The sequence below is a fragment of the Lynx rufus genome, unplaced genomic scaffold, assembly GCF_022079265.1.
Source record: "Lynx rufus isolate CCGP_SWC_20201006 ecotype Redwood Valley unplaced genomic scaffold, mLynRuf1.p SCAF_2, whole genome shotgun sequence".
NCBI classification, from domain to species: domain Eukaryota; kingdom Metazoa; phylum Chordata; class Mammalia; order Carnivora; family Felidae; genus Lynx; species Lynx rufus.
The window spans coordinates 46,975,291-47,104,099 of NW_025814834.1; the positions used below are offsets into that span (position 1 = coordinate 46,975,291).

At 34.8% G+C, this 128,809-nt stretch overlaps 1 protein-coding gene and 1 pseudogene across 2 annotated transcripts; one reads left to right on the forward strand and one right to left on the reverse strand.

The window, feature by feature from the left end:
- The first annotated feature begins 47,555 nt into the window (after window positions 1-47,555).
- TFPI (tissue factor pathway inhibitor) lies at window positions 47,556-116,614 on the forward strand. 2 transcript variants are annotated; one of them, XM_047085003.1, is made up of 8 exons: window positions 47,556-47,812; window positions 77,615-77,737; window positions 84,679-84,876; window positions 93,084-93,122; window positions 97,039-97,215; window positions 98,075-98,260; window positions 115,632-115,690; window positions 116,508-116,546. In XM_047085003.1, exons 2-8 carry the CDS (start codon window positions 77,629-77,631, stop codon window positions 116,538-116,540), a joined length of 801 nt encoding a protein of 266 aa, XP_046940959.1. In that variant the 5' UTR covers window positions 47,556-47,812; window positions 77,615-77,628; the 3' UTR covers window positions 116,541-116,546. The 2 variants fall into 2 exon arrangements, with proteins under 2 accessions (XP_046940959.1, XP_046940958.1); XM_047085002.1 differs by having other exon boundaries at window positions 47,557-47,812; window positions 115,632-115,811; window positions 116,508-116,614.
- LOC124515925 (60S ribosomal protein L38-like) lies at window positions 63,332-63,631 on the reverse strand (annotated as a pseudogene).
- Window positions 116,615-128,809: the final 12,195 nt, after the last annotated feature.

The window sequence follows — 128,809 nt, forward strand, 5'->3', positions numbered from 1 at the left end:
CATAGAACCACCTTTCCCCTTTCATAGTATCACATATGTAAATTAAGTAAATTGATGGTTCTCTCCTTAAGAATATAAATGAAAAAGTGTATCTTGATATAATATGTTGAGACCAGAATAAAGTTAGTGGGAAATATAAATATTTCCACTAAACTTATTTCTCATAGTGTGTCTAGGCATTGTAAATTTTTATGCAACTGGACAGGCTAGAGGATGGTGTTATGGTAGTCTAGCATTCCTTTATATTTTTGTACCATTAGGGTGTACATCAGATAAAAGGAGATTTTAGAATTTATCAATTATCCAACAGTTAGATTGATATGAAACAGTAGCCATAACATTTGAGATTCTTTAACAGGTCTTAGTAACTCTTTAATAATTCTTTCTCTTTTTCTCTTGTATCACTCAATACAAACATACACTACATTCATAGGTATAATGTTAATTAGTAATCTCCTTAAACTACTAGTTCCTAGGAAGGCACTTTTATGATAAGGAAGTGTTACACTGAGCTCATACTCATGAAGTTCACTGGTTTTACCTTATGCCGTGTTGGAGCTGTGATGGGATATTAGGACAATATAATGATCTTAAATGTTACAGATCGGTGGTTCAAATCTTTCAGTTAGTTGTTGGTCCATGATTTTTAAAAATATTCACAGAAAAATGGGGCACCTGGGTGACTCAGTCAGTTAAGCGTCTGACTCTTGATCATGGTCATGATCTCACAGTTCATGGGATCAAGCCCTGCTTTGGACTCTGTACTGACAGTGCAGAGCCTGCTTGGGAGGCTCTCCCTCCCTCTCTCTCTTCCCCTCCTCCACTCATGCTTGTTCATGCTCTCTCTCTCAAAATAAATTAAAAAAATATTCACAGAAAAATAAGAAAACTAATGACACCATAGAAAGTTTTTCATTATGCTAAATTATTTCTTTTAAGTAATCACCTTTTATCTGAGATTATGTTTTTCCTTCTTTTTAGATGTTAAATATTTTTTCTTTCATGTGGCTAAAGTAAGCAGAAGGGTTTTTTCTTTTTGGCTGCCTTAGAAAAATTAAAAATTAGTATTCTCTGTAAAGCACGTAATTTTTTAAGTAAAATGTTACTTGACTATAAAAATCTAAAAATATAAGGGGTTCCTGGGTGGCTCGGTTGGGTAAGCATCCATCTTTGGCTTAGGTTGTGATCTCTCCATTCCCGAGTTCAAGCCCCACGTTGGGGACTGTGCTGACAGCTCAGATCCTGGAGCCCATTTCAGATTCTGTGTCTCCCTCTCTCTCTCTGCCCCTCCCCTGCTTGTGCTCTGTCTCTGTCACTCTCAAAAATAAATAAACATTAAAAATATTTTTTAAATCGAAATATACAAGAACCAGTATTACATAGAAATTAGTATGACATATATTTTTAGCTAAAGGAATATGTATGTATCTTAAAATCCTTGTTGAAATAACTCTTCTCAAGAAAAGTATCTAGTACCAGAAACCTTGTTTTCTCTTTCTTGTATCTTTGAATGGATTGACATATATGTGGATGTGGATTTGCCTTCTTGAACTACGTTGCTTCTGCAAGCACCACCCATTGGTAGCGTTACAGAATTCCTTGTTTACTGTTATGTTATGCTGCACAAAATCGTCAGAGGCCAGGGGCATATTTTAGGACAAAGGAAGTATAGCAATGAGCTCATGCCCAAAAATTTATATATTTATATAAATATAATTATATTATATATATATTTATGTATATATTTATAAATGTATATATAAATTTATATATATATATACACTACTAAAATTTATATATTTTCTATCAACAGGACCTTTGGTTCCATAGGTTTAGAGATACCATTTCCCAAATAGTAGACTATTTTCCTGGACTTAGTCCCAAGTCCCAGGCCATTTTGATCTCCTATGCCACTGAACCAACAAGGAGAGAAAAGGTCACTGTACCGAACAGGGTATTTGATGCTGATGACTAGGAGGAAATTGGACTGCTCCAACTCAGTAGTGCCAATGAAAACTATGTTTATGAGATGCCTTCGGGTGCCTTTTAGTGCTGCTATGCCCAGTAGTATTTCTTCTTAGAAAACTCTAAGAACACAGTAGACCGGTAAAACCAGTTAGTACTCAGCTTAAGCAGAAAAGAAGGTCTGGCGTATCCACAGGTAGAGTCTCACTTGGTTGAGGCAGAGGGTAAGAGAAATGTTGAATAGTGGTGGAAAACAGTTATAATTGTCAACTTTGGCCTCAATGCTAATGACAGAAAAGGACTATAGTAGCTACAGTTTTATATCACTTAATAAGTTACTTTCTACGACATCCTTCCCTCCCACCCCACCACCACCGCCCCACCACCACCACTATATGGAGAACACAAGAGTACTTAAAACCTTAGGTTTTAGGTAGGAGTAAGAACTAATTAACGGTACCCTTTTATGATAAAGTAGCTGATCAGACCTCATGCTTTCAAATGTAGAGACAAGCTTTAGAAAGAAGACAAGAGGCAAAAAAGTGGACTGTGCTAGGTATCTTTGATCCTTCGGATTCACTTTATCTCCTGTCTCCATCCTGCCCTATTTCTTCAGGAAGCTGATCCCTATGGATTACATCAATAAGATCACCATTTACACTGGTTTGGAGTTAAATGCAGTCTTTGGGGAGTCCTGGCAGGAAGTGAGAAAGAGAAACAAAGAGACAGAGACAGAAATACAGAGACAGACTAAGAGTGAGAGAGAGAGTGAGAGAGAAAACAGAAGAGGAATATCAAGGTATGTATTCCCATAGCTCTCCCTTTGTGAAGTTGCCTTGAGCTTTCAATGACCTCACATAAAGGTCACATCATCAGTGTGGCTCCTGTCAAGGTGTTGTGCTCTATCTTGACTTTTGTTTGTTCCTTCTCGATTGTAGTTTCCTCCCTCCTTTTGACACTTCAGGCATAGGGGTACTGATAGCAAACTGCTGTTCTATTTGGATCCCTACATTATTCTTGTATTTCTCCCCAAATTTGTAATTTGTATTTTGGGAATAAACGCTTTTTGAATTATCTGAATGTATGTGAGCCATGGTTTCCTGTAAGAACTCTGACCATCTGTTTTCATTTCACTCTAAGAGTAGAACACTCTGGAGATGGAGGAGATTCAGGTCACAAAAAATCATCAGGGAGAATGTATATGCAGGAACAGAGAAATCAGGGCAGAGAAACAAACCCACAAAGTGTAGTACTTCACCAATAGAAAATCCACTATTAATTGTAGAACATATAATTTATAGCAGACACTTTATACAATACATCGGAACAATGGATTAATAAACATTCTTTTAAAAATAAATAGATTTCACATAAACTATGGTATGAACTTTCTGGTGAAAATAAGGATTCCTGCAAAAGAGACATTGCAACTCAAATCAGCATGTGTAAAGAACAACACAGGACAAAAAGGAATCAGTAACACGTGATCAGTATCATAAGCAAAGGACATTCCGTCAGGACAGTACAAGACTACTCATAGTCATACCTGCCTAAGAGGATTTCAGTCTCTCAATGTGGACAAAACTCTAAGTGAATATATATTATTCTTTTATAGAAAATTATTTTCAATTAAACATTATTGACTGTATTGTGATTATTAACACCTGATTTTGCTTTTAAGTTTGTTTTCATAAGGTTCTAATTTCTTTTAATGTAGAAAAAAAAAACTTAGGTATTGTGATAAGTAGAATAGTGTAAATAGTGTACAGGTTAATAGAAGTATTATGGTCCTGACCATAATGTGTTTTAAGATACACTGTTCTAGGGGTGCCTGGGTGGCATTAAGCCTCCGACTTCAGTTCAGGACATGATCTCATGGTCTGTGGGTTTGAGGCCTACGTCAGGCTCTGTGCTGACAGCTCAGAGCCTGGAGCCTGCTTCAGATTCTGTGTCTCCCTCTCTCTGCCCCTTCCCCACTCTCATTCTGCCTCTCTCCCCCTCTCTCTCTCAAAAATAAAGACATTAAAAAAAAAAGATATGCTGTTCTAGAATGAAGTTGGAGGGGGAATACCATTATGACGAATGTATTTTTTAAATCTTTTTACAAATATCTAGATATGCTGTTATTCATAAATGGAAAATACTATTTATGGAAAAAAAAACCAAACTACGTTTACTCCATTAAATGACAAGCATTTGCCTCTAATATTGAAACCTTACATTGCTCTAAGAGTTCCTGATTATATCCATTTCCTATTGCACTTCCTTTTTTCATGTTTTTGGGTGAATGAAACAAGATTAAACAAGTTGTATGATACAATTTTACTTATTAGTGGGATGTTTTGTAGTTTTTCACAAACAAAGCATATTTCCTTTCCCTTTAATTTGCCCCTTTGAAACTAACTGTGCTTGTGAACTTTTTATCTTGAACCAAAATATTTTCCCTCTATTATATCTCTGAAATAGTTACAGACTTACTTGTCTTATAGCACGAAGTTTCAGTCAGTTATATTATGCACTAGATTTATTTTTAAACTCCCTAAAAAATGGTTATCTCTGTACTAGCTCCATCTACTATGCTATCTTATGGGTAGACCTCATAATTCATAAGAAGAGAGGAAATAATAGTTATATCATTAAAACAGCTAAATACGGTGTGAACTGAAGATGTTAGTGAAAATGGTGATAGAAAAATTACATATGAATATGGACATAGATATGGATATAATAGAGATAGAGATACAGAAAGAGAATTTTAGTTTCAGTCACTACTTGATGTAAAATAAAAGTACAACTTTATGCTATGTTTAAAATCTAAACTTCTAAAAACAAATGACATTGACTTCAAAAGTCAAACTAAAATAGATATCAATTTTATCAACAAGTTAATAAAAGAAATATCTCACTTCTTAGCTCAGTGGTTTTATAGATGCATTGATAAATTATTAGGTAAACTACACAATTCAAGTTTCCAAATAATAATTATATTATAATTTGATGTTAAAATTGAAATTACTTGGGGAGAATGGAGTAGAGAAAACAATGGAGTTAGAGGCACCAAACTACAGAAGGCTCTCTCAGGAAGAGTCCAAGAGGGAGGGAGGCATTTATCTTGGAGGTTTTGGACTAGGAAGGGTGAGGTAGTCAATACCTAGAATTATTTTCTAACATCTCATCTTATAAATATCTTTAAATGTAAGTAATTTATACATAGCTGTTGTTATTTATTGCAACATTTTAAGAACCTGGGATGTTAACAGATGCTGCCTAGTTTAGACAGTAAGAGGTTTTATTAATTATCAGCTTCATATTAATTATTTACATATGAAGAGCAGAGTTGTTTGTCAATTTTTATAATTTTTGTTATAACTTCTCCCCTCTTTTAGAAAACTTGCAATTTGCATTGAAGTTTTCTCCAATTGAAAATAATTCTTGAGGCACTTGGGTGGCTCAGCCAGTTAAGCATCCAACTCTTGATTTTGGCTCAGGTCATGATCTAATGGTTCATGGAATTCAGCCCTGAGTCAGGTTCTGCGCTGGGTGTGGAGCATACTTGGGATTATCTCTCACTCTCCCTCTGCCCTTCTCCCCTGCTTGAGCTCCCTCTCTGAAAGAAAGAAAGAAAAGAAAGGAAGGAAAGAAGGAAGGAAGGAAGGAAGGAAGGAAGGAAGAAAGAAAGAAAGAAAGAAAGAAAGAAAGAGGAAGAGAGAGACGGAGGGAGGAAGGAAGGAAGAAAGAATTCTTTGTGAAAATTAGTATAATTAGAACCTGTTGCAAAGCATTAATTAAATATGTAGCCTCAACAACTGACTTATTTCCTCCATTTTTGATTCTTGCTTTGACTTACACAACATGCATTTCAACCCGTCTAATGTCCTGTCTATTTAGGCAGGAAACTAAAAATGTTACATTTCCCAGATTCCTGGCAACTATGGCTCTGGATGTAATTTAGATTTTTCTGAAGAGATGCATCTGCTTGAGACTTAGATTCGAGAAGTAAATCACTAGAGAAGAGCGGCTAAGCCTCAAGTTTCTCTTTTCCTTAAGTAGATCAAGTAGAAGATAATCATTGGACAGCAGTTTTCTGATTCCTAGTCTCCAGCCAAAGTGGCGGGATTCTAGAATCATCAATTCTGCTGGTTATTACCTCGCTCCAAGACTGACAAAAGTAGTGTAATTCTAGAATCAGTGACCAGAAATCTCAGATTGTGTTTGTCATAGATGGAATCTTCAGTGGGCTGGTCTTACAGTATTTTGCTGGAAGTGATTCTTAGGAGTACAGGTTAATGACTGATCCTCCAGTCTTTTCCAGAGTTTTGTAAGTACCATTCCCTGTATTAAAACCCTCTTCGCTTAAATTAGATAGGAGAATCACCATTAACTTCAGTTGAACCCATACTAAACATTAACTCATGGGGCTGTTATGAGGATAAAATGTAGGTGATGAAACATAAAAGCAATTCAGAAGCCAGTGTTTGGCCATCAGTAAATGTTAGAAAAATTAGTAAAGACATCTTTTAGTGAATGTATTTTATTTGTATAAATATATATCTTTTATTACATAAGCAAAATCTAAGATATTCTGTATGTTTTGCCAGAATTCTGAGTTAAATAAATTTTCCAGTGTCAGTGTTATTTTTATTTTTGACTTGTATAATGTTGCTTCTCTTTATTATGTTTTCTGTTTCCACAAAAGTCAAATACAAACATCACCAAGCCAATTGAAATTTGAAGAATCAGTCTATATGTGTGATTGCTGGTGGTGTCAGTCATTGATTTAGAGTGTCAAAAGATAAATTGAAAAGTGGTTTATTCTTACAACTAATCATTGTGGCTCCACTGTAATTCACTGATTTCACTGTGTATATCCATACTAATATTTTTCCTTCAAATCTGGAATTGTTTCAAACAAATATTTAAAGTAATTTTATTTGGCTCTTCCTTGTGTCCAACAAAGAATTACAGACTACAGAAATACTTCCAATAATTGAAGGAAAATAAATAAATATATGGTTGTTTATGTAGTGTTACTACATAAATAAATAAATAAATAAATAAATAAATAAATAAATAAAAATATATGGCTGTTTATGTAGTGTTACTTTTCAAAGATAAAGGCTCAAGAAAATGTAAACTAAAAGCCTATTGCTAAGTTATGAAAGAGAGAAATAAATATGCTACTATACATAGTATAATATTGTACAGTATAAACATGCACACACACTCCCATGCTTCCTCAATTTACATTGCATGTTTTCTCCTTCACCATACGTTTTCGCCCCCATTGCCTCTTCCCATTGCTTCACTCTACTGTGTTTGGTATATGTCCTCAATATGTATGTACTCTTATTTTTAAATAATTTTATTTTATGGCTGTGTTTTTAATATGTACAAATGATATTTACCTAGGAGTATAATTTCTCCAATTTTTTTCATTTAACATTATAGTTGACTATTTTTGTTTTATATTTATCTAGTTCCAAGTGTTAAATTCTGCACAGTATCCCATTTCAAATCATTTTTAATTTTTCTGTTCATGGATACATAAGTGCCCCCAATTTCCTTCTACCACAGTCATGCAGTAACAAATAGTGACAGTGTCATTTGGGCAAACAGTCAGTGGTGGGACTGCAGTGTGAGAGGAAACACACAGTTACAGTCTCAATAAGGGTTGGTAGTTAGCCTTCCATAGTAGCACTGACAGCTTACGCTCCCATCAGCAAGATTAATCTGCTCTTAATTTTCTATAGTCTTTTCAACAACTTGGTACAGTCTGCTTACTTATTTCACGTCTGAAGCATAGAACACAATAGCTAATAAGAAAATATATAATCTTATCTATCCAAACCAGAGCATTTTTAATAGCTAAGAAGAGATAATGATAACTGCAAAGAGATACAAATCATAAACAGGTTATGCTAGGCAAACCAGGTTGTTCACCCTGTGACACTGATGTTTTAATTATTTGTATTTATTTATTTGATTATTTGTAAAGTTGAACATCTCCTCATGAACATTTTAGCCAGCACATTAATTCTAAAAAATACTTACCTCCTTTGAATGTTTTTCTCTTAGTTTCTGGTCTTTTTCTTGTTAATGGGCAAAGTTTACTCTGTTATCTTAGGTTCTAATCCCTCGGTATTAGTCATCTTCCCCCAGCCTGTAATTCACCTTCTTGAATTCTCTATTGTTTCCTTCACTGAAGAGAAGTGTGAATAAATACAAGTTATTCACTGGGGACTTTGGCAATACTTCATGACATCATAGTAACAAAAATAGTCTCTCTTACTTTTAGATCCACCTAATAGTTACATATAGATTTGAGCTCCAGGTAAACTTTATTTTTCTATAGATTTAAGCCAGTTTCTCATTCCCACCACCTAAACAATCTGTCCTTTCCCCCACAAATTTGTTAAACCATGACAACCAAGTTCCCCTGTGTTAATGGAACTTTTTTTTTTATTGTTTTGTTACATTGTTCTAGTTGGGGCTTTTTTGGTCATATGCACATATCATGAGGTTTTGATTGTTGTATCTTTACAGTGTGTCTTAATATCTGATAAAGGAGACATTCTTTTGTGTTTAGAACTCATTTAGCTATCTTTGGGCAATAACTCTTACATTAAAAAATTATTTTATTTTTTTAAAATTTTTAAATGTTTATTTATTTTGAAGGAGAGAGACAAAGTGTCAGCTGGGGAGGGGAAGAGAGAGAGAGAGACAGAGAGAGAGACAGAATCCAAAGCGGGGTCCAGGTTATGAGCTATCAGCACAGAGCCCGATGTGGGGCTTGAACTCACGACCTGTGAGATCATGACCTAAGCCGAAGTTGGACACTTAACAAATTGAGTCACCCAGGTGCCCCTTACATGAAAAATTTTAAATCAAGTAATCAAATTCTACAAAATTTCTGGAATGTTAGTTTTAATTGTATTGAATTTATAGATTAGTTTGAATGCTAGAAGCTTTACAGAGTATGTATATATACACCACCATCATGGTGTTCAGAAGCTAAGCTACTGTCCTCACACATGATTCATGCTTGTTTTTTTCTTTTCCTTCTGAATCTGATAGAACAACTGCAAGGTAGAACCTATGTCATATCTAGCTTAGGAGAGTCTGCGAAACTCTATTTATGTTTTATGCCTCTGCAGTAAAGGAACACAGGCTAGGGAAGCTGGTATCTATGTTGAAAGTCTCAAGTCAGAGCATCTGTCCCAAGGATAGTAAGCATTAAAAAATTTACTCCTACCCATACCTCATGTTTCCCATGCCAAAAACACACCAGTTTCTTCCTTATGAAGCAAACTTTAGGAAAAAATGTGGACTTCCATGTTGTTTATAGAAAAAAATATATATATTTTTGGCTGGCACAAGTATTGTGGGCTTCTTGGCAGTCAAATCCCTTTGCAAATTAATAAACTGGTATGCTAGGTTAGCTTGTCATATGACTTCTTTCCAGCAAATCTTATCATTAACATAAAATCATCAAGTTTCTAGATCTTAAAGTAATGTGATATATTTCTTATAAAAATAGCTGCTATAATTACTTTTGTCCATGTATGCATGCACCTTTAATGTGGTTTTATACTCTCCCATCACTAGGTGATGTTTATTTCCCATTCCTTTGAATCAGGGCTGGACTTCTAACTTACGGTTTCCAATATGATCTTAGAATCCTCAGGTAATTGAAGTTGGGGTCAGCCTCCTGAAGGATGAGAGACACCACAACACAGCTTACAATCAGCACCAAACTCAGATGTGAATTGGGCTGTCTTAGACCATACAGTTCCAGATGAGCTCTTAGTTAACCAGAGCCATGATCCCAGTGAGACCAGAAAAAGACCACTTAGCAAAACCCAGCCCAAATTTCTGATCCACAGAATTAGGGTAAATAAAATGGTTGTTGTTTAAGTGAGGCTGGGAAAACCACAACCACAGGCCAAATCCATCCTTCAACTTTTTTATATATGGGACTTCAACCTAAGAATCAATCATTTTTATATTTTTAAGAGATAAACAACAATAATAACAACATGCAAAAGCAACAGCTTGTGGTCCACACTGTGTAAAATATTTACTATCTGGCCTTTTACACCATTTTAAACCACTGTGTTTGGGTTGTTTATATGCAGGAATACATAAAGTGCATGTCAAAGCTTGAAACTTGCTTGTCAAACCAATTGAAGTGGTTCTTTGGTAGAACTAAATTTAAAAGAAAATCTGCATACATTGAAGGTAATTTTATTCCTTCTCACTCAAACTGAATGCATAAATATTCATATGTATCACTCATAATGAAACTATCAGGATCATGTATGGATATAAAAACATTTTATAAATTATCAGGTACTATAAAATATAAGGTGTGATGATTGATTTTGAGAATAAAGAGGTAAATGATGACTAGCTTCTGGAACATAGTGGAAGCTATAGCAAAGGTAGTTTCCAAAGTAAGTTAGCATTAGCCTTATCAAAACATGAGAAAATTAATTTACCAAGAAAAACATTTTAATGCTTTTACAATTTTTCACTGATTTCCCACTCTTTAATGCAGTCAAGAATTAATTAAGGCGGTACTTGCTTATATCAGCTACATAGACATATGTGTTGAATCATTAATTTTGCATAATTTAGTCAATGTTGGTTGATTTAGCAATTTTTTCTATTAAGAACATTTTCACCTTACATGAATTTTTTAAGATAGATAGGTGATGTTAAATAGATCTATCGATAGATTATAGATAAATTTAGTTATTAGTAATTGCTTGGATTCCCAGGCATATGCTTTGCAGTTATGTTGCCCTGAGTTGTTACCTAAAGAACTCATTTATCTGAAGAAATGCATATTGTAATATTTATGTATAAATATTTCCAATATTATGAAATATACATTTTTACTATACATTCTTGCAATACAAATTCTTTTATGCACATTAATACGTTCTAATATCTCTGTTATTATCCTAAGAGAAGTAGAGAATGGATCTTAGGTAGACTGAACACGTATCCAAGTTTGCTGTAAATTCAGGTAAAAAATTGCTGTAAATTCAGGTAAAAACGTAGTCCTTCTTCTGGAATCCCTTAATATTTAAGCTCCTTCACTGTTAGAGAACTTCCAATTTGCAAAATAAATTATATAGTTACCATGATATCGGGAGAAAGTAGCAATCTCCCCTACAAACTGTATTATATTTAAAAATGGTCTCCTTAGGGGTCGCCTGGGGTGGCTCAGTCGGTTAAGCGGCAGACTCTTGATTTTGGCTCAGGTCATGATCTCATGGTTCATGGGATCAAGCCCTGCATCAGGCTCTGCACTGACAGTGCAGAGCTTGCTTGGGATTCTCTCTCCCTCTCTCTGCCCCTCCCCTGCTTGCACATTTGCATGCTCTTCCTCTCAAATAAATAATTTTTAAAAATGCTCTTCTTGTACCAGTATCAATAAATCTTAGATTTATACCTACTTACCATGGTAAGTAGTTTCAGTTGCCAATTGCCTTTCTTCATTACCTATATTTATATATTCCTTTGTTTCTCAGATATAAAGTCAACTTCTTTATTTACTATGGTAATTCAGATTTGATCCTATTGTTTTATTCTGCATGATTATCAGATAATCTATACTGATGGAAATCTTCTTTCCATCGATAATAAACTAATTATAGATAGTTGCAGGACAAAAACTCTCATTACCATTTCTCTTAGTAACATCATTGAAATGTTCACATTCACATTTTACCATGGCAAATAACGTTCCCATATGCATTGCTTTAGAAATCAACAGAATACCATGGTGGATGGTTGCATGAGTCACTCTATATCCATATTAAACACAACCCATCCTTTAAAAAAACCACTGATTTTATTGGTGTGTAGAAAAGAGGGATTTTTTATGTGTAGGTTTTATTACAAAAACAAGAGAAATTTCATAACTGTTTTTGAATATATATTACTTAACAACACTGTAATTCACTGTAATTATTTTCCTTTTTGTTCCTTCCAAAGTATTTATTCTTTTAAGTGAACCCAAATTTTTTTTTTATATGAAGTTTATTGACAAATTGGTTTCCATACAACACCCAGTGCTCATCCCAAAAGGTGCCCTCCTCAATACCCATCACCCACCCGCCCCTCCCTCCCACCCCCCATCAACCCTCAGTTTGTTCTCAGTTTTTAACAGTCTCTTATGCTTTGGCTCTCTCCCACTCTAACGTCTTTTTTTTTTTTTTTTACCTTCCCCTCCCCCATGGGTTCCTGCTAAGTTTCTCAGGATCCACATAAGAGTGAAACCATATGGTATCTGTCTTTCTCTGTATGGCTTATTTCACTTAGCATCACACTCTCCAGTTCCATCCACGTTGCTACAAAAGGCCATATTTCATTTTTTCTCATTGCCACGTAGTATTCCATTGTGTATATAAACCACAATTTCTTTATCCATTCATCAGTTGATGGACATTTAGGCTCTTTCCATAATTTGGCTATTGTTGAGAGTGCTGCTATGAACATTGGGGTACAAGTGCCCCTATGCATCAGTACTCCTGTATCCCTTGGGTAGATTCCCAGCAGTGCTATTGCTGGGTCATAGGGTAGGTCTATTTTTAATTTTCTGAGGAACCTCCACACTGCTTTCCAGAGCGGCTGCACCAATTTGCATTCCCACCAACAGTGCAAGAGGGTTCCCGTTTCTCCACATCCTCTCCAGCACCTATAGTCTCCTGATTTGTTCATTTTGGCCACTCTGACTGGCGTGAGGTGATACCTGAGTGTGGTTTTGATTTGTATTTCCCTGATAAGGAGCGACGCTGAACATCTTTTCATGTGCCTGTTGGCCATCTGGATGTCTTCTTTAGAGAAGTGTCTATTCATGTTTTCTGCCCATTTCTTCACTGGGTTATTTGTTTTTCGGGTGTGGAGTTTGGTGAGCTCTTTATAGATTTTAGATACTAGCCCTTTGTCCGATATGTCATTTGCAAATATCTTTTCCCATTCCGTTGGTTGCCTTTTAGTTTTGTTGGTTGTTTCCTTTGCTGTGCAGAAGCTTTTTATCTTCATAAGGTCCCAGTAATTCACTTTTGCTTTTAATTCCCTTGCCTTTGGGGATGTGTCGAGGAAGAGATTGCTACGGCTGAGGTCAGAGAGGTCTTTTCCTGCTTTCTCCTCTAAGGTTCTGATGGTTTCCTGTCTCACATTTAGGTCCTTTATCCATTTTGAGTTTATTTTTGTAAATGGTGTGAGAAAGTGGTCTAGTTTCAACCTTCTGCATGTTGCTGTCCAGTTCTCCCAGCACCATTTGTTAAAGAGGCTGTCTTTTTTCCATTGGATGTTCTTTCCTGCTTTGTCAAAGATGAGTTGGCCATATGTTTGTGGGTCTAGTTCTGGGGTTTCTATTCTATTCCATTGGTCTGTGTGTCTGTTTTTGTGCCAATACCATGCTGTCTTGATGATGACAGCTTTGTAGTAGAGGCTGAAGTCTGGGATTGTGATGCCTCCTGCTTTGGTCTTCTTCTTCAAAATTCCTTTGGCTATTCGGGGCCTTTTGTGGTTCCATATGAATTTTAGGATTGCTTGTTCTAGTTTCGAGAAGAATGCTGGTGCAATTTTGATTGGGATTGCATTGAATGTGTAGATAGCTTTGGGTAGTATTGACATTTTGACAATATTTATTTTTCCAATCCATGAGCAGGGAATGTCTTTCCATTTCTTTAAATCTTCTTCAATTACCTTCATAAGCTTTCTATAGTTTTCAGCATACAGATCCTTTACATCTTTGGTTAGATTTATTCCTAGGTATTTTATGCTTCTTGGTGCAATTGTGAATGGGATCATTTTCTTTATTTGTCTTTCTGTTGCTTCCTTGTTAGTGTATAAGAATGCAACTGATTTCTGTACATTGATTTCGTATCCTGCAACTTTGCTGAATTCATGTATCAGTTCTAGCAGACTTTTGGTAGAGTCTATCGGATTTTCCATGTATAATATCATGTCATCTGCAAAAAGCGAAAGCTTGACTTCATCTTTGCCAATTTTGATGCCTTTGATTTCCTTTTGTTGTCTGATTGCTGATGCTAGAACTTCCAGCACTATGTTAAACAACAACGGTGAGAGTGGGCATCCCTGTCGTGTTCCTGATCTCAGGGAAAAAGCTCTCAGTTTTTCCCCGTTGAGGATGATGTTAGCTGTGGGCTTTTCATAAATGGCTTTTATGATCTTTAAGTATGTTCCTTCTATCCCGACTTTCTCCAGGGTTTTTATTAAGAAAGGGTGCTGGATTTTGTCAAAGGCCTTTTCTGCATCGATTGACAGGATCATATGGTTCTTCTCTTTTTTTTTGTTAATGTGATGTATCACGTTGATTGATTTGCGAATGTTGAACCAGCCCTGCATCCCAGGAATGAATCCCACTTGATCATGGTGAATAATTCTTTTTATATGCTGTTGAATTCGATTTGCTAGTATCTTATTGAGAATTTTGGCATCCATATTCATCAGGGATATTGGCCTGTAGTTCTCTTTTTTTACTGGGTCTCTGTCTGGTTTAGGAATCAAAGTAATACTGGCTTCATAGAATGAGTCTGGAAGTTTTCCTTCCCTTTCTATTTCTTGGAATAGCTTGAGAAGGATAGGTATTATCTCTGCTTTAAACGTCTGGTAGAACTCCCCTGGGAAGCCATCTGGTCCTGGACTCTTATTTGTTGGGAGATTTTTGATAACCGATTCAATTTCTTCGCTGGTTATGGGTCTGTTCAAGCTTTCTATTTCCTCCTCATTGAGTTTTGGAAGAGTGTGGGTGTTCAGGAATTTGTCCATTTCTTCCAGGTTGTCCAATTTGTTGGCATATAATTTTTCATAGTATTCCCTGATAATTGTTTGTATCTCTGAGGGATTGGTTGTAATCATTCCATTTTCATTCATGATTTTATCTATTTGGGTCATCTCCCTTTTCTTTTTGAGAAGCCTGGCTAGAGGTTTGTCAATTTTGTTTATTTTTTCAAAAAACCAACTCTTGGTTTCGTTGATCTGCTCTACAGTTTTTTTAGATTCTATATTGTTTATTTCTGCTCTGATCTTTATTATTTCTCTTCTTCTGCTGGGTTTAGGCTGCCTTTGCTGTTCTGCTTCTATTTCCTTTAGGTATGCTGTTAGATTTTGTATTTGGGATTTTTCTTGTTTCTTGAGATAGGCCTGGACTGCAATGTATTTTCCTCTCAGGACTGCCTTCGCTGCGTCCCAAAGCGTTTGGATTGTTGTATTTTCATTTTCGTTTGTTTCCATATATTTTTTGATTTCTTCTCTAATTGCCTGGTTGACCCACTCATTCGTTAGTAGGGTGTTCTTTAACCTCCATGCTTTTGGAGGTTTTCCAGACTTTTTCCTGTGGTTGATTTCAAGCTTCATAGCATTGTGGTCTGAAAGTATGCATGGTATAATTTCAATTCTTGTAAACTTATGAAGGGCTGTTTTGTGACCCAATATATGATCTATCTTGGAGAATGTTCCAGGTGCACTCGAGAAGAAAGTATATTCTGTTGCTTTGGGATGCAGAGTTCTAAATAGATGTCAAGTCCATCTGATCCAGTGTCTCATTCAGGGCCCTTGTTTCTTTATTGACCGTGTGTCTAGATGATCTATCCATTTCTGTAAGTGGGGTGTTAAAGTCCCCAGCAATTACCACATTCTTATCAATAAGGTTGCTTCTGTTTATGAGTAATTGTTTTATATATTTGGGGGCTCCGGTATTCGGCGCATAGACATTTATAATTGTTAGCTCTTCCTGATGGATAGACCCTGTAACTATTATATAATGTCCTTCTTCATCTCTTGTTACAGCCTTTAATTTAAAGTCTAGTTTGTCTGATAGAAGTATGGCTACTCCAGCTTTCTTCTGGCTTCCAGTAGCATGATAAATAGTTCTCCATCCCCTCACTCTGAATCTAAAGGTGTCCTCAGGTCTAAAATGAGTCTCTTGTAGACAGCAAATAGATGGGTCTTGTTTTTTTATCCATTCTGATACCCTATGTCTTTTGGTTGGCGCATTTAATCCATTTACATTCAGTGTTATTATAGAAAGATACGGGTTTAGAGTCATTGTGATGTCTGTATGTTTTATGCTTGTAGTGATGTCTCTGGTACTTTGTCTCACAGGGTCCCCCTTAGGATCTCTTGTAGGGCTGGTTTAGTGGTGACAAATTCCTTCAGTTTTTGTTTGTTTGGGAAGACCTTTATCTCTCCTTCTATTCTAAATGACAGACTTGCTGGATAAAGGATTCTCGGCTGCATATTTTTGCTGTCTAGCACCCTGAAAATCTCGTGCCAATTCTTTCTGGCCTGCCAAGTTTCAAAAGAGAGATCAGTCACGAGTCTTATAGGTCTCCCTTTATATGTGAGGGCACGTTTACCCCTTGCTGCTTTCAGAATTTTCTCTTTATCCTTGTATTTTGCCAGTTTCACTATGATATGTCGTGCAGAAGATCGATTCAAGTTACGTCTGAAGGGAGTTCTCTGTGCCTCTTGGATTTCAATGCCTTTTTCCTTCCCCAGTTCAGGGAAGTTCTCAGCTATGATTTCTTCAAGTACCCCTTCAGCACCTTTCCCTCTCTCTTCCTCCTCTGGGATACCAATTATGCGTATATTATTTCTTTTTAGTGTATCACTTAGTTCTCTAATTTTCCCCTCATACTCCTGGATTTTTTTATCTCTCTTTTTCTCAGCTTCCTCTTTTTCCATAACTTTATCTTCTAGTTCACCTATTCTCTCCTCTGCCTCTTCCATCCGAGCCGTGGTGGTTTGCATTTTGTTTTCCATTTCCTTTAAAGCGTTTTTCAGCTCCTCGTGACTGTTCCTTAGTCCCCTGATGTCTGTAGCAAGAGATTCTCTGCTGTCCTGTATGCTGTTTTCCAGCCCAGCGATTAATTTTATGACTATTATTCTAAATTCACTTTCTGTTATATTATTTAAATCCTTTTTGATCAGCTCATTAGCTGTTGTTATTTCCTGGAGATTCTTCTGAGGGGAATTCTTCCGCTTGGTCATTTTGGATAGTCCCTGGTGTGGTGAGGGCCTGCAGGGCACTTCCCCTGTGCTGTGGTGTATAACTGGAGTTGGTGGGCGGGGCCGCAGTCCGACCTGATGTCTGCCCCCAGCCCACCGCTGGGGCCACAGTCAGACTGGTGTGTGCCTTCTCTTCCCCTCTCCTAGGGGCGGGATTCACTGTGGGGTGGCGTGGCCCGTCTGGGCTACTTGCACACTGCCAGGCTTGTGATGCTGAGGATCTGGCGTATTAGCTGGGGTGGGAAGGCAAGGTGCACGGCGGCAGGGGGGGCAGGCTTAGCTCGCTTCTCCTTAGGTGATCCACTTCAGGAGGGGCCCTGTGGCAGCCGGAGGGAGTCAGATCGCTGCCGGAGGTTTGGCTCCGCAGAAGCACAGAGTTGGGTGTTCGCGGGGAGCGAGCGAGTTCCCTGGCAGGAACCGGTTCCCTTTGGGATTTTGGCTGGGGGATGGGCGGGGGAGATGGCGCTGGCGAGCGCCTTTGTTCCCCGCCAAACTGAGCTCTGTCGTCCGGGGGCTCCGCAGCTCACCCTCCCTTTGTCCTCCAGCCTTCCCGCTTTCCGAGCAGAGCTGTTAACTTATGACCTCCCAGACGCTAAGTCGCGCCTGCTGTCGGAACACAGTCCGTCAGGCCCCTCCGCTTTTGCAAGCCGGACTCGGGGGCTCTGCTTGGCCGGCGAGCCGCCCCTCTACCCCGGCTCCCTCCCGCCAGTCCGTGGAGCGCGCACCGCCTCGCCGCCCTTCCTACCCTCTTCCGTGGGCCTCTCGTCTGCACTTGGGTCCGGTGACTCTGTTTTGCTAATCCTCTGCCGGTTTTCTGGGTTATTTAGGCAGGTGTAGGTGGAATCTAAGTGATCAGCAGGACGCGCGGTGAGCCCAGCGTCCTCCTACGCCGCCATCTTCCCAGTGAACCCAAATTTTTAATACACCTCTATCACATAAAGTTGATCATGTGCTGTGAGTTTCAAGTAATTTTTAGCAAACCACTCTTTCGCCATAATATCACAGATCATAAGATTTCTGATTCATTCTGCATAAGTATATCATTTTATATATGTTTTCCTAACTGTGACTTAAGAGTATTTTTTTTGTCAGTCTATATTTTTGAAGACTTTTGTTAACAATCATCTTCCAAGGACCAACAATGAATGCTACCAATGGCTATTGCTTTGTACAGATAAGACAGAGTCTCTTGTATCTATATACCCTCTCTGATGTACTCAACAAATCAGGTTCACAGTGACATAATTGCTTGTTGTATAAAGTATTTTTTAAATTAGAAAGGATAATACATAGGAAAACATGATCATACATAGGAAAGGTTATACATAGGATTGGTATGTTAAGAGAATGTATTGAATCTTCGTTGTTTTATTTTGGAGAGTGAGTTTGTCTGTTTCCTTTATTTTCATTATGTCAAGTTTAGGTGTCATTTTCATTATGTCAAGTTTAGGTGTTCAGAAACTCTATGCCCTAATTCTGTGCTGTAAATCCCAGAGGATTTTTGTCTTGTTACATTCCCATTCAATTTAGAGATCTAAAGTTGTGTTCCAATTCTGATATGAAATGCAAATACCTAAAACAATTTTTTGTATCCCTTGCAAAGTTCTGTGCAACCTCAGCAATGTGTTCTGTGAGCCATGTAGTCTCCACTGCAAACTGTTTCCACTTCTGTTCCTACAAAATATACGAAGCTGAGAAAAACTTGCATAGAGCAAATGGGGGATTCATTGTTACATAAATCCAATTAGATGCCTAGGAATATAACCTGCATAAACAATTAACAAGACTAGAAATATTATGTTCTGTGACTAATATAACACACTGGAAGTGCCATCCATTTCAGACTTAGGTATAGATATGTAACAGAGTAATTAGTTATATCCTTTGGTCTAAGGAATAATTAAGTAAATTATTTATCAATTATATTATTTTAGATTTAGAACTTTATCCATATCTCTCCAAATGAGTTTTTAGTAATATTTCTTATGATTGTAAGTGACTTTTAGTATTACATATTTTACACTGTTAAAGTAGTCATTGCTAACCAAAGTTTCACAATGAAACACATTTTTACGAATGATGTTATATGTGCTACTGGACATTAGGAATCAATAAAGCAGATACTCTACCACCTTCAGAAAGTTTATAGCCCCATAGGGCAGATCTAAGATAATGTAAAATAAGAGATTCTAACCCAATATAGGAGTCTTTGAGGAAAGGATGTTTACAGTGGAATAGTTTAGCCTGACAATGGGGTGGGACAAAGTCAAGGCATGGGAGGACATGTGCAAAAACTGTTTCAGTATAAGGCATTTTGCAAGAGAAACTGATCTGTAGAGGCAGGTTTAGCTGACGGTTATGATATCTAGGGGTTATACAGAGGTTATGATAAAAAGTGTCTATATGATGAATTTATTCCATATTAAGCATTTAGGTTTTTAGTGCTTGAGTATATATGTATGTAAATATGTTTACATACACATATTTAAATATATATATTATATATATTACATATATTGATTTAAAATGTTTTGTAAGTAATAAAATACTTTGAAATTTCTTAATGTGCTACATATTAGCCATGTACCATATGTGGACTAAATCTTAATCCTCTACCTTGAAAAAAATTATTGTTCAAAAAACTATCTTAGTTCTGTATAGTCTTCCTAGTGAATTCTTTGTGCTATGTGAAACATGTCTGTAAGTTTAGCAAGAAACTAATATCTTGTAAATTAAAAAATAAATGTTTACCTAATTATTGATATCCTATGTAGCTTGTACCTAAACCTAATTGACAGGTACTTAACAATGTGGATTTTCTTCTTTTCATAAAGTGCTTATTTAAGAAATGTTCGAAACAGTCTTTATGAACAAAACAGTCACATTTTGTAAAGCAACAGTGACATCCAGTGACAACTGAGATTTAATCAAAGAATATGTTTTAGATTTGCTATACAAGGAAAAGAAAAAGTGTTATTAAGTATTAAACTACACACATTTTTTCTATTTGTTTTAAATGTTCTAAGAATGTATCCATATAACAAATCATTGGGTGAAAATATAAACCAGTCAATCACTTAGAGAATGAAAAAATAAGCCATGGATTGGGAGAAAATATTTGCAAAGCATGGCTGGTAAAGGATTATACCCAAAATATACGAAAAACTCTTCAAATGCAGTGTCCTATGTCACAAGGGAATTGCAAGTTAAAACAACAATATATCACTACACACTTAATAGATGGCTAAAATAAAAATATACTGATTATAACAAATGCTGGTAAGTATGTAGAGCAACAGGAATTCTCATTCATTGCTGGTGGGAATACAAAACGTTATGGCCACCTGCTGGGGAAGTCTGCAGTTTCTTAAAAAGCTAAAAATAGTCTTATCATCTGGTCCAGCAATTGTGCTCTTTAGCATTTACTGATATAAACTAAAACCTTATGTCCATACAAAAACCTACACACAAATATTTATAGCAGCTCTATACAGCAGTTTGCACCCCAAACTGGAAGCAACCAAAATATCATTCAGTAGGTGAGTGAAAAAACAATTGCGATACACCCACACAACAGAGGAGTATTTAGCCATAAAAAGAAATGAGCTATCAAGCCACAAAAAGGCATGGAGCAAAGCTAAATGCATATTTTCAAGAAAGCAAAGCTAGTCTAAAAAGACTATGTAGTGTATAATTCTAATTATATGACATTCTGGAAAAGACAAAGCTATACAGAAATCAAAATGTTTAGTGGTTATCAGAAGAGAGGGATGAATAGATGAAGCACAGAGGATTTTTAGGGCAGTGAAACTATTCTAAAGATTCCATATGATGCTATAAAGGTGAATACATGACACTATGCATTTATTAAAACCCATAGAACTGTACAATTGTGAGCCTCAATATTAACTACAGGCTTTAGTTAATAATAGTATATCAATGTTAGTTCATCAATTGTAACAAATGTGCTACATAATGCAGTAAGTTAATAATAATGGGGTAATATGAAACTGCTTGTATGGAATAATATGGAACTCTGTACTATCTTCTCATTTTTAATGTAAATCTAAACTGTCCTCAAAAGCAGAGTCTGTTAATTAAAAAAGAGTCAAACAACAATCATTTACAATATTAATCTCTCGCAGTGAATGCATGTCTTCCCCTGTATGGTAGATCATTACCAAGATGTTTCATGGGATTATTCATCATTCTTATTGAATATTTGGAAAGTGAATATTGAGTGAAATGGTGAATGTGTAGGTATATTACAAACTTGCATAAATTAAATTGGGTGTTGTGTGTGTTTGGGATGTGGAGGACTTCACAGTCATGCTACTCTGTGGCATTGAGTAATTCAATATTTTCATTGTAGTTTATCATTTCTATCTTTATTTTATTATTTTTTAATGTTTATTTTTTGAGGGGAGGGAGGGGCAGAGAGAGAGGGAGACACAGAATCTGAAGCAGACTCCAGGCTCCCAGCTGTCAGCACAGAGCCCGATGCGGGGCTTGAACCCATGAACCGTGAGATCATGACCTGAGCCAAAGTCAGACACTTAACCAACTGAGCCACCCAGGCGCCCCTAATTTACCATTTCTAAAACCATAGTGGTAAAAGTTAATACATGGATTTTTTTTTTTAAAAATCACAATTTAATGCAATCATGATAGGATGAAAAAAATGGAATGCCCCCACTATGAAATTAACAGAGGTACATACAAAATGTCACATGAGTTACAAAAATATATTATAAGAGAGATACAATGTGATAATAGTTCACACTAAAAAGTAAATGTTAAGAGATCTTAGCTGACCACAGGTTTGATATAGCCTATTCACAATAAAGATTTTTATTTAGATTGCCTTATTTTTTTTAATTTCTATTTTTATTCTGGTTTCATTTTTTTATTTTAATTTTTTTTTCAAAAACAAAGGGAGAAATAAGTCAATGGTGAACTCCAGGTGGCTAGACCACATCTGGAATACTATGTTCAGTTCTTGTTGCCTATTTTAAGAGAGTCATTGACAAGTTAAAGCATCTTAAGAAGAGTTTAGGTGTTGAAATTTGTAATATGAGAGCTGAAGAAACTTGAAAATGTTTAAGCCAAGAAAGAAAAGCATAAATAATCAGTAATAGTTACCTTTAAATACTTGAAGTCTACCTGTGGAGATAACATTTTTTAGGCTTACAGGAAAATTATTAGCAATAGGTGAAACTTACAGGGAAACACATTTTATTTCAATGATTTTCACTTAAGCTAACATAACTTGTTCACACAAAACTGACTATATTAACATAACATTAAGACACTTATTGATATATCCTTTCAACATAATTAGAACCCGTTTCTATTTTTATGCAACCTAAGTAAAGTCGAACGATAGAAATCTTGAGAGAAAAACATAGTTTGCTAATTACCCATTATGAAATTGTTAACAAATGTTAATATCTCTCCACATGAAAGGCTCAGAAGCGTATAAAATTCTCCTTGTAATATTTAGAAATGACTTATTTCTTCTTTCATCCCTAAGTTAGTATGTACATATTGTCTTAAGTAAAGACGATACAAAAATGTATAAAGAAAGCTTTAATCATCTCCACTCTTGTATTTCTTTTCCCACAATATTGACTTAATTTCAACAGTCTTTAGTATATTCTTTCATACTTTCCCTATATTCATATGAATATCTTAGATACATGCACATATAGAGATTATTCGTTTCTTTTACAAAAATATGGGTCACAAATAGTACACTTGAACTTTGAAAAAATTCTCTTGACAAACATATTGACCATTCCTTAGGTCAAAAGCGTGTTCAACCTTTTTTCTATTGCTAGATGTTCAGTATTCCAGCTATTTAGTTTTATATCGAAATCATGCTGCCTGCAACAAACATCTTGGTATGTGTATGCATGTAACTACTATTGCTTTTATTTTTACATGATATTCCATGGACACATCTTTTAAAGTGGAAATGCTGGGTTAAAGACTATGTATTTTCTTGTTTGTTTAATATACATTACAAATTGGTTTTCCAAAACTTGTAACAAATCATGAAAAAAGTGAAAAAGAGTTTCATTTTCTCCTATTGTGTCATAGCACTGGATATTATCAAATTTTGAAAGTTTGGTAAATCTGAAGACAAAAATATTATTTAATTATTGCTTTAACTTGCATTCCTGTGAGGCTGAAATATTCCTAATGATCATGTTACTGTTTTATTTCTTCTTCTATAACTTGCCTGCTGTATTAGGATAATCTAGGATATGCTCTGATAATATACTAACCCAGAAACTTTGATGGCTTAACACAGGAGAATTTTATTTTTCAATCATGTTACATGCCCAGAATGAATTAGCAGCAAACCCAGATCCACAGTCACTCAGGGACTTAGACTGGAAAAGACCCTTCAGTGTTATATCTGAACTACCTATAGTATTTGTTCCAAGAGAGCTTCCAAAAACTCAAAGAATTGCAGAGGAGACATAAAAGCTCTTTGCAGCCTTAGCTTTCAGATACTATCTGTGACTTCTCACGCTACCTAGTCTTATGGTATCAGACTGTTAGTAAGTCTGGGAAATACAAATGAGGTATATTTGGGGAATATTTGATGGCTATTAACCATGTCTGCCACGACTGCCATTTTTCTAGCTTGGTATTTGTCTTTTCTTAAATCAACTTATCAGAAATATTTGTAGGATATATTAATTTTTTATATTAAGATATATTTGTTTAGCCTTTACTACTATCATTTGTCATTAGCTACTTTGTGGTATCTTTTGCCACACAATAAAAATGTGTAGTTAAATATATCCCTTTTATACTTTTATCCCTTTTCTATTTTCTGAATATGTTCTGCATTTAGTAACACCTATAGCACTTCATTTTTCTACTATTTTTGTAAAGTATTTGTTCATTTTCTTTACATTTAAGCATTTACTTCATTGACAGTGGTTTTTAAATAATAAGAATCTGGCTTTTCTTTTGTCAGATGATTAATCAACCCACAGCAACATTTATTAAATAAACAATTTCCCACTGAATTATTTCCTATATAACACCATGTTAGACTCTTTTACGCTTTTTATATATTCCACGAGTTACTATGCACCTTAATGAGATAATATACTTTCTTTTGCATATGATGTTTTCATATTCAATTTTAATATCTAGTAAAGCAAGAACAGAACCTCTTCTTCCAGTTTGTCTTTGTAATTTTACTAGGTATAATTCTTCTGAAATATAAAATCTTATTTAAAATCTAAAGTAAAAATCAAATTATTATGGAATTGCTTAAAATTATTCATTAATTTTGCAATCATTTGTATTTAGGTACATAGTTTCTCCATTTTGCACAAGTCCTCTTTAATGCCCATCAAAAATACACCAAAAACAAATTATACAGATTTTTCATTTTTGCCATTAAATTTATATATGGGTACTCTGTCATTTACTGTTTACTATTTATGTGTTCATTATTTGCTACAATAACAGAGTATTTTTTATTTCCATTTTGCAATGGTAATTGCTAATAGAGAAAAAAGGCTACATTGATTTTTTTGTGTGTATTAACCTAAAGAGTCAACAAATTTCCTTACTGATGTACTTGCAGTTTCTTCAGTTTTCTAGGTATACAACCTGGTTGCCTACATCTAAGAGTAAGTTTCTCTCCCTATTTTAATGGTATACAATTTTTTTTATTGTCTTGTTGCATTATCTAGAAGAACAGCACTATCCAACAGAATTTTCTGTAATGATGGAAATGCTTTAAATCTTCACTACCAACAGGGGAGTTACTAGGTGCACATGGCTAGTATAACTGTGGAGTTGACTTTTAAGTTTGATTTAATTGTAAATCATTTAAACATTCACATGTGAACAATAGCTAATGTATTGGGCAGTACAGATCTAAAGTGCCAAAAATAATATTGAAAAATTTCATGATAATGGACATTCCTGTCTTTTTGTTACTTTTAATTATCTCAGTGTTTCACTGTTTTACATATTGTTTGCTGGTTTATCTGTGTATGTGTGTGTGTATGAATATTCTTCATTGTTTTTAAGCAATTTCTGTCGATTCCTCTTTCCTTAATAATGTTTAGATATTTAATTCTGATTGCATATAGAATTTTAACAAATATTTCTTGACATGTTTTTTTCTTTTTGTAAATATTTGTATTTTTTCCTTTTTTTGTTGTTGTTTATTTATTTTTAAGAGAGAGCACCGTGTGAGTGGGGGAGGGACAAAGAAAGAGGAGGACAGAGGATCTGAGGCGGGCTCCGTGCTGACAACAGAGAGCCCGATGTGAGGCTGGAACCCATGAACCGTGAGATCATGACCTGAGCCAAAGTGGACACTTAACCAACTGAGCCATCCAGGCACCCCTGGGGTTTCTTTTTAATGTGTATGTGTAATTGCTTATTTGGTGCCCTAATTCTGAACAAAACTTATATTTCTAACTCCTTTCTGCTTCTGGTGTTATTATTTTCATGCTATGGGAAATTATATTTCTAATCAATGTATTTAGAAAATTAATAGTGCTAAGTGAATTATTCTAGAGTTTCCTAATGTGTTATGATATTAAGGTTATGATACATATGTAAAATGATATAAGAAACATTCCATTTTTCTATGATCTAGAATATTTCATGTTACATAAAGCTTTAATGTTTTATTCATAAAAATTTATGTTTATATAGAGCTGTTATTAAATAATAAGAGCTCTGGGGGCGCCTGGGTGGCGCAGTCGGTTAAGCGTCCGACTTCAGCCAGGTCACGATCTCGCGGTCCGGGAGTTCGAGCCCCGCGTCAGGCTCTGGGCTGATGGCTCAGAGCCTGGAGCCTGTTTCCTATTCTGTGTCTCCCTCTCTCTCTGCCCCTCCCCCGTTCATGCTCTGTCTCTCTCTGTCCCAAAAATAAATAAACGTTGAAAAAATAAAAATAAAAAAAAATAATAAGAGCTCTGTTTGTGTGATTAAAATTTAAAACACTGAAATAGAGTATGAACTGGGAAGAATAATATGTGTTAGTTGGCAAAAATTTTATCCCATACATGCAAGTTTTTACTGAATTTAAATAATGTCTTTAAAACTAAACTGTATTCCTCTTTTTGACTTTTAATTGATTATCGGGAAACTAAAGAACAAATAAAGAAAATAAAACAGTACATCATAATTAAACTGTAGTTGTTACTCAAATTGTTCTGCAGACCTTCCAGTTGTATTAAAACTCACTTATTGGGGACACCTGGGTGGCTCAGTCCGTTAAGTGTCTGACTGGGGGTTAGGTCATGATCTCACGATTTTGTGGGTTGGAGCCCTGCACTGGGCTCTGTTTGGATCCTCTCCCTCTTTCTCTACCCCTCCCCCATTCACTCGCACATGTTTGTTTTCCAAAAACAGCAGTAAATTATGTTGTCCTAATAAAGTCAATGCATTATGACAATTTCATAAAATAAAATGCCTGTATAAAGGGTGAAAAAAAGTTTCCAAATGGGATAATAGCTGTCATCTGGAATACCTGGCAAATGCAAATGTACAAACTCTCTGAAAAGATATATAACCCAAGACAGGATTATCACAAATAATCTCACTGTGAAGCTGAAAACATTTTGAAAGTTATTTGTATCATAAATAACCACTAGCAACCACATAGTCAACAGGATGACTAGAGTCCCCAAAACTTCAAAAAAAATACTAAAGAAAAAAAAGGCCAGAAAGTACATATAAAATCATTAAATAAAAGCAAGAAACGAAAAGCATAAAACAAAAAACACCCAATTATGAAAAAAGGCAGAGTTCAAAGAAAATCAAACAGAATTAAAATTAAAATACAAGCACAAAAATTAAAAATTTATTGAATTGGGGCACCTGAGTGGCTCAGTCAGTTAAGTGTCAGACTTCACCTCAGGTCATGATCCCACGATCAGTGAGTTCAAGCCCCGCGTCGGGCTCTGTGCTGACAGCTCAGAGCCTGGAGCCCGCTTCAGATTCTGTGTCTCCCTCTCTCTCTGCCCCTCCTCCTCTCATGCTCTGTCTCTCTCTCCATCTCAAAACTAAATAAACATTAAAAAATAAATAAATTAAAAATAATAAGTATTGAATCAATCAAACAGCAGATTAGACACAGAAAGAATTAATGAACTGAATATGAGACCTTGAGATATAACCCAGAATGCAGCACAGGGAGAAAAATAACCTTTTCTTCCTATTTCATTGAGAAAATAAAAGCCAATGGAAGAGAACTTCCAAACACACCCACCACCCTCTCTGCCCATGTTATGCCACTCTACCCATGTACTCTCTAACACCAGCTACATAATTTGGGGGGCCTAGTAGCAAAAGGAAACTGTGGATCAGTTGATCAGAAGTTAAGATGGTGATAGCAGAGTATTAAACTAGGCATAGAAACCTTCTTAGTGCAGTGCCCCCTGCATGATTGCATCAGTCTCACTGGCATGAACCCAGCCTTTAACTCAACCTTTACTTCTGTTTTTATTAATGAGCTGCTTGTCTCTGAGTGAAGCTCAGTACATCTCCCAAGTCACTAAATCCCAGCTCTTCTTAGTTATTCAAACTCGCTCTTCCCAAATTAATTTATTAATTCAATGCATTACCAGTCAACAGTAACTGGTTTTGAAGAAACCGGCACACCAATATTAAACTTTATATGGAAGATGTAAAGAGTGAAAAAAAAATAGCCGAAAGAACTTTGAAATGTTTGAAACAGAAGATGAAAATGAAGATTTCAAAGCTAAAGATTTAAAAGTAAAATTTTAGAAGAAAATGTAGAATAATATATTCATCCATGTTATGATAGGTAGAATTTTTTATATAAGATTTTTAAAGCACAAACCATTAAGGAAAAGACTGATATATTTACCTGCCTCAGTATTAATCCTTATTTGACAAGAAAACAAAAACAAAAACCACCCACTCTAAGCAAACCAGAAAGACAATATACATATTTGGAGAAGGCATTTCTAATTCATATAACCAATAGAAAATATTTCCCAAAATATATAAGAAACATTTATTATTTAAATAAAAACAAGACTGAGCTCGGGTGGCTCAGTCGGTTGGGTGTCCGACTTCGGCTCAGGTCATGATCTCATGGTTTGTGAGTTCAAGCCCCGTGACGGGCTCTGTGCTGACAGCTCAGAGCCTGGAGTCTGCTTTGGATTCTGTGTGTGTCCCCCTCTCTCTGCCCCTTCCCTGCTCATGCTCTGTCTCTCTCAATAATGAATAAACGTTAAAATTTTTTTTTAAATAAAAACAAGACAGAACAGCAAACCTAGTATTTTAAAGAGTCAAAGGATATGAACAGGCATTTCTCAGATCAGTAAATCAATAAATATGAATATTTCCTTACAATAAGTCTAAGAAATAAAAATAAAATCAACAATAAGATGGCATTTCTTAATATCGGTATATCAGAAATTTAAAATTCTGACAACACTTTTTGGCAAGCATGTGGAGAAATAAGTAGTCTTATATAGTTCTGTGATGATCAATATAGAATACCTTGCATAACTAAAAAAACCTCTTATTCTACAATGCAGCAATTCCAATCTTACATATCTATCTAGAACATACGCTTAGATTTGTACAGGGTGTCGTGTAAGAATGTTCACTGAAGCAAAAACAAGTGAAAGCAAGCTAATCAAACTAACTTCCCCTAAGCATAGAGATGAAAAAAATTAATTGCCTTTTTTAAATAGATGGAATACTATACCAAAGCAAAAGTGAAAGAAGGAGATCCACAAATGTAAATACATATACATTTCAGAAATGTAATCATGTGTGAAAAAATGTAGTTGCAAACGAAATAGAGTAATATACTATTTATGTATTTTTTAAAAAACAATTGGTGGGGGGACGGGGGTTGTGGCATCTGACTGGCCCAGTCAGAAAAGCAAGAGACTCTTGGTCTTGGGGTTGTGAGTTTAAGTCCCGTGTTGGGTGGGGAGGTTACTTAAAAATAAAATCTTAAGTAAAATAAAAAACAATTGGATGAATTATTTGTGTAAAAAATCATATATAGCAATGTACAACATCGTAAATGAAAAATATTCACCCCAACTTCATGATACTGACTACTAAAGAGGAAGAGAGACTGTGGAGTGGACTGGAGTTAAGGTTATTTCAGACAGTAAATAAATCTGGGTCCTTATTGATTATGAGTGGTACATGCTATCCACAAAGAATGAATAGAACAAGTATCAGGAGAAATGTTTCAAGATGGAAAACAGCCCCCTAACCCATGTGCCATAAAAGAATGTTAATACTCACCGAAGATTATTTCCATGCTTAGTGACATGTAGATAATGAAGCCTGAAATATTACACTAAAGCAAATGCATATCAGTTGTCATCTATTTTTGTAAAAGGAAGGATACACTCCCTAAATAAGATACACATGAAAAATCTAGATTGATCTTGTCACTTAGGCATTTCATTACTTCAATTTTTGTGAGAGAATGAAAACCAAGTTTTGTCATACTTTCATGGTTTAGTCTTACTTTAGTCTTACTTTAATGAATGTCACCTGGATTCTGAATGACTTCAACATCAAAAGAAAAATGACTATTGTCAAAAAAGTGGAAATCGATACTCTTCTCCATCCAGATGGGTTTTTGGCAGGCACCTCACTTTCTAAACTCTCAAATGAATAACCCATATATGGATTTGACACAATCCTAGTAGAACTCAGAAAAAAAAAATCATGCCATGAAAATACCATTTCCTGAACTGGTTTTGCTTTTAATGGAACTGAATTTACAAGTACAGCACTTCTAATTAGCCTTGCTTTTCTGAGTGTGCAAAATGGACACCACCTGTTTATCACTATCTTTCCATTGGAATATAAGGGTTGAGGTTTTATGATTGCTCATTACATGTTAAGGTACCAATTATTCAACCTTATTCTGCTTACTTTCTAGAATACCTTTCTAGCCTGAAACAACACCCAATTTAAATTTATATTTTCCTTATTTCTTCTTTTAATTATACTCATTAAATTCTGAGAACACTATTACCTACACTGACATTTTCCTATTATTCTTCTGCTTCCTTTTGCCCCTTAAACATTTTCCCCAAAGCCAGATCTTTTCGTCAAGTCTTCTGATAAATCCCTCTGCAATTATGACTTTGTCCTACCCAAACCACATGTTTATTCAGACAAAATTTGTCAACAAAGAAAAGTGAGATAGTTTGTGCCATTATGTGGCCAAAAGCTATGTCATATGCCTGAATATTTCCCCTGACCCCTTTGATGAAAAATGCACTTAAATGTAAGTTCCAAGAAAACAGCAATGCTTATCTGGTTTGTTCACTGCTATAGTCCCAGTAGTGGCATGTAATAGGTGGTCAAAAAATAGCTGACAAATGGATTATTCAGAAAACACCTGTTTGTATTATGGTGAAGTAGAAAGCAGCAAAGCAATATTAAAAGTTATTAATCACGTTAGTACATTATTGCATAAGATATTTTCTATCCTACTTAGACAATATACTTCATAAAGATGAAGTTGTAAAATATGTTATAAAGCTATAATTTGTATAGGGCTGAAAGTTGGCAAAATACCAAGGCATATCAATGTCTAAGGACATATCAATTGAATTTGTATTGTGCATATTTGGGTATCGCTTAAATTGTCCAGTGATGCTTTGGATGAATAACAAACTAGATGCATGCACAATTCATAAGTATTTACATGTTTATTTCATAGCATTGATCTTTCTTGACTTCATTTTAGCAAAATTAATAATTATAATCAACATATTGACAATTTTGTTCTACTTTAAGTATATGCAATTTCAAATATTTTGTCAAATGTAAATTAAATCTAAACATTTAAAAATTTCATATTTTCAAAAAGTTTTTTCTTTTAGAGTATTGAAAGTTATTTATTAAAATATATGTGCAAAGTGAACATTTTTAATGAATATCAAAATTTAAAAGAATGACTGAAATTTTAATAGGATTTTTTGAAAATATGACAACCTTACTAAGTGTTTAAAAGTAAATTTTCAGCAGTTCTGGTTTTTGGAGTTCATCTAGTTGCCAATCAAAATATTATTATTATACTTCGCATTACATACAGACCTACGTATTAACAAATTTCATACTTATATGAATTATTTAATATACCAGACCGTTCCTCATACTCCATGTACAACTGGTCAAATACTCCATGAATCTGTGTGTTTCTCCAGAAATGGGCATTGGAATCAAATGAGAGGCCAGAGAAGCCAGTACTACTGTGAAAATAATACATTCTGAGATCTATTCCATTCCTGCTACCTGAGACAAAGGATTTGACAAAGTAATTATTTTTGATTTTGTAATTAGCTGAGCACATCTGCCATTCAAATCCTCTCTGTGCGCAGGATCACTTGCAATTGGAGAAGTCTGCACATAACACCTGGATTAAATGATCAAAATGAACATCCATCATCAGTAATGAGACAAACCAAATCGCGTGCCCTCTGATGGAATGAAATGAGAACAAAACTGCCTCACTTATGTAATAGTCCAAGAAGAAATGCATAACCTAAATTAATTATGAGGAAATACGAGGCAAACCTAATTAAGGACATTCTAAACTTGCCTGTAAATTTCAAAGTGCAAATAAAAAGCCGTGGTATGAAAAAATGCCTTATATCTTGATTTATGTGCTAATATGAAATTAACTCTAAGATATATGTTTTAAATTTTTTTAAAAAGTTGGAGAACTGTACCTCAATTTTGAAAAAAAAAGTTAGATACATATATAAATAATTTCTAGAATGACAAAGAAACAGTTAATAGTGGCCACCTCTGGAAGTGGAATCAGGTGGAGAGAGAAAGATGTTTATTTTCTACTTCTACTTTCCACTCTTTTCTTTACTGTATGATTTATTTTTAAACTAAACAGACTTTTTTTTAATTTTTTAAAAAAAAATTTTTTTTCAACGTTTATTTATTTTGGGACAGAGAGAGACAGAGCATGAATGGGGGAGGGGCAGAGAGAGAGGGAGACACAGAATCGGAAACAGGCTCCAGGCTCTGAGCCATCAGCCCAGAGCCTGACGCGGGGCTCGAACCGACGGACCGCGAGATCGTGACCTGGCTGAAGTCGGACGCTTAACCGACTGCGCCACCCAGGCGCCCCATAATTTTTAATAATTTTTAAAATTTCTATGACTTGTAAATTTTGTTTTTGAGTCTTAGAAAATGGAAACTATTCTCAGGAAAAAAATATATTGTTTTAAATTATGTAACACAAGACTGATCATAGGTCATGGTACCTGAGGTGTCATTCCATCCTTAATCATTAACTAGCTATGGCTGTTAAGCAAAGGCACTTCAATTCTTTTAGATTTATTCATCTTTATAGATGAGATTTATAGGTGAAATTTCTTGTAATTATAACCTTAAATACTCTTAAGAATATATTAAGACATTTAACATGTTGTCAACAGAGGGCAGTAATTAACCACAAATAGTCCCATGTTTTCCATGAGCAAGAAATAAATCCTATTCATAGAATTTGAAGGAAGATAGTATTCAGAGTACCACAGTTTTTCTTGCTACTTTTTAAAATTGTGATTATATTCCAGTTTTCTCCCATTCAAATAAATACTCCAAACAAACACTGCTTTTTCCACTCAGGTCATGATCTCACAGTTGGTGGCTTTGAGCACTGCATTGGACTCTATGCCTGCTTCAGATTTTGTGTCTCCCTCTCTCTCTGCCCCTCCCCTGCTTGTGCTCTGTCTCTGTCTCTCAAAAATAAATAAACATTAAAAAAATTAAAAGAAAAAAGGAAATGAGACACAAAAGATAAAAAGGGAAGAATATAAAGTGAGTTTCGTGATAAGGCAAGGCCTTGTTGACGGGAATTAGAATGTCATTTACTCTGCCTTCTGATCATTTGTGTGGTGCATGTCAATACAGTAGTGCCCACTGGAAAGATCAGAGACAAAGGATTACTACAGATTTGGATTTTAAACTATTCTAGGCTACTTACTGTCTGTACATGCTAAACTCTGGTGAACTGAATGAAACTTTCCAAAGCTTATATTCCTTCAAATACAAAATAATAACAATAGCTACTTTAGAGGATTGTTTAAGGATTAAAATATTTATAAAATATATAGGAAAATACTATATATATATAGTTGCTCAATAATGTTTATTAATATCATCATGATTATTGTTGCTATTATATTATCATACAGATCTCCTTGTTTTAGTACAACTTAGTCTGATAGAGGAAATACTGCATTTTATCCTTAAACATATATATGTATGTACAAATAAATATATATAACTATGTATTGTAAAACATAGGATTGCAAATAACTTATTCTATAAGTGTTCCACAAGACGAGCAAACATTTCTAATAAATTTTAACTTGATAAACGAGTGATGTCTTGCAATACAAGTAGCACATAACACTGAATGTCACATGATCGAAACTAAGCCAATGGTTCTTGAAATTCTCTTTGATATACAAGTGCTTTGGATTACAAGTATGTTTCTGGAATGAATTATGCTCGCAAACCAAAGCTTTACTGTGTGTGTGTGTGTGTGTGTGTGTGTGTGTGTGTGTACGTATAATGTACATGCATGTGTATATATGTATGTACATATTCCTTTAACAAATAATAACCAACATTGTGTTTTTATGAACAAAATTTTGGGAATTTGGTACATGTTTTAATAGTTAAAAATGAATATCAGTTTACCTTTTACCTCAATTTTAAACCTTTTAAGAGAGAAAAACCTGGGATACTGGATGAGAACTTTTTGTTGTTTATAAATCAAAAAAATATGCATGTTAAAAATGTGAAAAATGATTAAAGAATATAGATAGCACTTCACAAAAGAAAAAATAAAAATGATGGGGTGCCTAGGTGGCTCAGTTGGTTAAGCATCCAACTCTTGGTTTCTGCTCAGGTCATGATCTCACATTTCGTGGATTCCAGTGCCGTGTCTGGTTCTGCACTGACAACGCAGAGCCTGCTTGGGATTCTCCCTCTCTCTCTGCCTTCTCTTTCTCTCTCTCTCTCTCTCAAAAATGAATAAACATTTAAGAAAAGCAAATATTTTTAAGAAAATGAACATTCAACTTCACTGTTACTCAATGGACTGCAAATTAAAATTTTTGCACATTTTGCCTATAAAACAGAAAACAAACTTTTTAAAGGTACCTTTGAGGGAGTTGGTATATGAGTACTCTCATAAGGTGTGAAGCTCAATTGGTTACGCATTTATTTGAAAATATAACTGTAACCATGACATTCTATCCTAAAAGGTTTAAAAAATTAATCGAGATGTGAATTGAACAAGAATTTGTTTTTACTTTTTAGATATTGAAATCAGTGAAAACCTCTAGAAGATAAACTTACACAATTTTGTATAAATTAAAGAAATAGAATTTTACATGAAGCTCTTGGAATAACTTCTTTCTAATCCCAGCTTTAAAAGAAGATATTTTATAAGGTGAGATTTTTCTTTTGTTCTCTGTAATCCTTGCTTACTGAATAGAAATTGTCATCATTAGTGACATCAGTTTATTGTTCTAAAATGAAGGTTTCAAGAAGACAAGGCTTTTACCTGTCTAGTTCTTTATTCTAGAATAGTTTGTCATATAGTTAGTACTCAATAAATATGTCCATGTTGTGTATGTACATGCTGTTTTATTTGACACTTTGAAATTTTTCCTAAGAAGTTTGTAAGTAAAAATATTTTAATAAAAATACATAAACTTATGAGAAGTAACTTCTTAAATTTCTAAAAAAAGTTTATCTGTTAGCAATATTTTTATGATTCTTACAAAAAAATATAGTCAAACTCTATTCTTGCTTTTGTAGCTGTGTCTTGTATCATTAGACAAAGGGAGATAGATAATCACAAGACCTCACTGGTGAGCCATTTTTCTTCAGAATTACAAATGACACTGAGAAGTATGTTTTTTTCTGGTTCTTTTTAGAAAAGATTAGTGAAAACACAAATATATACTTAATAAAGAGATAAAATGGTTTTAGTTTAAATAAAATAAATATTTTGAATGAAACATTATTATCCAAATAGTTATTTCATAGAAATTTAAGTGATCAGGATAAAATTTAAAAAAGACAGTTTATATGCAAATTCTTTGTAACCTATTACCTGGTATCATTTCAAACATTTTTTGAGATATATTACCACAAACATAATTTTTAGACCCTAATATAATACAGATACATTCTAATACACGTATGTACACATTACATATAGCAGTTAGACTAATTTTACTCAGATGAACTTGAACTCTCGTCTAAGTCTTGTTTTTAAATAGACTTACCAAAGTTTTATACATTTTCTCCTCTACCTAAAGCTCAACAACCCTATTCCACCTTTATAACTTTTTCTAATACTGTAATAACCTAGAAGAAATATTATCAGATAAGCATCTCTACAGTTTTTAATTCCATCCTGTCACATTCCAAGAAAAGAATCTTAGTTCCTGGGAGACAAATGTTCTTCCAGTGTCATAGTATTATTGGAAGATGCAGCCATTTGCCTAATAAAATACAGAGGTCCATGGATCTGTGGCAACAACCTGGCTGACTTCATGAAGTAAACAGGCCTCACACCTTTGACATAAAATAATAAAATACATAAATAATGCCAATATGGTGGCAGGGACTACAGGCTTTCTAGAATATATTTCTGTGGAATTTAGGTCTTTTACATTCATTTAAAAGCCTGCAGCTTTCTAACAGCAGGATATTGACTTACTAAATAATGAAACATTTGTAATTAAATAGCATGGAACTATTAAAGTAATGTATTAGAAGGGCGCCTGAGTGGCTCAGTCGGTTGAGCCTCCAACTCTTGGTTTCAGCTCAGGTCTTGATCTCACAGTTTGTGAGCTGGAGCCCCACCTCAGGCTCTGTGATGACAGTGCAAAGCCTGCTTGGAATTTCTCTCTCCCTCTCTCTCTGTCTCCCTGGCTTGCTCTCATGTGCTCTCTCTCTTAAAGATTATATACTGTACAAAAACATGTTAAATGATTAAAAACAGACTACATACAGACAGACACAATGTAATCTCATTTTGAAAACAGAAATGTATAATGTACATGCATGTGTATAGAGCTATCCATGACAGAGAATATATAAAATAAGTTTTGTAATGCCTAGAGTTGGGCAATACATATGAGTAATGTGCGTGTGTTTTTTTTTTTTAAGTTTATTTTGAGAGAGAGAGAGAGACATACGGAGAGGGAGAGAGAGCATGAGTGGGGGAGGAGCAGAGAGAGAGAAAGGGAGAGAGAGAATCCCAAACAGGCTCTGCCTTGTCAGCACAGAGCCCGATGAGGGGCTCTAACTCACAAACTGTGAGATCATGACTTAAGCCGAAATCAGGAGTCAGAAGCTCAATCAACTTAACCACCCAGGCGTCCCTATATGAATAAAGTTTTATTTGAGTTTGGTCTTTTCTGTACTTTTCTTATTTTCTATAATTAACATATACTTTTATTTCATTAGGTATTTCACTGATATTTTATTTTATTTGAAATGAAAACCATTTGAAAGAATGTCCACTTTCTATATTTAGATGAACTTTGTGGAAAAGCCACCTAGCAGGTCCAAAGCTTGCATAGTAGAATTTCAGAGAAAGAATATGGAACATACTATCAGTTGGTGCAGGATCAGGCAGCTGGGTAGAATCCCCAAAAGTGATTAGTTTTGCCAGGATTTGGCTCAAAGTAGAATGATGGTTCTAATGCAGATTTTGCCCTCCAGGAGATACTGCAAATGTCTGGAGACATTTTTAGTTGTCACCATTAAGAGGAAATTGCTACTGGCATCTGATATATAAAGACCAGTGATGTTGCTACAATGCACAGGAAAGCCCACTGCAACAAAGAATTCTCTGTCCCAAAATGTCAATAGTAGAAAGGTTGAAAACTTGGGATAAATGTAAAATGTAACTGCTGAGAAGGCCAATAAATTGGGAGAAAGCTGTAATGAGTTAAGTTGGCTATGCTATTACCTTTGTGCAGAAACTGAAACCTTCTCGAAATGACCTTCTGTACTTATCTGAAAGAATGAGCTAAGAGTCTAAGAACCTGGGTCTCCCTTAGTTTAGTTGATCTTTGCGTGGAGAGCTGAGATTACAATCAAAGAAAGCATGAGGATGGTTGGCTGTTGTCTTGTGTTCTGAAATTCAGGGCAAGATCACATTATCTAATCATCCAGGCTCTCTGAGGGCAGGATCTATCAAGGGATTGTGTGCTTTTCCTGGTGCTGCATTGTGTTTGTTCCAAGATTTATACTTTGATATTGCAAGACTTAAACTGGTGTCGAGATTACATGTCAAGAATGCTATTACAGCTTTTAGTTTATTAGTCACCCAGTTCATAGTAAAATAAGTTGACGCTTCCATCTATAAAGAGCAAAGTAGTACCAAAGAAAGTTTATTTATTTATTTTCGTCACGAAAAAAGAAAATGGAGGCAAAAGGAAACCCATTGCTAGAGTAAAATTCTAAAGATGTTTGTTGCCCTGCGAGCATGGGACAGGCAGCCAAAGAGAGTGCTATGTTAAATTCACGCATCTTGCCAAAGTTAGTCACCTCCTTTGTGAGAAAGGCTATTAAAAGAAAAATGAGTACATTTAGAAGAGGAGTGCTTTTCCTAGTTCCAAAGAGTTGTTATATTAGCACCTATCGGCTATCAATTCTATGAAACTGGTAGTGAAGTTAGCCAGGAAACTTTTTTTTGCCTTTCATGCACATTGACTTTGAAAATTATATTATAAAAGAGAACAGCCTCATTTTATAAAAGACTCTCTACTCTTTCAGTCACACTGTGATGAAAATGGTCAAATAGAATAATGTTTCAGAACTTTTTCTTTTTTTTAATGTTTCATTGATGCCAAACTTTTTGCTTTCATTTAGGCAGATTTTAGAATTTTAAAAATTAAAAATTTTGAGAAAATGAACAGTGAAAATGTTCTCTTTCTAGTCTTTTGTTGTTATATGTCCTTATTTTTAACTTAAATATACATATCAAGGAAAAGGAAAAGAAAATACCAAGCATCCAAGTAATTATCATCTAGAATTAATATATGCTAACATTTTCATCACATTTTCTATGTATTTACATTATGGTGCATATTATTTTAGATAAAATATAGTATTATGTAGTATTTTTATATAAAAGATATAAAATATTACAAATACCATTGAAGGTGAACAATTTTTATAGCCTTTTCCAGTTGTGTTCCTCTCCTTTCCTTTTTAGAACAACCAAAATAAATGTGTGTCCTTTTACTACATATATATCTTTATTAAATATACAGTATTACTTGTGTGTATTTCCAAAGTTAAGTAAATGATATTCTTGATTTTGAATTTTTCTTAAGATTTTATTTTTAAGTAATCTCTATACCCAACATAGGGCTCAAACTTACAACCCCGAGATCAAGAGTCACATGCTCTACCAGCTGAGCTAGCCAGGTGCCCCACATTTTTTACTTACTGATATATTCTTAAGTTCTCACATGTTTATACATATTCATGAATACCTACTTTTCCAAATAGTATTCCATCAAATGGATATTACAATGTATTTATATATGCCATATTTATTGATTTTTAAATTGTTTTTTACATTTTTACAAAAATCTTGCACTTGATATTGTAAATATCTATTGGTGCACAAAAACAGTATGTAAATTTTTTTTTAGAATAGAGGTAGAATTTATAGGTTAGAGATTATACATAATTTTAAAAAGTACTAATGCGGCTTTGTGAAAATTTTTTTCTATTTTACTAAGAAGGACAATAAGTATTCATTATTTAAAAAAAATTTTAATGCTTATTTATATTTGAGAGAGAAAGAGACAGACACAGAGCATGAGAAGTGGAGGGGCAGAGAGAGAGAGAGAGACAGAGAATCCAAAGCAGTCTCCAGGCTCCGAGCTGTCAGCATAGAGCCTGACCTGGGGCTAGAACCCATGAACCATGAGATCATGACCTGAGCTGAAGTTGGATGCTGAACCAACTGAGCTACCCAGATGCCCCAATAAGTATTTATTATTATGGTTATGGAAACATATAAGAAAGGTAAAATAATCTAAAACAGAGAGGTAGTCTTACCTAATAGGACTATATGCTCAGAATTCAAACTATCTGGATTCAAATCCCACTTTCATTAATTAGCTGCTTGAATTTGCACAAATGAATGAATCATTTATCTTTATCTTCACATAGGAAAATAAGACCCATCTCATGATGGTGATGGACACCATCATGAGATGGGTCTTAAATATGGCACATGCAGAATAATACCTGGCACTAAGTAAGCCTTAAATAAATATTAACTATTGTTGTTATGTTTGTTATTTATACTATTGTTTTTTACATGTGTAGCTATATTATCCTTACTATTAATCAAGGCATAAGAAGGACTCAAGAGTTTTGAATACTGGAGGTAATTCTCTGGGTCTTTCAGTCCAGTTGTTTCATCTAATGTCAGGATATCTTTTGAACAGCTTCCACATGTCACTTTCCCTCCCTTATTTCTTCTAGGAGTGAACATACTCTTTATCATAGAACAGCTCATCCTATCTTTTTAAACTATAATTGGTAGGAAAGTTATCCTAATTTTAAGCTAAAAATATATGTCCCTATTATCTTCATTCACCTAATTATTCTGGAGCAAACTAGATTAAATTTACTGTCATTTCTACACAACCATCTCCTGAATACTTTAAGATAATAAATACAATGACTCTCCCCACCCTTTCAGTTTCTATTTTGAAAATTAAATATTCTGGGTTTAATCAAAATGTTTTAGACATAAGTACTTTTAAAATATCTAAAGTGTATGCCTTAAAAAAAAATAGGTTTTATCTCACTACTCTGAACACATTCTGCTTTGACAATTGTTCTCCTAAACTATGGTCCAAATATAAGAGCAAAATACTGCAATACTGCAAAGGGAAGTGGGAGTATTACTTTCCTTATGCTAGATGATATAGATCAATTATTGTGACCTAAGATTGTATGATACCTTTTTAACAGTCATGTCACTTCCATAGGAGTTACTTCACAGAGGTAGATGTATGATGAATTTTATACATATCAATGAAAAGCAACAGAATTTACTCTTTATTCACATTTTAGAGATACAGATATACATTCCAGATTCTCTCAGAAGGAGTTAGACAAACTAAATATGATTAGTAAAAATATCACATTAATGAAAGTGAAAGTTCTAACTAATCTTACCATGCTATCTAATAGAATATCTGATTCTAAAAACCTAGAAAGAAGAAGCTAGGAATTCAACTTGTTTTGTTTTTCCTCTGAGACATTACATTTTAAAAATATCAATAAGTAGGGGCGCCTGGGTGGCTCAGTTGGTTGAGTGTCCAACTTCAGCTCAGGTCATGATCTCATGATTCGTGGGTTCAAGCCCCACGTCGGGCTCTGTGCTGAAAGCTCAGAGCCTGGAGCCTGCTTCGGATTCTGTGTCTCCCTCTCTCTGTGTTCCTCCCCTGCTCTCACTCCATCTCTCTCTCACTCTCTCAAAAATAAATGAAGATATAAAAAATAATAATAAATAAAAAATAAATAAAGATATCAATAAGTAGCAATAACTGTGAAATGCAATGTTTAAGCACAGATGATAGAAAGATTTAGCTTTCCCTATTTTTTTAGTTAATATTTTTTTGTCTCATGAGAAAAATCATTTGCTCAAGATGTCTGCCTATTAATAATGTAAGTTATAACTGAGAGTCCTGTGGAGACTCTCTTCAGAATGCTAAATAACCCTCAACCATGAGTAGACCTTCAAGTTCCCACTGTTACCACTACTTCTCAATAACCATTCTCATAAAAAAAATAAGAAAATATATACTATTAATTAAAACATGAACCAGACAAAACAAAAGTAACATAATGATTCCAGTTCTCAAGTTTGCATTTATGCACTCATTCTGATTTCCATGTGAAAATTCAGTCTAGTTTGAGAAGAATTTATTTTTCTGTAGATGGAGTCAGCTTGTGACCATAAAATTCCTAAAAACCTTTTTGGTATGATTATACTGCTAACAAGAATTTGTTTTAATCCACAACATATTTCAAATTGATTGGTGCTTAATTTTGTTTATACTGTTGTTTACCATCAGTAAATTTCCAGAAAGCATTCCCCCCCCCCAATACTTCATATCCCACAATCAAGTGCATAGGAAGAAAAAGGGGAAAAAAAAAAAAAGGGAATAGGGCTCCAGAAATACAGAAGGAATGAGGTCCAGGGGTCTAATTTTAGTAACCAGGTATCCATAGTTCTGTATTCAAGATTATGTAATATAATAATATGGATGCAGTCAAGATAATATATCTATGAGGGAAGAAGATATATAAGTAGAGTGTATATTATGCATTTCTACTTAAATTAACACTTGATAGCAAAGTACCCCCAAATTTACAGGGTTTTTAGCAAGAAAGCGTTTATTTTCACTCACCTTTGTGCGTTGAATGATCTGGATCATGTGGGTCAGGAGAGTCATTTGTCAGAGAAAATGAAAAAAACAAAACTACAGAATCATAAAATTCATAAACTTCTCATAAAACTCATAAAAATCTACTTACCTATTACTTCTTTGTTTTTTATCTGCTCATTCTATGAACCAAACCTAGCAATATAGCAAAACTTGATGTCAATGTGGAGGGAAAATATCCTCTTGTCTCTTGGTTATCAAGGAAGGACTCTGTGGGAGGTGCAGCAAATATGTTTGAACAAATAATGTAATTTACCACAGAGAAAAGTACACAAAGAAGCTAAGTATTCCCTTATTCCCTGACATATATCTAAGCCCCTACTTCCCTATGAGAAGAATTGCTTTTAGAAAACTCCTTTCAGAAATTAAGAAAATTGAGATACTTCATGGTTAAAACAAACCAAACCAAAACGAATTTTCATATCAGTAAAAATAGGGGCTTGAGAGTTAATTAGTTTTGTTCATAATAAAATAAATAGAAGCAATTTTGTACCCATGTTTGTATGTATCATACCTATTACACAGAGTTTCTCTGGATACAATTTGATAAAATTTAGATGTCATTCTTTTTTACATTTGAAATCTGAAAATGTGTATGGTTTCCATTTGCTGATCAGTTTTCAGAAATTCATTCTCAGGAAAGTGAACTACAAGCTGTCCATGGTTTATATTCTAGATAAAGGATGAAGGCTGAGACAAAGAATTGAAGCTCAAACACTCATCCCTTGACAATCCAATTCAAGACCTTTGTAGTCACACTTTGTGACTTTGTGATAAGTAATTGGCTGAAATATAAAGCAATAGAATGTCTAATCTTTCACATACTTTAGAGTAAACAGACATGAATAAAATAGTTGTTCAATGTGATACAACTTAATTTCATTTTAGATGTTTATCAAAACTTCTGTATAATTTGGTTTTTGACATCCTAAGTTTGTTCTCTGTCCTACAGCAGAGAACTCTTCTCATAGTTCCTCATAGTGTACTCTTCTCATAGTTCCTTCAAGGAATTAATTTCCTTCCATATTTGTCTCACTCATCTAGTTAGTTACCTGAACTTGTTGAAACATTCAGTATATTTTAATGGAAAAGATTCTTGGGTAAATTAGGAAATGTTTTCTGATATATAGAACAAGAAAAGAAAAAAAAAGACTATTTCCTAGCTTGGATATGAATTAAACAAACTCCTAGTAAGAGCCTGGAATGTTATTTGTGTTGTGTGGTGGTTGGAAAGAAAAAGTGAACAGAATGGTAAGGAATGAAAAGGAAAGTACCTTAGTATTAGGTGGGCAGTTGAAAATCCAGATGCTGATTAGATACAAAGAACTTTAAGATACAATGGCAAAGAGTCAAATTGTTGGTGAGAAAATTTTTTTTATCCGACTAATTTAGACTTACACTGACTTGTACACAGTGGAATGGCAAGCTGGTGGCAGAACTACAAGAGGGAGTGCACGTAATCCTCAGAGAAGACAAAATGTGAGTCCACAAAGCAGGGTAGTGACAGACTATCTTATCTTAATAATAATTGACCTTCATGTCCCCAGGCTCTCTTCCGCACAAGAATATTCCAGTTTGTGTAAGTTATATGGAAGAAAATGGTGAACAGTTTTCACTGATGCAACATAAATATGAAATTGATGATTTCTGGGAAATTAATTTTGGCTCAGCTGCCACTCTTTCAAATAAAGTTCTTTACATAATAAAAAAGATTTCTCAAGATTTTAGTGTGCTAAAGAGCAGAAATTCAACCAAGTAGATATGAATCTAACCAATTGCCAGTTGGTTTTGTTAAGCGATTCATAAACTGGGCAGCATCCCATCTAGAAAATAGAGGAGAGCTCCAAGGAGTTGTACAAAATGGAAGGTTTTTTATAGGAAGTAGGTGGAACAAGAAAGTAAAACAAAAGAAAGGATTGTTCCAGGCAAGGTCACTTTTCCTTAGAGTGAAGGGCAGGAGGTCAATATTGGGTGAATTATCTTATCTGCCTTTGGGGATGTGTGAGGGCCCATGTGACAGATTACTTCACTGGTGCTTATCAGGAAATTCCAGACTAACAGGTTAAGATTTACCTTTCTGCTGGGGGAGGTTGAATTGCAATTAGGTATTAAGCCCCAGTTTAGTGACTTGGCCTAAGTGATGCCATTTTGGGCCTCTGGTTATCTTTTTAACAAGGGAAACAGGGATTGAGTACTACAAGGATGTATGTTTTTGAGTACTTAGGAGAACTGGAGGTAGACCTGGAGAAGGACTTTGCTGTAGAATTCAGACACCCTCTCTCACCTCTCCTGTTCCCAGTCTTGTCTTGCTTTCATTCTTTCTCATCTCCTCTCAGAGGCTGTACATTCTCTGTCATTCTTTTCATCATTCTCTCTCCACATAATCATCTTGCATATATCATTACAGCTGCCAGCTCTTTCTCTATGTCAGCTTTTTAGTTAAGAGCTTGGCACCTACTCTATACTTTTTCTACAGCTCTTAGTTCAAGTTCGAAAAAAGAAATCTGATTGGCTGAGCTTAATTCTACCCCAACAAAGCCTGTAGATTAGCCCCCAAATTAATCAGTGTTCATTCCAATCCAAAACCAGGCAAATTTCCTCACAAATGTGAGTAGGAAGGGAACACTGAATATGCTTGAGAGGCAGAGTCTGAGGTAATAAGGGGTAATTATGCAGCAAAGTTTCATTGTTAAAACCAAAGTTTTAATGCACACAGCAAAGTTTTTTGTTTGTTTGTTTTTTGGGTTTTTTTGGTATGAAGTACAGAATAGGTGTGAGAAAACACAAAAGAGTATTTAAGCATCTGCACTTTGAAGTCAGACCACACAATGTGAATCAGAGCTCCACAAACTATACTTAACCTTCCAAAACCTGTAGAACAGCCATTAGAAGGGAGCAGGATTTGTCATCCCAAAAACATGCCTCTCTGGCATAAGGACTATTTTAGGCTGTTTTTTGTTGTGGGGTTTTTTGTTTTGTTTTGGTTTTGTTTCTTTTGTTTTTTTGGCCAAGTTAGAAAGGCTTTATTTTTATTTAATATTTCATTGGCTTGCTTTATAACTTTATTTACTTAAATTTCCTTAATTGAAGTATAGCTGATAATATCACATTAGTTTCAACACAGTGATTGAACTAACATTATACTATGCTCATCACAAGTGTAGCTACCTACCATCTATTACAACACTATTACAATAGTATTGACCGTATTCCCCATGTTGTACCTTTTATCCTCATGACATTCATTCCATAACTGAAAGTCTGTATCTCTTACTTAGGGTGATTATTTTTAAAAAAACAACAGACACAGGAAAAGCTTTGAAAATGGAGAAGTTATCGGGGCCCCTGGGTGGCTTAGTCGGTTAAGCGTCTGACTTCGGCTCAGGTCATAATCTTGGGGTTTGTGGGTTCAAGCCCTGTTGGGCTCTGTGCAGACAGCTCAGAGCCTGGAGCCTGCTTCAAGTTCTGTTTCCTCTTCTCTCTGCCCTTCCCTCGCTCATGCTCTGTCTCTCTCTCTCTCAAAAATAAACATTTTAAAAAGTTAAAAAAAAAAAAAGAAAAAGGAGAAGTTGTCTTTTATTAAGGGACATTTACATTTATACAAGAAATCCCCATCAGTACAGGCATCTCCCTCTGTGTGTCAGGAAGAAGAGAATAACTAAATCTTTAGAAATTTAACAGTGGAGAAGGCAAAGACTTAAATTTGCATAGCAACCTAATCCTTGTTTGCTGTGCTTTTCCTGATAGTCTCCCATAACTGGCTCACTCACCCCCAACATCATCTTTTGTCTTTAGAGATGTTTAAGATGGTAGCTTGGGCCACTTCAAGGAGTCATTCTGTTTTCCTGGGTATATCCTATGTATACAGAAGGTATACATGTTACTAAACTTCTGTTTGTTTTTCCCTGTAAATCTTTTATTATAGGGTGGTCTCACCCAAGAACCTAGAAGGGTAGAGGGAAAATTATTTTTTCTCTCCTACACCATTGTCTAGAGGAAAGAATTTTATTTGTCCTTCAAGGTCCTTCTAGCTGGAATAAGAATTAAATTGACATGAGATAAACAGGAGAAAATAAAATTTAATTTTGTACATATGGGAAATCCACACAGACATGGAAATTCCAAAGACAGGCAAAATGAGGTATATGTGTCAACCTGAACTAAGGAGCAGTTAGGGGTCTGATACTTCAAACGGAAAGCATGCAATTCACTGGAAGATAAAAAAGAGTAAATATTCGGTAAACAAACATTTGCAGGGCTATCAAAAACAATAGGACCTAGAGACTTTGATCAAACAGGTCTTGCTAGGTTCTTCTCTACCATGCCTAGTTCATATCATAATGTAGTTATCTCTAGTGATAGTTCTATTTCCGAAGCAGATCCTCTGTCTAAATCCTTTTAGGCTGTCGTGGGGAAGGTAAACAGTCTTTTCTGAAGCTGCTGAGTTTTGAGTGCTTTTAAATAAAAAATAATCTTCATGCCAAATTGAGCCATCTTGGGGTGGCCTGTCCTGGGCACCTTCTTCATAAGCTAGTTGTGAGAATTAAATGAGGTTATTTATGTGCTAGACCCCTAATAATTATTCAATAAATATTAAAAATACAGAAGAAGAAAAGTTACCCCTCACACAAAGATTAAAGGAATGAAACAAACAAAAAAAGAAAAGCCAAAGGCATAAAGACAATCTAAAAAGGGAAAAACAGGAAACTGATGGATTTTTTGATCAAATGACTGAAACCTTAATGGAATAGTAGATTCTGAAATCGTAGGAAATCTTCAGTGATCTTAGTCTGATATGATCATAATTCCATTATGAAAACACTAAAGGTTAGTGGAAGACAGCCAAAGCATAAGAGACTCTTAAAAACTGAGAACTGGGGCGCCTGGGTGGCGCAGTCGGTTAAGCGTCCGACTTCAGCCAGGTCACGATCTCGCGGTCCGTGAGTTCGAGCCCCGTGTCAGGCTCTGGGCTGATGGCTCAGAGCCTGGAGCCTGTTTCTGATTCTGTGTCTCCCTCTCTCTCTGCCCCTCCCCCGTTCATGCTCTGTCTCTCTCTGTCCCAAAAATAAAATAAAACGTTGAAAAAAAAATTAAAAAAAAAACAAAAACTGAGAACAAACTGACGGTTGATGGGGGGTGGGAGGGAAGGGAGGGTGGGTGATGGGTATTGAGGAGGACACCTTTTGGGATGAGCACTGGGTGTTGTATGGAAACCAATTTGACAATAAACTTCATATATTGAAAAAAAAAAGAAAACACTAAAGGTTAACCTCATGACAGCAACTTACAGCAGAACAATTGGACATATTTAAGAATTTACAAATTATGTGAAATAATATCATTACCATCATAATATAAACAATAGTAATAAACACAAAAATTTACATTTATTGAAGGTGCGTGTCTTAAGTGCTTTATATATGTTTATACGTATACATATATGTATTAATCCATTTACTACATATATCAAACTTAAAAACCTTTATTATTATTATGTTAGGGAAAAAGAAATGGATGCTCAGAGAGTTTAAATAATTGACCAAAGCTGCAAAACTAGCAAAGAGCTGAGGTTCAGGGTTCACAGCCCATCATTCTGCAATAGATAATTCTCTAATCCTAGGGAACTTCAGAAGCCCTCAGATTGTTTTCTTACATATACCAATAATGTGGATAAAATAATTTGAAGAAAAAACAAACTGGAAAAAGAGGTCATTTTATTAAGTAACAATGTAATAGTAAATATATATTGTAAAAATATATAGCTCTGAGGGGAAAAGTGTTTTTTTCTTTTTTTAACTGATTATAAAAAGAATCCTGGAAAGTGAAAGATATAGTTCTTCAAGAACAGTAATTCTGAATTCTGTTTCCTTCATTTTGTCCATAATAGAAAAGCCTTTCAAAGTGTTTGGCGAAATTAGCCTAAATACTATTGGAGTGACCTAAACAGGAAGCCTGGCTATTCCCAACTGCCTGTGATCTCTGAAACCAGCTCTGGGGCTCCCTCTTTGCTCCAATAGACAGGAGCGACTTTGGGCTACATAATCATCAAATTCTTACCTCGCCCTTCACTGCTAGTAGGATCAGATTACATTTCTTTCACTATTCTCCACTCCCCAGTTTCTTGATCTGTTTAAAAGAAGTAGAAAAGATAAATCTTCTCTTCAGTGCCTGGAAGGGAAAACAAAATAACCTCAACTCCGCTTTGAAAAAAATCTTTCCAAGAACTTTCTTCAGAGATTTGACTCGTGAGTACTTGGCAATATACTTTCTAGCCCATGAGAAATAACCTTTATTTATTTTTTCTTGGGAGAAAAACAGGGTACTGAGAGGTAAAGGCTGGTAGGGGAGGACCATTGTCTGTAACCCTATAAAGAAAATTGACTCTTCTCTGTAAACAAAGTAAACTCATATTTCAGTGCAAAATTAAGTTCTCAGCACTTTGCATTTAGTTCTAATGCAAATATATATGCAGTATATATTTATGCTTGAAGACCTTGAACATTTTTGTAAGAAGTTGGTGAGATGTAGTCTTTTTTGTAATTCTTAGCTTGTGGTAGCAATTTGTTACTAATTGTGTGTTTAATTGGAATTTTCTGAAGATTTGGTTTACTTTTAAATAGTATATATTAACATATAAAGAAATATGATTGAGAGACTCCCTGGCAGCCTTATGTTTAAAGAACCTTCTTCCATTACCTTTAATTGTTGGTAGTTAAAATGAAGCATAAACATTAGAATTCTTGTAAACTAAATTAAATATTTTATGCCTGTATTAACTAATCTCTCTAAGGAAATACTTTACAAGCCTTCGAAGAATAGAACTCACATTCTAAGATACTTAAATAAGAATATATATCATTTCACTATTTGTAGTACAATGATGTTAATTAAAGCAATAGATCACATACCTACATGATGTACTATCATATTCATGTTGGTTATGAAACATTAAAATTTGCTTCTGGTAGCCAATAAAAGCACATAATATGAAAGTACACAACCACCGAACTATAATGAGACAAAGTTATTTAACTATGGAAAAAGCTCATTTGTGTAAGTAATACCAAAAAATGAAGGCCAAACAGTGCCATGTAGGAAAAAAAGAAAAGATAAGCAACAGCCACAGTGTGACTCAGTGCTCTGGAAATTAGTCACAAAATGACTTTGTAAATTGTGTGATAAACACAGAGGGCAGAACCCAAGCAGGAAATCTACAGCCCAGAGAGTCATATTTTATGTATAAAGGCATAGTATTTACATCAGAAGGGAAACATGTCAATTTTGAGATACTGCAAAGTTTTTAAACCTAAGAAAATCCTTTCCTAAAACAGTTTTAGATTGTTTTTAATTCATCATTCTAGTGCATGATTATTTCAAGACATTTTATCTGTATCTCCTCTAATCTTTAAACTAAAAAATGAATACTGTCTTTGAAAATGTATTGGAGTATGCAATTTAATTCAGAGCCTATGGGTTAATAAAATTATATAAGATATTCATAGGGATCAAAGGGGTTAAATATTAATGTAAATACAGGTAATTAACATTATAGATGTAAAAGCAAAACTTTAAAATACTTGGAGAAGGGCACCTGGGTGGCTTAATCGGTTAAGCATCCAGACTTTGGCTCAAGTCATGATCTTGTAGTTCACAGGTTCTAGCTCTGAGTTGGGCTCTGTGCTGACAGCTCAGAGCCTGGAGCCTGCTTCGGATTCTGTGTCTCCCTCTCTCTCTGCCCCTCCCCCGCTCGTGCCCTGTCTCTCTCTCTCTCTCTCTCTCCAAAATTAAATAAAAACATTAAAAAAAATTTTTTAATTAAAAAATTAAAGAATGTTGTTGGAGAACTTTAATGACATACATATTACTGTTTGGTTCCTCTTTCCATTAGGTTTGCTGAATGGCACAAGTTTTGTTTTGTTTTTGTTTTTTTAAAGGTATGGTCTGATACCTTTAAGTATTTGTTTTACATTCAATAGACTAGATCAAAATGTGGCTCCTGTTCAAATGGATTATGCCATCAGTTGGTGCTTGCTGGTCTGATTGTAACTCTAGGCTTCACTTGCTTGTTGGTCATACAACTATTCTGACTAGAATCTTCTATCATAAACATTTTTGCTAAATTTAAAAATAAAATAATCTATGAAGTGGGAAATTGTGTTATTAAACTATACTTTTTATAATATTAATTTACTCTTCTCTTGAGAATTAATTTCCTGACCATTATTTTATCTATATTATTCAAATTCAAAAGATAATTGGACAAGATGAGTAACTACTGGAAGAAAAGGCCAAGTTCAAAAGGCTTTCCTTATTCTCAGAATACCTAGCAACTGACCAAATAGTAAATGCTATATATTCTTAAGAAATGGTTGGTTTAAATTCAGTGTCACAAACTTTTAAGACACATTTCAACTCAGATCACTACCTAATTAGCAGGAAAAAAAGTGCAAAGTAAAAATCTTTGCAAAATAAAAGAATAAAGGGCAGGAGAAACAATATGAAAAGGGAAGGGAAGTACTTAGAATAGGATTTTTTAAAAATACCTTATTTATTAGTATACATAAACAAGTTGAATGATAATATTGGTTAAAATAAGTTAATTATATCAGCAATTTATTTTTGCTATGTAGACATGATTTAAGAACTGTACTATAGGGGCGCCTGGGTGGCGCAGTCGGTTAAGCGTCCGACTTCAACCAGGTCACGATCTCGCAGTCCGTGAGTTCGAGCCCCGCGTCAGGCTCTGGGCTGATGGCTCAGAGCCTGGAGCCTGTTTCCGATTCTGTGTCTCCTTCTCTCTCTGCCCCTCCCCCGTTCATGCTCTGTCTCTCTCTGTCCCAAAAATAAATAAACATTGAAAAAAAAAAAAAAAAAAGAACTGTACTATAATTCACCTATTTCAGTAAAGCCTGACTCTAGCACCCTCCTGTTTTTGTTTTCCATCTAAAACATTTAACTTGGGAAATTAATTTACAGATTTGTCTTTTTAAAAACAAAAATGTTCTTTTGTTGTTGTTGTTAAAGTCTATTTACTTATTTTGAGAGAAAGAGAGAGAGTGGGAGAGGGTCAGAGAGAGAGGGGGAGAGAGAGAAAGAGAGAAAGAGAGAGAGAGAGAACTCCAAGCAGTCTCCTCACTGTCAGCACAGAGCCTGATACGGGGCTCAAAGTCACAAACCATGGGATTGGGACCTGAGCACAAATCAAGAGTCGGACAATTAACCCACTGAGCCATCCAAGAGCCCCTAAAAACAAAAAATATTCTTAAATGTATTATACCTTTTATAGAAATACACTAAAGCTATAATTTTTTGTTTGTGCCTTGGATATATCTGAATTCAAGAAATTGAGTGACTATTAAAGTCCTTGTTTCTGAATATTAAATTTCATCAAAATGAAGAAATGTTGCAAGTTATTCCAGAAAGTTCTTTCTCTACTAGGTCTCTGAAATCCTTCATGACTGGTTTCTTGGTGTGATGTATCATCGCCAGGAGCCCAGTCTTCCCACTACTCTTTTTTCCTTGTCTTCACTTCTTCTCCAAGTGGCGGGTGTCATGTAGAACCAAAGCTTAGGATTCAACTACCAAAAGGCTAAGGATGACCTAGTCATTGCCACATTTCTTCTTTCCAGAACCAATAACAAAAAGCACTGGATCCATGTCAAATTTGCTATGTTCATCTCTCTTCAGGACTTCCTTTGGGATCCTATGTTCTCTCTTAGTTGGAACAAACACATTTTAAATTTATTTTAAAAACAAAAGAGTAAAAGGACACCGTGATCCGTAGTAGAAGTGCCAGTGATGCAGTATTTCTATTCCAATTGTTCTGTCTGGTGGACCACAGTTCCCTGAGGTGACATGGACTTACTGCAAGGAATTCCCTAATCAAAATGTAATAATAGCATAGTAGCATTCTCTGGAGACTGAATAAATATTATATGTTGTTGATTAGACTATTTCAACATCAGAAATGTGAAAGTATCAATCAATAATCAATATGGCACTAATAAAATGTAGTGTTTTTATTACCAAGCATAATTTGCCACTGGCATCCTTCAACTGTACCACACCCTCAGTGCCACCACCACTCTGCTGCCAACCTCAGTTTATCTCTCCTCTTCATAATTCATATCAATATCTATCCTCGCCTCAAATCCCATAATATCCCATCTCTAAGCATCACCTCGTTCTTTACAAGACTTAAAAATGGAGTAAACTTTAGTAATGGGATGAGCCTTCAGAATAATAGTGTTTGTTGCAAACTTTTGATATTGTTAAAATCCATTTAGGAAACTTCAAATTATCTTACAAAATGAATCAAAATGATTATATTAAAATATCATATGCCTACTCTTGCTCTTTTTTGTGCCAACTATTTTCAAATATGCATGAATGTAAAATGAATGAATTTCTGATTCATACTACAAGAATGGACCTTGAAAGCATGCTAAAGTGAAATAAACCAGACACAGAAGAACATATAGCATATAGTTCCATGTGTATATCCAGAATAGACAAATTCATAGAGCCAGGGAGTAGATTAGAGTTTACCAGCATCTACAGGAAGGGATAAATGGTGAGTTACTGATTAATGCATACAGAGTTTCTGTTTGGAGTGATGAGAAATTTCAGCAGTTGATAGCAGAAATGATTGTACAACACTGTGAATGTAATTAATGCTACTGAGTTGTACACTTAAAAATGGTTAAAATAGGGGCGCCTGGGTGGCGCAGTCGGTTAAGCGTCCGACTTCAGCCAGGTCACGATCTCGCGGTCCGGGAGTTCGAGCCCCGCGTCAGGCTCTGGGCTGATGGCTCAGAGCCTGGAGCCTGTTTCCGATTCTGTGTCTCCCTCTCTCTCTGCCCCTCCCCCGTTCATGCTCTGTCTCTCTCTGTCCCAAAAATAAACGTTGGAAAAAAATAAAAAATAAAAAAAAAAATGGTTAAAATAGCAGGGGCACCTGCGTGGCTCAGTCAGTTAAGCCTCCAACTCTTAATTTCACCTCAGGTCATGATCTCATGGTTCATGAGCTTGAGCATGTCGGGCTCTGTGTTGACAGCATAGAACCTGCTTGAGATTCTCTCCCTCCCTCTCTCTCTCTGTCCCTCCCCAGTTGTTCGTTCTCTCTCTCTCTCTCTCTCTCTCTCTCTCAAAATTAGATGTTAAAAAAATGGTTAAAATAGCAAATTTCATGGTATATCTACTTTACCACAATAAAAAATAAAAACAGAAAACTATTAAAAAGAATTCAGTGTATGGAAACCAATTTGACAATAAATTTCACATTAAAAAAAAAAGAATTCAGTGTGAAGAATTCTAGATTCATGATAATATACCTTTTATATTTTCTCAATAGAATAAAAGTACAAATATTGTAATATTGGATACCTAAATTTTAAAAACTGAAAACAGGATCTTCCTGTTTTGTTTCCTGATGCAAACTGGAACCTATTTTTACCTGATATTGCTGTCCTGGAGGCTAATGTTTTTTATTCATATTGTCGTTTTTGGTTTTGGTATCAGGGTAATTCAGGCCTTACAGATTGAATTGGCAAGTACTCCTTACCTTCTGTTAAATTTTCTGGAGTAGTTAATGTAAAATTTGTATTGTCTTCTTTAAATGTTTGGTGGCATTCATCAGTGAAACCATCTGGGACTGAAATTTTCTTTGTGGAAAGGTTTGTAATTACAAAATTCAATAAAAAATAATTATAAGCTATTCAGATTATTCATTTCTTCTTGAGTGAACTTTGGCAGTTTGTCTTTCAAGAAATTGGTCCAATTATCTAAGTTGTCAAATTTATACGCATACGACTATTTCCTTATACTAGAATCTGTAATAATGTGAAACCTTCATTTCTTGATATTAGTGGTTTGTACATTCTCTATTCTTTTATCAGTCTATATTAAGATCTTTTCATTTTTCACTTGTTTGTTCATAAATAAAATGGACTTTTAGGCAATATATAATTTGGTCTTGATGCTTTACTCAATCGGGAAATATTTGCCTTTAAATTAGAGTGCTTAGAGCATTTATATTTGATGTGATCATTGATAGGTTTGAATTCATGTCTCTCACTTAGCTGTTGTTCTATTGGTCCTATCTATTTTTGTTTTCTTTTTTACTTACTTGGGGTCTTTTGAATTCAGTATTATGTATGATAATATTTTCTTGCCTTTGTTGGTTTATTTGCTATCATTCGTTGTTATTTTAGTGGTTGTTTGGGGGCTGAGAGTGTACATCTTTGACTCATCCCATTCTACTTTCAAGAGATGTTAAGCCATTTCTCTAATAGTACAAGAAACTTCAAACAGTGTACTTCTACTTTTCCTTCCCTGGCCTTTGTGCTATTGTTGCCATATACTTTGTTTCCTTACATGTTATAAATTTATTCTGGTTTCAATTAGTCATCTTTTTAAAATAAACTTTTTACTTAAATACATTTAGATTTACAGAAAATTTATGAAGCTAAAAAGACTAGCCATATGCTCCAAACTCATTTTATTAACATCTTATATTAGTAGGATACATTTGTCAAATTGATGAGCTAATTATCTTTTAAAGAGATTTAAATGTTAAAAAAAAATCTTTTATATTTGCCCATGTAGTTACATGCTCTGGCATCTTCATTCCTTTGTATAGATCCACATTTCCATCTGATGCCATTTGCCTTCTTAGGCACATTCCTTTCTTTCCAGGACTCCAATTACATGTATATTAATTAAGATGCTTGAAATACCTCAAAGCTCAATTATTTATACCAGTTGAGGCAAACATAATCCCAAATGATAAATGCTGTAGACGAAATTTATATTTAGCATTAGAATTTGGTCTTATAATCAGGTGAAAGTGGGTACATTATTCAGATTTCTATATATCTTATTGGAGTTCTGTGGTTTTAATCTCTTTTAGCATAGTTGTTCAGTCCATGAGGATAGGAAACAGGTACACAACAAAGAAATTATTGTGCATCCACATCCTGATGTTAATGTGCTTTCTCAAAAAATTGTGAGATAAGCAATTTATCTTAGAAACACCTAAACCTTTTTTTCAGTGCCCATAATTTTATTCCTATTTTAGTCTTCCCAGGATTAACCTTTTTGTGTATGCTTTGTATGTTTTCTCTTAAGGAATTACTGATGAATGTATCAACTAAAGAAAGATGTTTAATCCAGGAGAACTTAAATTAGCCACAATTCACATGGCAAGAGATTTCTTTTTTTTTAATTTTTTCTATATATAGTCAGTTCATTTAAAGCCATTTTAAGTTTGCATGCATTAATTAAAGCCCTTTAAAAAGTAAAAAGTCCTTGAAATACCATTGTTTGCCATTTCATTGTTGTATCAACATTACTCTCCCCACTACCACTTATCTGCATTCCATATCATCATCTCCATATTCAGAAACCAGAGACATACAACTGATGGTCTCTCCTTGTAGTAGGTACTGGACGCCTCAATTAAACAGAGTGAGTGGGCATCCACAGATGCCCAGAAATGTGCATAAAAAATATCTGTGCATGTGTGTATTTGTATCTTAGAAAGGAGTCTAATTTCCCTCAGATCTCAGTAGCTTATATCTCACCATGAAGGACATACCTGAGATGTGATTAAATATCTGAAGAAAACAGAATATAGAGTTAGGATCAAAAAGAGTATCAAGTAATAATATGTCCTAGAGAAGGCTAGATAAAGAAGTTATCTTTGTAAAGTTTTTTTTGAAGATTTTTATTTTTAAATAATCTCTACACCCAACGTGGAGTTTGAACTCACAACCCTGATATCAAGAGTCTCGTGCTCTACCAACTGAGACAGCCAGGAGCTCCTCTTCATAAAGTTTTTCGTGTGAGATAAGCCATAAAGTTATCCAACGAAAAAGAAATATTTGAGAAAAGATCTTTTTGAAAAGCCAAGGGAGAGATTAAATCATTTGTAGATATCTTTCAGTTCTATCATTATACTTGAAAAAGCAGACTCAATTTTTAATATCTTCAAAGCTGAGTATTAACTCAATATGCTTTTTATATATTAGGTCCTTTGCATGATACAAAAAGTATGCAATGCCATACAGTTTAATAATGTATAAATTAATTTAATTATTAATATTTAAAGTAGCTTACAAAAAAATCAAAACTCTGTTCTCTATTCTCAGAAAATTACAATCAAAGGAATTAAGTAGGGCATTTAACAAGAAGAGGTTATCGGATTCCTGATTATATGTGTACGTATTAGACTGAATTTGGATGGGAGAAAAAGAAATGACAATTTGGACAAACTAACTGGTTTTTATAAAAATGTAAAATAATGAGCATTCATTGAGGAGGAACCAAGAAAAACAGAGAACTATTTATTGGATCCTATGAGAAAAAAAAAAAAGTGGCACCAATTGCCTTTCATTCTCTGGGCCTACAGTTCTCATTCTCTTATGGGTTTGACATTTTAGAGTCTAAATTGAAGTAGCTGAAGATCAACATGCTAATGGTTCCTGGAAGTCCATGACTCAGCTCCCTGGGGTTTCCCTGTTCCTTTACAGTGGTGATTCAGAGAAGTTGAACTCAGGATGTCATCTAAACATATGGGTACAGTCACGAACAGCTGCAGTTTCAATCTGGAACTAAGCTCAGACACCTCCAGATAGTTTTCATTAGAGCACAAGCATAAATTCCAGGATTTTTCCATATGAGGACTTATTTCACCAGCAATTACTCTCACTGAGTGAGAAAACTGATCATTATCGGTTCACCATGTTTACTGTACTTCAGGATAAAATCTTTAGCTCATAGGGGCTCCTGGGTGGCTCAGTCTGTTAAGCATCCTACTCTTGATTTTGGTTCAGGTCATGATCTCACAGTTTGGTCCATGAGATGGAGCCCTGCGTTGGGCTGGGTGTTGACAGTACAGATCCTGCTTCATCGGGTTCTCTGTCTTCCTCTCTCTCTGCCCTTCCCCTGATTGTGAGCACTCTTTCTCTCAACATAAATAAATAGAGATTAAACAAAACTTTTAGCTAATATTTGGAACCATAATACTTTTCCAGTCAGAAAGAAAGTTACCTGCTTCTTCCTCTTCAAAGATCCTTCTAGCTGGACTAAGAATCAAATTGATGTGAGACAGATTAATGGAGAAAATAAAATTTAATATCGTATGTATGGGGAATCCATATAGACATGGAAATTCCAAAGACAGTCAGGCAAATGAAGTATATATGTCATCCCGAACTAGGGAGTCTGAGACTTCAGAGGAAAGGAATGCACTTCACAGAGCAATAAGAAGAACAGATGTTTGGTAATTAGATGCTTGCCTTGCCATACAAATCTTGAGGTCACTCAACATAAAATTCATCTCTGCTAGTAACCCTTATTCTGGGAAAGAAAATAAAAATTTCTCTCTTTTTTTAATTTTTTTACATTTATTTATTTATTTTTGAGAGACAGAGCACAAGTGGGGGATGGGCAGAGAGAGAAGGAGACACAGAATCCGAAGCAGGCTCCAGGCTCTAAGCTGTCAGCACAGAGCCCACTGTGGGACTTGAACTCACAAACCGCAAGATCATGACCTGAGCTGAAGTTGGACGCTCAACTGACTGAACCACCAGGTTATCCCAAAATTTCTCTTGAGCTCGTAAGGTGTTGATTGCCTTCAGCTCAGAATAATCATTACGCCAAAGTGGCCCATCCTGAGGCAGTCTGCTTGGGGCCCCCCACACCATCATGGGCTAACATTTTGCTGTCCTTTTTTCATATAAACTAAGATAAGCAGAAGCAGAAAATTGAGAAGTTTCTAATATATTTGTCTAAGCAGAGACAAAATCTGTGATGACGGGAGACTCTGAGGGGAAATTAGAAAACTTGACCAGACTTTAGTTATTGATTCTTGAAATAAAAAAAAAGGTAATATCAACCTGAATTGCATTAGCTATGAATCAAAGTTTTAATTTGAACCCTATTAGGAGGGTCTCAACCATTTTTCTGTGTCTTTCCAAAGTACATATACCCTCTGATCATAGATGTTATATTCAATGTGAGTTAATAGATTCATTAGAATTAATACAGTATTTGTATAACCAAAAGATAATAGATGATAGATATGTTGATAGATAAATAGATAGATAGTTATATAGAGAAGCAATGGTCCTGCAATACCATTTTCCTATCTTACTCTATAATGGGTACCTAGAAAAGCAAATATAAAAAGTAGGAAAAATAGAAGCAACTGTAGATCTTCCAGTATTGTTCTCTTTTTAAATATGGATGTTGATAATAATAGAAAAAAAACACAGTTAATATATTCAGTTCTTTCTCCTCACAGCTGTATTTATTGTATTCATTTGTATCTTTTCTATTTCCTTCTATTTGAAGCTATTGGCTTCAGTAGTTAAGCAGAACTGAATTCTCAGAAACCTCCATTTTGATTTGATACAGAATACCAACTTTTGTCTCCCTCCTCCTGCTAAAGAAAAGACATGAATACAGTATGTTGTGAAACGCTTTGCTTTTAAATAAACTTAGTATGGGAAGCAGAGTTACTCTGATAAGGAAAGATAAACTCAAAGAAATGAATGACATCTACTTCTGAACAGCAAAAAAAAAAAAAGTCTTACAAATTTAACTGTAAAATCTAGACAATATAATTCCACGCATATTGTTCTAAAACTCTTTTGGTAATCATGGGTAAATATATAACAAACAATCTTTGGCATTATTTCCTCTATTATGAGTTTCTACGTGATTTCTCTTTGTTCATTATATTTTTAGTATTTGAAGATTTATATCATATTTTCTTCAGACTTGACTTACAGATTTTTAGAAATATTTATACATATTTACATTTTCCCGACTCATAACTTCTAATTATCTCTTTATTCTCCTCTCTCCCTGCCCATCACTTCTCAATTTTCCTTCTCAATTTCCCAGCTCTCTGTTCTCTCTTAACTAGCAATAAGAATTAGTATTTCTTAGTATTATTTAAAGGGAGATTATTTTTCCTCTTTAAATATGTAAACAGAAAAATTTTTAAAGATTTTAAATTGTTTTAATTGATGAGTTTCTTCTTGACTTATTTTACTTATAGGACATAGGTCCAAAACAGAGAATAAAAATCCCCTAGTTAGAACTTGATGAAACGTTAGTTTCTAGAGATTGTAAATAACCTGAAATCCACTTTAGGGGAAAAAAGAGGAAGATATTTGCAAGAACAGTGGGTCTTTCTTGCACCAGTTGCCTTTTCCTTGAATGTTCGCAATTCCCATGTTTGAATTGAAGTTCTGCCAATTTGCAAATGTAAGACTTTGGGGAGGTCTGTTTGTGGTATTCAGTTTTCTCCTTAAAAAATACCTATCCCTATGGTTTCTTTTATCTCTAATAGTATATAATTGTATCATCATGCTCTCCATTTCAGTTTTTATTTTTGGGTTATAACATGAAGATATTCGCTCTTTCTCCCTACTGTCACCATTTCCTTTCTATGGGATTGTCTTTACTTTTTTCTTACATTATACATGACAAGCAGTTAGGCTCACACAGTGAACAGCTTTTAATGTATTATTCTTAGAAGAAACTCTCCAGCTTTATAAAATCATATGTGACAACTGCTTCTGAATGTAAAAGAGAGTAACAACGTTTTTTATCAATGAGATTGTCACAATCTAAAACACAGATAAGTGTTATGATGTGACCTATTAACTAACATTAGGGAATTTCACATTACACAAGTCTCCGGAAATATGACTTCCTGTAACAGGAGCCAGATCTAGTAGATGTTTCCCTAGTGGACTGCCAGTCTTTAAGTAAACACGAATAAAGTCAATAGTCTGCAGTTATTTCAGGATGTGTTTTGTTGTTGTTTTATTTTTGAATCACCCTGTGTTTCTAATATTAATTTACTTATCAGGTCAGAATGTTTTGCTTCATTGTTTTCCATATTTTATCTTTACCCTGGGTATATTTCTAAAACATAATCTAAAAATTTGACTCTTGTAGGGGCGCTGACTGCTCCCCCAAGCATCCTTTATCAAAACAGTTGAAAAAAATTGGTTAATAAGCAGTTTGTGAAAGTAATAAAAGCAAAATAACTCTCAGGTTACATTTGGCTGGGTGTAGGACAAAACCACAGCCAACTAGCTTAGATAATGAGGCTACTTATTTCATTATATTATCTTACTGTACAAAGCACAGAGGTAATATGCTTCAAGACCAGTTAATTCAACACAAATCCAGGTTCCCCTGTTATTTTATTTCTATCATTTATAGCAGGCAGTCTTTATCTCAGGTAGGTCTCAATATTATAAGATGATTGCTTCAGTCACAAGCATCACATAAAGACAAATGGACAGACACACCATGTGGCCTTTTCCATGTGGCTCCATTTAAAGCAAGAATCTTTTTCAAAAGTACATAATCTCGAACCCTGGGAAAATAGCATACTTTCTTTCTCATATCATTGGTCAGAAACTTATCATATAGAAATAATTAAACCAATCACCATAGGGGAAGTGGAATCACTACGATTAAAGTGGAGTAATGAAGTTTATTATTTATAAATTTATTCCTGGAGTAGACATAGGCTATCTTTCCCTGAGATCTAGATTTTGAACATTTTCGGCTTACTAATATCGATAAAAAGTGGTTACAAATGGTTGTTCAATATGAAAACAAACAAGAAAACTGAAACAATTTAAAAAGTTAAAAAAATGACAAAAAGATATCCATATTCTCACTAGCCTAATATATTTTCCCTTTTTAAAACATATTTTTCTGCATGAACATCAATTTTAGCTGATCTTAAAATTGACATATATTTTTTGTATTCAGCTTTTAAAATTCATATTATCATGATTATTCCCCCACTTTAGCTTCTAGTCATTAACATTACCAATTTAACTTTGTGTAATATTACATCTGATAGATGGATGTGTCACCATATCTGATAATTATCATAACGTTGTATATCTACATTAAAAATGTAACATTTTTATACTAAAATAAACATGAGTGTGCATTTAGCCATTTTCATATATTTAAACTTCCAAGTATGTGATATTGCTAGCATAACGTATCATCTACATTTTTTTGAAGAAAGAATGTACACATAGGAAAAATTATTTGTGGATGATTAAATAGCAAACCACTTACATGTTTCCTCTTGCCAACACTCCTCAAAGTCTTGCCCTTGTGGTCTTTTATCTCTGTCCAATTGATAAAATCCAACTCTGGATCCTTCAAAAGTTTATTTTTGATATCTAGAGAGAAGGAGCACTGATTTTCAGAGGCCAATTATTATGAATTTATAATTTTGGATCCCAGAGGTCCAGAAATCCTTTAACAAGAAATTTTCAATACCTCCTTTTATTTTGTCTAGAGAAGGTGTCAAACTCTCACATTTTTAAAAATCCACTACTACTTGACATTTTGAACAATCTCAATCTCTTATTCACCTAGAAAACTGAATCACAGCAACAACATCTACTTTCTATTTGCTCTTCAACAACTCCTTCACAAAATACATACATGTACATACACTCACACATCTGAAAATGTATCATACCTCCCCAACCCCCCAAAAGAATACTTCTCATTTTGAAACAAATATTTATTTATTATTTTTGAGAGAGAGAAAGAGCACAAACAGGGTAGGGGCAGAGAGAGAAGGAGATAGGACCTGAAGCCACTCAGTGCTGTCATTAGATGCGGGGCTTGAACCCTGATGCGGGGCTTGAACTCACGAACTGCTGGGAGATCATGACCTGAGCCAAAGTCAGATGCTTAACTGACTGAGACACCCAGGTGCCCCCACCTCTCATTTTAATGGAATATACTCTTTTCTTCAGGTCTAAATTTAGACCCTCTTCATCTGTTGCCCAGGATCTTCTATTCATGTTATAGGATCCTCTATTCATTTTTTTTTTCTGCTTTAGTTTTTTTCTCCCTCTCTCTAATGGCAGAAACGTATAAAACTATACCCTCAAGAGAAGTTACCCTTTACTTTTCTTATTTTTCCGGATACATTCATGAAATGATACCCTAACTTGCTGTGTTCACAGCCTCTATTCCAGTTCCTTCGACAGCTCACCTGCCCACACAACTATATCAAATCTTTTGTCATTCTGCAAGGGTACTGACAATGTCATTGACACTAACCACCATGCCTTCCTTTGAACCCTCTGTGCTTCAGACATTGTCAACCTGCAACACTTTCTTGAAGTGCCTCCCTTGGCATCCATATCACTATAGCTTCCCAGGTTTCCTCCTGCTTCCCTGGCCATTTCTTAGTCGTCTTCTCAGACCTTTTTCCTCATTCTCATTCTTTGGAGTTTAGTTCTAGGGTATTCCTTTCTAATCCTCATACTCCCCTCATAGAGTCACAGATTACATGAAATTAAAGTTTGTAAAAGGAAGAATGTCCGCTCCTTAGCAAGTGCTATACAAGTATGTGTTAAAACTGTTTCATCCACTACACAGAAGAAATTATCATTTATACTTTGATTTTCACATTTCTTTTTTTTTTTTAAGTTTATTTATTTATTTTGAGAGAGACAGAGACAGCGTGAGTGGGGCAGGGGCAGAGAGCAAGGGAGAGAGAGAATCCCAAGGAGTCTCCATGCTATCAGCACAGAGCCCAATGCGGGGCTTGAACTCATGAATCTGTGAGATCATGACCTGAGCCGAAACCAAGAGTTGGACACTTAACCGACTGAACCACCCGGGTGCCCCTGATTCTCACCTCTGGCAGAGATGTCTGTCCTGAGCTCCACATGTATGTATTAGGCTTCTTATTTCATGGCTCCAATGAATGTCTTACAAAAACTTCAAACTCAAAGTGCCTCAGACTGAATTCATCACCTTCCTAAGGCAACAGGTTCTTTTTCTTTTTAACTCATTACCTGGAACCATCCACTGACTTTTTGTTAACTCAGAAACTATCATTGTCCTTGATTCTTCTCTCTCCTCACTTTCCATGTAATTTTAATCAACAAATTATCTTGAATTTATTTTTTAATTTCCTCACAAATCAGGCCACTTCTCCCAAACTCCACTTCCAATGATACTACATATCATAGACAGCTTTCATTTTAAAATATTATCTGGAAGCTTCTGGGTTTTCTGATATTCCAGAATATACTTAAACTGACTCCATAAAAACTTCCAAGTGTACATGTTAGGAGGACTTCTTAGTTTCATGTTTTATATTTTGTGCGTGTTTGGGAAACATTTGTGATGTTATGACATGAAGTATGGAGGATACATGTAATAATGCTTGATAATTTTTATATATGATAATATATTGTTTCGTTGGGTCACACTGTGCTTCAAAATCTAAGGCAATCTGAACCTGCCATTATTTGATCCTGCCCCTTACATTTATTTCATGTTTTCATTAAAGGTATATTCTTTCCTTTAAATAAAATTTATTATATGAGTTTTCCTTTCATTAAACTTTAATGTATAACATTTCTTGTACATTTTGCTTGCTCTTTATCCTAATTTCTCAAGTTTTCTTCCCAAGACTTCAAAGGTTTTTGATATTTCACTTTATCTAGGATGTGTTTCCCAGATAGTACCCTTTCCAGTTTACAACTCTTACGTTATTAAGAGTACTAATCATCTAATACTGAGTATATAGCTCAACTCTGATGTTCATCATAGTGTGATATGATTTGACATACTGTGTTTTTTCACCTTATTTTGCAATTTTCTTTTCGAGAGAAGAGTCTTTTTCTTTTTCTTTTCTCTTCTTTTCTTTTTTTTTTTTTTTTTTAGAATTTTTAAAATTTTAATACAGTTCAAATCAGTGTGCCGGGTTCATTTCAGCTCCTTTACTGCCAAACCTGGGGGCAGGGACTGCTTCAGTTTCTCTGCCTTCTCTTGTGATGACCAAAGTGTAAAGGTATCTGCTGCATCGGACTTTAAACTTCACATTATCCTTATTATTATTATTTTTTTTAATCTTGACGGAGGAGAGATCTAGAACAGTCCATGAAGAAAGCAGAATGGTGGCTGCCAGCGAACTAGGCACCCTTCCGCCTGGTCATGAGCAGAAAGTCCTTGATTTCTTCGATTTTGTGAGGCATGGTTAGGAGGGGCACAGGCGAGTGCACAGCAGGCAGAGTGGAGAGAAAAGTCTTAATCTAACTTACTTTGTTTAGTATCAAGCTAAACTCAAATAGTTTAAGGATTATAAATGAGAATGCTGATGAGGTATGATGTTTGGTGATATTGAAGATGTCAGGAATTCTCTTGAAAACAGTGATTCAAACAATGATTCTTTGAATTGAGGATAAACAAGATCTTTTTTTTTCCCCCCACACTCAACCCCCTTCCATTTTTTTTTCCTCGTTGCCTGAATTGGGATAAGTCACATTTAACATTCTGAAAACAAATGTGGCCATTTCTTTGGTTCTTTACTCTCATCAAACTTTAGGCTGTACTCTGGAGATATCTGCTACTTCTGTACACATTGGAGTTTGCAGGGGTGAAATTTTGCTAAGGAAAGCCCACTAAGGCCACGCATTCTGTTACGTGTGTTTTCCACATATTATCTTTACTCAAAATCAACACAGATTATAACCTGTTCTAACCCTTTATTTAGCAGCTAAAAACCTAGAGTTGCATGGATGTTTAAAGCTTTTTCCTAGTTAACAACTAGAAAGAACCAGATTGATGTTCAAAAGGCATCTTGTTCCTCTCTTATGTCCATTCTTTTCACTTTATTTTTTGCAGTCTTACCCTACATATGAAATAACATTAATATATTTGTTTGCTCTCTCATCTCTTTTATCCCTTAATTTATTTTGAAAGAAAATAGTATACCAGAGCAGATGCATATATTTATTATTACCAATCTTTACTTTGCATCTTCATACTTTGTAAAATATTTCTCTATTTTGGTCACAGACATCATACTGTCCACAAAGACAGTCACTTTTTATTGCAGTTCAAATGAGTGATTGGTAAAGTTTAAAGGAACACATATACACTCTCACACATAACACACATACACACCATTTAGTCAAAGACAAAGAAATACACATTTTTATAAGCCCCTGAAAAAGGTGTATATTGGAATTATATACCTGAATGGCAATTTACACACGTGCAAATTCTTAAAAATGTACAAGATTTTGTCCTAATAATTCCTTAGCCTGTGAATGTACCAAAAAGGAATAGTGAAGGAAATTTTAAAATGTTAAACTTCAAATATATTTATTACATTGATGTTTGTAATGTTTGTGATAACTTAATTTTCTAATTGGCAACATAAATTCTAAAACAATAAAAAATAAAATATTATACAGTTATTAAATGAGGTTATATAGGTCATTTTAGAGAGATACCTATATCCTCATGTTCAATGACAAAGGAGGTTACCAAAATACATATGTGCTGTGATTATTCACGTTTCCGTAAATATTAGCACACATATACATACACTAATACACACATGTTCACATATATCTGAAATCATATGCACCAGTGTTTTTTGTTTTGTTTTGTTTTCTCTGAGTGTGTAGGTTGATGGCTATTCTAGGATTTTCTTCTCCTGTCCTTTATGTTTTATGATTTGTTTTTAATTTTTTTTGACGTTTATTTATTTTTGGGACAGAGAGAGACAGAGCATGAATGGGGGGAGGGTCAGAGAGAGAGGGAGACACAGAATCCGAAGCAGGCTCCAGGCTCTGAGCCATCAGTCCAGAGCCCGACGCCGGGCTCGAACTCACGAACCACGAGATCGTGACCCGAGCTGAAGTCGGACGCTTAACCGACTGACCCACCCAAGCGCCCCTATGTTTTATGATTTCTTAGAAATGAACATGTATTACCTACCTTCCCCAGTTAAGAAGACCGTTTTAATTTTGTAAATATTAATAAGATCAGTTGGTCAGAAAATCATCAGTCTCTCAATAATACTCTCCCTCTTTAAATGAAGGTGTTTATTAAATCTATTATAATTAGTAATACATCGTCATAGTATATTTTGCCTATGGCTCATACTATCTTAACAATACCAAACAGAATGCTTACTTTATTTTTAAAAAAAAATATTTATTTGAGATATAATTGACATATAACTTTGTGTAAGTTCAAGGTGTATAACATGTTGATTTGATACATTTGGAAACTGCAATGTGATTATTACCATGTTAGCTAACATCTCCATTGCATCACATAATTATCACTTGCTTTTTGTGGTGGGAACAATTAAGTTGCCTGTTAACATCTTTGAAATTTATAAAATAGTATTGTTGTCTATAATTATTACATTGTGCAATAGATATCCAGGATTTTTTTTTTATCTACCAGTTGCAAATTTGTACACTTAAACAACATTTCCCCAATTTTCCCACTCCCATCCTCTATTAACTACCTTAGAATGCTTGCTTTTCATTTGTGCAGATATATCACTTAGATGAAAACTAAGTGATAATACTATGTTTTTTCTAGATAGAATCAAACATAAATGAAATAGACAATTTCTAAACGGTTTTATTAATAAAAAATGTTGCATTTTTCCCATTGCAGAGATGGGGAAAAAAATAAAATTTCGTTACTTAAAACTTATAAGCTTATTATAATCATAGAAGTTATGATGAAAGAGGAGTGAACTATAGATATTTCTGAATGAAAAAATTAAATTGGTATCATGAAAATATTTATAATCAAATAATTGCAAAATACATATAGAAACAATTTCTGTAGATACATCTTTCATTACTTTTCTGTTGACATTTTTTATAACAAATATAAAAAGAAACTGACACCTAACCGACTGAGCCACCCAGGTACCCCATTAGTGATTATTTTGTTATTGTGTAAATATTTCTGCATCAGTCTATCCGTAAATATGGGAAGTTGGCTTTTGACCCAAACCTTAGCTAACCGCATTCAATAAGGGCACAGGTCAAAGCCTTAGGAAAAAAAAAAAAAAACTGGCGGGAGGGGGTCCCTTATACTTGGGAAGAGGACACAAAAATTCACCCAGTAGCCAAAGATTGAATGAATAGATTAGAACAAGTCACACAAAGGAACCACAAAAAAGGTACTTGAAAATCTTTAAAGCATCATATTTTCTTTTTTCCCCAAATTTTAGAGGAAATAGAAGACACATATACAAATCTAAAAAAAAAAAAAAAATCTTGGCTAAAGACCAAAGTTGAAAACAGCAGCAAACTCCTATTTTATTTGAGCCTTATTTCAAGCACATAATTATAATTAGCTGTAGAATTATTTGGGATTCATATTCATATTGTAGACTGAGTCTTCATTTAGATTTTCTCCCTAGATGCCTGCTTTTAAGCTATTTTCTTACATTGGTTAATCAATTATACTTGTAGGATTAGCAACCAGAGAAACTGGTTTTTATACTGTAGTTCCTTTGGTGACATTGCCTGCTCATAGTCTTCAATTCACAATAAAGGTAATATTTCAAAGGCAAATAAATACAGACAGATATAAGTAATTGACATATTGGATAATATTTTCCTGAATTGTATTTAGTCTCTATCCCATAAGTCTTGTTTACTTTAAGGAACCTTTGGGAAAGCTGAGGATCTAGTCTTGCTTCTGTCACTTACTAGCCATGTGATGTTGGAAAATAACTCATGTATCTCTAACATAAATTCAGCATACCTGTGCCATTGGCTGTATAGCATTATTGTCCAGATACAGTGACCTAATAGATAAGAAAACACTTCAAAAAATGATAAGACTTTATTTTAAAATGATGTTTTATAAATGCTGTATCTTTGCACTTCTAATATTTCTTTTTTTTTTTAACTTTTTAAACATTTATTTATTTTTGACAGACAGACCACAAATGGGGGAGGGGCAGAGACACAGAGGGAGACAAAGAATCTGAAGCAGGCTCCAGGCTCTGAGCTGTCAGCACAAATCGCCCTGACATGAGGCTCGAACCCATGAACCGTGAGATCATGACCCAAGCCGAAGTCGGACACTTAACTGACTGAGCCACCCAGGCACCGTGCACTTCTAATATTTCTTAAAACAAATGTGGTGTATATTCCCTATAGCCAGAATCTCATCACATTTTATCTAATTTTAACCTTATTTCATAGATAAATAATCCTGATGCCAAAATAATGCTTATAATGATGACTCAGTGTTCCAAGAATGTGGACCTGGGGTTGGTGGGGGGGGGGAGTTAATAAAGAGATAAAGAAGGCTCTGTACAGACTTGTTAGAATTTATTATGTGGCAAATGTGCAGTCATACAGCCTTAGACCTCTCTTGAGAAGACACCCAAACATTTGCATTCCCACAATGTATTTATTAAAAAAATATTTTTTGCCTGAGAAAAGTCTGGCTCTGAAATCTCTTACTGAGATTATGCAAGTTCAGAAACTCTCCATCCAGGAACAAGAGTTGGAAGCCTATTAAAAATAGTTTAAAAAAAAAACCATTTCTGGACCCTGGTCATTATGAATATTTGGAAATTTTCCATTGAAAATATTACTCATAAAAAATGACCTTCAAAACATACAGAGAAAATAGAAAACTATAAAAATCACTGGAGGGTTTTTATCTTCCCCTTCTCTCACCATAAGTTTTATTTTAATTCTCTATTTCTTCATTCATTATCCTTGGTGTTAGTGTGCAGCAAACTCACCCAAAATGTGAAAGAGCCAAGGAGGCACATAGATTAAAGATAAAAGAAGGCCCCAAACTTTAGTGGGCAGAAAGGTAGCCCCCAAGGGATCAGCCAAATTGAGTGGATGGCAGTAATAAACACCAAGAGGATAACAACGTTAGCGACTGCTGAGCAGAAAATTGGAGTTATTCTTCAATCTATTTTTTCCTCTTTTCTGGTTGTCAGGTTTCTCTGTCCTGTCTTTCATTGATACACCACAAAGAAGCAGCCAAAATGAAATTCCTACCTTTTAGACATAGCAAAGTATGCAATGATCTTGCAAATTAACAGTAAAACTTTAAAAAAGAAGTTCAATAATATGTGAGCTCGGAACTTTAAATTATATAAGCACCGTGCTGATAATACACAACACAATTATACAATATGAAATTTTTCCAGATTAATTTCAAGATGACAGATCACAGAAGATAACAAGAAAGAGTGCATTCCCGGAACTAAAGGTAGAATAGATCAGTAACTGTCTACATATTGTTTCATGTCTTTCCCAAAATTATGTACTAGAAATCTAATGCTGTAATTCCAGCCTACTCTTAGTGTCTTCCATTCTCTGTGAGCTTTTCGCTCTTTGAATCCTGCCGTAAGTTCTCATTCACATCAATGTCCATTGCCATTCCTTTTGAGTTCTCTTCCAGTCATCAAAGCCAAATTGCCAACATATTTCTAGCTCCACTTGACTGCGATCCTTAGAATATTCACTTTACCTTAAGATCTGTACTGCTCATCTTCTAATTTGTAGCCCAGGAATTCTTGGCTTGCATACTAACCAAATCAGTACAAAAATATTTCTCAGCTTCTCCCTAATCTCTTTCCAAATTAGTGCTATGCTTTCAATTATTTTCTAGACCTTCATAGAATCTGAGATAACATTCTCAAGGAAGAATAAGCTCCATGAATATTGAGCTTCGGTTTTTTTACAGTGCACCCAACATGATGTCAAACATTACTTATACAAATTATAATAACTAAAATTTACTGAAGCAGTCACCATTCTAATTCCTTTACATTTAATCCTCACATCCAGTGAAGTAGGTTCTAGCAAAATACCCAATTTATAGATGAGTACACAGAAGCAAAGAGGGGATAAATATATTATCAAATTCACATAATTGGTCAGTGACTAAACTGGTATGTGAAGTTTTACAGTCTGTACTAGTTTGCCAGGGCTGCCAAAACAATATCCCATAGACTGGGTAGCTTAAACAACAGAAATTTATTTCCTCACAACTCTGAAAGCTAGAAGTTCAAGATGAAGGTGTCAACAAAGAGTGGTTTCTTTTGAGGTCTCTCTTCTGGGCTTATAGGTAGTAAGTCTTTCCTCTGTGTGTATCCATATCCTAATGTTTCCTCTTTATATAAGGACACCAGTCATATTGGATTAGGGCCCACCTCAATCTCATTGATCCTTAATTATGTCTTTAAAGGCCTTATCTCAAAATACAGCACAGTCTGAGTTACTGGGGGGTTAAGATACCATATGAATTTGTAGGGGGACGCACTGAGCCCATAGCACAGTCTCACTCCAGACTCCTTCTGTTAACCACTAAACAAACCTATAAAAGAGAAAAGGCAGAAGGGAGATGGGGAGAGAGGAAGGAAGGAAGGAAGGAAGGAAGGAAGGAAGGAAGGAAGGAAGGATAGCAGGAAAAACAGAAGAGAAAGAGAAAAAAAGAAAGAAGGGAGGAAGGAAAGATATTACTTGGGATCAGAGCATGGGACATTACTTGGATTGATTTGATGGCTCTTGGTTTCCATAAGGGATATAGTCATCTCTACCACAGTGATATAATTGCCAAGCAGAATAACCTTGTAGGCAGCCAGAAGCTGGGTACTTTATAGACATTGCTGAAGACAGAATTCCCCAATTCTTGGGAAGACAGCTTGGTATGGTGATATGACCATGAACTCTGGAGTTACAGAAACAGGGATGCAAATATTAGTTGTCTCATTCTATTTGGAAAAATCATACTTCTTTTCTGAGCCTCAGTTTTCTTAAGATGGGTATAATATTTCATGTAGAATAAGATTATTTTTGGGGGGGGTGAGGACAGAAGGAGAGAGAATCTTAAGCAGGCTCCATGCTTAGTGTGGAGCCCAAAATAAGGCTCAATTCCATGACCTGGGATCATGACCTGAGCCTAAATCAAGAGTCTGATGCTCAACTGAACCGCCCAGGTGCCCCATATTTTTTAAAAGGATTGTAGTTGATAGAAAGTTCATAGATAAGCCTATATCCTCAACAAGTAAAAATCTCAAGGTTGTTCCCTTTTCCTTTCCATTTTTGGCTCCTCACTTCCTAGATTTATACTGACTACTTCCCTTTCTTTCACATAATCTCTCAAGAATATTAATATCATAATAGTGAAATAACAATATATTTCTTTCACCTAATTATCTCTTTTCTAAGTACACTTTTTAAAAATGTTTATTTGTTTATTTTGACAGACAGAGAAAGAGCGGGGGGAGGGGCAGAGAGAGAGGGAGAGAAAGAGTCCTAAGCAAGTTCCACATTGACAGTGCAACATGAGGCTTGACCTCAGGAATCATGAGATCATAACATGAGCCGAAATCAAGAGTCAGGCGCTTAACTGACTAAGCCACCTAGATGCCCCTCTAAGTTCACTTTTAGGCATCCCTCCTACACACTACCATCGCTTTGGATTGGGTGTTAGCAATTGCTCTTTTTCCTCCTTTGATTTGGAAAATACCTGCCACTTAAGTAAAATTTTATAAACATGAAATCTAGTCTATTCATGTTATATTTTCCTTTAAAAATTTCCTTTTATACAAATTTTTCAACTGAAATATTTCATACTTCCGGAAAAGTAGAGTATGCAATTTAAAAAAGACAATTACATTTAGAAAAAGAAATATGGATGAATGACCACTCTATCACATTTGCTGCTAACCCCTCTTTATTATTTTTTGTGTGTGGGAGTGGTAGAAATAAATAAAACTGCATGGATATATCCAAAGATCCATACTATACCCTAATTTTAGCTCACAAAGTATACTCAAATTAATTCACTTATTTATCAAGTATTACTTTGTCATTTTTTGGGCATCAAACATAGAATGTGAAAGTTGCATAAAGTGTCTATGCTCACAATGGAAAATGCTTTACTGTTCAAGGCAGTGAACATGTATACAAATAAATATGTAAGTGGTGATAAGTGTTATTCAAAAAAACAAAGCAAGACATAACTAGTAGGAATGTGAAATGGTGCAGCTGATTTGGCAGTTCCTTAAAAGATTAAACAAAATTACCGTATGATCCAGCAATTCCACGCCTAGTTATATACCCAAGAGAAATGAAAACATATGTCTGCACAGAAACTTGTACACTAGTGTTCATAATGTTATTCATAATATCCCAAAAGTGGAAACAACACAAATGCTCACTGACTGATAAATCGATAAATTATGGTATATCTATACAATCAAATATTTTCAGCAATATAAAGAAATGAAATCCTGCTTTATGCTACAGCATGGATGAACCTTGAAAACATTACGCTAAATTAAAGAAGCCACACACAAAAGGCCATTTAGTGTATTATTCCATATATATGAAATATCTAGAGTTAGGTGATATATAGAGACAGAAATTAGATTAATGGTTACCTACAGATGTGGAATGGGGAAACTGGGAAGGGAGGAGGTAATGGCTGAAGGGTATGGAGTTTCCTTATAGGTTGATGAAAATATTCTAAAACTGATGGGGGCAGTGTTTGTACAACTCTATAGATACACTAATAGTTACTGAACTATTGCATTATTTTTAAAAATCAAATGTATTAAAAATAAAAATTGTTGCTCAAGATACTTATATGAAAATGAAGAGCTAAGCCATAAACCAAGATAAAATATTTATAATGTATATGTTTGGCAAAGAATTTATGTCTATAATAGGTACAGAACTTCTACAGTTCAGTAATGAAGAGACAAAGAAGCTTAAAAAAGAAAAACCAGGTTATTGGGATAGAGAATGATGAGGTACTGGTGCTGGTTACTTTTTAAATATGGTGCTCTAAGAAAATCTCTTGGAGGAGAAGATATCTGAAAAGGGTACCAACTAAAAGAAGAGAGTTTGCTAATCCAGTATCTCAGAAAAGCGTATTCCCATGACAAGAAATAGTGGTTTTGGGGTTTCTGGGTGGCTAAGTTGGTTGCGTGACTCTTGAATTCAGCTCAGGTCATGATCCCAGGGTCATGGGATGGAGCCCTGCTTTGGGCTCCCCACTGAGCATGGAGCCTGCTTGGGATTCTCTCTCTCTCTGCTTTCCCCTCTCCCATCCTTCTCTCAAATAAATTAATTTAAAAAAATCGTAGTTTCAAAGTCTTAAACCTAGAAGTTGTATGGTTTGTTCAAGAATTAGCAGTTTCAGTGAGGCCAATGGATTAGTAGGTAGTGTCCATAAAGCCAAGCAATTACAGGAAAGACAGGAAATAAAATTGAAGGGGAGCTGGAAATGACTTATTGGGCACCCTTTCCCTTGGTGAAATGACCCTACCTCACGATGATGATGATGGTATAGCGAAACATTTCCCAGCTCCTGTCTTATATTTTTAATTGCCTTTATACAGGCCCACTTAGAAGACATAACCTTCACATACAATCTGTCCAGACTGAATTCATCCCTGATATGCACACCAACACTTACATTAATTTCCCTATTTCTATGATTACACAACAGTTTACTCAGGATGTGCTTGAATTCTCTGCCCTTCATATCCTGCATTTACTCACTCAGTTTTATCAATACTTAAAAAGTCTCTCCTACCTACCCTTTTCTCTGTGGTTCCACGGACAACTCCCTGTTCATATTTTCAATCTGATCTTCTGCAACATTCTAGCTGTTAATTCCTTAAACTTTGGCCTTTTGACATGTTTCCATATATGCTGGATTTTATTAAAGCACAGATCACATCGTGCTTTTTAATATTTTTCTGGTTCAGAAAATCTACTGACTTTTCCTTAAATGTAGCATTATTTGTCAAAGTATTTCCCCAAAATATTTTATGGGACAATAGTCCCATATAAATTTGGAAATGCATTTACTATATTCTCTCATAGAAAATACAATTGTACATTACCATAAGGATCCTATGAAAGTCCTACAGTTGAGAAACCTTTATAAGTTTTTTAATTCTGACATAAATATATATATATATATATATATGTGTGTGTGTATATATATATGTGTGTGTGTGTGTGTGTGTGTGTATGTATATATATATATATATATATATATATATATATATATATATATATAACAACTAATAACACGTTGCCTAACTCATATTCTGAGAACACATCTTGACCTAAAAGGATAAAATTGATGCTGCAAATTAGCACTAAAGTAAAAAATAGAAAACGTAAACTATACTAACTATAGATTATTCTGTGAAGTGTATAAAATGTGTTCATTAAAATGCATAAATTTTTAGAACTTAAATGGAATTTAAGGACAATGTAGCAAAAGTCATGTGTTTTATAAATCAGGTTTAAAAATATAAATTTATTTCCAAAGGTTACTTAACAGGCTGTTGGTAGAACTAAGTATAGGAGTTTTAAATTTTGGCCCCCAAAAGATAAATACTATTTTTATTCAAGTTAAATAATTTAACATGAATTTATTGTCCACTACTATGTACCTGGCATATACAAAGATATCCTTACAATTTATCTAGGCATTGTTATTAACATTGTATATTTATTTAACTCTGTTGGTTACATATAAATTCAAGGCTTCCTCTAGATTTTTAAGTCTCTCTTAGTGTCTAACATATTATCATGCACAACTAGTCACTAACATAACACCTTTATGTAATATATTCTTGCTATATAATTAAAATTAAAGGGGACTTGGTAAGACTGAGGGTCCTCCTTCTGGTTCATAGCTGGCACCTTCTTGCTGTGTCCTCAGATAGTGAAAAGGATGAGGGGTATTTGTGGGGTCTCTTTAATAAGAGCATGAACCTTATCCCTTAAGACCTAATCACCTCTGAAAGGCCCTACCTCCTAATACCATCACGTTTGGGAGTTAAGATTCTATATAAGAATTTGGGGAACACTAATAATTCAGACGATAGCATAATCCCACCAACAATAGTAAAGGTCCAAATGCTCATTAACACTTTATATTGTCAGCTTTTATTAATTTTAGTTGTACTCTCTCACAATAGTGCTAATTTTAATTTTTCTGATGACTATGTTGAGTATCTTTTAATATGCTTATTTTCCATTTGCATATAATTTTTTGAGAAGTGCCTATTCAATCTTTAACCCATTTTTAATTGGATTATTTATTTTTAATTCCTTATACATTTTCAATGTATAATCTTCAGATACATGAGTTTCACACACTTTCTCACAACTTTCTTTTCAGTGTCTTAATGGTGCTTATCTTGATGAGCAGAAAATCTTGATTTTATTGAAATGTAATTAACAGTATTTTATTTTATAATTGGTGCTATGTCCTGATTCAGAAATCTTTGCCATCCTTGTCATGAACATATTATCCTATGTTTCTTTTATAAGATTTAATGTTTTATATTTCACAGTCAGATCTTTGAACTCCTTTGAGTCAATCTTTCTGTACGATACCAGGTTGGGTAGTAGATATTTTTAATGGGGCCAGATATTCAAGAAAGTAGAATGCAGAAAGGTATAGTGAGTTAACCGATGTACAGCTTCAGTTTGGGTTTGCTGTCTTGTTTGCCGTTTTGCAATGTAAGTTAGTGATGCTTTTGGAAGTTTTAAAAAGAAATCAATTACAATGATATGTAATTAAGTCAGTTCACTTTAAGTGATCTCCACAAACTACAGCTTTACCAGTGTCATAACAAATTATAGTATTTTTTCAGTGGTGTGCCAAATCAGTCTTTTGCTCTGGAAGGCTGAGTGCTTTTGGCCACTCTTCAGGGGCAACATTGTGGAGAAGAAAGAGGACTGGACTGGTAATCTGCTAACTTGATTTCAAACTCTGTGTGTCATTAATTAGCTGTAGTTCGCTGCAGGGCATTCTTATAGTTTTATCTGTCCGACACCCTTCCTTTCTTCTGGAAGCAACAATCCGCTCCTTCTTGGAGCTACATTTGTCCACCCTAAGACCCATACACTTATGTTAAGATTTGCAAGGTTACTACATTTTCCTATTTTCCAAACCTGAAACAAGTCCATTTCAGCTCCCCCAAATCGATTCCAGTCTCCCAACAGCTTGTCATCTCAAATGTATTGGTCCAAAAGTTTCAATTCTTCCAAATTGAAACCATCAGTGCTATTAAGCTATTTGAAACTAGTCCATAAAGAGAAGCACTCACATTGTTTTCATGGAAGAATGTTTTAAGGTTTAAAATATCAGTGCGGTGCATCCTACTATTGTAGAGAAGGCTGGGCTGCACTGAGGGGGAATAAAGCTTGTCTAAGGAGTGCAGTAGCAATGAGCGACTCCTGGCGGTATTCAGCTCCCCGACTCTCAGATCCAACCACAAACCTTCCTTTGTGATCCTAGATTATTCTACCTTCTCTAGAATGAATAAGCTGATGGCCTTTTGACCTAAACTGTCTGAGCTGCTTTGTGTTTCTTACAACTAAGGAAAGCCTAAAACCACTAAAATTAGGCAACACTCTAGGCCAATATTTTAAAGAGAATAATTTGATGAGTTTGAAGCCCAAATTCTCATCAAGTTCTTCAAGCACCCAACCTCAGCCTGCTCCCTAAACCATGGGACAGGAAAACATGCTATATTTTACAATCAAGATATAACAAGGTTGTATATCTCAAAGAAACTAATAGAAATAGAAGAGTCCTTGAAAGACTAGAAATTTAGCTGATAGACTCTTCAAAATTATGTATCTATGCATATATATATATACATACCTATTTGTGGATTCAAATAGCTTATGATATGATATAGAAAGTACATAACACTGCTATTGACTAAAAATCAAGCGTATGTTAACATTTACAAAGTGTTGTGAGAAAACAGGTTGTACATTTCACTAGTAATTTTTATGATGCTTAAAGCAAAGGGGGATTATTTATTATTTATTATAAAGCTACAAACACCTTAATGGTATGTATTGCAGCTATGATTTGTTACAGGTGTAAACACAGAATTCTCTAAATTGTTTTAGATGGAATATCCATTCCTGCATTTGTGACTATTTACTGATAAGATTTTGTTTTCTTTCCTGACGCTGATAACATCCTCAGTGGCTGAACATGTGCCTATGTTCTTTCTTTTTCTCTTCCTGTGCTGCATGAACACATTTCCTTCCATCTTTGAATCCAAAGGAGACAGAACCTTTAAAAAAATTTCAGTGTGGTTTTCCATTAGTTTTTACTGTGGATCTCTAAATCATTTTGAAAGAGGAAGTCTCACTTTCCTGCTGAAATCTATTTCCCTCAGAGTGTAACTGTGTTGGTTTATCACTTAAAGTCACTTTTCTGTTAAACTCTTTTGAATCAGATAATAACTGCCTAAAACGAGGGTGGACGAACTGAGGTAAAGGACTCAATAGAATGCCAGACATGTATTTTGTCCGCAGTTCTGTTTGCTCTCTCATAGAAAACCTGGTTCGGAAATTGGTTATAAAAACAAATCTATTTTAAAGGAAACAAAGACAAAAATTTGTAAAACGCCTTTCTTTTTTTTAAAAGAAGTACTGGGGGCGCTGGGTGGCTCAGTCGGTTAAGCGTCCGACTTCGGCTCAGGTCATGACCTCGCGGTCCGTGAGTTCGGCCCCGAGTCGGGCTCTGTGCTGACTGCTCAGAGCCTAGAGCCTGTTTCAGATTCTGTGTCTCCCTCTCTCTCTGACCCTCCCCCGTTCATGCTCTGCTTCTCTCTGTCTCAAAAATAAATAAATATTTTTTTAAAAAATTTTTAAATAAAAGAAGTACTGAAACAAAGGGAAAGTGAAATCAGGAATTTAACGTTGCCTGCATAAGTGAAATAACAGAAGAATGTACAAAATATTAAAATGTAATTAATTCTGGCTGAGAAAGAAGGGTAGCAAATATTCTTGCATTAGAACTGATGCAGATAAAATCGCATATGAAAATGGATCTTAATACATACTTAGCCATGTTGATGAGGATTTACCCATGTCTCTCAAATACTGCCATTTTAAATTTGCATTTTCGAGGCTCAAATATGAGCTATGTACTTGAATATTAGACATATGTCCTGAATGTCTGTCTACAGTAGTAAATGCCACATACACGTTTTAAATATGACTCATGGAATTTGTGGACAGAAGTGTGTGAGAATACACATTAAGTGTCATAGAAATTTACATGTGGAGGCATGCATAAGTTTCCTACCAGTCTGTAGATGATTTGACATTACTCTTAATTAAATATATCTGGGTTCTGTATTTCAGAGATAATTTCTACAATGAAGAAAGAACAGATTTTTTGGACTTCTGTGTATCTGCTGCTTAACTGTGCTTCTGCCCCTCTTAGTGCTGTCGCCGAGGATGCTGAGGAATATACAGATGTCACAGGTAAAATGTTAGAAGCATTCATCTTTTTCAGCTAGTTAAAGCTCTCAATTTTAATTCAATAATTTAATATATTTTTCTCCATTGTGTAGAAAAATTAGCTTTTGCAGAAGTGACATTTTTCTTGGGAAATGTCTTATATGTAAAATGTAAAAAAAAAAAAATCCAAACAACAAAAAAATGAAACTTACACCAAAAAAAGTCACTTTAGCAAGGAAGGTTCTTTTTTTCAGGCTACAACGTCTTAACATTGAAGATCTCTGGACAAGTGCAGGTAGCAAAGTGCTGTAGAAACAGCTCTCTGTGAACCGTGATGCCACCCTTTGGCTGGGATAAGTGTGAAAAGAAAAAGGAAACTACAGACATTCTCTCCTTTTCTTGCCTTATTCTCAAAATAAGAACTTCCCAGATGAGTCCAGTGTGAGAACCTAGCCACACAGGACACTGGGAGATCTGGCTTAGTGCAAGTTAGTTCTCATCCCAGAAAGCTCTGTATCTAAAAACAAAATATTAACAATCAGCAATAGAACAAAAAGAAGACTGTACCATGACTGTTATTATAGATTTCTTTCTTAAAAGTAATATTTTTGTGGCAAATTAGTAAAACATTGATAGAAATCTCAAGTCATTGGTAATAGTGAGAGAATATGAACAAAGTGATAGCTTCTATTCGTATGTAATGTTTATGATGTACAAGACTTCCATAAATACATTTTTATTTCATATATCTAACCACTCTTTAAAGGGATTTAATTCAATATATTTCCCTTTGATAAAGACTAAATAAATATATATTATGTGCCTTAGATTGGTAGGTCCTAGGGAAGCAGTGATGAGTCAGACCAAGTTCTCAAGAATCTGTTTCACAGAGAGACTGTTCTATTGTCAGTGAAAAAAAATTGTTATAAAAATTTCCTAAAAATGAAAGTATTTAATAAACACTATAATCTGCTTTTATAAAATGAGAATTTAGGCATTATGAAATAAGCTCTAATTCTTCATTTGCCCCATTTATCAAAAGAGATAGCTTCCGATATTCTGGAAGTTGAGCAGAGAAGGAATGTAGAGAATAAAATCCCAACAGGGAAACAGCGGGCAACCCATCTTGGGAGGTGGGAGGAGAGAGGATCCCCAATATTGACCTAATCTAATCTCCTCAGTTAGCCTGAGAAAATGCACGCCAGGTCACCAGAAGCTTCCTGAAAATGTTGCTGTTGCCACAGTCGGCCAACAAGCCAGAATTAACCCATCAATAATTAAGCCAGAGTTTAAAATCTCTGGATAAATTCAGAAAAAACCAAGCTGGCTAAGAAAACATCTTTATCTCAAAGTTAGACTTGAAGGTCACTAAACTGACTAGCTGCACAGTCTTAACCAGTTTTGGGGCTTGGGGTTTTGTTTTTAATTAATCTTTCAATAACATGATTCCATATCAGAATCCATTCAATTTTGAAGATACCATTTATCACACTGTGCCAAAGTCATGACATCTTTTTATAGAAGTATACCATTTCATTGAATAGAGTATTATCATCTTACAAGAAAACATAAGGTTTCATTGCTTCTCTCACAAGGGAATAGTAGACCTTTTCTTAATCAGTCTAACCAGCGGGGAGGATGAAAAACAATAAACCTTTTGATAATAAAAAACGGTAGTGACAAGATTTTTTTAAAATTCCTTTAGAGTGGGAGAGAGAAGATTAGCAGGGAGCATTTAAAGAAAAACAGGTGTCCTTCATAAGATTTAGAATCAGACAGACCTAAGTTTGCATGTGTGGTTTGTCACTCAGTGGCTTTGCAAAATTAGGTGAGTTATGTAAACTCTCTGACTCCCAGTGTCTTTATATATAAAGATGTAAATAATTATGTTCATATGGTTGTTATATGAACTGCGTAGAAGCACCTGGCACATTTTGTGGCAGGGAGAAGTCAGAGCATATGGCTGCGTTCTTAAATAGTAAATTCCATTAAAACTCTAGACTCCCAAACAAGTTCCAGGAGAATGAGGACTCTAAAAGGCATGTGACATATCCCCAAATATTATCATGAGCCTTCTATCCAACATCCCAGGGCAGGGGAAAGGGAGACTGAGATTGTAATCCTCAGACTATGAGACATAAAATACAAGAAATCAATGGCAAAAATGACACAATATAAACCATAATTCTGTCTGGCTGCATCAGATTAAATTCCTGTTATACTGCTCTGTATGTGTTTTCTAGTTACATGGTGTTAGGCAGATCCTTGTCACTAACACTTTCCTCAAGTCTCAGTTTCAAGTCTCAGGAAAGCTCTCCCTGATCCTTCAGACAAGCTTAGGCATCTTAGTACACACAAACACAGCACCTTGAACGTCCTGAATATTTATGTAAGTAAGTCTTCAGTGTCTGCATGCTACATGAGAGTGTGTGTTGGGGGGGTGGGGAGGGTGTCTGCTGCCACCTGATATTTGTACTATCACATCCGCCCTGACCGCGCAGTGCCTGACACATGATCAACACACGATTGTTAACTTTCAAAAGGATTTATCCGAAGTAAGAAATAAAAACCAAGACAGACTTGCATCCCTTTTGGATGGAGTGCATGGCACCACATTCAAGGGAGCGCACCTCATCACTCCCCCACGTCAGCGATGTGCAAAGTGTGGGTCATAAGTTGATGGGACAACACAATATTCTAATACATGATTCATCTAAAAAATACATTAAAATGTGAACAGTAACGATAAAGAACCAGGTAATAACTTAATAAAATATAGTTTACAATTAATTCTTAGTGTTTCACTTGGGAAGTTGTTGTAAAATCACCTGCTTTCATTATTGAAACATTTTTAGTTTTTATAAAGTAAATTTGAGAAAAAAAATGTATTGAGTGGAAATCCTAGGATTAAATCTATGTCCTTGACCTAAATGCCAATCTAGAAATCTCAGTCATGCAGATCTGTGACAGTATCACTCAATGTTAAGAATGTGTGAGATATTTGGTGTAAAACTATGTGGGGTCAATTCTAAAGCCAGCACTTATGGTGTGAACTGAGCAATTAATTTCGATAGTGCTATTTTATAATTTTTAAAATGGTATTTAAAAATACCTAATTCAGAAGGTTGTTGTGATTATTAAATAATACAATTACAAAATGTCTGGAGCACAATTATTCATAAACAACAGCTGTTACTACTACTACAGGCATAAATATGGTACTAGCTTTCGTTTTTGTGGTGATGGCCTGCCACCTGGTGGCATAATTACTAAATAGCAAGTTGAGGGAGCGATATTTGTTTAATAGACAAAATGTAAAGTAAAAGTTTTGGCATGATGAATAGGACTATCAAATACATCAAAAGTCAAAATCAGAGGAGTCATCAATGAAGATGTGAAGATTTCTGAAGATCTGAGGTAGCATCAACATGGGAATAAGGAATCATAATATTATGAGGAGCGCTATAGGAATTTCTGAAAAAATGGGATATAAGCCATAAGCTTCAAAATATCCGAATATTATTTATTATTCCTAGCTAATTCTCAAAATTATTTATGTTACTCCTGAGATCCTGAGACCTATTCTAAGATCAGACATTTATAGAACGGACAGGTCAAATTTTTATCGGTCACATAAAAATGCATCCACAAATACATTGTGCTAATGCAATGATACTTATCGTGGGTCTGCTCTCAATCAAGTGCACTGCTTAGAGTCTTTGAGGCAAAGTTTCTAGCTTCTCACAACTTTTAACAGGTCAGAATGTCAGTCACAGTATTCTAAATCTTTAAGTAAAGAAAGGGAATGTAAGCAGCATTTACAATTATTCTGATAATTCTGATACTACCGCTCAGAAAAGGCTTTCAGTCATTATTGAACTCAAACTGACAACTGTAATTTCAGTGATGAATGGGAAAGATATTTTTTCACAAATCATTTTTTCTTTATATTTACATATTTATCTATGGAAAATATTTTTACCAACTATAAAATGCTGTTATATATAATGTATATGTATTATGTATAAGTGCTCTTATATATATAACATTTATCATGAACTATAGAAAAAAGCACCTGTGTGTATAATTTAAGAAAATAAAATTTCAGGGAAGTCTAAGAACATTTAAGCAAAATTATAATTCTGAAGTACACATTATTAGATGCCAGAAACTTTTAATATGCCTTGAGAGACATTTTATTTCTTAATTTTTTAATTTTTTAGACACATTTTAAAGCCAATCATATTCAAAAAGTTCATCAGCATAAAATATTAGGTACATCATTAAAAAGAAAAGGAAATGAGATTTAAATTTATATATGTCAATCAACAGTTATTTACTCATTTGGTAAACTATTTACATATATATTATAGAGATTGATTGGCTTTTGGGACATTATATAATTAGTATAACAATTACTTAAAAATATCGTATAAACACCCAAATTATATTTTTCAACTGCACATACCCCACAGGAAGCTGAAAACAGACAAGTGCACAGGTGCATAAAATTCAAATTAGTTAAAGGTTTGACCAGTATTATAACTTGTAATTAGCCAGTTCATGAAAATTGTGTTTGGTGTGAAAGTATATATGTCTTTTGTAGATGAAGATCTATATGTCATAATAAATCTCTGTTCTATGTTTTTCTACCTTATCACATTTGGAATCTGAAAACTTAACTGTTCTATAATTTGTCAGCTCCATTTATTTCAATTGAAAAAAATGTCAATTATATTATCAAAGAAATAAAAATGGTGATATGGTATTTTATAAATTAAACTTAGATTTTTTTATGGTTAAAAGTTGCATTAAACTGATGAATGGATAAAGAAATTGTGGTTTATATACACAATAGAGTACTACGTGGCAATGAGAAAGAACGAAATATGGCCCTTTGTAGCAAAGTGGATGGAACTGGAGAGTGTGATGCTAAGTGAAATAAGCCATACAGAGAAAGACAGATACCATATGTTTTCACTCTTATGTGGATCCTGAGAAACTTAACAGAAGACCATGGGGGAGGGGAAGGGAAAAAAAAAAAAAGAGGTTAGAGTGGGAGAGAGCCAAAGCATAAGAGACTCTTAAAAACTGAGAACAAACTGAGGGTTGATAGGGGTGGGAGGGAGGGGAGGGTGGGTGATGGGTATTGAGGAGGGCACCTTTTGGGATGAGCACTGGGTGTTGTATGGAAACCAATTTGACAATAAATTTCATATATTGAAAAATATATATAAGCCAAAAATAAATAAATAAATAAAAATAAAAGTTGCATTAAGGGGTTGAGATAAAATTTACATGTTCATAAATAATTACCATGGAGTGAATGAAACAGCATATTAATAACTTATGCATAGAAAGCTATATTTTTAATCCTTCTAAGATTTCAGGGCATAGTTATCATTTTATGACCCATATAGAAAACGAAAAATAATATTCCAATTATTTTATCACAAAGAATTTTAACATTACTGAAATATAGCTAAAGCTAGACATTAATTCGATACAGATCATTAAAATAACAAAACCTGAAGGGTAGAAGACATTAGATAAACTTACCTATTCTAACTTTGATGATATGCCTATCTTCTCTTTCAAAAAATTCACAGAAATTTTGAAATTACAGGAATTCAACACTGATTTCCTTCTCGATGATTTATATCCACAAACTTTTTTTATTTAATGCTTTTAAAATGTTGCATATATTTTTACAATGATGACATTCATTCATATTTTTCAATGTAAATTATTTTATAGTGTATTAAAACCCTTTGGGGGAAGATACCTAGACTTCATCAGTTTTCACTTAGCAGAATACTGCTGCCCTCTGAAGGGCAAATTGGTTTAGGTCATTTTGAGGTTTCAATATCCCTCAGAAGTGACCAGAGTGAATACTTAAAGTCTTAGAAAATATATTATAGACAATCCTCCAGAAGTATGAAATGGCATTATTTGGTCTTTATTATTTTGGTGGTACCAGCCACAATTGTCCATGTCTATCATACCGATAAATCTATAAGCAAATGCAACTTCTTTAAAATTAGGCCTCTATTGTTGGACTTATTAAATTAAAAAATTCTACTCCTGAAATCATTGTTTCACCATATGGTAACTAATTTGGATGTAAATTTTAAAAAATAAAAAAATTAAATTAAAAAAAATTAAAATTAAAAAATTGAGTTTTCTGTATGTACAACTCCCTTCACAAGATATGAAATTCTTCTGTGACTAAAATAAGTGACGGAATACTGAGGGGAAAAAATTCTAACTCAAGATCAAAATAATTGCCTCATTCTATTTTAAAACATAGACAGTGTTGTATAACTTTTTCAACATTGCTAAAATACCGTTACCAACCATGGTAAGTAAAAGAATGGACCATGATATATATGTACTTGTAATATCAAACACCTATACTTTCATAATTAGGGAAATGGTTTAACATGGTATGATATAGTACACATATATATGAATCTAGATATACTATTGTTTGTAACAAGTTATGTGTAAAAAATGGCACAACTGTGGTTTAGAGAGAGCAAATCAAAGAGTTGACATTAATGTCTGCCCTTAAAAACTGTTGAATTTAAAAAGATGTCTCTATTTAATTTCTAATGTCAACACACTTGTTACCTTACAATTGCTACTCAGTTCCACATTGATCAACTGGTATATTTTTAAACAAATCCATAACAAGAGTCTAAAAAACTATTCTACATTTTCCTTTAATAATCAGTAATCAACTATTAAACTTTAATAGTTGATAAAACCTGTTTCATTGGTGTGTTTATAAACTTTATGTACCTGTTTGATAATCTTGAATAACTTGTCATGGTTTCTTCAGCCTGTGTTACTTCTGTTGTACTTTTTCAGAAAAATTAGGACATTCTGAAAAGGAAATGAAAATAAAGAACATTATTGCAGTGTTGATGAAAGCTTATATATCTTTTATTTTTACCTTGTAGATGATGGGTTACCACCACTGAAACTTGCACATTCATTTTGTGCTTTGAAAGCAGATAATGGCCCATGCAGAGCAATCCTTACGAAATTTTTTTTCAATATTCACACTCAACAGTGTGAAGAATTTATATATGGGGGATGTGAAGGAAATCAGAATCGCTTTGAAAGCCTGGAAGAGTGCAAAGAAAAATGTATAGGAGGTAGGTTTCTGGGGACAATTATTACCCAAGAGCCATTAGGTTCCTTTAACTTTTTCAGAAAGTTCAGGGTTATTAGATCTAATCATAGATTTGATAATTTTAGAAAAAAAAGTTAAACTATTTTAACATTCCAAGGAACATTTTGTTCACATTTTTGGCATTCATGTGCAAATATCGTTTTTCATTGTTTATATCAGTTATCATAAGTTATATTAAGCCCCACTTACTGTCCTATATTTATTTCTCCAAAATAAAGAAGAAAAACCTTTAAGTTCACTGATTTTATATCTGCAATGAAGTGAGTATAATTCAGTCTTCCTGGGCAGCTGTGAGTTGGCAGGAAAGAAACTGTTAGTGACACTGACTTAGTCTTTCCTTATCAGTACAGTGATCTTATAGCTATTCCTGTCAAAATAATGAATCTGAGAATCCACTTTGAGGCTCTCAGTGGCTACTAATGAGAAAATTCTAAACTGCATCAGAAAGCAGAAATAGGGGCATCTGGGTGGCTCAGTCAGTTAAGCATCTGGCTCTTGATTTTGGCTCAGGTTGTGATCTCATAGTTTGTTAAGTTCAAGCACCGAACTGGGCTCTGCACTGGCAGTGAGGAGACTGCTTGGGATTCTCTCTCTCTCTCTCTCTCTCTCTCTCTCTCTCTGCCCCTCTCCTACTCTCTCTCTCTCAAAAATAATAATAATAATAATAATAATAATAATAAACATTAAAAAAAGAAGAAATATATATATATGAAAATTAAGTCATTTTCTCTGGGACCTTGGAATATTGTAGAAAATACTATACTTACTGACCCCTGTAGATTTTACTAAGCTCAACTTTTCATATTTTTACTAAGTAATAATGTTTAAAAGTATATCATACTGGGGCGCCTGGGTGGCGCAGTCGGTTAAGCGTCCGACTTCAGCCAGGTCACGATCTCGCGGTCCGTGAGTTCGAGCCCCGCGTCAGGCTCTGGGCTGAAGGCTCAGAGCCTGGAGCCTGTTTCCGATTCTGTGTCTCCCTCTCTCTCTGCCCCTCCCCCGTTCATGCTCTGTCTCTCTCTGTCCCAAAAATAAAATAAATAAATGTTGAAAAAAAAATTAAAAAAAAAAAAAAGTATATCATACTATATTGTTAAGGTTTATTGAACACTTTTATTTTGCTTTAATCCTATTAAAACAACATTGTTTCCTGAATTTTACAAACTATAATGTGGTTTCATCTCGTCTCGTGATAAATCCCAAATCACTTCTGGTCACATTTGAATGCTTTTGTCTCTGTTTCATTCTTCTGAATTGTGAGCTATTTAAAGGACAGAAGAAGCTGAATTATGTTTATTTCCCCAGGTTGTAGCCCCAAATTTCCCCATAGTGTGTTCTTAGCTCGTTGAATGAAACTGTAGTACTATAGAGACGATATCTTTAGTTAGTAACACTAGGTGCCTTGCTTTTTCGCTTTTTCGCAAAGCAGGCAGCTGTGCATTTTCACTTTGATAATGTTTTCCAGAATAGCTTTTACAAAACAGCCTTGGCATCATGATGCTCTTGCCTGTGGGAAAATGTCAGTGTGGTGAAAAGAGAGAACTTCTCTCCTCTGTGACTCTGTGGGGTGCTTTGTTGTATGTTCCAGAGCTGACAGAAAAGGATTGATGCGAATGTATTTCCTTGACCTCAGAGCACTTATTTCCTTCTTTCTTCTCCATAGATGTGCTGGAAATGTTACTAAAACAGATTAAGCAGTTCAGTGATCCTCTGTAGTGCCTTTGGTTTTTGTGATTGCCGGGTCATTTTCCATTCATTATACCTCTTTCTCTGCCATACTGGGCCAAGTATCCTTCTGTGTTGAGTTGAATATCACTCAGGTTCAGCACCTTGGCTCAGAGGCCTGGTTGCTTCATTCTTTGTAATTCTCACTTTTTCGTTTAGCAGCCAACACATTTTCATCACCTGGCCTCTTTCCTGAAATACATACTTGTTTGTTTTTTACAATTCACAAATCGTTTATTTCACCATTGTGCAAAAGTTACCCTTTTCTTTAGGAATTAATCAAACATAATCATTTGGTTCTTCACTGACTGTCTTGCTTATAATATCTTCTAAAACATTATTATCTGTTCATATACCTAATGTATAAATACGAGTCTCTTGCTTCCATATCCTTACTATATCTTCAAAAGCCACTTATGGTTTATTGTTTGAATATCTGAGCGTTTTATATAGAAAGCTACTGTTAAGGATATAGCTGGCATATAGAAAAAGCATTGCTAGACTTTTAAAAAATCATCAAAGGAGCAATTCCATCTTCAGCTATGATGGAGTAGCTGGAACTGAATTTTCTCTCATAATACAAATGACTAGAAAAGTGGACAAAATATATGAAGCAACTGTTTGCAGACATTGATCAAAAGGCAGTGCAGGGGTGTCTGGTTGGCTCAGTCAGTTGAGTGTCTGACTTCAGCTCAGGTCATGATCTCATGGTTCATGGGTTCGAGCCCCATGTCAGGCTCTGTGATGACAGCTCAGAGCCTGAAGCCTGCTTCAGATTCTGTGTCTCCTCTCTTTCTGCCCCTTCCCAGCTCATGCTCTGTCTTTCCCTCAAAAATAAATAAACATTAAAAAAAAAATTAAAACAAAAAAGGCAGTGCAGGCTTGCGATCTTTGAGAGAAGGGACACATGAGGTGAGGCTTGCCTTCTCTCAGCTTTCTGCATGAACGTGCTTCCGAACCAGTCACTGGAGGGGAGCCCAAACACAGCATGGTGGTCTCCCTGGTAGAGAATATGGAATTGGAGATCGGGGATTGAGGTGACTGGGCTCTGAGGCATAATATGTTGGAGACAATGGACATATGTGGAGAAAAAGGTAAAAAGTCTGGATAAGGGTCCCTTTGAATTTGTCACTGAATAACAAAACTGCATGCATTTGATGAAATTCCTTAAGTTTGAGAAAATAATTATAGTGATTTGTAAGTGGGACAACTCCCAGAGTTCTCATATAACTGAGAGAAAACCCAAATATATTGATGAAAAATTATAAGAACTTGCAGAAGATTTTAGGTATCTCACTGGATGAAAGGACAGTGTAAATATTTATATACACATATATTGGCGATGAACAAATAGAAAATTAGACAAAATTTTTAAAAGGACAAATCCATTTAAAATAATGGAACATGAAATTCTTAGGGGTGGATATAAATTCAAAAGTGCACAACATGTACAATGAGATCTATAAAACATTGTTAAAAAGTCATTGGCAAATAAAGAAGACTTTAATAAACAGAGATAGAAAACCTATTAAGAGATTGAAAGACTCATTGTTGTTAGGATATAAATTCTCCCCAAATGGATCTGGAAATTCTATCCTATTCCAATCAAATTCCAGCACATTTTTCTTTGTACATTAATTAGTCAACTCTAAAATTGATATGCAATGCAAAAGACCTAAAATGGCAAAACAATTCTGAATAAAAGAGCAAGTTTGGAGAATTTTATCTGATTTCAAGAGTTATAGTACAGCCGCAAAAATTGAGGAGGAGGATGTGAGTATAAGGACAGAAATCAGTGGAACAGAATAAATAGTCTAGAAACAGATAGTACACAACCATGGTTATTTGATTTTCTATGAAGATGGACATATTATTTTTATAAATAGAATAACAGTTTAATAAAGAAAAAGTAATAAACATGATAAAAGCTCTGCTTCGTTTCAACCTGAATGTTACTTGTTACTCTCTGAAACTCTGTTTCTTCCTGTGCACATTGAGGATGTGATAATCATATAGACAAATCATTAATGTTACTTACACAAATATTTATATTACTTGTTCAAGGGAAAGATCCTTTCAAGTAAATAATGTAACTGTAGGCTTGAAAGCACTTGGAAACATTAGAAAATAACGACATCAACATGTTGTCATTTTATCCTGCCGTGCCTGCTCATGTCTCTGTCTACTAAATTATATATTTTTTTCATTATGCTCATAAGTAGTTTCAATTTTTACTCATGTGTAAACCATGCTGCTTAGTTGACATGATAAGGTATGAATATTATAGAAGCAGCCAGTGAAATCTCTCAAAAGTGGTCCTCTTTATGCAGAGAACCTAATTATTTTACAATTAACTAAGACAATGTGACTATTTTAAGAAATTGTTGGTTTTTGCTTAATATGTAATTACTTAAGCATAAATTATTGACAGAATGCTATTAGATGTTTCATTATAGAAATTCATACCAATTTTTAAGTGTTTTTTCCTAGGGAAAGGGAAGATGGTATAAGTATGCAGCATATAAAACATATGACATACATTGTATAGCACGGCTTGAAAGGTGAAATTCTGTATTATGAGGGAAGACCAATGAGAACTATAGCTTGTGAACTACCATGCCTGAGAACAGGGCAAGCCAAACATTTCAGGAACTATGAATGTGTTTAGTTGGATATGTATGCACAGCTCTCCTTGTGCATGTAAAGTTGCTTTGTTAGTTGTTTTCAAATATGTATACTTTTGTTTGGTGTGTTTACCTATGTAATAATAGAGGCATGGAAACGAAGTTAATAGGTTTTAAAAAATAAAAAGTTTGCAAAATGGCTTTAGATACATGGCTTTCAAGATGTTTTGTCTTTTGGGTTAGTTGCTTTTTTTCCCACAACATTATCTTTGATAGCTATTTTTGGGAAAATAGGCACATTGTAGTGTTGGAAATTAAAGAAGTAGATGAAAGACATCAAATTCTCATTAACTTTATAACCAGTCAGCCTCTACAGCAAAGTTAAAATAGGTGTATTTAATTTCATAGAATTTCATCAATTCCTCAAACAGGTTTAAAGGCTCTAGAAAGTATGCTGTCTATATTAATTACTATTCTATTGGTTGGGCTAGTAGTGACTTTTCATGGGGCTTTTCATGGGGATTTTCTCCATAAGGAATTAAAGAGCATGTAAATACTTTTTCCATTCTCCTTATTTTTAACTTTGTCATTTCATGTTTTATTTGTTCAGAATTGTGAAGACCTATTTACTAATGAGAGTCTTCTGTCCATATAGTCATTTTCCTACCTGCTTAGAATATTTTCCAGGCTGATATCAACAAATAAGAAACATTAAAAATTAGTCTTAAGCTCTTACTCTCTGCTCTCCTACACAAGAGAAAAAAGATGAAAAAAGAATAGATTAAGTTACAATTCCTAAAATGTGTCCTATAATTATGAACTAAATTACTGGATATTAATTACATTTTAATATTTGTAATAAAATATTTAAAATGTGAATTCATATATATTGGGGTTAAAGGAATTACTAAAATGGGAATTAGTAAAATATACTCTCATTACTCCTTAATATATCATTAGTAAATGTTATGGGTTTTAATGTTTTTATTTATTTTGAGACAGAGAGAGACCATGAGCAGGGGAGGGGCAGAGAGAGAGGGAGACACAGAATCTGAAACAGGCTCCAGGCTCCGAGCTGTCAGCACAGAGCCCCATGTGGGGCCCGAACTCACGGACCGTGAGATCATGACCTGAGCTGAAGTCGGACGCTTAACCGACTGAGCCACCCAGGTGCCCCTATGTTATGTTTTTTTTTTTTTAAGTTTATTTATTTATTTTGAGAGAGAGAGCACGTATATGTGCACCAGTGGGGTAAGGGGAGAGACAGAATCCCAAGCAGCCTCTGAGCTGTCAGCACAGAGTTTGATGCAGGGCTCAATCTCATGAACCGTTAGATCATGACCTGAGCCAAAGTCAAGAGATGCTTAACCCACTAAGCCCCCCACATGTCCTAGTAAATGTTATGTTCTAAATAAATCTAGGAAAATATGACAATTTGGATAATTTACTGTAAAACTTATCTATTTTTCAGACTGTAATTGGCATAATTATCAATTAAATAGGGTGTTCATGGTTCTTATTTTCAGAATCCTAAAAGATAATCATTGGTAATATAAAAACATTTAAATTCTAGTGTGTTGAATCACATAGTTAATTCACATGTATATCAGCTAAATTAATCAAACTTGGAATGGAATCAGAAAACAAACAAGTTATCTCTTTTAAAACTGCTTGAACGTTGAAATTAGGCATTTCTATGTTCCCATCCAATGGCTGTTGTAGGCAAAACAGTATAAACTATTTAGCAGTCTAGTCTGATATAATGTTTATCTGTATATATTCTTTTGCTCTCATAAATTAAAACTGTAACAAATTAGTTGTATATAAAAATATTTTAGTATAAGCCTATTATAACAATTCACTATCTAATTAAAGAACATTAAATGAGAGGTTTTTATTTACAACGAAAAAGACTCCTGAGGTTTCCTTAATATTAAAAATACAATTAGAAATATATCTTTTTTAAAAGACTATTGAATGAAACATAGTTTTCAAAATTCAAAAAAGAGACTTCATTACCTTCTCTTTCAAAGATGTTTTATTCTCCAAAAAATAACCCAACTGCTGATTTGGGTCTGAAAGAGGTATATAAGCCAACTTATTCTCTCTCTCTTTCTTTCTCTCTCAGTCTCCCTCTTTGCCTGTCTCTCTGGCCATACAACTAATTATAAGCTGCCTTGACCAAAGCTTTTCTGTGTAAACCAAATGATTGTACAACAAGCATCACTCAGCTTTACTTTTACATGAGTAAATTAAAACCACATATTAATGAATTTTATTTTTGAGACAGAGAGAGACAGAGCATGAACGGGGGGAGGGCAGAGAGAGAGGGAGACACAGAATCGGAAGCAGGCTCCAGGCTCTGAGCCATCAGCCCAGAGCCCGTCGCGGGGCTTGAACTCACGGACTGCGAGATCGTCACCTGAGTCGAAGTCGGATGCTTAACCGACTGAGCCACCCAGGCACCCCCTATCGTTAATTTTTAAAGTTTATTTATTTGAGAGAGAGAGAGAGAAAGAGAGAGAGAATCTCAGGAGCCTGAAGTAGGGCTCCACGCCCTGCAACTAGAGTTGGGGCTTGAACTCAGGAACCACTGTGAGATCATAACCTGAGCTGAAACCAAGAGTGGGAAGCTTAACTGACTAAGCCACCCAGGCACCCTTCATTACCTATCATTTAAATTAGAACTTAGAATCCATACTTTTATATAGTGGGTCAAAGACAATTGGCATCCTAGTTCTTGAGTGGAGTCATTCCATTAATTCTTTGATGTTAGGGGTGCCTGGGTGGCGCAGTCGGTTAAGCGTCCGACTTCAGCCAGGTCACGATCTCGCGGTCCGTCGGTTCGAGCCCCGCGTCGGGCTCTGGGCTGATGGCTCAGAGCCTGGAGCTGTGTCTTCCTCTCTCTCTGCCCCTCCCCCGTTCATGCTCTATCTCTCTCTGTCCCAAAAATAAATAAAAAATGTTGAAAAAAAAATAAAAAAAAATTCTTTGATGTTAAACCAAAAAATATGTCACAGATACCTTTTGTTTCATTTCTCTTCTGTACTTGGAAATAATAATACAACTTGTAATTGGGTTGAAATAATTATTCAGGGGAAGGAATCAGGAAAAAAGATAATTCTGGTTTTTTCCACCCCTACTATCAATTCTCTATAGAAATTGTCTGTTTTTATATGCAAAGTAGGCTACTTGAATTACTTCCATATTTCACATTATCTTAATGACTTTTTTAAAATATAACTTATTGTCAAGTTAGCTAATACATACAGTGTATACAGTGTGTTCTTGGTTTCAGGGGTAGATTCTATCTCAATTACTTTTATTTATTTCTTTTGAGAGACAGAGACAGCGCATTGCAGGGAGGGGCAGAGAGAGGGAGAGAGAGAATTCCAAGCAGGCTTCTCACTGTCAGTGCAGAGGTCAATGTGGGTCTTGAACTCACGAACCGTGAGATCATGACCTGAGCCGAAATCAAGAGTCAGACGCTGAACTGACTGAGCCACACAGGCACCCCATATCTTAATCACTTTTAATCATAGATCTTTTGAATAGCAAATGAAGTTCACCATGAATTCTTGCTTTTGTCAATGTGTTAGAAACTTTCAACATCATTTTTGAGACAGTACTATGTTACAATGTAGATAGCTTCATATTTATAATAATTAAAATTAATCTTTAGATAAAATAAGAAATTTATTTATTGACATAGGAAAGAATAATTTTAATGGTAATAAACACATCATTCTAATTTTTTAAATTGAAATGTATATGTAATTTATTTATAATTTGTGGTAATTGATACATGTTTTTCTCGCAGATTATGTAAAGACCAGGACAGAGACCACATTAGAAAAAGGTAAACATTCATTTGTATGCTAACTAGAATGTGTGTAAGGCACTTAGAAATTCAATTTTTAGTTTTCTTTGATACGGAGTTCATCATAACCCCATGCAATATTTGAAATGGTGTTTTCAATAGATATAATGAAAAATTAGAAACAAATACATGCTATTTGGTAGGGAAGCCTTCAGATGCTATATTTACACCCATTTTAATAAAGCATGATATTTAGTATTAGATCAGTCACATTCCAGAGTCATGCACATGCTATTTCAACATCTCCAGAACAGTACTTTAGAGGCCTCTAATCTTTAGTTCTCAGAGCTCTAATCCCTTGATATCTCAGCATTGTGTAGCTTTGGCAAGCTTTATCCAGTATTCCCCTGAATGAATATATGCCTTTGAGTTGTCAACAGTCTGTATGCAGAAGTAAATGGAAATATTTAACAATAAGTGATTGCTCTTGTCAATGTTATTTAGTGTGTGTGCATACTTTTTATTTTGTGATTTAAATTATTTTATTTATTGATTTTACCTAAAAATAACCAATTTCTGATGAATATATTATATTAGCACATGAAAAAATGTACCAATATATCAAGAAAGATATTCTCCTTTTAGGAAAGCCTAGGAACTGACTTGGTCCAATTACCATTTCTATTATTTGCATTTGAATGAGATAACACTAAACAATGAGATCAAATTATTTAACTCAGACATGAAAAGGCTACAAAATTCAGTGTATTTTAATTTTACTGACTTTGATTTAACTGTGTGAGGGAGTTGAAAGCTTTTGTGAGTGATAACCTTAAGACATTAGACTTTGAATCAAAATTTGTAAAATAAATTCAGTGGCAAAGTTTGTACAAATACCATTGGTGGATATATTTATTTACAAATTTTAAAATAGCTTTCTTAAAATGCCGAGTTAATCTTTACAAAAATGTTCAATGCTTCAATTAAAAGAAAGGAAATATCAACATTTAAATGTTAGAATGTTTTTATAAAAATGTGAAATTAGGAAAAAATTACATGCAGATAAAATTTAACATATAATTATGGTATTTATTGTATATTTAATAATTTGGAATCCATTCATTTTTTTTTTACTAATTCATGTTAATATTTTTCCGAAAATGCAGTATCTTATTGTTAGCAAAGTTAATTGGCTCCAAACAGTAAAAATATTGACACTGTATGAAAAACAATCTTATAAACTGTAAAGCACAGTATACATTATTAGATGTGAGGAAAAAGTACATGGGATACACAGGCGCTTGCCTCTGCTAAGAACCACAGGAATCACTTCCCCTAATTGAATCCCTATTTCCCTTTCCTTTCCTCTATAAAATGAGCATATTCAGAGAAACAATTCTTTTACCTTTAACAAGTTATGAATCTATATTTTTTTCTGAGTTTTGTCAGATTGGAATTAACTCAAAAAAAAAATATATATATATATATATATATATATATAAAATTTCCTTACATACTAGGCAAAAATGTTCATCCTGTGTAGGTTTATGGAGTTCTTAATCATCCTAGAATAAATAGTGGTCATATTCAAGAGCAAATAAGGGCTCCTCAATTTTGATTATAACCTACTCCAGTTCACTGCATTGCTTTGCTCAGTGTGATCACCAAGCCTCCAGAATCCCCAATCTGTAGAGTTCAACTTCAGCATTTGTAGGAGATATGACAATAAGTAGGAGACCCAGGGATGAGAGATATGCTGTGTCAAAGGAAGAGCAAAGATCAAGGAGCAACTTGAATGAATACATTTGTCAAGAGTCAGGGAGGTAGGTGGCAAAGTTGCTTGGCTTAAAAGTTTGTTAGAGAGCAGTGAGGTAGATAGGTAGGTAATTAGTTTCCTAGTTAGGAGTTCCTCTTCTCTTCATTCTTAATTGATATAGTACATGGAAATTAGAGACTAAAGCTATCAATACTATTCACATGTGTTAAAAAATGTTCAGATGCCATAACCAATGTATAATAAAGACCTCTAAGCATATCAATTTGAAGTTAACTCTGTGATATGTTTTCTAGCATCAATATTGGAACAGTTATAAAGGCAACCATTTTGAAATGGTCTGGTTTAAAACAATTGTCAAGTATGCAGCCTCAAACAAAAGTTAACAGTGAAAATTAATGTGGTTTGTGGAGGTTGGTCTATAGCTTGAAGTCTGTATTTTGTGTTTTAACCAAGCATCAGTTTAGGCCAAGGATTGTGTATATAGATTTAATACGAATATTACTTTATCTGAGGAATATAGTGCATGAGTTTCTTGATTTGTAGCCTTATTTTAAACTGTAGACCCAAGGAGAATTATTTTGCAAATGTGCAATTTAAACTCTATCCTAAAATAAATTCATATCCTACAATGGGTCCCCATAAATAACAACTTGTAGTTGCAGAATTTCTTAATTATAGTTCTCAGCATAGTTTCTTATTGTTTTCTATTTTTATATGCAATATATTTTACCTCCTCCTTTTTGTTAAACATAGAATTCTTATATTCTCCGTCAAGATGATTTCAAATTTCATAAGAAGTACATGCTAAGGTCAAAATGTATCAAAATAATATTTGAATGTATTTTTTGCTCTTTCTCTTCTAGAAAAGCATTACAAAAATTTAGAATTGTTTTTTTTTCCCTTGTGCCATAAACTTAACCACAAATTGTTACTATGGGAATAATAGTAACATTCACCTTGAGAAACAAGAGGCAATAAAGAATAAACAAAATAACCTTCAAATTGGTACTTTGAGAAGTAATAGAAAGTAGATATTTTATACTATATTAAATAGAATGTTTTATTTAATAAAACAGTGCTCTCATGGGAAATTGTTTTTTTTTTCTGAAGATCTGCAACTGTTGCAGAAATCTTTAACATTATTAAATATATGCTCTTTTCATAGTAAAACACTCCTGAGTATTGCTTCCCTGAGACAGAAGAACAAGTTGCTTTAAGATGTAAAAGGATATACTACAGTTCATTTTGCCACTCTGGTAATATAGGTGCAAGGGAAAAATGAAGAAATTGGAGCTTTGCGCTAAAAAATTCAAGCCCCATATATCTTGCGGTCATAATTTTGAAAATAAATTTAATTCTCTTCTTTACAGAGTACGCATGTAGACAAGGTTTGTAATGTAGATCACAGTGGCGCAACTTTGTGGCAGCTGTGTTTAGTCTGGTTTGGAGTACTATCAAAGAATGGGTATTAGGTTTTTTTCAAATGCCTCTCCAATCCCTGAACATGTATTTCCTTTCTGATTCTATACTGTTGGAGTCACTCCAATGCCTGGAAGAAGAAAAATAAGAGACACAGTGGTAGATGTCACACCTAATACAGATTCCAGCATAAGTATTCAGGAACTTCTAAGAATAGCTCTGAAAGCTTCCATACGCCTCAAAGCTTCTGCTCCAATATTTTAAAAATTGAAACCATTGTAATAATGCAAGACATTACACTTCTTTCCCAAATGAGAGCCTACCCCTGAAAAATACAAAATATTCCTAGATCTTTCCTAAATGTCAATGCACGTAAGCCTAATAAACATAATTAGACCAAAATTTTGGCATAATATTTTGTACTTCAAAACCAAGGGTAAAATAAAATACCTTTATTCTCTCCATTCATGAAATAGTTGATAGTTATTGCCCTACTAATTTACTATGAGAAATTTAGAACTTGAAATTTCAATAGCAACTATATGTGACAAAGATGTATCTTCCTTATTCTAAATGTCACAGTAGATGCAGTAGATTATTTAATATTGTGCAGTTGTGGATAAAGTTCTATGTTTACCTTTTATCTTTCACTTTTCATGTTTACTCACTAAGTAACTTCCACTTTGTCAGTTATACATTTAATCAACACAAATTATTCACAAAAAAGAGTATTCTTTCTGACATTTTTATAATTTCTAGAAAAGCCAGAGTTCTGCTTTTTGGATGAAGACAGTGGAATCTGTCGAGGTTATATGACTAGGTATTTTTATAGCAATGACACAAAGCAGTGTGAACGTTTCAAGTACGGTGGGTGCCTTGGCAATCAAAACAACTTTGAATCACTTGAGGAATGCAAGAACACCTGTGAAGATGCAGGTAAGTTTATTTCCCATCTCGTTTTACTTCATTTAGAGTCATTCCTTTAAAAATAAGGCATCTTAGAAGATGTTCAGCTCTACTCAGTTTTTGTTCCAGCCATGCAAATGAAGATACATTTGCATCCACTAAATCTGCTAAAAATTAGTCACAATGTTAACTTAATAAAAAGAGGGCACTTGGGTGGCTCAGTCAGTTGAGCATCCAACTCTTGACTTCAGCTCAGGTCGTGATCCTAGGGTCATGATCTCATGGTCATAATCTCAAGACCCACGTCAGGCTCTGCTCTGACAATGCGGAGACTGCTCAAGATTCTCTCTCTCCTCTCTCTCCCTCTCCCCTTCTCTAAAATAAAGTAAATAATTTTGTAAAGCAATAGAAAGTTAAGAAATGTATAGTGGAAATTATTTCCATAGATTTTTTTTAAGTTACATTACTTAATTTTCTTTCCTGAGAATATTGTAGTACAATGTGGGCACAAGAATCAGGCTGCTGAAATCCCTTAGATTTATAACAATTTGAGAGCAAGTAGTACTTTGGAACCTACCACAGAAAATCAATCATCTTCTTTCTAACCATAAAATTTATTAAAGGATTGCCTTAAACTTTAACTGTTAACTTTTTTGGCCAAGAACTACAAAGTTGCTCACAGAAATATTATCTTTTTAACTGTATATATAACTGTATATTAACTATATATGTGAGTATAGTAAATATTTACTGTTAACTAATTTAACATAGCAATGTGAAAAAATTTTCAGAAGTCTACTCTTAACACAACCACTATGCTTTGCTTTACATGTACAATTATGAACTTATGACACTGCTGTGTTTTAATTGGCCGTATTTTTTTTCCCAGTGAATGATAACCAGCTGGATATGATTGTGAATAATACATTACTGTCTGAGACTACGGACAGTATATTACCACTTTATTCTACGACTAATACGTTACTGCCTGAATCTGTGAATAGTACATTACCACTTGATTCTGTGAATAATGACTCCTTCACTCCCCAGCCTACCAACGTCCCTAGCTTTTTTGGTAAGAATCTTTTTAAAATTGCTACCAGAAAAATATTATGGTAGAAATAGAAACGGAAGGTATATTAGAACTTTGCTTTTTTAAACAATGTAGCTCTTGTTATCTAATAATAGGTGTGTTGAAATACTGAGATTCAAAATGTTTAAGTCTTTCAGTCTCATAAGGGTGATAATTTTCCTAATCTATTTTACAGTATGCTTTGAAGTAGGCTTTTGATTATATATCACGTGAAAACTTCCCTATGATATTCAACTCTATGCCAAATTATCATATAAAATAATTCTCACAATTATCAGCATCAACATCTGATGGTAAAGTGCTATAATGGCAGCAATGTGTAAGGTGCTCTTAAATTGAGCATGGTATTGGGCAAGGCCTCAGGTGTTTGGTCACAGGACAGATTAGGAATTTGTTGACTAGCCATCCCCAAAGGTTAGGTCACTCTGAAAGGAATTTTCTTTCGGATTTCTGCAAAATTCTTTTCTGGGCTATGCCTGGGCTATTTAGGGCTATTATGAAGATACTTTTCAGCATATTTATCAAATTTAAACAAACATTAAGGAAATATACCAACAAAACTGCAGGGCTGGAAAAAATAGTAAAATATTGGAAAACATAACCAGACACCACAAATATCCGGACAGTTAAAAAGCATCTAGAAAGCTGAAAGTTAACAGGATAAAGATAAGGTCCTACTTAAATTTTAAAAGTCACATGTGCTCATTCAAGAATTGGAGATTTTGCTTAGAAGCAGTCCATGTGAAAGTTTTAAACGTAAAGTTGACAAGAGTTGGAAGAGTTCTGTGGCTGTTAAATTTGTAGCCTTTGGGTAAAAAGAGACAGGGGCAGGGGTGCTCCACCCCAGCAATGTATCAGAATCAAATGGTATTCAGAATCAGACAGTCTCCTAGCAGGTCTTTGCAACAAACAAACGAGCAAGCACATGGCAAACAAAATGTCTGCCCAGATGGATTTAAAGCACTGCAAATGTTAACTATCCCTCATCTAGAAGGAGGTATATACATACTGAGTTTAGTCCCACACTGACCTGACCATGTCTGTGGGATTTGCTTCAGCCCTGAATGCCATACCTTAGAAGTCACAAAGAGAACCAGAAACATGTTTACAGAACGACTGGGAAGTATAAGGAGATGTGAGATCTAAAAAGGGAACATCATATAGGCTCTATCATGTGAAAGAAAAATTAGGTTCTCTACATCCCTAAACCTCTGTCCTCTCCATTTTAATCTGCTCCTCCCCACATCCTTACCCTTCCTTATTTCCCTCAAGCCAGCCTAAGGATCAGGATTAATTTGTGAAATCTAAAGTAGATGTCTCTTTCTGTAAAGTGTTTATTTTTTAATGTGAGGTCTTAAAAAATGAATGGGTAGTTTAGGGATTAAATTCCCTAAATTGTAGGCATTCAAATTCTAATAGCACTTGAGATGTCATTAAAGGGCATATAACATTTCAGAGGGAGTTTGAAAACATAGTATATTCAAATGCCTTCAGGTCCTTAGATTAGATTCTATAATTAGAGCAATGAACTCAGTGCCAGATGAATTTGAGTCTCATTTTTAAACAATACTTTGTAATCATGGTAAGAATAAATGTCTTTCTAGTTCTGATTTTTTATCTGTAAAATTAAGTAATTTCATTGCATTGTTTGTGTTCTTGCAGCCCTGTGTCTTTCAGTGACATTTTGTTTAATCCAGTTAGGAGTCACATATTGAAAAAGCATGCTAAATCCTATGGTGTGAAAGATGTGGAAGTTTAGAATAACAAACTTAATGGGCTTAAAGATACATGTGACACAATATATCTGCTAATAAAATAAATGCATGAAATCAATTTTCAATATGTTTCAATATTTTTTTGTTTGGATTACTTCACTAATTCAAATAAAGGTCTTCATTCATTTGTCATTATAATCAATGGAGTAAGTCAGGAGATGTTTGCGCCTTAAAGTTTTATGAAATATAAAAATGATTTTTGGCAGGTACTTTACCAATATAGAAAGGAAGAGATGGGCACCTGGGTGACTCAGTCAGTTAAGCGTCCGGCTCTTGATCTCAGCTCAGGTCATGATCTTGAGGTTCGTGAATTTGAGCCCTCCATGGGGCTCTGTGCTAATGGTGCAGAGTCTGCTTGGGATTCTGTCTCTCCCTCTCCCTCTCTCTCTGCTCCTCCCCTGCTTGTGCTTTCTCCCTCAAAATAAATAAACTCAGAAGAAATGTCTTAATAAAAATTAAAAAAAAAAGAAAGGAAAAGATAAAATACATGTGAGAAAGTAAATGAGTTTTCAATACTGTCTGATAAATGTCCTGAGTTTTTACGTAGCTGCACAATAAAAAGTATACCAAATTAATGGTTATAATGATAAATTATTAACTAAGGAAACAGGAAAAATTCACAACATGAACTTAAAAGAAAACATTAAGAGGATTTTTATTTAACACAAGAGACGTTTAATTCTTTCATAGTAACTGCATTTAAAATTAGGGAAAATCTGCCTCCTTTCTTTTTGTCTAGAGAATTTTATTTTTTATTGTATTTGTCTGCTTCAAAATCTAAATTCCTCTAGCCAGTTTGACTGTTTTTCCTTTTTTTTTTTTTCTAGGAGTATTTATTTCTCATTCTTTCGTTTTTCTAACATTCCTAAGTCAAAACATGAAATAATGTTGCAGGAACTACTATGGGAAGTTTGATACCAAGAGTGGCTTAATGTGTAAAGGGTGACAGTGAAGCTCCACCTTAACTATTTTTAAGATCTTCATGATCCCTCGTCCACCCCATCCAAGTGCAGGTCGGAATGCAGCCATCCCTCCTCAATGCGACCTGGATGATCCTTTCTCCATCTCATCCAAGTAGCGGAATGCAGGAAGGCAACTGTGCCCCCACGTTTCCTATACCTAGATTATCTCTCTCCTATTCCACCAAAGGTTTTTGCTGAGGTCTATGAAGACACTCTTCATATTCCAGCTCTAAAATAGCTACATCTACCAAAGTTTGCAATTATATTAAGATATTTTATTACAATTTAAGAAAATATGGTTCCATGGTTGTTTTTTTTCATTTTCTTTTTTAACATTTATTCATTTTTGAGAGACAGAGCAGAGCATGAGTGGGGGAGGGGCAGAGAGAGAGGGAGACACAGAATCCGAAACAGGCCCCAGGCTGTGAACTGTCAGCACAGAGCCCGATGCCGGGTGCGAACTCACGGATGTGAGATCATGACACGTGAGCCGAAGTTGGCAGCTTAACTAAGCCACCCAAGCCCCACTATGGTTCCATGTTTATATAAGATCTTGTTATTCTAGGTTTTAGCAAATGTGTAAGCTTCTCTGTATTAGTTTCTTTTGAAAAGATGTAAATCTTTTTTTATTTTGATTCAGTGAATAGGAACAATATCATACCCCACAACACAAATAGGATAGTATTCATTTAAAATTCTTTCGGTTAAATAACAGTCCTTAGGTAGGATATTTGAATATTCCCAAAACACGCTAGATTATGTTGTTGTTATTAAGTAGAATATTTTTAAATATAATTTTAAAGTTTCTCTTCATGATGATAATAGGAAACATTTTGAAAGTTTTGCATGCTTTTACTAGAAAATGGTTTGGTGATTTTTTTAATTGCTATTTATTCTTAACTACATATTGCACATAATCTTGAGAATTTTTTTTTCTAGTGAACCATCTTGACTGAAGATATCTGAATGCTTACCAAGCATTCTCTCACTACATGTGTGAGAGAAATAATTCTAAAACAATCTCTGTAAACATGTGCAGTTCTGTGCATAATTTTCAGAATGAAAAACTACCACAATTAGTTTTCTTTGAGTTTTCCCTTGTGACTGGCACTATATTATAGTAGATAAAAGACTCCGAGCCTGAAGAGTTGGGCTCAAATCCCAGGTCTTTCACTTATTAGCTGTGCAACCTTGAGATACTTCATAACCTCTCTGAACCTTTTTTCCCAGTGTAAAATGAGGATGATAATATAGTACCCACCTTACAGGTTTTGTTGTCAAGTGAAATCAGTCGATATACATAGCTCACTTAGCATAGTGCCTGATACCTATTCCATGCTATATAAATATTACTCATTATTATTATTTATGGGATTCATAGAAATACACTGACAGTGCAGAGCCTGCTTGGGATTCTCTCTCTCTCTCTCTCTCTCTCTCAATAAACTTTTAAAAAAGTGATTTATTTTCTTAGTTCTCTTTACTTCTGTATGTCAGCTCTTAATAGCTGCCTTGGGACTACATCAGTTATATGATATTTGGGAAAAAAATCTTCAGATAGACTTCAAAAGCCCACTGGCAACTCAATCTGATATTTGGAAAATCATTTGGGTACCTGAGACTCACTTTCTCTTGCCTGACTGTATTCAGCATGTGCCCTATTGGCCAGATTCTACATACATATGAAAAAAAAAAAACAGGGAGAAAAAAAAACATAAACATAAAACAAACATATACAGACACACGTAGACATACACATACATCTGACAGAGAAAAGAAACACTTATATATTTGACCTAGTCCCTCATTGCTTCATTGGCCTTTTGGAAGCGATGTTATATAAACTGCCTGAATGAAAGTCAGACACCATTACTGTTAATTTATAGATTTGCAAGACAATGTTGCCTTCTATTTGGCCTCTTGTTGAAGATGTGCTTATACATGGCAACCATGGAAACTTTTTGGAAAGAAACCATCCCCCATAATCTAAAGAGTTAAACATGCAGCTACATACCACAGTTAATCACCAGCACTGTCAACAACTGTGAAAAACCCCACTTCATCGAAAACCCACTGAAATAGCCCCCAAAAAGTGTCTTGTTTTTCACAATGTGCTCTCAGACCAAGAAGCATAGAAACTTCCCTCATAATCTAAATATGCCTGCATGGTGAATCTGATGCCTCATACCCTGATTTTCTGATAAGGTGACTTTCTAAAAATAGATAGCTTGTGGAAGGGATCCATAAGACCTTCTATTTCCTGCTGGTAGAGCTGGTGAAAAACAAAAATGTGGCACTTCATCTCTGCCAAGACTGCTTCATCCAAATACAGTCACCCTAGGTGACCACTGACTACTTTCGCTAATCCTTTTCTTCCTGGACCATCTCTGGTTTTAACAAGGATAAATTTTCTGCCCCAGTCATGAGATTCCTCCAGAGAAGTGTTTCTAAAACTTGAATACACAGATACTTTTAAAGAAAAAAACCACAGACTTCTAATTATTTTTAAACCAAATTATATTGTATGACATTAATTTTGCATGGACAAGTAAAATAGTAGGAATAAACTAGTTATGCATGTGACGATTATACAACCATAAATCAAAACTTATTCACAAATTAATACAAGCTACAAACAAATTAATGATGGCACTTTAAAAATATTTTTAATATTTATTTATTTATTTATTTACTTGAGAGAGAGAGAGAGAAAGAGACAGTGTTAGAGAGAGAAAGAACAGGAGCAGGGGAGAGGCAGAGAGAGCAAGAAACACAGAATCAGAAGCAGGCTCCAGTCTCTGATCTGTTAGCACAGAGCCTGATGTGGGGCTCAAACCCATGAACTGGGAGATGATGACCTGAGCCAAAGTCAAATGCTCAACCAACTGAGCCATCCAAGCAACCCATGGCACTTTTTAATTGAAATTGGGGGCACCTGGGTGGCTCAGTTGGTTAAGCGGCCAACTTCTGGTCAGGTTGTGATCTCCTGGTTCATGAGTTTGAGCCCTTTATCAGGCTCTGTGCTGACAACTCAGAGTCTGGAGCCTGCTTCAGATTCTGTGTCTCCCTCTTTCTCTGCCCCTCCTCCTCTCGCGCTCTCTCTCTCTCTCTCTCAAAAATAAACAAACATTAAAAAAATATATAGTTGACATACAATATTATGTTAGTTTCAGGAGTACATGTATGGTGATTTGACATTTATGTTCACTATAAAATTATCACATTAATGTCGTTACCATCTGTCATCATACAAAGTAATTACAATATTATTGATTATACTCTCTCTGTTGTACTTTATACCCCCATGACTTATTTTATAACTGGCACTTTGTGCCTCTTAATCACCTTTACATATTTTGTCTATTCCTCTACCCCTTTGCCTTCTTACAACCACGAGTTTATTCTGTTTATAAGTTTTGTTTTTTATATTCCAGTATAAGGAATGGTAATGGAACTTGTCTTTCTCTGACTTATCTTATTTGGCATAATACTCTCTATGGCTGACCATGATCTCACAAATTGCAAGTTCTCTTTCTTTGTCTTTTCTTTCTTTCTTTCTTTCTTTCTTTCTTTCTTTCTTTCTTTCTTTCTTTCTTTCTATGGCTGAGTGATATTCCACTGGGGGTATGTATACGTACGCATATACCACATCTTTATCCATTCATTTATTGATGGATATTTGGGGTGCTTCCCTATCTTGGCTATTGTAAATAACACTGCAGTGAACATAGGGGTGAACATATCTTTTTAAATTAGTGTTTGCCTTCTTTGGATACTCAGTAGTGAAATTATTGGATCATAAGGTATTTCTAATTTTTTAAGAAGCCACCATATAGTTTTCCATAGCTGCATCGAAATATACTTCCATCAATAGCACACGAGGGTTCCTTTTCCTCCACATTCTTGCCAACGCTTGTTATTTCTTGTCTTTTTGATACTAGCTATTCTGACAGGTCTAAGGTGACAACTCGTTGTTTTGATTTGCACTTCCTTGATGATTAGTAATGTTGAGCTTCTTTTCATGCACAGTAAAACCTTGGTTTGAGCATAATTTGTTCTGGAAACATTCTGTGTTTGAAATTGTTCATAATGAAACTTAGGAGAAAAGGTAATTTCACTAAACTTACCATTTGGTTTTGTCTTGGATTACCTAATGCAGATAGTAGAACCTTGGTTTGCAAGCATAATTCGTTCCAAAAACATGCTTGTAATCAGGGCACTTGTATATCAAAGTGAATTTCCCCGTAAGAAATAATGGATTCATTGCACAACCCAAAGATATTCACATAGAAATGATTACAATGCTGTAATATAATACAAAATAATAAAGAAAATATAAAATATAAAGAAACATAAACAAATTAACCTGCACCTCCCTTTGAAAGCCTTCGTGGCTGGTATTAGGGAGACAAGAGAGAGGAGGGTTATTGTGTAGGATGACTTTCATGATCACTAATGGGATCCCTGCTATCTCTTGGCTCAATGGAATCTTTCTGCATGGGGGCCTTTGTATATGCTCTCACAAATGTTGACTACAGGCCAGTATTAATAAACTCTTGTCATGTACTGCTTTTAATGTAACTGGCAATAAAAGCATCAGAGGAAAAGGGTCTATATCTGTAGGCAGCCTGACCTAGAATGAGGCAAACCATTCCTAAGTTTACCTTTGTATGGAAAAGTGAAGGACTGTCCACAGGTGCTTTGAAGTGACAAAAAATACACTAGTGCCAGTTGTGGGCACCTTCCAACATTCTGAAAAATCCCTGACTTCTGCCAAACACTGTGGCCTGAGACCCAGCATCCGAGCATGGGAGACAATCACCCACAATCCTGCAGCAAGAGGAAGAGAGGGAGAGAGAGAGAGAACCACCATTGGCTCAGTTGTGATCATGTGATGTTCAGCATCACATACTACTCATATTGCAAGACACCACTCATTTATCAAGTTAAAATTTATTAGAAATGTTTGTTCATCTTGTGGAACACTCACAGAACAAGTTATCCACAATCCAAGGTTTTACTGTATTTCGTCGCCATTTGTATGTCTTCTTTAGAAAAATGTGATGGGTATTGAGGAGGGCACCTTTTGGGATGAGCACTGGGTGTTGTATGGAAACCAATTTGTCAATAAATTTCATATATATATAAAAAAAACTTAAAAAATTAAATAAAACATTATAGATACAAAAAAAAAGAAAAATGTCTATTCAGGTCATCTGCTTACTTTTAAATTGTTGTTTTAGTGTTGAATTGTACAAGTTCTTTGTATATTTTGTGTATGAACACTTTTCAGATACATCATTTGCAAATAGCTTCTCAGTCTTAGAAGGTTGCCTTTTAGTTTTGTTGATCGTTTCCTTTGCTGTGCAAAATAGCTTTTTATCTTGATGTAGTCCAACCTGTTTATTTTTGCTTTTGTTGCCTTTGCCTGAGGAGACAAACTCCTAAAATATTGGTAAGACCAATGTTCAAGAGTTTATTGCCTATGTTTTCTTTCAGGAGTTTATTTATAGTTTCAGGTCTTAACATTCATGTCTTTAATCCATTTTATTTTTGAACATGGTAAAGAAAGTGGTCCAGCTTTATTCTTTTGCATGTAGCTGACCAGTTGTCCCAAAACCACTTATTGGAAAGACTTGTTTTCTGTCCACTATGTATTCTTCCCTCCTTTGTCATAGATTAATTGACCATATGAGTTTGGGTTTATTTCTGGGCATTTTTGTTCCATTGATCTGTGTGTCTGATTTTTGGTGGCACATGTTCTTTGTTAAAAGGGGAAAAATCCCCATTATCATATGAATTTGGTATATATTGCTATAGAGCAGGTTAGGAATGAGGAATAGGTTAGAAAATCTTGTGCTACTCTATGTTGTAATTCTCTGACGGCCCTTCTTCTCTTTGAATAATGACCAATCTTTGCAAGAATAAGTTTGAGAAGCATTATTATAAAATGTATTAATTAGGAAAATCCCAACTCCATCTTTTCCAGAGACACAGTGGAATATGGTGTCTAGTCTTCCATCAGATCTTAATGCTATTAAGTGGATAGCTGACTGGTTAATGCAAATATGATCACAGAATACATAAAAGCCTGGAACTCTGGTCTGTTATTTCTAGAATCGGTCCAGGGTGAATATGCAAATTCAATAATTCTTGTCTTTAAATATTTGATTTATTTGATGTCTTTGATTACTGCTTGGCTCAGCACTATTACTCTCAAGATTTGTTTCCACTGTCTTCATTTGATGACCTATCTTTTCCCTATTCAAACTTGATAAACTCCAACTCTACGCATGTAACTTGGGGTAAGAAATATAGAAGACATTCTGAACCTGAGCTTCACAGGAGAGAATTTGGAAATTGGATATAAAAAGGAAGTTGTGACAGCTTTCTTTTTCTAATAACTATTAAAATATCTTTACTTATTATTATCTTCTAGTTAGTTTTCAGAGAACGTATCATAGTGGTTAAGAGCACTGGGTTTGGGGCAAAAAGATGTGGATTTAAATTCTAATTCTATTTGCCAACTCTTTTTTGTGGCCTTGAAAAAAAATTATACAACTCTTGGCCTCAGCTTCCTCATTTGTTATATGTGGAGAGTATATCTCACAAAATTTTGTGATCATTATGATGACATATATAAAATTCTTAGCCCCAGGTTTAACATGCAATAAGGGGTCAAAAGTATTAGTATTTGAAGTTTTTGATGATGATTATCTGGTGTTGGTGGACGTTTATAGCAGGAAAAAATAATCAGGGGTATTATTTGTATATATTTTATTAGTAATAATTTTTTAATATAACTAAAGCCTGTAACCTTGATCTGAAGTATCTTCATTCAGTATACTTAATACTATTACCTGAAATAAAATAAAGCACTTCTAAAATTCAAACATAATTATAAAACACCAATACATATTTAGTGTCTTTGGATCATATTTCTAATCAGAGGACTTGCAAATCTGTGTTTCCAACTTTCTCTTATGACCTGAGGTTCAGATCCATTATACTTAATGTCGGTTCAGTTCAACAAATACCTCCTATATGATGGGAATTGTCACGGGAACTGGAAGTCTTTTGATAATAAAAAGGAAAGGTGGTTTTAGTCCATCATAGGCTTGCCTTTGAAATGGGGGAAAGGCATAGATACAAAGATGACTTCACTGCCTGCACTATATGCTAAGACACTGAGCTGCACAAGTGTTATGGGAGGACAGGGTCACAATATTGTACTTCCACTGCAGGGTATCACAATTAAAGTTTTGTCTTTTTAAAGCCTGGGTTCTATCTTCTATCTAATATCTTGGATTTATTTGTGTAGATGCTGGCTAATGCATGGGCATAGTTCACAATTCTCTCTTTATTCAGGGATTTTTCTAAGTAAAGCTACAATGAAAGAAAGCCATGATAAAATTATAAATTATAGGGGTACCTGGGTGGCTCAGTTGGTTAAGTGTCCTACTCTAGGTTTCAGCTCAGGTCATGATCTCATGGTTCGTGGGAAGGAGCCCAGTGTCAGGCTCTGAACTGACAGTGCAGAGCCTGCTTGGGATCTCTGTCCTCCTCTCTCTGTCCCTCCCCTGCTTGTGTGTTCTCTTTCTCAATATAAATAAATAAATATTAAAAACTAAAAAAACATAAATTCTAAAGCTTATAACTATATTTCATACTATATTTTTAAATATTCCATCTTCTAGGTCAATCAGTCTACAAATACTAGAATTATCTTCTCTCTAGCTCTCTTCCTGCCCACAGTCAATGTGGTAATTAATTTTATCTATCTCCAATGTACCTATTTCAGTTAGAGTCATCTCATATTCTCCTTTATTGCAAGTCTCCTGTAGAATTTAGCCTACATATGCCTGGTTGAGCTTGCTTCATGTATCAAGAAAGAGCAGAACTGTCTTTTTGATCCTTCGATACTTTTGGCTGTTCATTAATGTCTATATCATAATATCCAAGTCTATAAGTAGTCAAAAACCTTCTTAATTTGGTCTAAATCTACTCTTCCAGCCCTGCATCCCACTATACTTTCCATGTACTCTGTTCTTCAGATAGCCTGGAGATTTCAAAGTACCCCAAACAAACCAGGAATATCCTGACTTTTGTGCTTTCCTTCACCTATTTCCCCTGTATCTCTTCCCCTTGTTGAAATTACACTCTTCCTTAAATGCCAATCAAGAAACTAAATAAGCATTAATTTTCACCTTTCACTAAAATCTTGTAGGGTGTTCAATTTTGCAGATTTCATGAGGAAAAACTTTTCTAAACATAAGACATAATTATCTCAGGATAAATTATACTTGGAACAGTTTCGTAATTTGTAATTTTACCATGGCTTGCTTTCTTTATGGTTTTATTTAGAAAAATCCCTGGATGATGATAACTTTGTAAACTCTTTCTATTGGGTTAGGCCATACCTAGGCCAAGAAATCCAACCAATAAATAGCTATACAACTTCTCTTCTTCTTTTTTAATCTGTGGAGGCTTCCGTATCAGGGCAAGGTATCTTACTGTCTGTTCCTCCATGACCTTTCAATTTGAAATGCTTTTTACATTTCACTTTCAGCTACATTACTGTACACATAGGCCAAAAACAAAACAAACAAACAAAAAACCCAAAACCCCAAAACCAAAAAACAAAAATCCAAATCAAAACAAAACTCCACAGTACTCATTTTCCCATTCCCTGCTGTCTTTTCTTTTCTATATAGAATGTCAGTTTCTGCCCATTTAACACCAATTCTCCCTTGTTAGTGAATGGACTTTTCCTGTAGTACAGATTTACTCTCTATAAGTAGCAAATTGACAGATGGCAGGTTTACTCTCCATTTCTAACCACAGATTCCAATATCCAGCCTTTTCCTTATGGCCCCAGGACTCTGGGATCTAAAAATATTTTTATTATATAATAATATTTCTAACATTATATATTTTATTTTGTAATGTGAACATTATAATGGCAGACAACTTGAAAAAATAGAAAAGAAAAAGGAAAATCAACCATATTTGCATTTCACAGAGGCAATCGTGGCCAAACATTCTAGCATACTTCCTTCTAATATTTCTTTGCTATTTTTGACTCCTACCACACCATGAAGTAAATAAAATACAAGACTGAAAGTAGCTTCTGGAGAATCCCTAACAGCATAGAGGAAGCTCGGCATTGTGGAGCTATAACCTGGAGAACAGCTAAGCTTCCTACCTATGAAAACCATCTCTACGGTAATCAGCTACTTTTGTGGGTATGAGGAGAGAATAAAAGTGAATATAAATAAATGCACTGGAGGGGCTCAGTCAGTTGGGCATCTGACTGTGTCTCAGGTCATGATCTCATGTCTCATGAGTTCGAACCCCGCATTGGGCTCTGTGCTGACAGCTCAGAGCCTGGAGCCTGCTTCAGATTCTGTGTCTGTCACTCTCTCCCCTTCCCCTGCTTGCATCCTGTCTCTTTCCCTCTACCCAAAATAAATAAACATTAAAATAAATAAATACATACATACATATATACATATATACATACATACATACATACATACACACACTTCAGTAAGGTCCACATTAAGTAATTGTTTAGGCAATTTAAAACATCGTTGTGTCAGTATATATTTATATAAACTTTCAGCAGAAAATTCAGCAGCATCTACCCAATTATAAGTTGAATATAGCTTTTACACAATTCTAATTTTAGAAATGTCTCTAGAAATATCTGAACCAGGGGCGCCTGGGTGGCGCAGTCGGTTAGGCGTCCGACTTCAGCCAGGTCACGATCTCGCGGTCCGTGGGTTCGAGCCCCGCGTCGGGCTCTGGGCTGATGGCTCAGAGCCTGGAGCCTGTTTCCGATTCTGTGTCTCCCTCTCTCTCTGCCCCTCCCCCGTTCATGCTCTGTCTCTCTCTGTCCCAAAAATAAATAAACGTTGAAAAAAAAAATATGTATAAAAAAAAAAAAAAAAAAAGAAATATCTGAACCAGTGTATAGATGCTCATGAGCCATTATCTGGAATTGAAAAAAAAAATCATCTATATACACATGAGTAATGGATTGACTAAGTATACTATTGTCGATTCAAGAAATGAAATACTGTACATATTAAAAATGATATATATGAATATGGAAACATTCACAAAATATTATCAAGTATAAAAAGATACACAGTACTATATGCTCATACAGTATATGTTTACCTATGCAAACAATTTGCAGGAAGATATCCACCAAAACACTGAGGGTGGTTATGGGACAAGGGTCAAATTATAGAGAACTTTTGTTTTCTATTTGTTATACTTTTGTATTAATTCAGTGTTTTACAATGATAAACTGTAATTAGAAAGTTAAAATAGTTTTCTCTACTAGAAAATCATGGGAAAAAAAGAATATGTCATTCAAAGGAAAAAGGTTTATTATTCAATTCCCTAAAATAATCTCAGAAGACAAAAAATTTCCCAGCAAGTCATGGGGTGGTTCATAAATCCTAAATTGGTTGGTAAAATAAAAGCCTAAATATTAGGTATGTAAAGTGGGAGCAGAAAGACACCATAGTAAATATCCAAAGTGACTATAAAATTTAAGGTTTACAGTCTAAGTTTCAGAGAAAATTTACATAAGCCATTTTAAATATAAAACTGATTTTTGGAGTGCCACCTTACAGTTTAGCAGCCATACTAGATCATGGCAGTTCCTGGCAGAATAGAAGTGGATCCTGAATTCTGAAATCTATCATAGACCCTCTAAATGGAAGCTATTCAACTTGTTGCTAATGGCAAGATCAAGACAGAATGCATTTGGTTATTAAATTCCCTTTGGAAAATGAACAGAAGTCAGGTTAGTGTCCTTTTATTCTTGCTTAAATATCTGAATAATTATAACCTAGATCAAAACAATTACATTATGCAACTACTTCAAAACCTTTATATTTTCTTTCATTGTAGATATCAAAGTCTGGATTTTGAGTAGGTGAGTGCTTATGTTTATCTAGAATAAATATGCCAATTGAAAACAGTCAAGCTTATCTCCTCATGAGGTACAAGAAATTTCAATTTCCTCACTTTTGGGGATTGAATCAAGGACTCAAAAAATCTTGAAGCTAAAATGTCCTTGAGAAACCATCTATTTCATATTTTAATTATATTGTTGTCTGTGCTAAAGTAATCCAATGATACTCTCAACTTCTTTGAGTTAAAATGAATTTAGGAGAAATGACTTCATTTACACAGAAGGCAGAATTCATGTTCTGAAGGTAATAGCCTTACAAAGACTCCCCATCTGATAATTATTGTATTAAAAACTTTTAAAAGTTAACTATAATACAACATTCTTAGTAACTAATTTCAAATTTTAACCTATCAAAATACTTGTATTTTTAGAGTTAGGAACTGCGATATTTATCTGGGTCGAAGGTGAGTTGTATTTGATAATCTGTGTAGGTAGTGATTAAAGTCAGGACAAACAAATTGAGATAGATGGACAACAGTAACTGGGTCAGTCACGGATAGATGCTTTTTAAGCAGGAGCCAGTGTCTGATAAGAGGGACAATTCAAGTCCATATGCCAATTCCCAGGAGGTCAGAGAGCAGCAAGCCAGACACACTCCGGTTCCGATGTCAGAGTTTCAGATAGAGGCAATCTGATGCTTAAGACAAATTAACTTGTAGTGAAACTCTCTGATGGCATCTGTGCTGGTCAACTATAAAACCCCTGCCTTCTTCTTGCCCTGTCCCATATTACAGGAAACCCTTTCCCTTGGCTTTGTAGTAGATTTGGTGAATGGCAGACATTGTTGGAAGACTTGGTGCCCAAAGAAAGACAAAAGCTAGGGTACCTCTCCCCACCAAACTTGTATCCTCCATGGCTTCAGATCCCCCTGCAGAGGCTTGTTATTGTTCTAGCTTTCACCTGGTGTTTTAGGCTCTTGGCCTAGGATAACAGAGGTTCCTCCTTTGTTACCTTTAGTCTAGGGATTGTAGCCTGAGATGTACTAGTCTATTTTGCTCTTATTTTGAAGTAGCCTTAATTTTGTGGGGCCAGGTTTACTACAGGTTAAGGAAAAAGAGGGATGGAATTGCTTCATGTTTTCAGAAAATTCTGTCTTGGGGATGCCTGGCTGGCTCAGTTGGTAGAGCATACAACTCTCAATCTCCAGGTTCTAAGTTCGAGCCCCACGTTGGGTATAGAGAATAAAAAATAAAAAGTTAAAAAAAATTATCTCTCTTGGAATAAGGAACTTTAGGTAGAATCTTTCTATTAAGACATAATAATTAACATTTGTAAAGAAGAATTGTACAACTCACAGGTACATCTATGTATATTATCTTCAACTTACTGTGGGCTAATAAATCTTGTGTACAAAGTGCTAAAGTGAAACTGATGTATAAATCTTATCATCATACTCACACACCAGCTATGAAGCATCTATGGGTGCTTGTTGAGAAAAAAAAAATAGCCATTTTCTCTATTTCTCAAATCAGGCTGATTGCTTGTGGAGTATTTCTTTTGTATCTGAATACAGGTGATAACTTGAAAGTTTGTGGAAACAGAAGTGGTAGCAACTGGTAACCTCCTCATATTCCAGACTCTGGGTTAATGAGAATCCAGAGCATATACATTGGGCAAGTTTGCACAATAGTAGGGCTCAATTACAGTGTATCTCTACTATACTGTCAGAAAATTTCTCTCACGGAAACCAATATTGGAGGCAGGAGACTTCAACATTGGAAGTTAAGCATATATTTTCACCAAGTAACATCTTAATTTATATCTATGACGGCAATAATCATGCACTATACTATAGCCCCCAAATAGGAATACATAAAAAAGAATTTAGACTACATGACTTTGTTTTAGTTTTATAGATCTAAGATGTTCTTTTAAAATCAGTATTTGTAGACCTAGGAAAAGACTTAAAAGTCAAAGACAGTATTCTTTATGTGATTACAGTTCTTGAATTTTGACAGAATCATCATCTTTCTAAAATGTCTTATATATTCTTTCTATGGTCATCCCATTCCATTTATTTTCCAGAATTTCTCTATTAAATAAGCCATTATATCAAGACACTCTAATCTTTATTTAAATTATCAAGAAGGCAGGAGGTAAATCCAGATCCTTTTTTTCATGTCTAATTAGGATTATACTACTGTTCATTACTTTAGATTAGATCTCATGTTTCCTTCAAATTGTTTCATTTTATTTCTTTTATAGTCTTTTCATTTAGGGTTTGCTTGCCATCAAACCACTTACAGCTTTCTGCACAACCTCTTTGCCTTCATTGGCTGGATTCCTCAAAGTCTATTTTCTGCCAATTTTGCACATTTAGCATATCCTCTCTATTTTCTGTGCCACATCTATTTGGCAAAGCCAGTACAGTTTTCTTTTATTGATTCCTCACCATCTACCACCTTGCCTGCAGTATTGGCTCACTAAGATCAAGCACTTGAAATCTGCTGTTAAGAGTATCAGCTTCCCCTCACTGATAAGAATTCCCAAAAGAGCTAAAAGCTACCATTGAACTAAAACTATGTCTCTGCTTTGCCTTAAGAAAATGAGTGATCCATGGGGCTCCTAGGTGGTTCAGGTGGTTGAGTGTCTGACTTGGGCTAAGGTCATGATCTTGCCAACTGTGTTCGGGGCGGGGCGAGGGGGGAGCAGTGGTGGGAGCCACATAAGGTTCTCTATCAGCCCAGAACCTGCTTTGGATCCTATGTCCCCATCTCTGTCTCTCTGCCCCTCCTCCACTCACGCTTTCTCTCTCAAAAATAAACATTAAAAGAAGAAGAAGAAGAAGAAGAAGAAGAAGAAGAAGAAGAGGAGGAGGAGGAAAATGAGTGATCCTTTTACTACCCTAGTTGCATTTTCTTTCTTCTGTTTTTAAAGTGGTTAGTCCCATTGACACATCAGTGTGTCTGTCTGGCTTCAACCAAGTGTTTTATCTTACCTGCTTCAGCAATATCCCTTCCTTTGCAAAAACATCTAACTCATCTAGAACTGATTTTTCCATTCACAAGAAAACTTTCTTACTAAATCAAACCATCTCTTCAGGGCTCCTTCTCTGAAGCTTGAAATTAGAATTTGCTATACCTGAATTCCTGTGCTTTAAATTGTGATTACGTTACATCATTTAGAACTTTAGTCAAGAAAACACTCTTCCTCAGCTTCAATTCTTGCATCATGCAGCAAATAAAGATTTGCTACATCAAATAAGGATTTTGCACCGCCCCCAAAGTTGAACATTCATGAACAAAAATGATATATAAACATTGATTGTTTTTTTCAAATGAATTTGAAATTAACAAATTTTTGTAAGTTAATTTTTTGAATAGTAGTTTCTCTTATTAGGACAACTAGTTTTTTTCATTTTAAAGAGTCACCATAGCACTTCCCTTTAACAAATATATCTACTTTTTTACTTATTTGCGATAGATCTTACTGTAGTGTACACATGGCGATTAGTAAAGCATTTTCCTCAAATTGAAATACATGGATTTCAGAGAGTACTACCTTTATTCATTCAGATTACTGTTTTATAGAAACACGCCACAAGACCGATCTATAAACAATAAATATTAAAGTCTCAGATTAACTATCATATGTGATTTACCGTGTTTTCTTGATGTTCTTAGAATTTTACGGTCCTTCCTGGTGTCTGACCCCAGCAGACAGAGGATTGTGTCAAGCCAATGTGAGCCGATTCTACTATAATTCAGTTATTGGGAAATGCCGCCCATTTAAATACAGTGGATGTGGAGGGAATGAAAATAATTTTACTTCTAAAAATGCATGTCTTAGGACTTGTAAAAAAGGTATAGAAAACATTCTTCCCCTTCAGTAGTACTTAGGATAACAATTTTCATGAAATTGTGAACAAATTTTAATCTAAGAAAATATTATGAAATTAGTTCTATTTATAATAAAAAATTATTATAATTAAGCTAATATATGTCCCCCTTTTTAATTATTACATCTAGATGATAGTTCTGGAGATGTCAACTACAATTTCTCTTAATGTGTCTTCACAAAAAATAATCAATTTTAAACAAAACATTTTATTCTTTTAATATTTATATACTAAGCTTTCATTTAAAATGATTATACCAAAATATGTGTAAGCTATCTTATAATGCACATTTTAATGTGGTTACTAATTTTCTTCTGAATATAAAAATGATGCATGTTTACTGAATATCAATATATAAATAAAAATCACATATAATTCCACCAACCATATACAGCCACATGTTCACTTTAATAAAACAAGCATGAATTTCTAACTGAAGATGAATAAAAATCAATAACATTCTTATCCATTTTTGCTAATTCTTATATATGCAAAATGACTTCCTTAGAATTAGGTTGTTCTACACAAAGACAGACAAATTAGAGGCTTTTAAGCCAGTTTTGTTTTAAATATTAAAGGATAATTTGAGAAAATTTTAGATAAAATGTTTTATTATATTACTTTAATATGCATAATAAATTTGTTTCTCTTCCTTTTGTAGGCTTCATCCAAAGAACATCAAAAGGAGGATTAATTAAAACTAAAAGAAAAAGAAAGAAGCAGACAGTGAAAATAGGATACGAAAAAATTTTTGTTAAAAAAATATAAATTTGGGGGCACCTGAGTGGCTCAGTCTGTTAAGCGTCTGATTCTTGCTAGGTCATGATTTCATGGTTGGGGATATTGAGCCCCACCTTGGGCTCTGTGGGTCAGGTTCTGTGCTGACAGCATGGAGCCTGCTTGGGATTTTCTCTGCCCTCCCCCACTCACATACTCTCTTTTTCTCTAAATAAATAAATAAACAAAATAAATAAATAAATAAATCTTACATTGTTACATTAGTTCTAAATATTTTGGATGAAACTTTTCACTATAATTTTTTTTTCCTGAAATCCTTTTAATGAATATTTCCATCAATTTTCTATGTACAAGTTAACTGCTATTAATACATTTTTATCAGAATTCATTTCTTAATCTAGTCAAATTGCTTACTCAAGGACAATGATTTATTAACTGACTACTGTGAATTTACCTATTCTCTCAATTCCTTTATATTTTTCATTAACCACAAGCTATCATTTACTGGCCACATCAAGACAGTCCATTTTTCCATTTGGTGATTATCTGTTTGAGAATATGTTGTCATTTATTTGTTTTGATCATGTATATGATGATCTTTATAGTCTATGCCCAAATTGATAAATGCAGATATTAAGGATCAAGCACTTTTTGGATTTCACATCAAACACGGTGACAAGCATTTGCTTCTATAAGGATCATTCAACTGTGCGAAAGCTGGTAATAATACAATTCTATTATGTGCTTCCCTCCATAGACATACTTTTTCTCCTTTCTTATAAACAAGTACCTCAATCAATCTTGAGCCATACCATTAACTGAACAAAGAGAGTCAACTCTATCATGTGCCTGCCTGATTTTGATTGATTTAACTATTTTGTGTATGTATGTGTGCTTATGACTCACTATATTAGTAAAAATGGTTGAATAGTGGTATGTTAAGTACAGATCATGGTAAGAAGAAACTTGGTGGAAAGGGAAGTTTTTAATGGCAATCAAAAGTGAATTGTGTTTATATACTTCCTAATTTTATTGTTTAACAAAATTTTCTCTTACCCCAAATAGCAAGAATACTGAATCCTACTGAAACTTATTCATTTATCATTAAGCTTTGCATGCAATGCAACCAATAAGTAAGTCATGGGGGAAGTAAGCTTCAGGGGGAAGAAAAAGTCATGTTATTTATGTAGAAAAGGAAGGTCTACTACTGAAAAGTCTATCAGCAAGGAAGATTCCACTAGAAAAATCTATGTACTATTCACTCTCAGGGTTTTAAATAATCTCTCCGTGGAGTTAATTCACTTTATCCAGATCCTTTTCTGCTGATCTATGTGCAGTCTGGCATCTCAACAGCCTCCTAGACATTTCAGTTCCTATAATATTCACCTCAAACTTTGCATTTAAATTTGAACTTGTCGTCTAGAAACAACTAATCACTTCATCTGCTTAGTTTAGCTTTATGAGTGCTCTCTAGCAATAGTATTATAATTCTCTGTTCCTCTGACTTGAAAGTTTGACCCCAGTTTTGACTTTTTTCTCATGTACATATCTGATCAGTCTCTAAACACTAGTGCTTCCTTTTTCATAAAGTTCATCCAACTCCAGGGTTTTTGCCGCTACTGCATTCTTCACATCAGTATTGATTTAATTCCTAAGAATTAATTCCTTAGCATATTTCTCCACCACTCAAAATCCATCAAGGACTCACTAGTTGGTACTTAACCCCACCCCATCCCCCACAATTTTATTTTGTTCTATATATATTACACTACTGCCCTCTTTCATGACTATTTCAATTTAATTAAAAGGGTATATACTGTTCACTAAATACTCTTTGTTTAGTCAGCTTATTCATGCTGATTTCCTACTTAAAAATATTATCTTTTCCAGACTATCCATGTGAAGTCAGGGTTCAGCTGATGTGAGCTATAAAATTACTCTGTTTTGTGGCTGAATATGAAGTCCTAAGATACAATTACAAATTACTTTCATCCTAAGGCATAAAAATGATATCATTATAAAATAGTGTCAATTTTTTTCACTTAAAAATTTTATATCTTGATTTCAAATATAATATATATACATAATATATACATAAGTAACTGCCTTAGACTGGATCTTTGCTGTGGAATTTGAGACTTGGAAATCAAAATCCCTGTGAAATATGCTTTGTATCATTATACATGGAGAGTAATACCTTTAAATAAACAATATGGTCTCCTAAGTTAACCTATCTGCCACCAAGGACACAGAAGTAGCACATTAGTGAGTTGACGGTTTTCTCCAACAATCATTCACGGGTTCATTACTTAACCAAGAAATACTCACACTCAGATGATTTCTAATTTTTAATGCATGAGAATATTATTTTTACTGTGTTTTTAAATAAGAAGCTCTCTGGTTGTATTGTCTTACTTTGTGTTACATAATTAAATACATCTAACTGTGAATTTTATATAGAATTACTTTATACAGCATTTATATGTATTTACCTACTTAGTTTTCTCTCTGTTCAAAATTAATGAATCATGCTGAAAACTGCCCAAATGATTTTAGTGTTTACATTATAATAAATAAAATATTCTGAATGAAGCATAGCTGTTATGTTCATGAAGGTTTTTTTTCTTTCTTGTTTTAAAATTTTTTTAACGTGTATTTATTTTTGGGGAGAGACAGAGACAGAACACAAGTGGGAGAGGGGCAGAGAGAGGGAAACAGTTTTGAAGCAGGCTCCAGGCTCTGAGCTGTCAGCACAGGGCCCAACATGGGATTATGACCTGAGATGAAGTCGGACCGTTAACCAACTGAGCCACCCAGACACCCCTCATGAAGGTTTTATTTTATTTTTTTATTATTTTTTATTTATATTTGACAGAGAGAGCATGGATGGGGTGGGGGGGGGGGAGGGGAGGCAGAGAGAAAGGGGGTCAGAGGATCTGAACTGAGCTCTGCACTACCAGCAGCAAGCCCAGTGCAGGGCTCAAACCTACCAGCTGTGAAATCATCTTGAGCTGAAGTTGGACACTCAACCGGCTGAGCCACCCAGGTACCCCATGAAGTTTTTTTTTTTTAATGTTTATTTTGAGAGAGAGAGAGCCTGCAAGCATGAGATGCATGTGAGCAGAGAAGGGGCAGAGAGGGTGAGAAAGAATCTCAAATAGGCTCTTTGCTGTCAGTGCAGAGCCCAACCCCGGCTTGAACCCATGACTGTGACATCATGGCCTGAGCCGAAATCAAGAATTGGATGCTCAGCCAACTGAGCCACCCAGGTGTCCCATCATGAAGTTTCTTATACTTCAGAAAAAATTTAGTGTTCTTCAGTTATTACACAGATGAAGTCCTAAGACAAAGAAAAAAATTGTTCCATAAACTCCAGTTGACTTTCACCTTCTTTAATTAGAATTTGCTAATAATCTCCTTTCAATTACAAATGTGTATTCATGTACTAGGACTTCTTATTTGTCGAACACACTAGTACATGTGCTTTAAAATCCATACTCCATCCCATATTTCTACCAATCACCTCATATAATTCTATAAATTATATATGTGTGTGTGTGTGTGTATTTAAATATATTTCATGTAACTATGTATTATATATGACTTCCATACTTGACTATTGAAAATGTCCTGGCCCATTTCCATACCAGAAGAAAATGACATTAAAGTAACTATTTAGGAGAAATCTAGGGTTCTTTCAAGAGCTGCTCCTGCTCTTGTCTCATTTTTTTGAAGTTTGCATTTGAATTTAGTCTCCAACCTTTGACTTTCAGTTCTTTCTTAAGAAATTTAGCATGAACACACCTGAATTGCTTTTCCTGTATTCTGCTCTATAGAACATCAGACCTTCATCTTAGTCTCTCAGGACCAATCTCTGAACTATAGCTGGTGTCTTGGCTAGAATTATTCAGACCACTTTTTTAAGGGAGTAGTGATACATGGTAATTCATTTTACCAGAGAGAGAGAGAGAGAGAGAGAGAGAGAGAGAGAGAGAGAGATGTGTGTAAGCATTTAGTCATATAATACAATAAAATAGAGCATTATGACAATGAGTAGGACTTCCTCATCCAAAACTTCTGACTAAAATTCTTCATCTAAAAAAATTCTGGCCCCAGCAGTCTGAAATGAAACAAGGATATATTTGATCACAAAATTGGAAAGGCTAGGGGTGCCTGGGTGGCTCAGTCTGTTAAGCATCCAACTTCAGCTCAGGTCATGATATCTTAGCTTGTGAGTTCGAGTCCCACATCGGGCTCTGTGCTGACAGCTTAGAGCCTGGAGCCTGTTTCAGATTCTGTGTCTCCCTCTCTCTCTGCCCCTCCCCCACTCTCTCATGCACATTCTCTCTCTCTCTCTCTCTCTCTCTCTCTCTCTCTCTCAAAATAAAACAAACATTAAAAAAAAATGGAAAGGCCAAAGGTATTTTACTTAAGTATAGATGGACTCAGGGCTTTATACTGTCAATAAAACTCAGTCCATCTTTATTCCTGATTCTGCTGCCCAACATTTATTACCTTTTCTAATCTCACAGGGTTTCAAGATGACTTCCAGAATTTAAGGCCCACATCCTCTCCAATAAAGTTTTCTAGAAACATTTAGACTTGTTCCCTGGCCTCAGGCACAATCCATGAAAGAAATAATTGATAGGCTGGATTTCATTAAAGTTAAAAATTTATGCTGTACAAAATCTAGTATCAAGAGATTAGAAGACATTGAACGGGGAGACAATATTTCAAAAGACACATCTGATAAGGGACTGTTATATAAAACGTTCAAAGAACTTTTAAAACTAAAAAAATAATAAACTTATTAAAAAATGGTTCAAAGATCTTAACAGATACCTCACCAAAGAAGATCTACAGATGACACAAGCATATTAAAAGATGCTCTATACCATCAGTAAACTACAAATTACAACAGTGAGCTACTACTATACATCTATTAGAATGACCAAAATCAGGGGCACCTGGGTGGCTCAGTCGGTTGGGCATCTGACTTCACCTCAGGTCATGATCTCGCAGTTGGGAGTTCGAGCCCCACGTCAGGCTCTGTGCTGACAGAGCCTGGAGCCTGCTTTGGATTCTGTGCCTCCTTCTCACTCTACCCCTCCCCGACTTGTGCTCTGTCCCTGTCAAAAATAAATAAATGTAAAAAAAAAAAAGAATGGCCAAAATCAGTACACAGACGCCACCAAATGCTAGGAAAGATGTGGGTAGAGCAAGAACAACTCTTATTTATTACTGGTAGGAATGCAAAATGGTACAGCCACTTTGGAATACAATTTGGCAGTTTCTTACAAAAATAAACATACTCTTAACTATACCATTTGGCAATCATTATCCTTGCTATTTACCCAAAGAAGTTGAAAATGTTTATCCACACAAGAGTGTGCACAGAGCTATTTGTAGCAACTTGATTCATAATGGCCATGACTTGGAAGAAACCAAGATGTCCTTGAGCAGATGAATGGATAAACTGTTACATCTAGACAATGGAATATTATTCAATGTCAGAAAGAAATGAATTACCAAACCATGAAAAAATATGGAAGAACTTTAATGAATATTACTAAGTGAAAGAAGCCAATCTGAAAAAGTCTATATGTTTATGACCCCAAATATATGGTGTTCTGGAAAAGGTAAAACTAAGGTAAAAAGATCAGGGATAGGTAGGAAAGGAAAGATGAATAGGCAGAGCACAGAGGATTTTCAGAACAGTAAAAATACTCTGTATGATATCTCACAATGATAGAAATACATCATTATATATTTATCCAAACCCACAGGTTGTACAGCAACAGGAGTGAGCCAATGTAAACTATGGACTTCGGATGATGATTTATGTGTCAACGGAGGTTCAACTATAACAAAAATACCACTTTGCTGGGGGATGTTGATAATCGGGGAGGTCATGCATGTGTCATGGTAGAGGATACATGGAAAAACTCTGGACCTTTCCTTCAATTTTGTTATGAACATAAAATTGCTCTAAATTTTTTTTATTAAAAAAAATCGTGACTACACTCTTTGACCCAAATATCTTATGGCCAGCCCTGACCCAACATCATGTGTAGAGAACTGTGACTTTCTGATTAACCAGGTTTGATTCACAAGTCCATTCCAAGATATCCAACTGATAAGCACTATCTGAAATCTGTGATCAGACTGCTAGGGTTGGGACTAGAGTGGGACCACAGGCACAAAATTTGAGAGGATGTTAAAAAGAAGTCAGTAACTAAGAAATAATTTTTTAATACAGCATTCTTAAAAAATAAAGCAATTCATGATGAAAATATCCAAGTTATTAAAAAGACAGGATCAGTAACAACCATATTGGAATCTGAGGCAAAAGGAAAAAACACTAATATTGATGATTTGTTAAGAATATAAAGACGGTTCACATTTGGTCATTATTAGTGTAATAAAAAGTATTTTCAGACAAAAATAACCAAGTTATTATTTAATAAATAAAGTTCATTTGACTAAAATTCAACACTCGTTCCATGATTTAAAACTTTGAGCAAAACAGAGATCTTCCTAATGAAGCATATCTACCAAAAACCTACAACATTATATGTATGTGGTAAAATTTCAGAAACATTCCCATTAAATTCAGGAATAGGACCAAAATGCTCTCCATTACCATTACTATTCAACACATCCAGGTAGTCTTAATTTTATACTGAAACAAAAAGGTAAGAAAAAGAAACTAAGTATAAATATTACATCATAGTTTCATATAATATGCTTGTTATAAGTGAAAATACAGCAGAACCAAAAATGGAAATATGAGTACAGCAAGATTGCTACATGCCATTTCAACACATGAAATCAACAGCATTTAAAATTTTTAAAAATTTTTTAATGTTTTTATTTTCTAAATTTTTTATTTATTTTTGAGAGAAAGAGAGTGCAAGTAGGGGAGGGGCAGAGACAGAGGGGGACAGAGGATCTGAAGCAGGCTCTGCCCCAACAGCGGTGAGCCTGATTCGGGCTCGAACCCACAAACCGGGAAATGACCTGAGCAGAAGTTGGACACTCAAACAACCGAGCCACCCAGGTGCCCCTAATTTATTTTTTGACAGAGAGAGAGAGAACGAGAGAGCACAAGTGGGGGAAGGGCAGAGAGAAAGGGGGACATAAGATCCAAAACGGGCTCTGCACTGACTTACAAACCATGAGATCGTGACCTGAGCTGAAGTTGGATGCTCAACCGACTGAGCCACTCAGGTGCCTCGAGAGCATTTTTGTACACTAAATAGAAAAATAGAAAAAATGTACTAGCCACAATAGAAGAACAACCTTAATGCACTTAACATTAAATCCCATGGGATGTATTAAAAAAAAATTTAGAAAAAAAAATCCCTGAGAGAAAATTCAAATATGTTACTGAGGGACATAAAAAGAACTAAATAGTCTTCTATTTATTGTAGCCCTTAGTATTTGCAGAGAAAGAACACAAGAACATTAGATGATGAAGGGAAAAATGTTAAAATACATAAGCATTTTATAAATTAAAAAACAGAAGAGTGAAAAAAATCTCTAACCTATAAAAAGAAAAAGACAAGGGCACCGGGGCGATTCTGTTGGTTGAGCATCTGACTCCAGCTCAGGTCATGATCTCGCAGTTCATGAGTTCCAGGCCCGCCCGCACCAGGCTCGCTGCTGTCAGCTCAGAGTCCACTTGGATCCTCTGTCCCCCCTCTCTATCTGCCCCTCGGCCGCTTGTACTGTCTTTCTCAAATAAATACATAAATAAAAAACATTAAAAATTTTAAACAAAGATATACAAAATGAAAATTGGATAATAAAAAAAATAAGAAAATTATGAAATCAATTGAGCAACCCTGAAGTAACAGAAGGTCCAGAAAAATAGAACAGCTGGAAGAGAGGGGAGAGAGATTTTATAGAACAGCATAGGTTTCCTTTATTGAAATGGTGTGCTGTAACCCACAAAGGAAAACCTGCCCAGCACACTCCCTATACTCACATGAAATTTCAAATACTAGTGATAAAGAGAAAATTCCTAAAGGACAGAAAAGCTTGTGGGGGAATAATCACAGAGAAGTTGAAATAAAGTGGAATTGTACATCTCCATGGCAAGAATGGAAAGAAGCCAAAATAAAGTTGGATGTGAAAGTCTGAGAGAGGATAATAGCTGTTTACTTGTTAAAAGGCTTTAATAATGCTAATTGATCTTTCAATTATGTGCCTGTAGTGCTTCATGAAAAACAAACATTAATTAAAATAAAGGTGTTTAATGCTTTCCCCTTCCATCAGAGGCTTTGGGGAAAAGTTCTGGAATGTGAACTAAGATTCTGTTTTTTGTACCAATACAGACACTACTTGGTGGATGATTTGGTCATCTAATATTTTTCAGGCCCACATTTACTCATATTTGAAATGAGTGTTCTGAACTAGACTACCTATAAGAATTCTTCCAATTTTAGTATTTTTGGATTTTACGGGGCTGTTCTCTATTTCAAAACATTCAACACCAATACACAGCCGAAAAGTGTTAAGATGCCTCATGATCAAAAAGACAAAAATCACCATTGACCTGGCTCTTCTCTTGGTAATAATCACATCTCTTCTGGCATAAGGTGGTCCATTCTCAGTGGTCCCCTGTATTTCTTCAACGCTGGCCTATGTTGAATGGCAGCTCGCCATTTCCAAATTGACTACATCTATCACAGATTTTCTTTTTCAGTGCCCAATTTCCAAACATCAGAAGATTGTATGAGAAGCTTCCAATTGATTACAGAGATTCCAATCACTTTGGGAGATTCTGAATGCCTTAACATTGCAGTTTTGCTTACGATTTAAAAAAATTCTGAACCATTAACTTTTTTTCCTCTCAAGATTATATGCATTCTAGAAATAATACATGTGCTTCTGATTTACACTAAGTCATCAAGGCATTTCAAGCCCATGGAAAGTTTTGAAATAATTTTTAAAGTATTTAATCTTTTTGAAATCATTCTTAGAGGTACTAGCAAAGCTTAGTGAAAATAAATTATCTCTAGTACCAAAATCTTTTATTTCAATATAAAACTTAGTCTGTTTTAAGCAAATCCAATTGTAGCCAAAATTAACTCATCCCTGTCAGCATTATTGATGATTTGCTATTCTTCATTTGCTGTGCTTCTCTTTATGCGATAACATCAGCTAAATCAATTACGAACCTGCATATCTTTGGGGTTTTAATCCATGTATTAATCTGTATTTTCACAGAGGGTATAATTCTAATATACCAAACACTTAAGTTGCAAGGGCTCTCAAGTTAGAAGCCAGAGGAAACTGTTACTTCCTTCTTCGTCAATTTTTGGAATTAGAATTGAAGAATTTTTACTTTTCAGGGGTGCCTGGGTGGCTCAGTCAGTTGAGGTCATGTCATGATTTCGGGTTCTTAGGTTCAAGCCCCGTGTCAGGCTTTGTACTGATAGCTCAGAGCCTAGAGTCGGCCTTGGGTTCTGTGTCTCTCTCCCACTCTCTGTCCCTCCCCTACTCATGTTCTGTCTCTCTCTCTTAAAAATAAACATGAAAAAATTTTAAAAAAAGGAATTTTTAGGGGCGCCTGGGTGGCGCAGTTGGTTGAGCGTCCAACTTCAGCCAGGTCGCGATCTCGCGGTCCGTGAGTTCGAGCCCCGCGTCAGGCTCTGGGCTGATGGCTCGGAGCCTGGAGCCTGTTTCCGATTCTGTGTCTCCCCTTCTCTCTGCCCCTCCCCGTTCATGCTCTGTCTCTCTCTGTCCCAAAATAAATAAAAAACGTTGAAAAAAAAAAAAGGAATTTTTACTTTCCAATAGTCTATTTTTTTAAACATATTCCCCACTCTGAACAAATGTTCTGCGATTTTGCAAATCACCCTAGGGAAGTTTCCAGAGTTTCTAAATGTGAACAGTTATGAGCTACTTAAATGATCCATCTTGCCATGAAATTTCTACTTCAGAGAAGAAATAAACAATAACCATTTTTTACTCAAAGTATCTGCTATTGTTCAAGGAGAAAGTCTTTGGAATTGTAAGCTAATATAGGTTAGGAAATTTTTTTTTAATTTTTTTTTTCAACGTTTATTTATTTTTGCGACAGAGAGAGACAGAGCATGAACGGGGGAGGGGCAGAGAGAGAGGGAGACACAGAATCGGAAACAGGCTCCAGGCTCTGAGACATCAGCCCAGAGCCCGACGCGGGGCTCGAACTCACGGACCGCGAGATCGTGACCTGGCTGAAGTCGGACGCTTAACCGACTGCGCCACCCAGGCGCCCCAGGTTAGGAAATTTTTTAATTTAACTCTGCATATTCTCTTTTTCTCCTTCACAAACTACACACATATACAATCAATGAAGGAAGAAAATCTTTAAAATTTAGTATATCTCACAGCTTCAATAAACTTCAGACACAAATGAGAACTATTTTTCAATTATGGAAGAGAAAAACAAAAAACAAATCAAATAAAATAATGAAAAGCATAGGATTTGGATTCAAATCAACTTGGATTTAAGATTGTTAAGCCTTGGTGTCCCTATTGTGAAATGATTATGAGGGTATGTAAGAGCACATGTGTAAAGTATTCAACATAGTGCTTGCTACATCGTAAGTCTTCAATAAAATGGTAACTACTGGTACTAGGATATGTTGAATATATAATGTTTTGAATAGTCTCTGAGCTCTAACAATTACTCAAATAAGTCAAGCAATAAAAGTTAAAGTAGGAACTTTTAGGTAAATGTTCACTAAAATAACAATTTTATAATATGAGAAATGGAATTGATGTAAGTGTTCTTAAGATTAACTGAGAAAAACGTAAAAATTATATATTTGAGAATATTTAAAACGTTTAGTAATTTGTTTTTGAAATAATTGCCTAAGAGTTGCTAAAATATTTTTTAATGTGGAAAGTTCTAGGACACGGGTAAAACGGTAAAATCAGTGAATTTTTTATTTCTCTACCGAACCTACATAAAACTTATCTTACAATTTTTAAATATGTCTCATGTTTCTCCGAGATTTTGAGTTTAAAAAATGACCACCATTGGAGCACCTGGGTGGCTCAGTCGGTTGAGTGTCCGACTGGCTCAGGTCATGATCTCACGGTTCATGAGTTTGAACCCCGCTTTGGGCTCTGTGCTGTCAGCTCAGAGCCAGGAACCTTCTTAGGATTCTGTGTCTCCCTCTCTCTCTGCCCCTCCCCTGCTCATCCTCTGTCTCTCTTAAAAATAAACAAGCATTATTTTTTTTTAAATGACCACCATTATTCCTTGTGTAATTCTCTCAAATATTCAAAAACTTACACTAGCATTCATATATGAATAATATTGAAAAATGCATGATCTGGATAGAAACCAGAATACGAATATATTGAAACAGAAAAATAGCTAACTTAGTGTGGAATCTTTCAGGTAAATTTTCTAAACACTGTGCTTTGCTTTCCTCTCTTGCTAATACTCATTTTTTTTCCTATGTGGAATTATCTAACTGAAGCCCCGGTAACCAATATCACTTGACTTATATTCCATACAATTTTCTTCCAAAACTATCTGAAGTAGTTTGCCAGGTTAAATATTTTGCTAATAATGTTGTAAAGAAGGACAGGTTTAAAAACTAAACCACTTAGGTTTCAAGTTCCAGTTCTACCAATTTCCAGTTGTAAAAACTTACTAAGATTCTGTTCCCTCATCTGATGAGTGAATATAAAATCCTCACAGAGTTACAGAAAATATCTAAAGCATATAGCATATTTCTGCAAAAATGACAGGTTATCAACATTGTTTTTCCTCCTCAACTTCCCCTAAAACAGAACAGAGACCCAGCAGCACTACTAGATGTTGAGTACTTGGAAATATACTAATTACTACAATTCACTATTGAATTTGTTTTTACGCTTTACAATTAACCCCCAAAAAGAAAGCCCTTCAATTGTGGTATTTTTATTTTCTGAATATCCACAAATACTATGAGAAGGGGATTTTAAGAATACCACATATGAGGAACCATGGTTAACACTATGGACATTAACTTCAATTAATAGCCTTTCAGAAAATCATGGAAACGTTTCACAGGAAAAGTTTTTGGACTTGCCTCCTCACCCAGCCCCACCACCCCAGCCATACCCAACTGCACCAGAACAAAGCATAAAACTTGATTTGGATTGCCTGACCCAGCAAATAGAATAAATACAAATTCCTTACCACAGTCTACAAGGTCCTACAACTTATGTCCTGAT

What these genes read in the sequence shown, in the direction of transcription:
- TFPI (XM_047085002.1), top strand. Translation starts at nt 77,629, where the DNA reads ATGAAGAAAGAACAGATTTTTTGGACTTCTGTGTATCTGCTGCTTAAC. An exon ending in GGAATATACAGATGTCACAG is followed by an intron (nt 77,738 to 84,678) that starts GTAAAATGTTAG and finishes TTTACCTTGTAG; the next exon opens with ATGATGGGTTACCACCACTG. An exon ending in CAACGTCCCTAGCTTTTTTG is followed by an intron (nt 98,261 to 115,631) that starts GTAAGAATCTTT and finishes TGATGTTCTTAG; the next exon opens with AATTTTACGGTCCTTCCTGG.